The 144,179-nt window shown below is 45.2% G+C and overlaps 1 protein-coding gene across 2 annotated transcripts; it reads left to right on the top strand.

Annotated features, from left to right (window-relative positions):
* Positions 1-50,462: 50,462 nt before the first annotated feature.
* DHX36 (DEAH-box helicase 36) lies at positions 50,463-143,912 on the top strand. Of its 2 annotated transcripts, XM_040428128.1 has the most exons (26): positions 50,463-50,778; positions 52,155-52,288; positions 55,171-55,218; positions 56,486-56,681; positions 58,572-58,610; positions 60,161-60,331; positions 60,782-60,861; positions 66,748-66,822; positions 66,919-67,085; positions 75,772-75,853; positions 77,737-77,877; positions 91,813-91,915; positions 97,700-97,787; positions 97,876-97,931; positions 98,887-98,951; positions 104,987-105,130; positions 105,850-105,967; positions 113,669-113,767; positions 116,519-116,692; positions 118,854-118,940; positions 126,006-126,089; positions 126,183-126,282; positions 126,414-126,504; positions 128,247-128,367; positions 128,808-128,960; positions 142,624-143,912. In XM_040428128.1, exons 1-26 carry the CDS (start codon positions 50,572-50,574, stop codon positions 142,810-142,812), a joined length of 3,012 nt encoding a protein of 1,003 aa, XP_040284062.1. In that variant the 5' UTR covers positions 50,463-50,571; the 3' UTR covers positions 142,813-143,912. The 2 variants fall into 2 exon arrangements, with proteins under 2 accessions (XP_040284062.1, XP_040284063.1); XM_040428129.1 differs by lacking the exon at positions 55,171-55,218.
* The last annotated feature ends 267 nt before the right edge of the window (positions 143,913-144,179 follow it).

Raw genomic sequence — 144,179 nt, 5'->3', positions numbered from 1 at the left:
AAATGTCGGTCCTTTGTAAACCCTGTTGACAAAAAAGAATATCAGATCAGGCAATATATCAACTGTAAGACCAAAAGGTATAGTTTACGCCATTCAATGTCCCTGTTCCAAAATTTATGTAGGGAAGACATCTCAAGAATTTAGGAGAAGGATTTGCCAACATATCAGTGGCATTAATACCCTTGCAGATATAATCCATCTCCAGACATGTCAGAAGTCATCATGGGGGAGATCACAGGGTTTTGAAGTTTTGGGGCATCTGTAAAAAAACTTTAGGGGCAAGAAAAGGAGACCTGGATGTTATTCTTCTACAAGAAGAAACCAGGTGGATTTATCGCCTTGACAGTCTGAGCCCAAAGGGACTTAATGAAGGGTTTGCCTTCACTGCTTTTTTATAAATTATAAATTGGGAGGTATTTTTTGGAATTAATCAGTTATTCGAATATTTCATCCATCCACTAATGCAGTGTTTGGAGTGTCAGTAGAATCCATTTTCAGGCACAGACACAGTGTCAGAATAATAGGTTTGGATCCTTTTTACCGGATTTAACAATTCTTATTAAAATAAGTACTTGGAAATTCCAATAATGAAGAGGCCTATCACCTCATATATGTAGAATGGTCTACCGTCAAATAATGAACAATATTTTGTTCAGGATTGATAAGATGCACTTGTTATTCAGTTACAAGTAACTGTTGCCATGCTATTTGATGAATATAAACATGCGCTTGTCAGGCAATATGGTGGTCTGCTTTGCTCTGTTTTATAATGTAGTAGCCCTCCAAAAAGATTTTTTCCTGATCAATAGGGTGTTATCAACATCAATTATTGGTATTGCTTTATGTGAATATTCAGTAGCTGTAATGACACTTGTCATCTTGGTTGCATTCTCCCATAATGACATTCAATCTGTCCCCTTTCTTTTGGTGTGAGATCAGACCTGGTTCCTAGGATTCCGCGGTGCTATCCGTCCTGTTCAGAGCCAGTGCGCAGTCATCCTTTGCGCAGCGCATGCGCATTGAGTTGCCCTGCCAGAGGGCCGATGTCGGAGTGCCGGCGCATGCGCGCTGAGGACGGATGACATCGTGTTTGACGTCAGGTGGGAAGTGACGGAGGGGGCTGGCACAGAGTGATGATGTCAGCCTCCTCTGTCATGGCGACTGGTTGATGGCAGGTTCCGCCCCTATCGCGGATTGGCTTGAAGCATCTGTCAGTCATTTGGACACCATTTATACTTCCGGCATAGGATTCCATTCATTGCTGCCCGTTACCCCTGAAGAAGCCAGAGATACTGGCGAAACATATCGGGGGGCAGTTTTAGGTTTTAATTAGCAGCCATGTTGCCCACTGTTAGAGAGTAATAGCAGCCCGGACGTTATATTGTGACCTGTTTGGCACCAACGACAGGCCACACATTTAGGAGGACAGCAGTCCCGCAGTCCCACATTCATCACCAGCACCTGCTTGGCACTCCTAAGTAGGCTGTACCTTTAGGCGGATAACGGTGTTGCTGGCCCTGAGTGCACTGATATGAACTGTCTGGTATCACCAGCAGGCTGTGCATTCAGGTGATCAACAGCGTTGCCACTGTCTGTATTTAATGGTCAGTTGCTAAAGAGCACTTTCAGCTGTGTGGAGGGTTGATGCCACAAATCTCCCCCTCACAAATAAAGGGCAACAACTTGTAAACCTGTTTGGTTTTGCTGATAATCAGCCTGAGCAGGCATCAGTATCTACAGACGTGACAACGCACCCTGTCAGTAATAAATAGTGGCTGGGTCCGTTCACTGGTACCCGACTGGCATTATCATTAGTTCACACACTCCAGCCTGCCGCAAATAACTTGTAGGCTGCCAAACAGCCTCACAATCCATATAGTGGGACGAAGGCTTTAGTCTCCCACTATTGACACTTGATAATGTAAATCGACAATCCCAGCTGGTATTTATTTGGAATAATACTTGTGGGACGTGGCAGCACCTCCTGCTGTTCTCATGTTGCTTGGAGTGAGTGATTATATACATCATCTCCAACCGGTGACATCTACCATCTCTCACAGTGGGCCGTTGACTGTGTTTTTAATACCTTAGAAGGTTATTCTGTTTGTTTGTCTGTGTCCCATCACATGTGAATCACACTTACCAGTGACACTTTTTAATGATTAATTTAATAAAAGTGAAGTATTAGTTTGTACTTGGGCCAAAATAGGTTTCTATTGCCCTTACAGGCATTTGTAAATATAGTTGTGGTTAACCTTGCCCAGGTCAGGTCCTGAATTTAAGGATTACATGCTGGGTGAAAGAAATATCTTGGCAAAAGTCAACTTTTCCCATTTTTTTATACAAAGTTGGCATTTGACCAAGATATTTCTCTCACCCAGCATGGGTATATGTAAAATGACACCCCAAAACACATTCCCCAACTTCTCCTGAGTACGGCGATACCACATGTGTGGCACTTTTTTGCAGCCTAGGTGGGCAAAGGGGCCCACATTCCAAAGAGCACCTTTCGGATTTCACCGGTCATTATTTACACATTTTGATTTCAAACTACTTACCACACATTTGGGCCCCTAGAATGCCAGGGCAGTATAACTACCCCACAAGTGACCCCATTTTGGAAAGAAGACACCCCAAGGTATTCGCTGATGGGCATAGTGAGTTCATAGAAGTTTTTATTTTTTGTCACAAGTTAGTGGAATATGATACTTTGTAAGAAAAAAAAAATCAAAAAAAAAAATCATCATTTTCCACTAACTTGTGACAAAAAATAAAAAGTTCTATGAACTCACTATGCCCATCAGCAAATACCTTAGGGTGTCTACTTTCCGAAATGGGGTCATTTGTGGGGTGTTTGTACTGTCTGGTCATTGTAGAACCTCAGGAAACATGACAGGTGCTCAGAAAGTCAGAGCTGCTTCAAAAAGCGGAAATTCACATTTTTGTACCATAGTTTGTAAACGCTATAACTTTTACCCAAACCATTTTTTTTTACCCAAACATTTTTTTTTTTATCAAAGACATGTAGAACAATAAATTTAGAGAAAAATTTATATATGGATGTCGTTTTTTTTTTGCTAAATTTTGCAACTGAAAGTGAAAAATGTCATTTTTTTGCAAAAAAAACGTTAAATTTCGATTAATAACAAAAAAAGTAAAAATGTCAGCAGCAATGAAATACCACCAAATGAAAGCTCTATTAGTGAGAAGAAAAGGAGGTAAAATTCATTTGGGTGGTAAGTTGCATGACCGAGCAATAAACCGCTAAAGTTGTGGAGTGCCGATTTGTAAAAAAGGGCCTAATCTTTAGGGGGGTATAAACCTGTGGTCCTTAAGTGGTTAAGGGCTCTTTCACACTTGCGTTGTTCTTTTCCGGCATAGAGTTCCGTCGTCGGGGCTCTATGCCGGAAAAATCCTGATCAGGATTATCCCAATGCATTCTGAATGGAGAGAAATCCGTTCAGGATGCATCAGGATGTTTTCAGTTCCGGACCGGAACGTTTTTTGGCCGGAGAAAATACTGCAGCATGCTGCGCTTTTTGCTCCGGCCAAAAATCCTGAACACTTTCCGCAAGGCCGGATCAGGAATTAATGCCCATTGAAAGGCATTAATCCGGATCCGGCCTTAAGCTAAACGTCGTTTTGGTGCATTACCGGATCCGACGTTCAGCTTTTTCTGAATGGTTACCATTGCTGCCAGGACGCTAAAGTCCTGTTTGCCATGGTAAAGTGTAGTGGGGAGCGGGGGAGCAGTATACTTACCGTCCGTGCGGCTCCCGGGGCGCTTCAGAGTGACGTCAGGGCGCCCCACGCACATGGATGACGTGATCGCATTGATCACGTCATCCATGCGCATGGGGCGCTCTGACGTCATTCTGGAGCTCCCCGGGAGCCGCACGGACGGTAAGTATACTGCTCCCCCGCTCCCCACTACTACTATGGCAACCAGGACTTTAATAGCGTCCTGGCTGCCATAGTAACACTGAACGCATTTTGAAGACGGATCAGTCTTCAAATGCTTTCAGTTCACTTGCGGTGTTACGGATCCGGCGGGCACTTCCGGCAAATGGAGTACACGACGGATCCGGACAACGCAAGTGTGAAAGAGCCCTTAGGCCCCTTTCACACGGGCGTTGCAGGAAAATGTGCGGGTGCCTTGCGGGAACACCCGCGATTTTTCCGCATGAGTGCAAAACATTGTAATGCATTTTGCACTCGCGTGAGAAAAATCGCGCGTGTTTGGTACCCAAACCCGAACTTCTTCACAGAAGTTCGGGCTTGGGATCAGTGTTCTGTAAATAGTATTATTTTCCCTTATAACATGGTTATAAGGGAAAATAATAGCATTCTGAATACAGAATGCTTAGTAAAACATCGCTGGAGGGGTTAAAAAAAATAATAATAATTTAACTCACCTTAGTCCACTTGTTCGCCACCCGGCATCTCCTTCTGGCTTCATATGATCTCTGTGCAGCAACAGGACCTTTGGTGACGTCATTCCAGTCATCACATGATCTTTTACCATGGTGATGGATCATGTGATGACCGGAATGACGTCACCAAAGGTCCTGTTGCTGCACAGAGATCAGATGAAGCCAGAAGGAGATGCCGGGCTATGCGAACAAGTGGATTAAGGTGAGTTAATTTAATTTAATTTTTTTAACCCCTCCAGCGATGTTTTACTAAGCATTCTGTATTCAGAATGCTATTATTTTCCCTTATAACCATGTTATAAGGGAAAATAATAATGATCGGGTCTCCATCCCGATCGTCTCCTAGCAACCATGCGTGAAAATCGCACCGCATCCGCACTTGCTTGCGGATGCTTGCGATTTTCACGCAACCCCATTCATTTCTATGGGGCCTGCATTACGTGAAAAACGCACAAAGAGGAGCATGCTGCGATTTTCACGCAACGCACAAGTGATGCGTGAAAATCACCGCTCATGTGAACAGCCCCATAGAAATTAATGGGTCGGTATTCAGTGCGGGTGAAATGCTTTCACCTCCCGCATCGCATCCGTGCAGACTACTCGCTCGTGTGAAAGGGGCCTTAGGCTGTTCTTTGGGATTTTAAGGAATTTGGGCTCTCTTCTGTCCTGTGGAAAAAAGACAATTTAGTACTTACCTCTCCTTCGCGATTCTAATTCTGTTGCACTCACACAGGTGGCTGACTGTTCCACTTGGGGCCCAACCGACCGGATGCATGCCCTTTTCTTTCTGATCAGCTGCATTTACAAAATGGCCAGGAGAAAAAAATCTGTTTGCGTGGTCCCTCTCTCTTTTGAGAACATCCATAAGGGACAAATCAGGTAGCTCCCCATACACATTGGATTGTTGGCTGGTCCCTCCAAAGATGGTAGCTTCAGGCAACAATACAGTAATGTGTATGAGGGCTTTAGGGTCTGTTTCCACATTTTATAATTGCTGCAGATTTACTGTGGGGGATTTGTGGCAAATCCACAGCATTGTACAGTGCAAACAAAGCGCATGAGATTTTCAGAATTCTTATCCTGAACACTGCAGAAAAACATATAAAACATATAAAGTAGATTCGCTAGCACTGCTGGTTATCAATCTTCACCATGTAAATTTAAGCTGCATGCCCTCGGCTTTCAACCACTGCAATGCAAAAGTTAGAAGCAGAAGACCTGCATGGGCATGGCTGAGCTGTGTGGCGGCTTAATTTACTATCTCTGCACCTACCGAGGTGCAAACAGCGACTTCCACCTCACCCAAAACCAGCCACCCACTGAGACCTACACTGGGAGACACGCCCAGAAGAAAAAGTTCAGGTCGCTAAACCAGGCAAAGTGCTTAACTTCTACTTTCCCCAGGGACCGGGCTTGGCGCATGATGGTGCCAAGATGATATCACAAGCTGACTCCACTGCCTCAGATCCGTCCTGCACAACAATGAGGCATGGCAGCAGCTCTCCTATACACAGACGGAGTGCCTTTAAACCACCAAAGAAGACACAGCACTCACCTCCTCCCAATCTTCTTTGCCGACATCATAAAACCCTGAGCGAGACTCTCAGCTACGACACCATTGCGCACATGGATCATGGGCCTCTACGCCTTCCTCCTCTGCTTGAAGCAGCCCGGTTAAGCAAAGGCCTAGACTCCAATCAGACCCAGACTATATATCTGAGGTGGGTGATGCATTGCCTACTACTATGCCAGAAACATTTGATGATTTGCCAGCCTCTGAGGCTACAGTTACTGAAAGCTCACTTAAGAACATGCTCTAGGCTCTATGCCAGTCCTTGAATATAGGCTTTGCTCATCTCATAGACCCTGTCAACACCTCTATTTAAGAACTAGAGGGTCGTGCATAACATTTGCAAACAAATATGGGTGAAGTGATGTTGTCCCATGATGATCTTATACATACCTCCCAAATTTTTGAAAGGTCAAAGAGTAACAATTTTGGTTCACTGTGTGAAAGATCCATTTTCCCAGCATATTTATACACTTCAATATTTTTTTTTACATAATAGCGCAATAAATTTCTAAACTCCAAATTGCATCTAATAATAAATTTATATCCAAGGCGAGCTCTAACATACAGAGAGGAAGCATTTTTTTGGATCTATAGTGTAAATACACTCACCTAAAGAATTATTAGGAACACCTTTTCTATTTCTCATTAATGCAATTATCTAGTCAACCAATCACATGGCAGTTGCTTCAATGCATTTAGGGGTGTGGTCCTGGTCAATCTCCTGAACTCCAAACTGAATGTCAGAATGGGAAAGAAAGGTGATTTAAGCAATTTTGAGCGTGGCATGGTTGTTGGTGCCAGACGGGCCGGTCTGAGTATTTCACAATCAGCTCAGTTACTGGGATTTTCACGCACAACCATTTCTAGGGTTTACAAACAATGGTGTGAAAAGGGAAAAACATCCAGTATGCGGCAGTCCTGTGGGCAAAAATGCCTTGTGGATGCTAGAGGTCAGAGGAGAATGGGCCGACTGATTCAAGAGCAACGTTGACTGAAATAACCACTGGTTACAACCGAGGTATGCAGCAAAGCATTTGTGAAGCCACAACACGCACAACCTTGAGGCGGATCATCTCCACTACAAAAAGGAAAAAGAGGCTACAATTTGCACAAGCTCACCAAAATTGGACTGTTGAAGACTGGAAAAATGTTGCCTGGTCTGATGAGTCTCGATTTCTGTTGAGACATTCAAATGGTAGAGTCCGAATTTGGCGTAAACAGAATTAGAACATGTATCCATCCTCTGATGGCTACTTCCAGCAGGATAATGCACCATGTCACAAAGCTTGAATCATTTCAAATTGGTTTCTTGAACATGACAATGAGTTCACTGTACTAAAATGGCCCCCACAGTCACCAGATCTAAACCCAATAGAGCATCTTTGGGATGTGGTGGAACGGGAGCTTAGTGCCCTGGATGTGCATCCCTCAAATCTCCATCAACTGCAAGATGCTATCCTATCAATATGGGCCAACATTTCTAAAGAATGCTATCATCACCTTGTTGAATCAATGCCACGTAGAATTAAGGCAGTTTTGAAGGCAAAAGGGGGTCCAACACCGTATTAGTATGGTGTTCCTAATAATTCTTTAGGTGAGTGTATAATGATGCAAGTATATACCTTTGATCAAAAAGAGGGACATTTAAAGAGCAAAGAAGAACTTGGCTCAAAAATAGGGACTGTCCTTCTAAAAGAGGGACACTTGAGAGTTCTGCTTATAGATGCCCACTACTGATGTTCAAAACCTATAAGCCAAGATGGCAGATATGGAAGACAGATCCCGCAGAAACAACCTTCGGAGAGATCCCTGAATATGTCCCTACTCAAGAATTAACTACCTTTTTCAGAACTTCTTAAAGCCCATGCTTCATGATTGTTCCCCCAAGATTTGGAAATAGACAGGGCTCATAGGGTACCGAAGCCCAAACACCTTGCTGAGCATGTACCCAGAGATGTGTTTGCACGCATCCATTTTTTCAAGTTAAAGAAAGACTGTTGATGGTGACTAAAGCTTATATTACACCTGCAGATCCTAAAGGGAACCTGTCACTGGGATTTTGGGTATAGAGCTGAGGACATGGGTTGCTAGATGGCCACTAGCACATCCGCAATACCCAGTCCCCATAGCTCTGTGTGCTTTTATTGTTTAAAAAAAACGATTTGATACATATGCAAATTAACACAAAAGAGTCATATCTTACTTGTGTGACCAGAGAAGAGTCATATTTTCAAGCTCTGACTCATCTCAAGTCAATTTGCATATGTATCAAATCGCTTTAAAGGTGACAGGTTCCCTTTAAAGGTGATTGTGGGGAAGGAAGTGTTCCTTCCTGGTAATTGCCTGCTCGTTGGTGGAGGAGACCGCTGCTATTACAGCGATCTCATCCAGAGTATGGGGAGTAGTGATCGCTAATGGCATCATTTGTCCCCATACTGAAATCACTATTTGCCGGCAGCAGATCGTGATTACACAGCACGATCTGCCGCTGGTAAATGAGGATTTTTAAATCTGCTTAAAGATTCCAAGCATTTGCTCGTTCATCGGGTAATTGGCAGCAGTATTACACTGCCAGATCATCACTAATGAGTGTTCATATGAACGTTTAATATAAGCTAAAGGAAGTCAACCAACTGATGTAGTAGGGGAGAACACCAAAGACAATCAAGAAGGAAGGGGAAAGACACTAGGCCTCACCGCTAGGGAAGGAAAAGGGTCACCACCTATAAAACCCTGCTCCTGGCCCTAACTCTTATCCGTATGGGCACCTCTCGATGGTAGAGATACCCATACACGGGAACCTAGACAACCCTGGTGACCCTCAGATGCCCTAAAGATAATGACAGGGCAGACACCACCTGTTCCTTCCCCGGAGAAGGAACTAGCGTCTCACTGAGGCCTAGTAAACAACCACATCATAATTCCTTTCAGCAGTAGACAGTTTTTTAGAGAAAAATGCACATGGGCGCCATTTACTAGGTGACGGACCTTGAGATTAAATTGCTCCTACCCCTACCTCGGAAGCCTCAACCTCAACAATAAATGGCTGAGTCAAGTCCAGTTGCATCAGAATAGGGGCCGAAGCAAAACATTCTTTCACAGCAGAAAAGGCCTGTAATGCCGCATCAGACCAGACAGAAATATCCGCACCCTTCCTAGTCATGTCTGTTAAAGGTTTAACCACCGATGAATAGTTCAAGATAAATTTACGGTAGTAGTTGGTAAACCCCAAAAACCGCATAAATGCTTTCAGATTTTCGGGTCGATCTTAGTCCAACAAGGCACGGACCTTCTCGGGATCCATACGAAAACCTGAGGATGAGAGCAGGTAACCCAGAAATTGCACTTCCTGTACAGCAAATACACACAATTTGTACAGCAAATTCCATCTTAGCATACAACTTATTCTCTCTTAGGATGTGTAACACCTGTCTCACATGATCCTGATGAGTCTCCATATCAGGCGAATAAATTTGTATGTAATCAAGGTATACAACTACAAACCTCCCCACCAGCTGATGAAAGATGTCATTGACAAAGTGTTGAAAAACCGCAGGAGCATTGGTTAACCCAAAGGGCATGACCAGGTTTTCAAAATGACCCTCAGGGGTATTAAATGCGGTCTTCCACTCATCCCCCTCCTTGATCCTTACCAGATTATATGCCCCCCTCAGATCCAACTTAGAGAACACCTTGGCACCGACAATCTGACTAAACAAATCCGGAATCAAAGGAAGGGGGTAAGGATCACGGACGGTAATACGATTGAGCTCACGGAAGTCCAGGCATGGTCTCAGGGTACCATCTTTTTACTTTACAAAGAAAAACCCAGCAGCCACTGGGGACTTGGATGGTCTAATATGTCCCTTTGCCAAACTCTCGGTAATATACTCTCGCATGGCCTTCCTTTCGGGTTCCGAAAGATTATACAACCGAGATTTGGGCAATTTAGCTCCGGGAATAAGATTGACGGGACAGTCATACTCCCGGTGCGGAGGCAACTCCTGATTACCACTCTCAGAGAAAACATCTGAAAATTCTGAAATGAACGAGGGTACAGTTTTAGTGGTCACCATAGAGAATGATGCATTAAGACAGTTGTCCATGCAAAAATCACTCCAATCTAGAATCTATCTCGCTTGCCAGTTGATGTTAGGGTTAGGTTTGCTTAACCATGGTAAGCCCAACACGAACGGAGCAGGCAGACCCTCCAATACATAACAGGAGATAGATTCCTGATGCAAATCACCCACTCTTAAATGAATGTCATTCACTACCTGCGACAGGCATTTTTGGGTGAGAGGTGCTGAGTCAATTGCAAAGACAGAAATACTTTTCTCTAATGCATTAGTAGTCAACCCATGAATGCGTACAAACTCTCCATCAATCAAGTTAACTCCTGCCCCACTGTCGATAAATGCTTCGATTTTCAGTTTTGGACTCTAGCGCCACCTTGGCAGACAGGAGAAAACGGGTACTACCAGTAAAAGACAAATGTAGGTTTTCTTGCTCCCCATCCACACCACCAATAGTAATTTGAGGATTAAAAGGTTTTTCCTTTTTGTTTACACCTTGATGCTGCAAGTACGGACAAATGTTCACAAAATGTCTCTTCTTGCCACAATAAAAGCAGACTCCTTTCACATGACCCAAGCTTTTGCCAGGAGTAGCTCCTCCTAACTGCATAGGCTCATCACAAGGCGCAACTACCAGTGTCTCTCCACCATAAGTGTCAAAGGAAGCAGTACCCTTATTGGACAGTACGTCCTGAAGGTGAGGACCCCTAGATCTCTCCCTCAGGCGTCTATCTAGACGTACAGCAAGGGACATAGCTGCCTCCAATGACACAGGATTTTCATGAAAAGCCAACGCGTCCTGCAGTTTCTCAGAGAGACCCTGACAGAATTGGCTGCAGAGAGCAGGATCGTTCCACTCAGTATCGGTAGCCAATCTCCTAAATTCAGAGCAATAGGTCTCTGCGGAATGATCTCCCTGCCGCAAACTCCGTAACTTGGTCTCAGCCTGAAGATCTGATTCGGGTCATCGTAGATGAGACCCAAGGCTCTGAAGAATTCATCTACTGACCGGAGGGACAGTGATCAGGTCGGCAGAGAAAAAGCCCAAGATTGGGCATCCTCTTTAAGCAATGAAATAATCATACCCATACGTTGACACTCATCCGCAGATGAGTATGGACGCAGCTTAAAGTATAATTTACATGACTCCCTGAACCGGATGAAATTGTGACTACCCCCGGAAAACCTGTCCGGGAGAGCCACCTTCGGTTCAGGACAGGCCTGGGACCCACCACCGGAACCAGCAGTCTGTGGACTCTGAATCTGCAAGACAGTTGCACGGAGGTCTGCTACCTCCAAAGTCAGATTCTGCATCTGTTCAACCAGTGCAGACATAGTATCCATAGCTGCACAGATCAGAACAAAAATGGCGGTATTGGCTTAGGGTAATGTCACGGATGTAGTAGGGGAGAACACCAAAAGACAATCAAGAATGAAGGGGAAAGACACTAGGCCTCACCGCTAGGGAAGGAAAGGGTCACCACTTATAAAACCCTGCTCCTGGCCCTAACTCCTATATGTATGGGCACCTCTCGATGGTAGAGATACCCATACACGGGAACCTAGAAAACCCTGGAGACCCTCAGATGCCCTAAAAATAATGACAGTGCAGAGACCACCTGTTCCTTCCCTGGTGAACGAACTAGCGTCTCACTGAGGCCTAGTAAACAACCGGGGGGGGGGGGATACAAAACATGACAAGCGGAACATTTAACTTCAGAGGATGAAGGATGAACAGGACTTCAACACGAACCACACTCCAGCTCTTCCAAGACCAAATGAAGCTATCCCAAGCAAGGAGTGATGGGAAAAGTCAGACTAAATAGGGCGAGGTAAAGGTCACATGATCCACACCTGAACAGGAGGTGTGGACATACCAGCAACACACAGACAAAGTGAAACCAAAAGAGGCTGTCATATCACTAATGCATAGATAATCTTTCAGACCTTCTGGGACCTGTCACAGATGTGACACTTCTATCTTCTTATTAATCAATATCATTGTTCTCAGATTTATCTGCAGTGTTTTCCCCCTCTTTACTGTATGTTTTCTTTTAACAGTTCTCTCAGGTTATGATTATTGTGCTCCTAGTGCAAATGGGTGTATCTGCTTCTATATGCACACTGTTAGGAGAGATCCCGAGGGCTGTAACCAGAAATTTGGTCCTGTAGCAGTATATTATTTAGCATCCTTATACCTTAATAGTCATGGAACTTAAACTAGGATTTTTAAATGTGAAAGGACTTAACAGCCCCCAATAGAGGGCACACCTAAGGATGGACGCAAGGCTTCTTCAGTGTGACATAATGTGTGCCCAGGAAACACATATTACGCAAAAGGATGCCTTTGTATAAAACATTTATACAACAATTTTCCGGACATATTCCACTTACATCACTCTTATTAAGGCCTCATGCACACGACCGTTCAGTTTTTTGCAGTCCACAGTCAAACCGCCCTTGACTGTGCACAAGGATATTGGATGATTAAAGTGGACAAAAGGGATCAGTACAAACTGGCATTCACATTTGGAAAACAACAATATGCATGGACCCGACTACCCTTCGGGTACATAAATGCGGGCCATGAATTTGCTGTGTTCATGCATAAGGCAATGCCTGATGCCACTGAACGAGGTACCTTATCCTATGTGGATGACACCCTAATCAAAAGCAGGACATTTGAGGAACACATTGCAGAACTGAGGCATGTACTAACCCAGCTGAGAAAAGCTGGTGTGAAACTTTCTTTGCAGAAGGCTCAATGGTTTTGTGCTAAGGTTAATTTCCTAGGTCCCAAAATCACTGCTGATGGAATCAAACCACAGAAGAAGTAGGTGGAGGCAGTGATCAACACCAAGTCACCTACAAATCTCAAGGAGTTGAGATCTTTCTTGGGCATGATGAACTATTCCCGTAAGCTCATAGATAATTATGCCGAAATTACAAAACCTCTTTTGCAGTTGCTGAAGAAAGGAGTGAAATGGGAATGGAGTGAACATCATGAGCAAGCTGTGAAGGAACTCAAGGCCAAGCTTGTCCAGGCCCCATGCCTTCCCTATCCAGAGGGTGGAAAACCTTTCTTCGTGGAAACAGGTTTCACTGACAAAAGCGTGAGTGCAGTCCTTTTCCAGAAAAAGGAAAGCCTGAACAAGATTATCGCCTATACTAGCAAATCCTTTTCACCGGTTGAGGTAAAATTCAATAATTGTGAGAAAGCATTATTGTCAACAGTATGGGCTTTGCAATATTTCAGGAGCTTTATTCAAGGTGAAAAGATCATTGTGGAAACTGGACATCAACCACTACAATACTTGCAAAGTGATAGGATCAAGGATGGAAATCTGTCAAACAGCAGGATAACCGCCTGGCCGATGTCCTTAATGGAATGGCCATTGGAGATCAGGTATAAACAAAATAATAAGAACCTAGTTGCTCAAGGATTAGCTGAACTTGCTGATTGTTCCAATGCGGAACATAAAGATAAGTCACCAGAAAATGAATTCCTGGAAGAGCAATCTTCATCTCCATATAAATCTTATGAAGAGGAGTACTGCAAATCATTACCATGTGTATGTGTAGACGGCTGTTCTTTCCATACGGATTTAGGAACTGAGCGTACACTGGTTGCAGGTTTCGGAATTGTATGGAATAATACACTGCTCAAAAAAATAAAGGGAACACAAAAATAACACATCCTAGATCTGAATTAATTAAATATTCTTCTGAAATACTTTGTTCTTTACATAGTTAAATGTTCTGACAACAAAATCACACAAAAATTAAAAAATGGAAATCAAATTTTTCAACCCATGGAGGTCTGGATTTGGAATCACACTCAAAACTAAAGTGGAAAAACACACTACAGGCTGATCCAACTTTGATGTAATGTCCTTAAAACAAGTCAAAATGAGGCTCAGTAGTGTGTGTGGCCTCCACGTTCCTGTATGACCTCCCTACAACGCCTGTTCATGCTCCTGATGAGGTGGCGGACGGTCTCCTGAGGGATCTCCTCCCAGACCTGGACTAAAGCATCTGCCAACTCCTGGACAGTCTGTGGTGCAACGTGACGTTGGTGGATAGAGCGAGACATGATGTCCCAGATGTGCTCAATTGGATTCAGGTCTGGGGAACGGGCGGGCCAGTCCATAGCATCAATGCCTTCGTCTTGCAGGAACTGCTGACACACTCCAGCCACATGAGGTCTAGCATTGTCTTGCATTAGGAGGAACCCAGGGCCAACCGCACCAGCATATGGTCTCACAAGGGGTCTGAGGATCTCATCTCGGTACCTAATGGCAGTCAGGCTACCTCTGGCGAGCACATGGAGGGCTGTGCGGCCCTCCAAAGAAATGCCACCCCACACCATTACTGACCCAATGCCAAACCGGTCATGCTGGAGGATGTTGCAGGCAGCAGAACGTTCTCCACGGCGTCTCCAGACTCTGTCACGTCTGTCACATGTGCTCAGTGTGAACCTGATTTCATCTGTAAAGAGCACAGGACGCCAGTGGCGAATTTTCCAATCTTGGCGTTCTCTGGCGAATGCCAAACGTCCTGCACGGTGTTGGGCTGTAAGCACAACCCCCACCTGTGGACGTCGGGCCCTCATATCACTCTCATGGAGTCTGTTTCTGACCGTTTGAGCAGACACATGCACATTTGTGGCCTGCTGGAGGTCATTTTGCAGGGCTCTGGCAGTGCTCCTCCTGTTCCTCCTTGCACAAAGGCGGAGGTAGCGGTCCTGCTGCTGGGTTGTTGCCCTCCTACGGCCTCCTCCACGTCTCCTGATGTACTGGCCTGTCTCCTGGTAGCGCCTCCATGCTCTGAACACTACGCTGACAGACACAGCAAACCTTCTTGCCACAGCTCGCATTGATGTGCCATCCTGGATAAGCTGCACTACCTGAGCCACTTGTGTGGGTTGTAGACTCCGTCTCATGCTACCACTAGAGTGAAAGCACCGCCAGCATTCAAAAGTGACCAAAACATCAGCCAGGGAGCATAGGAACTGAGAAGTGGTCTGTGGTCACCACCTGCAGAACCACTCCTTTATTGTGGGTGTCTTGCTAATTGCCTATAATTTCCACCTGTTGTCTATCCCATTTGCACAACAGCATGTGAAATTGATTGTCACTCAGTGTTGCTTCCTAAGTGGACAGTTTGATTTCACAGAAGTGTGATTGACTTGGAGTTACATTGTGTTGTTTAAGTGTTCCCTTTATTTATATTTATTATTTTTTTGAGCAGTGTATATTCCTGGATATGTCCGTCGGATACAAAATCGGTCCCAAAAGTAGCCAGGTCGCAGAACTTACAGCTGTGTACAAAGCCGTACAAATGGCTATCGAATATGATATTAAAGAGTTTGCCATAATCACAGATTCTGATTATATTCGCAATAGCTTTGTGGAGCATTTCCCCGGATGGAAAAGATGCAACATGGTGAGAAGCAATAACAAGCCAGTCAAGCATGGTAAGATGTTTTGTAAAATCGACGAGATGGTTATTACCCACAGTCTTACCATTTACTGGAAAAAGGTAAGGGGTCATTCAAAATATCCAGGTATGGATAAAGAAGGAAATGATCTAGCAGACTCCCTCGCTAAACAAGCAGCCATCAATGGAGAAGTTTTGGACGTGGATGACCTCATGGGAATTGTCCAAGTGGATGCAACAACAAGAAGTCAGGCCCAAAAGGGAACTGAAGCCAATGTGTTGCAATGGAGCCAAGATTCCTCTAGTGAGGATCTCATTGCAAGCCAAAAGGGGGATCCAGTTATTGGTATCTTTTATAAACACATTGAAGATCCACAGAATTGTCCCATAAATACGGAAGACTGCGATAGCAAAGAGGAGTTACGGATTTTGATGAAGGGTAAGTCCCAATTATCATTACAGGATGGGTTGTTGATTAGGACCTTGAAGAATGGTATCACGCAATGGTTAGTACCAGCAACATACCGAGGTTTGATGTTACAACATGCCCATGATACACCAACAGCTGGGCATCGAGGTGAAAAGTTGACGTACGAATTGTTACGGGGCTACGCTTATTGGCCACATATGTTGTAAGACGTTCGCACGTATTGTCAAGGATGTCTAATCTGCCCTCAATTCCAGCCACAGGCACCCACTCATCGGGCGCCACTAATGAAAAGGGGGATGTCCATGCCATGGTCGGACATCCAAATTGACTTCATCGGTCCAAACATTGTGAACTAAGTGTCATGATCTGTACAGCGGCACCCAGGGATCTCACTGCACCTACTATTATCCCTGGGCGCCGCTCCGTTCTCTTGCTATGCCCTCTGGTATGTTCGGTCACTTAATTATAGTAGGTCGGAGACTGACCTTGTTCTCCTGGGCGTCTCCTTTTTCCAGGCTGTAGCGCTGGCCAATCGCAGCGCAGAACTCACAGCCTGGGAGAAAAAAAACTCCCAGCCTGTGAACTCTGCGCTGCGATTGGCCAGCGCTACAGCCTGGGAGAATAAGACGCCCAGGAGAACAAGGGCAGACTCCGCCTACTATAACCAAGTCCCCTAAGTCTCTGCCTACTATAACCAAGTGAGCGAACATACTCGAGGGCAGAGCAGGAGAACGGAGCAGCACCCAGGGATAATAGTAAGTGCAGTGAGATCCCTGGGCGCCGCTGTACAGATCATGATACTTAGTTCACAATGTTTGGACCGATGAAAGGTCCTCTTTAACCGTGACTTGCTTGTTCACAAAATGGGTGGAATGTTTTCCTTGTAAAACATGCAGTTCAAGCGTATGTTCATCTCTTCTCATTAACCATATATTTTCCAGGTTTGGTCTTCCCCAACGCATCGAATCCGATCGTGGAAGTCATTTCACTAGTGAGGTGATGACAAAGATGTGGGAGATACTGGGGGTAAAAAGAAAGCTGCATATAGCTTATCAGCCAGCCTCTAGTGGTGGAGTGGAACGCTACAACCAATCCATTGTGAACATTTTTAAAAAGTTTGTCAATGAATCCGGTAAGGACTGGGATGTCAAGTTGCCTTTGGTTCTTATGGCCATCAGAGCCACCCCAAGCACAGCAACCAAACTTTCTCCCTTCGAAATTATCACATGCAGGAAGATGGTGTTACCCCAGCATTTACTCTACCGGACGACAGACCACAATTTAATAAATGCTACAACAACTCATTAATATGTGGAAAATCTATGCAAGCACATTTAGCATGCTTTTGCGTTTGCCCAGAAGAATATAGAGAAAGCCGCAATAAGTGCTAAGACATACTACGATTTGAAGACTACACAGAAAGAATATCAAATTTCCGATCAGGTTTATCTCTATAACTTTGCTCAGGATCAAGTTAAGGAGAGAAAGTTCTTACCTTCCTGGAAAGGATCTTACGTCATCATAGACAAGTTGTCACCTGTGGTCTACAAGATAAAAAATCCCGAAGGGGGATGAAATTGTAGAACAATGCATGCACATTAACCAATTACGTATTTGTCATCCTAGCTCACGACTTTGCGAGATAGAAGTTGAATGAAGAGAGGTGAAGAGATAGTAAGGTTCCAGCTAAAGATGGAAACCCGGGATCAGTATCGTATAAACAAACATGTGTACTAACCCATCCTCACATGTGTTTCCTCCGAAACTAAACATCTCTTAACTTACCTCTAAAACAAAGAACTTGCTCTGTTCAAGAAAAGAACCTATGCCAATCGAAGGTATATGATAGCATTAACTCTTTTCTTGCAGGATAAAAAGTGAAAGATGTATCTACTCATATGTGCTAAATATCAAGAAAGGGCTGGGCACTCACTAATACCTGGAGTAAGTGGTACTTTATTTGTAGGAATATTTAGATAAAATCAATAACCATATACAGTGACTAAAACACACATTACATGCATACAATAAATAAATGAATATATAGTCTGGCCAGACTTAAAATATAGCAATCTTCTCCAATAGGACTCGATTGTATGAGGAACTATTGGGAGGATCCGTCTTAAATCTGTTCTCACTGCAGTGTAACCATCAATATAAGAATCGCATTATGATTGTTTATCTCATAAAGTTTCTATGCGTTTTCACGATTGTGCCAATGTTCGCATAAAAAATATGTGGATATCCACAATCAATGTTCACATATTCTCATGACTGTAATCTTTGAACCGTACCTTTCGATTATAATGTTCTATTGAAATGTTCGAATCAAGCTAGACAATCGACTCCACAACCAAAAAAATCGCTTTAGTTATCCTCTATATGGTGAATTTACTTACAAGCCAGGTCCGATCTCGGGCGGAATCCGGTGTATAGACCGCGGCGTCCCGCGTGGTAGTTGCACCAGGCCCCCCGCTCCTGCTTACTCATGTGAGTGTCGAATATTTCACCAGAGGTATGTAGTATATCGAAAGTGTTGGCTTCTGCTGTGATGAGGAAGGGACCACTTAGAGTCCCGAAACGGGTTTGGTTTGGATCCTCCTTCACAACTTAAAGACAACGGCAACCTGTAGCAACTATTTCAAAATCCTAGTAAAAAGATCGCGACTATACCAAAGTTCGTGACATCCCAAGAACCGGAACTACGTATGAAGTCACTGGCGCCAGTTGAGAAAGCATTCGTATAAAGCAGACGCTGACAAAGAACACCGTAATCGAGACATCTTTGACATCACAGCAGAAACCAACACTTTCGATATATTACATACCTCTGGTGAAATATTCGACACTCACGTGAGTAAGCAGGAGCTGGGGGCCTGGTGCAACTACTACGCGGGACGCCGCGTGCTATACACCGGATTCCGCCCGAGATCGGACCTGGCTTGTGAGTAAATTCACCATATAGAGGATAACTAAAGCGACTTTGTTAATTGTGGAGTCGATTGTCTAGCTTGATTCAAACATTTCAATAGAACATTATATTCGAAAGGTACGGTTCAAAGATTACAGTCATGAGAATATGTGAACATTGATTGTGGATATCCACATATTTTTTATGCAAATATTTTTTATGCGAACATTGTCACAATCGTTAAAACGCACAGAAACTTTATGCGATAAACAATCATAATGCGATTCTTATATTGATGGTTACACTGCAGTGAGAACAGATTTAAGACGGATCCTCCCAATAGTTCCTCATACAATCGAGTCCTATTGGAGAAGATTGCTATATTTTAAGTCTGGCCAGACTATATATTCATTTATTTATTGTATGCATGTAATGTGTGTTTTAGTCACTGTATATGGTGTGGGGATCCGCTCTGGTAGGCAGTGGTAGTGAGTGCAGTATAGAGGCATCACAAACCGATCTTGGTGTAAAACACAATGCTTTGTTTATTCACACGGTGCATATTTGTGAAAGACGGTGCAGTTCATAGGGAGGGTGGTCACACACAGCAAAATAATAGTTCAAACACAGCAAGTCCCTGCTGCAGGATACTTGAGGCCTGTTTCAGTCACATAAAGCAAAGTCTATTTAAAGCCAGGAGTAATGTCACCTTTTCTCCTTGGTGAAGTAAGTCCATGGGTCCGGCTCCTAGCCACAGGACATGGATCCCTCCTGGATTCAGCTGCGGGTCCCTGCCCACTCCTTTACAGGCCTCAGCACGCAGCCCAGCTCACCTCCACTCCTCACTCTCACAGCCAGAGAACACAGAAGCTCCACACTGTGCACCACACCCTTGTTGCTGGTCAGGTTTTAACCCTTCCCTGCAAAACCTGGCCTGGACTGTGGGGAGACAGGCACCCGCCCGCATATCTGCCTGCTCCCAATAAGAGCCGGCCCGGATCCGTTGTTAACAGCGTAACCGCTGCACTTTTCCGGCTCATACTCCAGCGTGGCCAGGACCCCCGCTGGCACGTACCTCCTGTTTACCACCACCCCAGGTACTCTCCTACATATCCCCCCCCTTTGTTCAATCCTGAAGGGTTGCACACCCTGTTCAATCCTGAGGGGTTGGACACACGTACAACAGTGTACCCGGGACAGGGCATCGGCATTCCCCTGTAAGCGGCCTGCCCTGTGTTCGACACTGAACTTAAAATTCTGGAGGGATAAGAACCATCTGGTGACCCGGGCACTTCCCTCCTTGGCCCGGCTCATCCACTGAAGAGGGGAATGGTCGGTCACCAGACGGAACCTTCTCCCTAACAGATAGTACCTAAGGGACTCGAGGGCCCACTTAATGGCCAGGCATTCTCTCTCTACCACGCTGTACCTGGTTTCCGCTGGGGTGAGTTTGCGACTCAGGAAGACAACAGGGTGTTCCTCCCCACTGATTTCCTGAGAGAGTACTGCCCCTAGGCCCACTCCAGAGGCGTCCGTCTGAACGACAAATTCCCGTGTGAAGTCTGGTGTCACCAAAACCGGGGACCCACACAGAGCCGACTTCAAACGGGAGAACGCCTCTTCCGCCTGCTCATCCCAGCGGACCATCACAGTCTTCCTCCCCTTTAAAAGTCTTGTCAATGGGGCCGCCACTGTGGCAAAGTTGGGGATAAAGCGCCTGTAATATCCTATCATCCCTAGGAACGAACGTACTTGCTTGGTGGTAAGAGGTCTGGGCCAGCTCTTGATCGCCTCAACCTTGTCTACCTGGGGTTTGACAACTCCCCGCCCAATCATGTATCCCAGGTACCGGACCTCCTCGAACCCGATCGAACACTTTTTTGGGTTGGCCGTCAGTCCGGCTTTTCTAAGTGAATCGACTACGGCCTGTACCTTGGGCAGGTGACTCTCCCAGTCCTGGCTAAACACGATGATGTCGTCCAGATATGCCGAAGCATATGGACGATGGGGCCGTAGGATGACGTCCATCAATCGCTGGAAGGTGGCTGGAGCGCCATGTAGGCCAAAGGGCAAAACTTGTTACTGAAATAACCCCTCGGGGGTGACAAAGGCAGTCTTCTCCTTTGCCGCCTCTGTGAGAGGCACCTGCCAATATCCTTTTGTGAGGTCGAGGACCGAGAAATAGCGAGCTTTCCCTAGCCGTTCTATGAGCTCGTCTACCCGGGGCATGGGGTAGGCATCGAATTTCGACACTTCGTTGAGCTTTCTAAAGTCATTGCAGAAGCGCAGAGTACCGTCAGGTTTTGGGATGAGGACTATGGGGCTGGCCCACTCGCTCCTTGACTCCTCAATCACCCCTAACCTCAACATCGACCTTACTTCTTCTGAAATGGCCTGTCGCCGGGCCTCCGGTACACGATACGGCTTTAACCGTACCCTGACGTGGGGCTCGGTGACGATGTCATGTCGGACTACCGAAGTTCGACCAGGAAGCTCAGAGAACACGTCCCTATTTCGACTCACCAACTCTTTGGCTTCCTGAGCTTGTTTGGTCGACAGACCACCCGCTATCTTTACAGCGGAGGTGCCCTCCGGGACCTCGGGTGGAGCTGGGATCTTCCCCGCAGACAAGACAGTGCTTGGGCCGTCCCCAATGAGACACTCCCTATCTCTCCACGATTTCAGTAAATTTACATGATATACCTGTTCTGGCTGTAATTCACTGGCCCTACCTTCTCTTTCACCTCGTAGGGACCTTGCCACCGTGCCAAAAACTTACTGTCAATGGTGGGGACTAGCACCAGTACCCGGTCACCCGGGTTAAATGTCCGGACCTGGGCACTCCGGTTGTATACCCGGCTCTGTGCCAGTTGGGCGGCCTCCATGTGTTCCCGGACGATTGGTAGGACTGTCTCGATACGGTCCTGCATCTTTTCTATATGCTCTATAATACTCTTGTGTGGGGTGGGCTGTTGCTCCCACGCCTCTTTAGCGATGTCCAGCAACCCTCTTGGCCGTCGACCGTACAATAGCTCGAAGGGCGAGAATCCCGTAGAGGCCTGGGGCACTTCTCGCACTGCAAACAATACGTACGGCAGCAACAAGTCCCAATCCTTTCCGTCTTTGGCTACGGTTCTTTTAAGCATAGTTTTTAGGGTTTTGTTAAAGCGCTCCACTAGTCCGTCGGTTTGAGGATGGTATACGGACGTGTGTAACCGTTTAACCCCTAAAAGCTTGCAGAGCTCCCTCGTCACCTTAGACATGAAGGGTGTCCCCTGGTCGGTCAGGATCTCTTTTGGAATCCCCACTCTTGCGAACATGCCCATGAGTTCTTTAGCTATGAGCTTAGCTGAAGTATGACGTAGAGGGATCGCTTCAGGATATCTGGTGGCATAGTCTAAGACCACCAAGATATGCTGGTGCCCTCTGGCCGACTTGTTTATGGGGCCTACGAGATCCATCCCTATTCTTTCGAAGGGGACCTCAATGATGGGCATGGGTACTAGGGGACTGCGATAGTGGGGTTGGGGGCTCGTCATCTGACACACTGGACAGGATTGGCAAAACCTTTTGACCTCCTCATAAACCCCGGGCCAATAGAACCTTTGCAGAATCCGCTCTTGGTTTTTTTTTACGCCCAAATGTCCTCCCAGCACGTGGGAGTGGGCCAAGTCCAGTACCACACGGCGGTATGGCTGGGGTACCACCAGCTGCTCCACTACCTCGTGCTGCACTTTGTCCACCCTATACAGCAGGTCCTGGTTAAAAGCCAAATGGGGAAACACCGAGTCGGCCCCTGGGTGCTGAGCCACCCCATTTACCACTGTCACCCCTTCCCTCGCCCGCAATAATGTCGGATCCTGGAGCTGGGCGGTCCCGAACGTGTCACGGGATACCTCCAGGTCCGGGATGGATGGGGTTTCCACGGATTCGCCTGCCAACACCTCTAGGGGAAACCTATCGGGATGACACTCTACAGGTGAGGTGGTGACCCCTATGGCTGGTATCCCCGCAACGGGATCCTCGGGCCCTGGGCCAGATTGTCGTCTGTCCCTAAGGGAAGGCATATCGCTCTTCCATAGAGTCCAGAATAAAGGAAAATCCCTTCCCAGTATGGCGGCATAAGGGATTTGGCGTCCCACTCCGACGACATGCTGCACCTCTTTGCCCAACACGGACATGGTAACCCTGGCAGTGGGGTACTCCCGGCGATCCCCATGGATACAGACAATGGACAGGGTTTGCTTCTCTGGGAGTGTCTCAGACACTAAGGACTCATGCACTAGGGTTACCAGGCTCCCAGAGTCCAGCAAAGCATTAATCGGATGCCCATCGATCAAGACTTGGCACAGAGGTGGCATATCGGCGTCCGGCCAGGCATCTGCGGTAAATACAGGCTGGGCAAAGAAAGAGGACCGGCGAGCGAACCCGCAGTCCATGGGTTCAGGTGTTTGAGGACAGTTCGCTGCCCTATGTCCCAGGCCGTGGCAGTGCCAACATTGAATCCCCGTGGTCCCTCCCCGGTCTCTCTTCCCTGGAGTAGGACTAGCCTTCCCCCCCCTTTGTGGTTGGGTCCCTTTTTCCGGATCCCTAGCCTGACGGGATTCCCGTACCTGCGTTGAGTCCCGCACCAAGTCCTGGGTCGCCACATACCTCTCGACTAGGCTTACTAACTGATCCAGGTTGCCGGGGTCTCCCTGACCAACCCAGCGCTGTATGGCCCTTGGCAGGGTCCGCACCAAACGATCGACCACCACCCGTTCCACCATCTGCGAGGGGCTCAATGTCTCAGGCTGCAGCCATTTTTTTACTAGGTGTAACAGGTCATAGGCCTGGGACCGAGCAGGCCGGGACTCAGAGAAGGCCCACCGGTAGACTCGATGTGCACGCACATAGGTATTAACCCCAAGATGAGCCAACACCTCCCCCTTCAGCCTCTTATAGCTCTTGGCTTCCTCCTGACTGAGGTCGAAGTAGGCCTTTTGTGCGTCTCCCACTAAAAATGGTGCCACTACTTCGGCCCACTGTTCTGCAGGTAACCTTTCCTGTTCCGCAGTGCGTTCGAAGACCATCAGGAACGCCTCGATATCATCCTCGGGGCCCATCTTTCTTAACGCTGAGCGCACCTTATCCCGGGCAGCAGGTAGGACTGCGGTTCCCCCTGGGACGGCTTGTTGTTGTAACACACGCATGGACTCCTGCATAGTCGCCAGTTGCTGGGCCAGTAGACTATTCAACTGCCGCTGGTCTCTCAGGGCTTCCTCATGTCTCCGAGTAGCCTCCTCATTACTTTGCACCAAGTGTCTAATGGCTTCCTCCATCTTATCTGGAGCCACAAAACTTGCCGGCTTAATATATGACATACAGTTCAAACAACACAATTTTTCGGCCTCACTGCTGTTTGCCCGCTGAAGCCACCAATTGTGGGGATCCGCTCTGGTAGGCAGTGGTAGCGAGTGCAGTATAGAGGCATCACAGACCGGTCTTGGTGTAAAACACAATGCTTTGTTTATTCACACGGTGCATATTTGTGAAAGACGGTGCAGTTCATAGGGAGGGTGGTCACACACAGCAAAATAATAGTTCAAACACAGCAAGTCCCTGCTGCAGGATACTTGAGGCCTGTTTCAGTCACATAAAGCAAAGTCTATTTAAAGCCAGGAGTAATGTCACCTTTTCTCCTTGGTGAAGTAAGTCCATGGGTCCGGCTCCTAGCCACAGGACATGGATCCCTCCTGGATTCAGCTGCGGGTCCCTGCCCACTCCTTTACAGGCCTCAGCACGCAGCCCAGCTCACCTCCACTCCTCACTCTCACAGCCAGAGAACACAGAAGCTCTACACTGTGCACCACACCCTTGTTGCTGGTCAGGTTTTAACCCTTCCCTGCAAAACCTGGCCTGGACTGTGGGGAGACAGGCACCCGCCCGCATATCTGCCTGCTCCCAATAAGAGCCGGCCCGGATCCGTTGTTAACAGCGTAACCGCTGCACTTTTCCGGCTCTTACTCCAGCGGGGCCAGGACCCCCGTTGGCACGTACCTCCCGTTTACCACCACCCCAGGTACTCTCCTACAATGGTTATTGATTTTATCGAGATATTCCGACAAATAAAATACCACTTACTCCAGGTATTAGTGAGCGCCCAGCCCTTTCTTGATATTTAGCAAATTTTTAGAGATTGGGTGAATCTGTTGGCTGAGAGCACCCATCCGGGAGACCTGACGCAGTAGTGCTACCTGTACATAATTTCCATTCAATGTGCTCATACGTGTCATACAATATTTTATAGGCGCAAGATGCCATCGAAGATTATTGCCATTGTCTACGTCATCCTAATCTTGCGGAAGGAGTTCCACGCCGAGCCGATTGCTGTGCCAGGTCCTTCATCCGGAATCATGCTGGAGGAAATCGCGGGGTTCATACTGACAAACAAAAGGATTCTATCCCAGAAGATCTACATCAGCCTGGATCCACGCGTCTTTGTTGAGAGACAATTTAACGTGTCCAAGATCCAATCCTGGTATAGATTTTCCCAAGAACGGATTACGCAGATTCTGGAACAGGCAAGAAAGACCCTGACCAGAGAGCAATTTTTTTTACAAACCAAAGCGATTCATTTCTGCAATTGTAGCCGCCATAATCTTTGGCATAGTGGGCGCTGTTATTGCTACTGGTGTAACAGTTACCAATTCCATTTCTATAAAGACATTGGAACTTAAAATTGGTACACTTGTATAGGAGCGATCCGTCCCATTGAAATGAATAGGACGGCTTGGGTGTAATTACACCTGCTCACCGCTGCAGATTCAACGGCGAGCAGGTAAACAATGAAGAGGAGGCAGCGCTGACACGGCGCGTGCCTTCTCTTCAAACAGCTGATCGGCGGGGGTGCCAGACCCCAGCCGATCTGATATTGATGACCTATCCTGAGGATAGGTCATCAATAAATACGGTATAACTTGGACAACCCCTTTAAATTATCCCCCATTGATACAGAAAACTGAAACGGAACTAGGCAAATGGAAGGGTTTACCAATATCTCTGTGCAGGAAGGCCCATCTTTTAAAGATGATACGTTTTTCAAGGTTATTATACCCCTTACAAACAATCCCACTGTTATTGAAACATGTAGATATAATGAGGATCCAAGCGGCATTTACTTCTTTCCTTTGGAAAAAAAAGAGACCCCGCATAGCGTATAAGAAACTTTGTACAGTATGTTAAAATGGGAAGGAGGCTTACAACTGCCGAATATCAGACATTAGAACCTTGCAGACTTATTTAGGCATATAAAGGACTGGATATGGGAAACCACGTATATATTTTTTGGCGGGCCAATTGGAACAAGAACTAGCACATCCTTGGGACCTATCCGCCCTGTTACATACTAGATGAAAATATATTCCTTCCTAAATCAAAAGGTCTATACTTCTCAGGGATACGATTATTGCCTTGAAGGCTGTAAGAAAGATATATAGACTTCCAATATATTTATCATCAAAAACGCCGCCATGGTCCCTGCCTACTTACCCAAAGGGGCGACATAACAAAATGTATATAGAATGGAAAGGGAAGGGGGTTAATAGGTTGCAAGATTTGCTCTCTTCAGATCATGAACTGATGAGATGGGATGATTTTAGAGCAAAATACCAATTGGCGACTTCTCATTACCTGCCATTTTAGCAGATCAAATCTTTTTGTAAAAAACAATCAAAATCGTTAGGGGAAGGGGATAGGTTGACATGGTTCGAGGCCCTAATGGGCAAAGGTAAGTGGAAGACCTCCCTTTCGGAACTATATCACAGAATTCAAAATGTATACTCCATGGGCTTAGTTAAAGGGGCATTTGCCAAATCGGAAAGAGAGCTAAAAGACGATGATCTGACACGCAAGATGAGGGAAGGATTAGACTATATCAGATGTGCAGTCCACAGTGAACAATGGCGTGAAACACAGTTAAGAATTATGCACAAGGCCACATATGCATTTGATCTTTCCTTCAAGGATGCACCCGCTCACTAACTTAGACAGTGTCCTAAATGTGCTCTTCCAAAGGCAGATCTTATACATGGATTGTGGAACTGTCCTAAATTGAAACCACTCTGGGAACAAGTGGTACAATATATAAAAGTAATATGGGAGGTAGAGATATCCCCCACTCCACAATGTACAGGGTGGGCCATTTATATGGATACACCTTAATAAAATGGGAATGGTTGGTGAAATTAACTTCCTGTTTGTGGCACATTAGTATATGTGAGGGGGGGAAACTTTTCAAGATGGGTGGTGACCATGGCGGCCATTTTGAAGTCGGCCATTTTGAAGCCAACTTTTGTTTTTTCAATAGGAAGAGGGTCATGTGACACATCAAACTTATTGGGAATTTCACAAGAAAAACAATGGTGTGCTTGGTTTTAACGTAACTTTATTCTTTCATGAGTTATTTACAAGTTTCTGACCACTTATAAAATGTGTTCAATGTGCTGCCTATTGTGTTGGATTGTCAATGCAACCCTCTTCTCCCACTCTTCACACACTGATAGCAACACCACAGGAGAAATGCTAGCACAGGCTTCCAGTATTCGTAGTTTCAGGTGCTGCACATCTTGTATCATCTGAAGGCAATCGTCTATGCTGTGAAGATACGAGATGTGCAGCACCTGAAACTACGGATACTGGAAGCCTGTGCTAGCATTTCTCCGGCGGTGTTGTTATCAGTGTGTGAAGAGTGGGAGAAAAGGGTTGCATTGACAATCCAACACAATGGGCAGCACATTGAACACATTTTATAAGTGGTCAGAAACTTGTAAATAACTCATGAAATAATAAAGTTACGTTAAAACCAAGCACACCATTGTTTTTCTTCCCAATAAGTTTGAGGTGTAACATGACCCTCTTCCTATTGAAAAAACAAAAGTTGGTTTCAAAATGGCCGACTTCAAAATGGCCGCCATGGTCACCACCCATCTTGAAAAGTTTCCCCCCTCACATATACTAATGTGCCACAAACAGGAAGTTAATATCACCAACCATTCCCATTTTATTAAGGTGTATCCATATAAATAGCCCACCCTGTATATTCCAACAAACCAAGACGAGGACACCGCATTGGCAGAGAGAGGTATCCACGTGCTACTTATGGCAGTTAAAAAATGTATATTAAGACACTAGCTGTTGGCATCAGTTCCAACTTGGGAAGAAGTTGTAGGTTTAGTAAAACAGGTGTTCTATATGGAGAGGTGAGATGTAGAAAGAAATAAAGAAAAGGATACAAACAAATTCATAAAAAAAAAATGGAGGAAGTTTATTGAGTTCGCTGTCAGGTGCTGAGATTCGAGAATTAATCTCCCCCTTCACACAAACCAAATGGTATTTGGAGGCCCAAGTGAGTTGGAGACTGGGTAAATTAGAAATGTAAATATTTCTACGCTGTATTACATTGTACATTCTCAGCTAGACTTAAAGGGGTTGTCCGGGATCAAACTTATTTTTTTTTAATACATCTTACTCACCTTTAGTAGCCGAGTCTATGTTCCCAAGGTGGTTTGAGGTATCTTTTACACTGGATCATAGCTCCTACAGTCCTGAACACATTGTTCACTTCCTGCCGCACTGCGGTTCCCAGGGCAGAGCGGCATCTCCTGGTTTCTCCTGTGTTAAATCGCGTCCCTGAACCCGCCCTCCTCTTACATATTCATGCATCCAGTAGAACGTCCACTCCTCCTTCGGTCCGCCCCCCTCATACATATTCATCCTTTAGCCTCATATTCCTCCCCCATATGTACGCCCATAAACTTCTCCTTGCTCTATCTCTGGCATCTGTCATGTGCTCAGTGTTTGCAGAGCAGAGAGAGAACGGAGGCAGACAGTGAACTACCATACTGGGAGCGGCTGTAATCCTGTGAGACGTGCTGCGGTGAAAGTAATACCTCCTTTCTAAAGCCTTCTGTCCCATTAGCAAGTAATTCACATGGGAGGAGTTTTCTATGCTAACAAGCATAGTAATCTGCCTCTATTCCTTATAATGCTCTATGCCGGTGACGTCACCGGACTGGAGGGGCGGGGCTTAGCGCAATGTCAAGTTACCGCCCCTCCATCCTCTCTGCATAATTGCCTAGGCTGCCAGTGACGTCACCGGGCTCCCTGAGAAGCGGAAGAGGAGGCTTTGCTCGCCTGCCAGGGACCCGGTACATCACTGAAGAATAGAAAATACTCACTTCCGGACAAGAATTATCATGAGGAAAACGGGGTTTGAGAATTATGTTCTAAAGATACTACATGCATGTTTGTAATGTTAATGTTATTAGATTACTATTAGACAAATGTCCCCAATCCCGGACAACCCTTTTAACTATAGGAGCAATAGTTGGGTTAGGGTAAGGGAGAGGGAGGGAGATAAGGCTTTTAGGAATATGATTCAAAATTGAACATAAAAAATTATTAAGATCAATGTGTATATCCTGCTGAATTCATGATGTATAGAAACTGTTAATGTTACAAGAAATTATACACTGCTCAAAAAAATAAAGGGAACACAAAAATAACACATCCTAGATCTGAGTTAATTAAATATTCTTCTGAAATACTTTGTTCTTTACATAGTTGAATGTGCTGACAACAAAATCCCAAAAAATAAAAAAATGGAAATCGTGGAGGTCTGGATTTGGAGTCACACTCAAAATTAAAGTGGAAAAACACACTACAGGCTGATCCAACTTTGATGTAATGTCCTTAAAACAAGTCAAAATGAGGCTCAGTAGTGTGTGTGGCCTCCACGTGCCTGTATGACCTCCCTACAACGCCTGTGCATGCTCCTGATGAGGTAGCGGACGGTCTCCTGAGGGATCTCCTCCCAGATCTGGACTAAAGCATCTGCCAACTCCTGGACAGTCTGTGGTGCAACGTGACGTTGGTGGATAGAGCGAGACATGATGTCCCAGATGTGCTCAATTGGATTCAGGTCTGGGGAATGGGCGGGCCAGTCCATAGCATCAATGCCTTCATCTTGCAGGAACTGCTGACACACTCCAGCCACATGAGGTCTAGCATTTTCTTGCATTAGGAGGAACCCATGGCCAACCGCACCAGCATATGGTCTCACAAGGGGTCTGAGGATCTCATCTCGGTGCCTAATGGCAGTCAGGCTACCTCTGGCAAGCACATGGAGGGCTGTGCAGCCCTCCAAAGAAATGCCACCCCACACCATTACTGACCCAATGCCAAACCGGTCATGCTGGAGGATGTTGCAGGCAGCAGAACGTTCTCCACGGCGTCTCCAGACTCTGTCACATGTGCTTAGTGTGAACCTGCTTTCATCTGTGAAGAGCACAGGGCGCCAGTTGCGAATTTGCCAATCTTGGTGTTCTCTGGCAAATGCCAAACGTCCTGCACGGTGTTGGGCTGTAAGCTCAACCCCCACCTGTGGATGTCGGGCCCTCATATCACCCTCATGGAGTCTGTTTCTGACCGTTTCAGCAGACACATGCACATTTGTGGCCTGCTGGAGGTCATTTTGCAGGGCTCTGGCAGTGCTCCTCCTGTTCCTCCTTGCACAAAGGCGGAGGTAGCGGTCCTGCTGCTGGGTTGTTGCCCTCCTACGGCTTCCTCCACGTCTCCTGATGTACTGGCCTGTCTCCTGGTAGCGCCTCCATGCTCTGGACACTACGCTGACAGACACAGCAAACCTTCTTGCCACAGCTCGCATTGATGTGCCATCCTGGATAAGCTGCACTACCTGAGCCACTTGTGTGGGTTGTAGACTCCGTCTCATGCTACCACTAGAGTGAAAGCACCGCCAGCATTCAAAAGTGACCAAAACATCAGCCAGGAAGCATAGGAACTGAGAAGTGGTCTGTGGTCACCCCCTGCAGAACCACTCCTTTATTGGGGGTGTCTTGTTAATTGCCTATAATTTCCACCTGTTGTCTATCCCATTTGCACAACAGCATGTGAAATTGATTGTCACTCAGTGTTGCTTCCTAAGTGGACAGTTTGATTTCACAGAAGTGTGATTGACTTGGAGTTACATTGTGTTGTTTAAGTGTTCCCTTTATTTTTTTGAGCAGTGTATTATGTGCTTTCTTTTCTTGAATTTTCTAATAAAGAGAGTTTATAAAAAAAAAAATGAAAATCTATCACTCTTTGAGATATAGCTAACCAATTTAAATCCTACTATGAAGCCCTCGTGCTGTCTAAATAGCGGTCTGCTGCCCAGAAACAATGCAGCTGTATGAGGCCAAGTGATAGCAATAGTGATCCCTCGTACTCATACTGTGGAGGTGATCGCTAGGGATCGACCGATATTGATTTTTTAGGGCTGATACCGATAATTTGTGAACTTTCAGGCCGATAGCCGATAATTTATACCGATATTCTGGGAATTTTCATTTTTGAGAAAAAAAAAATTCCTACACAAATCTGCTGAAATTTAATGTTTATTGTTAATGTGTATTATTTTGTTTATTGTTAATGAGTATTTATTTTTGTTTTTTTAAATCTTTTTCATTTATACTTAATATTTTTGTGATTTTTTTTTTTTACCAACTTTTAGCCCCCTTAGGGACTAGAACCCTTGTCCTATTCCCCCTGATAGATCTCTGCTCTATCAGGCTGAATAGCTGCTCACACTGTCCCTGCTGCTCTGTGCATAGTGCACACAGCAGCATGGAGCTTATCATGGCAGCCAGGGCTTCAATAGCGTCCTGGCTGCCATGGTAACCGATCGGAGCCCCAGGCTTACACTGCTGGGGTTCCGATCGGAGGAGCAGGGGAGAGGGGATCCTGTGGCCACTGCCACCAATGAGTAATACTGGGTGGGGGGGGGCGCACTGCGCCACCAATGTTTTTACTATTGGGATGGGGGTGGGGGGCGCACTGCGCCACCAATGATTAATACTGGGGGGTTTGGGGGGGGGGCGCACCGCGCCACCAATGATTAATACTGGGGGGCTTGGGGGGGGGGGGAGCACTGCGCCACCAATGAAGATAAGTCTCTCAATCATATACAGGAGGCGGGAGCTGGCTGCAGAATCACATAGCCGGCTCCCGACCTCTATGAGCGGTACCTGCGATCCGCGGCACCTGAGGAGTTAACTACCGCAGATCACAGCTACAGTTCATAGAGGTCGGGAGCCGGCTATGTGATTCTGCAGCCAGCTCCCGCCTCCTGTATATGAATAAATGAAAGGCTTATCTTCATTGGTGAAGCGCTGGCCACAGCCCCTCCCCTCCTCTTATGTTCTCTCCTCTCATTGGCGGCAGCGGCAGCAGCAGCACAGGGGGAGGAGACACTGCTTTCTTCTCCCCTGTGCTGCGGAGGGAACACAGAGAGCGCTGAGAGCAGCGCGTTCTGTGTTCCCAATACGTTATCGGAATATCGGCAAAATAGATGCCGATACCGATAACGTTCAAAATCCTCAATATCGGCCGATAATATCGGCCAAACCGATAATCGGTCGATCCCTAGTGATCGCTGCATGTAAATGCAGAGCTTCACCTCCACTGAACAAGCAGCCGACTGTCAGGAAGGACACCTCCTTACCGGCAATCTGCTGCTCCTCGGCGCATGTACCCTTAGGCAAGGCTCCAGGCATGATGGCCTCTCGAATGACAACTTTAAAACATGTATTACTCTCCTATTGCCTTATATGCTCTCTACTTATCAAAAGACTATTGACAATGGGTCCTTGCCTAAGGAAAACCAATCAGCATTAATAATTATTCTCCCCAAACCTGGTAAATCCAATGATGCACCCCAAAATTTCCACCCCATAAGCCTTTTAAATACTGGTCTTAAAGATGTTATCCCATGACTAATGTAAAAAATGAAAATCAGACATCATATAGAACATGACAACCTCTTTCTAACAAAGCTAGAACCAGCCCTGTACCTCACATGGATCCAGAGATCTCCCCATTCATTGCTCTGCTAGTTTTATATCAAGCTGACAGATCAAGGGGAGTGTCTTCTCTGCTGCAGCTAAGGGGGCGTTTCCGTGGTCTCCCTATCACAGCTCAGGAGGCAGATGAAAGATAAAACTGAGCATGTGCGGCCTTGTCAGTGAGCAGGTCAAAGAAATTAAAAAGTAAGTGGCGCTATACAGATAGATTTTATTGAATAACTCAAGTGTCTATACAATGGTTTTAATGACATGCAATTACAAAAGTATTCAGATCCAGGGGCAGGTTTAAAAACTGTAGAATATTTTTAGTGGAACAACCCCTTTAAGATCTATGCTAATTGATAGCAAATAAACTTTCCCACGTGTTAGCTTTATTAATTAATGCAGATCAAGTCGGTTTAGTACAAGGTCGCAAAGCCCAACACCAGGCGTGTCCTTAACATTTTACACTACAAAGAATCTCGAAAAATTCCTGGTATACTACTATCCTTAGAGGCCAAAAAGGTGTTTGATCTCATTAATTGGAAATATGGAAGTACTCTATTAGATGAATTTTCAATAACTAATGGTATTTGCCAAGGTTGCTCCAGTTCTCTCCCTTATTCATAGTATACAGATAGAAAACAGAACCCATACTATATCTCTTTACACAGATGACGTGATTCTCCCATTATCTAACCTTGAACAGTCACTACCACGTGCCTTACAGTTATTACAGTCTTTTGGTACGGTCTCCTTTTATAAGATGAACACACAAAAATCCCAGATAATGCCTTTCTTTTATCATAGCAACTGGTTTCTTCATTGAAACAAGCATACCACCTGCATTGGTCTACGACTAGCATCTCCTATTTAGGGATTAAATTCACTCCCTTACACGCTCCGTTATATAAATGCAATTATGAACCCCTTCTTCGTCACGTACAGGAATATGCCAGTTGCTTGTCTAAGGCTACTTTCACACTAGCGGCAAGGAACTCCGGCAGGCTGTTCCGGCGGGTGAACAGCCTGTCGGATCCGTGATGCCGCTAGTGCACGCACGACATGTCGTAGTTTTATTCTGGCCGCCTCTCAGCATGTTTGCCGTGCTGCAGCCGGACCGCCCCCATTATAGTCAATGGGGCCGGAGCGATAGTCCAGGGGCACGCGTGCACTAGCGGCAGCACGGATCGCGCCGGAACAGCCTGCCGGAGTTCCTTGCCGCTAGTGTGAAACTAGCCTTAGTAATCTTCTGGATTGATCAGATTTCTACATTTAAGATGTTGTTACTTCCTAAAATATTAGATGTTTTCCACACTTTACCCAATTCCAGTTTTTTCATTTCCATGTGCTCTTCAGCAGTGAACAAGAAACCCTGTTTGGCTTATAATCTTTTGCCTAAAGGATAAACATGTCGGGGGACTTAACGTCCCTCATATATATAACTGCTATATAGCTACTCAAATTTCCCAGTTAGTTGTTTGGTGGAGAATGGATACCAATGGCGTACCTGCAATAGAGGCAGACCACACAACTGCTATGGGGCCCGTAAGGAACTTGCTTTTCTCTTCCCTGTGTGAAAATACTGCATTTTTACACAGCCGCCACTAAGTGGAGCTCAATGCAAAGAGATTATTACAGCTTACATGGGAATTGTAATAATTCCTATTCACTGAGCTCCCCCTAGTGGTGGCTCCAGAAAGCCAGCTATCTTTTTGATACAAGAAAGTAGATTTATCAATGTATTTCCCCCGTTCTCTGGTGTAAATACAATACATTTTTTCTGACATAAAAGTCGGATTAAAGTGGGTGAGGCCAAAGGCAACTTTTTTAAATTACAATTTTATTTAAAGTTTTTTCCACTTGATTAAAGAGGACCTTTCACTAGAATAAAACATCTAAACTAACTATACAGACATGGAGAGCCGCTCCGTTCTCCCGTTATAGCCTCCGGTATCTTCATAGTTAGGCTCCACCCAGGGGAACCTGCCGGCGTCTCATTCTCCCATGCTGTAGCGCTGGCCAATCACAGCGCTCAGCTCATAGCCTGAGAGGCTTTTTTTTCTCCCAGGCTATGAGCTGTGCGCTACGATTGGCCAGCGCTGCAGCAAGGGACAACCCTAATACAAAAACTCTGCCCCGTACAAAAGAGGGAGCTGCACACACCGGAGCCTATACCGGGCGAACGGAGCCGCGCCCAGACATACTAGTAAGTGCAGGGGGACCCCTGGGCGCCGCTCTGCCCACTGATATAGTTAGTTTTTAAACTAGTGTAAGGTCCTCTTTAAACCCCCTTAATGACCAGACCACTTTTTACAATTCTGCACTACACTACTTTCACGGTTTATTGCTCGGTCATACAACTTACCACCCAAATGAATTTTACCTCCTTTTCTTCTCACTAATAGAGCTTTCATTTGGTGGTATTTCATTGCTGCTGACATTTTTACTTTTTTTGTTATTAATCGAAATTGACCGAAGCTTTTGCAAAAAAAATGAAATTTTTCAATTTCAGTTGTAAAATTTTTCAATGAAAACTACATTTCTATATACATTTTTCTCTAAATTTATTGTTATACATGTCTTTGATAAAAAAAATGCAATAAGTGTATATTTATTGGTTTGCGCAAAAGTTATAGCGTTTACAAACTATGGTACAAAAATGTGAATTTCCGCATTTTGAAGCAGCTCTGACTTTCTGAGCACCTGTCATGTTTCCTGAGGTTCTACAATGCCCAGACAGTACAAACACCCCACAAATGACCCCATTTCGGAAAGTACACACCCTAAGGTATTCGCTGATGGGCATAGTGAGTTCATAGAACTTTTTATTTTTTGTCACAAGTTAGCGGAAAATTATGATTTTTATATTTTTCTTTTCCCTTACAAAGTCTCATATTCCACTAACTTGTGACAAAAAATAACGTTTGGGGTCACTTGTGGGGTATTTATACTGCCCTGGCATTTTAGGGGACCTAAAGCGTGAGAAGAAGTCTGGAATCCAAATGCCTAAAAAATGCCCTGTGAAATCCTAAAGGTGCTCTTTAGATTTTGGGCCCCTTTGGGCACCTAGGCTGCAAAAAAATGTCACACATGTGGTATCGCCGTACTCAGAAGAAGTAGAGCAATGTGTTTTGGGGTGTATTTTTACATATACCCATGCTGGGTGAGAGAAATATCTCTCTAAAAGTCAACTTTTCCAATTTTTTTATATAAAGAGCACCTTTAGGATTTCACAGGGCATTTTTTACGCATTTGGATTCCAAATTACTTCTCACGCTTTAGGTCCCCTAAAATGCCAGGGCAGTATAAATACCCCACAAGTGACCCCATTTTGGAAAGAAGACACCCCAAGGTATTCCGTGAGGGGCATGGCGAGTTCCTAGAAATTATTTTTTTGGGCACAAGTTAGCGGAAAATGAGGATTATTTTTTTTTTCTTACAAAGTCTCGTATTCCACTAACTTGTGACAAAAAAGAAAATTTTACATGAACTCACCATACCCCTCACGGAATACCTTGGGGTGTCTTCTTTCCAAAATGGGGTCACTTGTGGGGTATTTATACTGCCCTGGCATTTTAGGGGCCCTAAAGCGTGAGAAGAAGTCTGGAATCCAAATGCGTAAAAAATGCCCTGTGAAATCGTAAAGTTACTCTTTGGAATTTGGGCCCCTTTGCGCACCTAGCCTGCAAAAAAGTGTCACACATGTGGTATCGCCGTACTCAGGAGAAGTAGGGCAATGTGTTTTGGGGTGTATTTTTACATATACCCATGCTGGGTGAGAGAAATATCTCTGTAAAAGTCAACTTTTCCCATTTTTTTTATACAAAGTTGTCATTTTAGAGAGATATTTCTCTCACCCAGCATGGGTATATGTAAAAATACACCCCAAAACACATTTCCCTACTTCTCTTGAGTACGGCGATACCACATGTGTGACACCTTTTTGAAGCCTAGGTGTGCAAAGGGGCCCAAATTCTAATGAGTACCTTTTAGGAGGGCATTTTTAGGCATTTGGATTCCAGACTTCTTCTCACGCTTTAGGGCCCCTAAAATGCCAGGGCAGTATAAATACCCCACAAGTGACCCCATTTTGGAAAGAGGACACCCCAAGGTATTCCGTGAGGGGTATGGCGAATTGCTAGAATATTTTTTTTTTGGCACAAGTTAGCGGAAAATGATATATATATATTTTTTTCTTTTACAAAGTCTCATATTCCACTAACTTGTGACAAAAAATAACATTTTACATGAACTCGCCATGCCCCTCACGAAATACCTTGGGGTGTCTTCTTTCCAAAATGGCATCACATGTGGGGTATTTATACTGCCCTGGCATTTTAGGGGCCCTAAAGCGTGAGAAGAAGTCTGGAATATAAATGTCAAAAAAAAATTACGCATTTGGATTCCGTGAGGGGTATGGTGAGTTCATGTGAGATTAAATTTTTTGTCACAAGTTAGTGGAATATGAGGCTGTGAAAGAAAAAAATAAAAATAAAAATTTCCGCTAACTTGTGCCAAAAAAAATAATCTTCTATGAACTCGCCATGCCCCTCAAAAGTGATCTTTTTATAGTGCCGCAGCGATTTTACTGTCACTGCGGTGGGGCGGACTGAACGCAAGTGTGCGCACAAGATCAGGCCTGATCGGGCGAACACTGCGTTTTTTGTAGAGCCTCTAGAACATGTCCTATTCTTGTCCGCAATTGCAGACAAGAAAAGGCATTTTCTATATAGTTCTGGCAATGTGCGGATCCGCAAAATGCGGAAAGCACATTGCCGGTGCCCGTGTTTTACGGATCCGTGGATCCGCAGAACACATATGGACATCTGAATGGAGCTTTACAGGGGGGTGATCAATGACAGGGGGGTGATCAGGGAGTCTATATGGGGTGATCACCCCCCTGTAAGGCTCCATTCAGACATCCGTATGTGTTTTGCGGATCCGCAAAACTCATATGAACGTCTGAATGGAGCCTTACAGGGGGGTGATCAATGACAGGAGGGTGATCAGGGAGTCTATATGGGGTGATCAGGGGTTAATAAGTGACAGGGGGGTGTAGTGTAGTGGTGTTTGGTGCTACATTACAGAGCTGCCTGTGTCCTCTGGTGGTCGATCCAAGCAAAAGGGACCACCAGAGGACCAGGTAGCAGGTATATTAGACGCTGTTATCAAAACAGCGTCTAATATACCTTTTTGGGGTAAAAAAAATCGCATCTACAGCCTGCCAGCGAATGATCGCCGCTGGCAGGCTGTAGATGTACTAGTTTACCTCCGGTTCCTGTGAACGCGCGCTCCTGTGTGCGCGCGTTCACAGGAAATCTCGCCTCTCGCGAGAGGACGCGCCGGCGTGTCCAGGAGGATTAACAGGGCCGCCGCCAGGACGCAATCCTGCGTACGGCGGTCCTGAGGTGGTTAAGGCTAAGGCTATGGGAGAGAGAAATAGCAATGTCTTTTACAGCTGAAGAATGGGAGTCTACATTTGTTTTAACTCACCGAGCTTTTAAAGGCTATGTACACCTTCGAGGACAATTCTTTTTTATGTTTGCATTTTACTCATTTTGGGCTAAAAATCATTTTTTCAATTGGTCTTTCTTAAAAATATTGAGCTGTTCTGTCACAAAGGGTTACCTGTTTTTCTAGCTGTGTGACTGGTACTTTCACTTTGTGCCGGTCATCTAATAACTCTCATCTCTAAATTACTAAAAGATCATAAATACTTATTTAAGCAACGTTCTAATCAGTAAAGCTGCATTTACACAAGCCAATAATCATCCAAATTATCGGACTGTTCCTGTGAACACTCATTCCCGACAATCTGCCTATGTAAATGTGCCGCCGATCACCTGATGAACGAACCGTTGGAGAAACGAGTTAAATAGTGGGGGACCTTCATGCAGACAGTGCGTACTTTTTTCATTATTTCACTATTTTGTGGCTTGTGGTACAGGGTTCATATGCGTCACATGGTGGAGTCCCTGTATGTACTTATGTACTCTGATGTCAGACATAATCCATTTGGATATGATGAAACTTTAATATTCTTTTTCCCTGTATTTATTATATATTGTATAAGTTTGTTACTGTCTGCATGTGAGCTGGTCCCTCACTAGTTAGTTAATAAAGGAAATATAATTGTATTTCTTTGGTGGATTATTCTTGTTATGAGCTCTAACACCAATATAGTGTGTAGGTTCAGATAAAAAATCCTGGGCGTGCCTGAAAATAGGTCTGGTTAGTATAGGGTTAATTATATTAGTACATTGCACATGATGTCATTTGTACGACATAGAAACAATTATTTAAATGAGTAAAGCAGAAGACCTGCAGTTTAGTTCAAAGAAACCCACCATTGAATTTTCATGATGGACATTTAGTAGCAGACAGACCACAAGCAACATATCAAAGGTTTTGAGACCCCACCAACTGCTAGAATGAGGTGAGAGAAGCGCCCACGCAGTGCATTGCCTCTCCTCACTGCAGGAAACTGGCGCAAGAAAAAGGCGGGAGATTTATAATCTCCCTTGTGCCTGTAAAGTGGTGTTAAAAACTTAGTGTGCAGAGGTCGCACTACATTTTTTCCGGAAGAGTAAAAATACTCCTCTTACCATTTTTGAGGAGTATTTTTAGCCAAGGAGGAGTACGAAATTTGGGGTAATTCAAATACATAGGCTTGCATTTGCTCACATCTGGGTTGGAGGCACCGTTCGGGACCTCAGTCGCAGATTCTGTCAAAAAGATCAGACAAAAAACGCCTTGTAGGACTTTGATAAATAGACAAGATCCTGAACAGAAACTGGACAGACTCCATTATAGTCAGTGGAGTCTTCTCAGCTCTGTTCCTATCTGTTACGTGCCCGATCCAGCACCTCCGTTATTTTCGTTGGTCTGTTCATTTAACAGAGCGAACCAACAGAAATTCTATAGGTGCGGTGTGAATGTGCCCTCCCATCAGCTTCTCCAACATACAGTCCCATGTAAATAACCACCCCCTCCCATCAGCTTCTCCAACATACAGTCCCATGTAAATAACAACCCCTCCCGTCAGTTTCTCCAACATACAGTCCCATGTGAATACCATTGCTCCCCCCCTCCAGCATAGGGCTAATAAGCCCCTGGGAGGGATCTGGAGTGAATGCACAGCAGGTTATGATAGCTAAGTGATAAAGTACAGGGAGGATCCGCCATATTAGGCTGTATTTTATCACTTGGCTATAATAACCAGCTGTGCATTCACTCCGGACCCTAGGCCGGCTGACTTATTAGAAATCTGTGGGTGCCCTAATACCACTCTGTACAGCCCAGCAGTTGCATGGAGTGGTAATAAGCCACCTATATATATGTGCAAGGACTTCTTTTGGATTCTGTACGTTTTAGGTCTCATGCACACAGCCGTCCGTGCATTGTGGACAGCACAAAAAAAAACTCCAGGCAGGCGCCCTGTCTAACATTGAAAAGAATGCTGAACAGTATAACCAGGAGTGTGAAGCCTCAGCCGAGCGCTGCTTCCCTCACTGTTGAGCGCAGTAGTGAAGACTGTCCCATAGGCTTTCTATTGAGGCTATCTTCAGGAGAAGCAGCGTTCGGTTGAGGCTTCAGACTCATGGGTATAGAGATTAGCGGGGTTCTCCGCGCTGTGATCGTCGCTAAAGCCAACTGCCCACCAAGACCCCTTACCCCACCAGGCGCCATCCGGTATGGATCATGTGCCGCTGCCGGACTCTTCCCACTAACTACAGAGCAGCGTGCTCAATGGTTGGCAGCCCGTTCAAACCGACCAATAACAAAGCTCCCTGATGTACGGAGCTTTGTTATTGGTTGTTTCAGGCAGCAGCATCACTGCGCTGCCTGTGCCGTTCACAGCGCTTACTGCGCTGAAGTAAAGCAGGGAAAAGTCTAAGGCGTATTGGTATGAAAGGGGGCGGGCTGGCAGCCCTGTTTCGCTTATCATTTTCTATGCCTGTTTTAGGCAAGGGAGCTGGCGTAGATTTAGACAGGCAGTGGATATGCTAAAGTTATGAAGTGGCCAGCGCCTCTAGATGAATTTGGCACATCCACCATCAGCTAAAGGGGTATTTAAGACCGGCGTACAAAACGTGGGTCTTAATAAATGACCCCCTTAATGTTCAACATGACGATAAAAGGACTGTCGCATGTCCCTACTTTTACATTGCCCTCAACACTTTCCTTAAAGGGGCGTGTCAAGGGCAGAAAAAGGGGCGCGGCCAGCCACCCCAACAAATTTATCTAGTTTCCTGGCGCAAACGAAGCCAGAAATCGACAGCAGCTTTGAGCCGTTGTAGATTTCTGTTTAGGCACACTAACTGGTGGAGAATGCGCCTAATTTATGCCGAGGCGTGCAACTTGTCATAGATTAGGCGTATCCTCTGGCAACGCAGGGAATATCAAGACCGGCGCACAAAGTGCTGGTGTTGATAAATCGCCCCCTTTAAGGCCTCATTCACACATACGTGGATTTTCACGGACCGTCCTGCTGAGTGCACGGCGTCATTGGTTGCTTCGTGCCGCTGTACAGTAATACACTCGTATATGGGACGACGTAGAGGCGGAGCAGGAAAGTATGAAAGGAAAGCCTGCTCCCGTCCATCGACTCCCTGCTTCAGGGGCAGGAGCGCTGCTGGCCGGGCTCTTTCTTCCAGGTACCCTACATGTTGGGATCGATGTCCGGTACATCGCAGGCTACTGTCCTTATGCAGTACAGCCTCCGATGTATCGGGCACATCCAATGCGGCAAGCATTTTTTTTTCTGCCTGTATTCATCCTATAAGATGCATTATCATTTTCCCCCAAAGTGTGTCTTATAGGGCAAAAAATATGGTATATGTGTAGCGAACACATTGCAATCGGACTGAATCCTGACCCATTTCAATGGGTCTGTGCACATGAGCACATTCTCTATTGTGCGCAGCCCTGGCTCCATAGAGGTGAATGGTGCTGCATGGGAAACAGAAGGCATCCAGATGCAATGCGTTTTTCACTTATGGTTACTAGATATTGTACATTATAAAACCAGCATTTTGTGCCTGAACAGATCCTGAAACAATCTGTATAACTCATGTGAAAGAGGCCTTAGGCTACTTTCACACTCGCGTTTTGTGCGGCTCCGTCATGGACGGATCCGTTCAGATAATACAACCGTCTGCATGCGTTCAGAACGGATCCGGTTGTATTATCTGTAACGTAGCCCAGACGGATCCGTCATGAACAGCAATGAAAGTTAATGGAGGACATTGACTTACATTGTGTGTCAGGACGGATCCGTTTGGCTCAGTTTCATCAGACGGACACCCCAAACGCTGCCGTCTCTAAAGCGGAATGGAGACTGAACTGATGCAAACGGAGGCATTCTGAGCGGATCCTTTTCCATTCAGAACGCATTAGGGCAAAACAGAGCCCTGAACGGATCTCACAAACGGAAAGCCAAAACGCGATTGTGAAAGTAGACTTAAAGGGAACCTGTCACCAGTTTTATGGTGTCCTAACTAAGGGCAACATAAATAAGTGACTGATTCTCTTAGCACAATGCTGGATCACTTTCTTTAATTGACCCTGTCAATCTGCCAACATCTTGTATTGAAAAGCTCCAGCTGATAATGATGAGTCCTGAATATTCATGAGCTCCTGACTCTCCCCGCCCACCTGCTGCTGAATGACAGTTATTTTCCATATGAATCAGCAGCAGGTGGGCAGAGGAGTGGCTATAGCTCTGAATTAAAAAAAACGCTGGACTCAATGACATCACGCCGGACTCAAATCAGCTCATTAGCATGTGGCATCTTTGTGTGTATATTATGAGGTAACCATCTGTCACACCAGTAAGTGAATACATCCAAGGCACTTTTTAGTAGTTAATGATTGTATATACAGTCAGGTCCATAAATATTGGGACATCGACACAATTCTAACATTTTTGGCTCTATACACCACCACAATGGATTTGAAATGAAACGAACAAGATGTGCTTTAACTGCAGACTGTCAGCATTAATTTGAGGGTATTTACATCCAAATCAGGTGAACGGTGTAGGAATTACAACAGTTTGATATGTGCCTCCCACTTGTTAAGGGACCAAAAGTAATGGGACAATTGGCTTCTCAGCTGTTCCATGGCCAGCTGGGTGTTATCCTTATTTATCCCAATTACAATCAGCAGATAAAGGGTCCAGAGTTCATTTCAAGTGTGCTATTTGCATTTGGAATCTGTTGCTGTCAACTCTCAAGATGAGATCAAAAGTGCTGTCACTATCAGTGAAGTAAGCCATCATTAGGCTGAAAAAACAAAACAAACCCATTAGAGAGATAGCAAAAACATTAGGCGTGGTCAAAACAACTGTTTGGAACATTCTTAAAGAAGGAACGCTCAGCAACACCAAAAGACCCGGAAGACCACGGAAAACAACTGTGGTGGATGACCGAAGAATTATTTTCCTGGTGAAGAAAACACCGTTCACAACAGTTAGCCAGATCAAGAACACTCTCCAGGAGGTAGGTGTATGTGTGTCAAAGTCAACAATCAAGAGAAGACTTCACCAGAGTGAATACAGAGGGTTCACCACAAGATGTAAACCATTTGTGAGCCTCAAAAACAGGAAGGCCAGATTAGAGTTTGCCAAACGGCATCTAAAAAAGCCTTCACAGTTCTGGAACATCATCCTATGGACAGATGAGACCAAGATCAACTTGTACCACAGTGATGGGAAGAGAAGAGTATGGAGAAGGAAAGGAACTGCGCATGATCCTAAGCATACCACCTCATCAGTGAAGCATGGTGGTGGTAGTGTCATGGCGTAGGCATGTATGGCTGCCAATGGGACTGCTTCTCTTGTATTTATTGATGATGTGACTGCTGACAAAAGCAGCAGGATGAATTCTGAAGTGTTTCGGGCAATATTATCTGCTCATATTCAGCCAAATGCTTCAGAATTCATTGGACGGCGCTTCACAGTGCAGATGGACAATGACCCAAAGCATACTGCAAAAGCAACCAAAGAGTTTTTTAAGGGAAAGAAGTGGAATGTTATGCAATGGCCAAGTCAATCACCTGACCTGAATCCGATTGAGCATGCATTTCACTTGCTGAAGACAAACCTGAAGGGAAAATGCCCCAAGAACAAGCAGGAACTGAAGACAGTTGCAGTAGAGGCCTGGTAGAGCATCACCAGGGATGAAACCCAGCATCTGGTGATGTCTATGCGTTCCAGACTTCAGGCTGTAATTTACTGCAAAGGATTTGCAACCAAGTATTAAAAAGTGAAGTTTGATTTATGATAATTATTGTCCCATTACTTTTGGTCCCTTAACAAGTGGGAGGCACATATCAAACTGTTGTAATTCCTACACCGTTCACCTGATTTGGATGTAAATGCCCTCAAATTAAAGCTGAAAGTTTGCAGTTAAAGCACATCTTGTTTGTTTCATTTCAAATCTATTGTGGTGGTGTAGAGCCAAAAATGTTAGAATTGTGTCTATGTCCCAAAATTTATGGACCTGACTGTAATTAGTTAGATTATAATCCAATATCCACATGACAGGTTCCATTTAAAGGGGTATTTAGCTATTAAAAAGGAAATTACTGAATATGCTGCTTAAACATAAAAAAAAAGTTGTTCTTCTCATAGATCCCCCGATTCTGTACCGACACTGCCCTTTCCCCCCTCGCTTCCTGGTCCAGCGCTGACATTCCAATGGCCCCTGTGCAGAAACATCATACTGGACCAGGAAGCAAAGAGCGTAGGGGACTTATGAGGTGAGTATTTTAATTTTTTTTTATGATTCAACTGCACACTGAGCACATTAGAAGGTTATTTTTTTTAACTGAATATCCCTTTAAGGACACAACCTATTTTGGACTTCTGGATACCGTTATTTATTTTTTCCATCAACATAGCTACATGGGGGCTGGCTTCTCTTTTACAGGACAAGTTGTATTTATTTAATGCCATTTTATTTTTATTTTTTTTGGGGGGGGGGGGGGGGGGGGGGGGAGGGGGTGATTGCGTTCACCATGTGGTATAATTGACAAAATAACTGCCGTACTTTGCCGGTCAGTTTGATTATGGCAATACCAAATTTATATCATGTCTATGTTTTTGTACATTTGCACAATGAAACCAAAACAATGTTTTGTGTCGCTGCATTCAAAGATCCAGAACATTTTGCTTTTCTTGATGACGGAGCTGTTTGGGGGCTCAGTTTGTGCAGAATAAGTTGTAGATTTCATTGCACACATCCGTTTAAACACTTATTACATTTTATTGGAAGGCGAAATGAACAAAAAACAAACAAACACTATTTTGGATTTTTTTTTTAATGCTTACCACTATAATTACGCATGCCCCTGTGCACAACTATCTGACAGCTATCTATGTATACACAGAGAATGCTATCATGGATAATCCTGTGTACAGCCATAAGTGACCGACAGCTATCTGTGTATACACACTTACACAGAGAATGCTATCAATCACTGATAACACCTCCTCTGTGTACAGCTACCAGTGACTGACAGCTGTCTCTGTATACACACTTACACAGAGAATGCTATCAGTCACTGATAACACCTCCCCTGTGTAGGCTGACTATCTATGTATACACACTTACAGAGAGAATGCTATCAGTCACTGATAACACCTCCCCTGTGTAGGATGACTATCTATGTATACACACTTACACAGAGAATGCTATCAGTCACTGATGACAGCTCTCCCGTGTACAACTATCAGTGACTAACAGCTATCTCTGTATACACACTTACACAGAGAATGCTATCAATCACTGATAACACCTCCTCTGTGTACAACTATCAGTGACTGACTGCTATCTCTGAATACACACTTACACAGAGAATACTATCAGTCACTGCTATCACCTCCCCTTTGTAGGCTGACTATCTATGTATACACACTTACACAGAGAATGCTATCAGTCACTGATGACAGCTCTCCCGTGTACAACTATCAGTGACTAACAGCTATCTATGTATACACACTTACACAGAGAATGCTATCAATCACTGATAACACCTCCTCTGTGTACAACTATCAGTGACTGACAGCTGCCTCTGTATACACACGCACACAGATAATACTATCAATCACTGATAACACCTCCCCTGTGTACAACTATCAGTGACTGACTGCTATCTCTGAATACACACTTACAGCGAGAATGCTATCAGTCACTGCTATGACCTCCCCTGTGTAGGATGACTATCTATGTATACACACTTACACAGAGAATGCTATCAGTCACCGATGACACCTCCCCTGTGTACAACTACCAGTGACTAACAGCTATCTCTGTATACACACTTACACGGAGAATGCTATCAATCACTGATAACACCTCTCCTGTGTAGGCTATGTATACACACTTATATAGTAAATGCTGTAAATCACTGATAACACGTCCCCTGTGTATAACTATCAGTGACGGACAGCTATATCTGTATACACACTTACACAGAGAATGCAATCAGTCACTGATAACACCTCCCCTATGTACCGTTATCAATGATTGACAGCTATCTATGTATACACACTTAGGGCTCATTCACATGACCGTAAGAATGGTTATGCATCCGTTACTCAATTTTGCGGAACAGGTGCACACCCATTCATTTCAATGGGGCTGTCAGCATCCGTTGTTTCGTTCTGCGGTCCCGCAAAAAATATATAGACTGTGGACAAAAATAGGCATTTCTATAATAGGTTGCCTGTTCCGGGAAAGCATACTGGCAGCATCCGTGTTTTGCAGATCAGCAATTTGCAGACTGCAAAACACGGTGCGGTCGTGTGAAGGCGCCATAACACAGAGAATGCTATCATCCCCCCATGTGCAAGTAAGGCTACTTTCACAACTGCGTTTTTCTTTTCCGGCATAGAGTTCCGTCCTAGGGGCTATATACTGGAAAAGAACTGATCAGTTTTATCCCCATGCATTCTGAATAGAGAGCAATCCGTTCAGGATGCATCAGGATGTCTTCAGTTAAGTCTTTTTGACTTTTCAGGACGGAGATAATACTGCAGCATGCTACGGTTTTTTCTCCGGCCCAAAAAAATGAACACTTGCCGGCATTTTTTCCATAAGAATGTATTAGTGCCGAATCCGTCCTTCCGGTCTGTGCATGCGCAGACTGAAAAAAATAAATGCCGGATCAGTTTTTCCGGATGACACAGGAAAGACGGATCCGGCATTTCAATGCATTTGTAAGGCCTCTTTCACACTTGCGTTGTCCGGATCCGTCGTGCACTCCATTTGCCGGAAGTGCGCGCCGGATCCGTAACACCGCAAGTGAACTGAAAGCATTTGAAGACGGATCCGTCTTCAAAATGCATTCAGTGTTACTATGGCAGCCAGGACGCTATTAAAGTCCTGGTTGCCATAGTAGTAGTGGGAAGCGGGGGAGCAGTATACTTACCATCCGTGCGGCTCCCAGGGCGATCACGTCATCCATGCGCGTGGGGCGCCCTGACGTCACTCTGAAGCGCCCCGGGAGCCGCACGGACGGTAAGTATACCGCTCCCCCGCTCCCCACTACACTTTACCATGGTAAACAGGACTTTAGCGTCCCGGCAGCCATGGTAACCATTCAGAAAAAGCTAAACGTCGGACCCGGTAATGCGCCGAAACAACGTTTAGCTTAAGGCCGGATCCGGCCTTGCGGCAAGTGTTCAGGATTTTTGGCCGGAGCAAAAAGCGCAGCATGCTGCGGTATTTTCTCCGGCCAAAAAACTTTCCGGTCCGGAACTGAAGACATCCTGATGCATCCTGAACGGATTTCTCTCCATTCAGAAAGCATTAGGATAAAACTGATTAGGATTCTTCCGGCATAGAGCCCCGACGATGGAACTCTATGCCGGAAAAGAACAACGCAGGTGTGAAAGAGCCCTAAGACGGATCAGGATCCTGAACAGTTTTTCCAGATCACTCTGCCGCAAGTGTGAAAGTAGCCTAAGGCCTCTTTCACACTTGCGTTGTCCGGATCCGGCGGGCACTTCCGTTGCCGGAGGTGCCCGCCGGATCCGGAAAAACGCAAGTGTACTGAAAGCATTTGAAGACGGAACCGTCTTCCAAATGCTTTCAGTGTTACTATGGCACCCAGGACGCTATTAAAGTCCTGGTTGCCATAGTAGGAGCGGGGAGCGGTATACTTACAGTCCGTGCGGCTCCCGGGGCGCTCCAGAATGACGTCAGAGCGCCCCATGCGCATGGATGACGTGATCCATGCGATCACGTGATCCATGCGCTTGGGGCGCCCTGACGTCACTCTGGAGCGCCCGGGGAGCCGCACGGACGGTAAGTATACTGCTCCCCTGCTCCCCACTGCACTTTACCATGGCTGCCAGGACTTTAGCGTCCCGGCAGCCATGGTAACCATTCAGAAAAAGCTAAATGTCGGCTCCGGCAATGCGCCGAAACGACGTTTAGCTTAAGGCCGGATCCGGATCAATGCCTTCCAATGGGCATTAATTCCGGATCCGGCTTTGCGGCAAGTGTTCAGGATTTTTGGCCGGAGCAAAAAGCGCAGCATGCTGCGGTATTTTCTCCGGCCAAAAAACGTTCCGTTCCGGAACTGAAGACATCCTGATGCATCCTGAACGGATTTCTCTCCATTCAGAATGCATTAGGATAATCCTGATCAGGATTCTTCCGGCATAGAGCCCCGACGACGGAACTCTATGCCGGAAGACAATAACGCAAGTGTGAAAGAGCCCTTAGGCTACTTTCACACTTGCGTTGTTCTTTTCCGGCATAGAGTTCCGTCACAGGGGCTCTATACCGGAAAAGAACTGATCAGGTATGTCCTCATGCATTCTGAATGGAGAGTAATCCGTTCAGTTTGCATCAGGATGTCTTCAGTTCAGTCGTTTTGACTGATCAGGCAAAAGAGAAAACCGTAGCATGCTACGGTTTTATCTCCGGCTAAGGGCTCTTTCACACTTGCGTTATTGTCTTCCGGCATAGAGTTCCGTCGTCGGGACTCTATGCCGGAAGAATACTGATCAGGATTATCCTAATGCATTCTGAATGGAGAGTAATCCGTTCAGGATGCATCAGGATGTCTTCAGTTCCGGTACGGAACGTTTTTTGGCCGGAGAAAATACCGCAGCATGCTGCGCTTTTTGCTCCGGCCAAAAATCCTGAAGACTTGCCGCAAGGCCGGATCCGGGATCAATGCCCATTGAAAGGCATTGATCCGGATCCGGCCTTAAGCTAAACGTCGTTTCGGCGCATTGCCGGACCCGACGTTTAGCTTTTTCTGAATAGTTACCATGGCTGCCGGGACGCTAAAGTCCTGACAGCCATGGTAAGTGTAGCGGGGAGCAGGGGAGCAGCATACTTACCGTCCGTGCGGCTCCCCGGGCGCTCCAGAGTGACGTCAGGGCGCCCCAAGCGCATGGATCACGTGATCACATGGATCACGTCATCCATGCGCATGGGGCGCTCTGACGTCATTCTGGAGCGCCCGGGGAGCCGCACGGACTGTAAGTATACCGCTCCCCCGCTCCTACTATGGCAACCAGGACTTTAATAGCGTCCTGGGTGCCATAGTAACACTGAAAGCATTTGGAAGACGGTTCCGTCTTCAAATGCTTTCAGTACACTTGCGTTGTTACGGATCCGGCAGGCACCTCCGGCAACGGAAGTGCATGCCGGATCCCAACAACGCAAGTGTGAAAGAGGCCTAAAAAAACTGAAGACTTGCCTGAATGCCGGATCAGGCATTTTTTCCCATAGCAATGTATTAGTGACGGATCCGGCATTCAGAATACCGGATCCGTCCTTCCGGTATGCGCATGCGCAGACTGAAAAAAGGTGAAAAAATAAATGCCGGATCCGTTTTTGCCGGATGACACCGGAAAGACGGATCCGGCATTTCAATGCATTTTTTCGACTGATCAGGCATTTTTAAGACTGATAAGGATCCTGATCAGTCTTAATAATGCCATCAGTTAGCATACATTTTGCCTGATCCGGCAGGCAGTTCCGGCGACGGAACTGCTTGCCGGATCTCTCTGCCGCAAGTGTGAAAGTAGCCTTACAAATGCCATCAGTTTGCGTACATTTTGACGGATCCGGCAGGCAGTTCCGGTGATGGAACTGCCTGCCGGATCACTCTGCCTCAAGTGTGAAACTTGTGAAAGTATCCTAAGATCTGAGTGACTTGCATTAAAAGAGAGACACTGCCCCCCCCCCCCCCCAGCACACTACATTCTACGACCACCCACGGTCTCTCGCCTGCTTTGCCTCCCTTCACTTCTTGCACCCCAAAATAAAACATTTCTCCCCAAATGATGCTCATTGTTCCCGCACCACCCCCCCGAACTCCCTTTCTCACACAGTCCCATCAGCTGAACCAACCGTGACCAGCCCAAGAACCGGGCACAAACTCCCACTGTTCTGCTGGAAGAAGGCGATCTTCCTATATACAGCAGTCAGCAACCTTCGGCACTCCAGATGTGTTGAAACTACGACTCCCAGCATGCTCCATTCACTTTTATGGGAGTCCTGAAAATAGCTAAGCAAGTGTGCATGCTGGGAGTCGTAGTTTCACCACAGCTGGAGTGCCGAAGGTTGCTGAGATCCCTGCTATATAACATAGAGTCACGTGACCCATGACGTCACTTCTCCTTCTAGCAACTCCATGCTAACATCAACCCTATGGGCGCACGCGCGTTTCCACTCCGTACGGTGGCCTGACTGGACCAATTTTCGGCTGGTTCGAGTCTCGTGCAGCTGTGCCGGTGACGGTTTGGCTAAGGTGGTCCCGGTAGTTTTTTTTTCTTCTGCGCCATCATCCAGAGGCATGAGTTACGAGCATCGGAAAGGATGGGGCCGGGGTCGTGGGGGTAGAGGGCGAGGATCCTCCTCATCCTACCACGATGGGGGCTCTTCCAGTGAGGCAGGCGAAGGTGTGAGGGAAAGACCACCGCCGCACCTGAGAGGCCGGGAGATAGGAATGTGGTATGCACGAAGGCAGGGCCCGAAGAGAAAAGAAAGGGAGAGGTTGGAGGTAAGTCTGTCATGTGCCCTGTGTTCAGCATCTGTGACACCGTCCTCAGCATCCCCCCCTGTCACACCTGTCCTCAGAATCCCCCCTGTCACACCTGTCCTCAGCATCCCCCCCTGTCACACCTGTCCTCAGCATCCCCCCCTGTCACACCTGTCCTCAGCATCCCCCCTGTCACACCTGTCCTCATCATCCCCCCCTGCCCATGGGACACCTGTCCTCGTCACCCCCCCCCCCCCCATGGGACACCTGTCCTCGTCACCCCCCCCCCTCCCCATGGGACACCTGTCCTCGTCACCCCCCCCTCCCCATGGGACACCTGTCCTCGTCATCCCCCCCCCTCCCCATGGGACACCTGTCCTCGTCACCCCCCCCCCTCCCCATGGGACACCTGTCCTCGTCATCCCCCCCTCCCCATGGGACACCTGTCCTCGTCACCCCCCCCCTCCCCATGGGACACCTGTCCTCGTCATCCCCCCCCCTCCCCATGGGACACCTGTCCTCGTCACCCCCCCCCTCCCCATGGGACACCTGTCCTCGTCATCCCCCCCCTCCCCATGGGACACCTGTCCTCGTCACCCCCCCCTCCCCATGGGACACCTGTCCTCGTCACCCCCCCCCTCCCCATGGGACACCTGTCCTCGTCACCCCCCCCTCCCCATGGGACACCTGTCCTCGTCACCCCCCCCTCCCCATGGGACACCTGTCCTCGTCACCCCCCCCCCTCCCCATGGGACACCTGTCCTCGTCCCCCCCCCCTCCCCATGGGACACCTGTCCTCGTCACCCCCCCCTCCCCATGGGACACCTGTCCTCGTCACCCCCCCCCTCCCCATGGGACACCTGTCCTCGTCACCCCCCCCTCCCCATGGGACACCTGTCCTCGTCATCCCCCCCTCCCCATGGGACACCTGTCCTCGTCATCCCCCCTCCCATGGGACACCTGTCACAGGCTGAGGAAGAGACGATTGCATTCAGCTTAGTGCTGTAACCTCTTCAAATAGCTAATGGCTAGCTTAGAGATGCTCCCACCACGAGCAACAGATGTTCTTTGTCTTAGAATTCCATATCGCTCACATCACCGCCATCCATCTTCAGTTAACTCTAGGTAAATGCCATGCTTTTGTGACTTCTAGGACACCCACTGATCCTGAAGCAAAGAGCGCTCCCTCATACCCGCCGTGCAGTGAATGGCACCACAACTTCCTTCAGGTGAATGTGGCTCCGTTCCCTGCACAGCAGATGGGAAGGAGTGGTAGAGATATGAGAAGGACTTTACTACAGGATAAGAATTTTGCATTCAAGGCAAAGTCAATTCTCCTTGACTGAAATTGTGGAATATTTGATCCATGAATCTCTGGGTCTTTCTGTTTTCTGTAGAGAGCGGTGGTACGGATGGATGAATCCAGAGAACAGCACATCACGCATCTTCTGAACTGTGTGCAAGCACAAAGCAGAGATGTCAAGCAGGAGCCGTCTTCGGAGGAGTCGTGGTGGGCAACCGAAAATGAAAGGTGCTCTTGTTATTAATGGCACCTGTGTCCCTCATATGGCTGTGCGCCTCCGCTCGTCCCGTCATCATGATGGAGCTCTGCTCATGAATAATACCCTGCAGTATTTGGAGGGTCTGTTACATCCAGGCATGGGGTTTCTCTCCATGCTCCAAATACTGTGCATATATTTCATATGGTCATCAAGACATGTCAGACATTTTTATTGGTTGGATTCTGTGGCTTTCAGTTTCTAGGTACAGAGATCTGATGCCCCCTGTTTGACTGGAGTGGACAAGGATGTGCCCTGCCCTCCATTCAAAGTCAGCATCCGTTTGAGAAGAAGTTGTCAATTCATTTGTGCGTTTCTTGTTAATTCCCAGAGAATACAAGTACAGTAGTACAGACCTTTCAGGAGCGGATCTGTCATCGGACCGTGCAGTATGTGGACAGGTCTGCTCTCCTGATGGCACAAGAAGATATTGTGTCATTTGGGTTTCTAGGAGTGATCGTTATGAGTCTGATGTTCTCCTGCCTCCGCTGATTAGTCTTTTCCGGCTGGCTGGTATATATCTGCATACACGGCAGTCACTATTGGGCGGACAGGGAGAACACTTTCCTCAGGATCATACCAGACTCCTAAACTACAGATGCAAGAAAAAGTATGTGAACCCTTTGGAATGATATGGATTTCTGCACAAATTGGTCATAAAATGTGATCTGATCTTCATCTGAGTCACAACAATAGACAATCACAGTCTGCTTAAACTAATAACACACAAAGAATTAAATGTTACCATGTTTTTATTGAACACACCATGTAAACATTCACAGTGCAGGTGGAAAAAGTATGTGAACCCTTGTATTTAATAACTGGTCGAACCTCCTTTGGCAGCAATAACTTCAACCAAACGTTTCCTGTAGTTGCAGATCAGACGTGCACAACGGTCAGTAGTAATTCTTGACCATTCCTCTTTACAGAACTGTTTCAGTTCAGCAATATTCTTGGGATGTCTGGTGTGAATCGCTTTCTTGAGGTCATGCCACAGCATCTCAATCGGGTTGAGGTCAGGACTCTGACTGGGCCACTCCAGAAGGCGTATTTTCTTCTGTTTAAGCCATTCTGTTGTCAATTTACTTCTATGCTTTGGGTCATTGTCCTGTTGCAACACCCATCTTCTGTTGAGCTTCAGCTGGTGGACAGATGGCCTTAAGTTCTCCTGCAAAATGTCTTGATTAAACTTGGGAATTCATTTTTCTTTCGATGATAGCAATCCGTCCAGGCCCTGACGCAGCAAAGCAGCCCCAAACCATGATGCCCCCACCACCATACTTCACAGTTAGGATGAGGTTTTGATGTTGGTGTGCTGTGCCTCCTTTTCTCCACACATAGTGTTGTATGTTTCTTCCAAACAACTCAACTTTGGTTTCATCTGTCCACAGAATATTTTGCCAGTACTGCTGTGGAACATCCAGGTGCTCTTGTGCAAACTGTAAACGTGCAGCAATGTTTTTTTTGGACAGCAGTGGCTTCCTCTGTGGTATCCTCCCATGAAATCCATTCTTGTTTAGTGTTTTACGTATCGTATATTCGCTAACAGGGATGTTAGCATATGCCAGAGACTTTTGTAAGTCTTTAGCTGACACTCTAGGATTCTTCTTCACCTCATTGAGCAGTCTGCGCTGTGCTCTTGCAGTCATCTTTACAGGACGGCCACTCCTAGGGAGAGTAGCAGCAGTGCTGAACTTTCTCCATTTATAGACAATTTGTCTTACCGTGGACTGATGAACAGCAAGGCTTTTGGAGATACTTTTATAACCCTTTCCAGCTTTATGCAAGTCAACAATTCTTAATCGTAGGTCTTCTGAGAGCTCTTTTGTGCGAGGCATCATTCACATCAGGCAATGCTTCTTGTGAAATGCCACTCCAGAACTGGTGTGTGTTTTTTATAGGGCAGGGCAGCTGTAACCAACACCTCCAATCTCATCTCATTGATTGGACTCCAGTTGGCTGACACCTCACTCCAATTAGCTCTTGGAGATGTCATTAGTCTAGGGGTTCACATACTTTTTCCACCTGCACTGTGAATGTTTACATGGTGTGTTCAATAAAAACATGGTAACATTTAATTCTTTGTGTGTTATTAGTTTAAGCAGACTGTGATTGTCTATTGTTGTGACTTAGATGAAGATCAGATCACATTTTATGACCAATTTGTGCAGAAATCCATATTATTCCAAAGGGTTCACATACTTTTTCTTTAAAACTGTACGTGTCCAGTGCATTGTTTGAATGCTGCTTTAAGACATTGGCATTATTGAACAATGGCCCTGTCCCTGTATGATATCACAGAACAGAGGACAGATCCGCTTGTCTCAGTATTGACATTGGTAGCCATCAATGATGGAGTGACCTGGCTTCCGTAGTGGCATTCTTACCTCGGCAGGCCTCTTTACCTGTTAGGCCTCTTTACACGGGCATCGCGCGTGAGAGCCGGATAGGATGCGGGTGTGTCACGGGAAAATGCGTGATTTTTCTGTGCGAGTGCAAAGCGTTTTAATGCATGTTTGGTACCCAGACCCGAACCCGGACTTCTTTACAGAAGTTCGGGTTCGGGTTTTGGTTCGGTGTTGTGTAGATTTTATTATTTCCCCTTATACCATGGTTATAAGGGAAAATAATAGCATTCTTAATACAGAATGCAAAATAAATTTAAACTCACCTTATCCACTTGTTCACGCTGCCCGGCTTCTCTTCTCTTCTTCTTCTTTGAGGACCTAGGAGGAAAAGGACCTTTTTGGTGACGTCACTGTGCTCATCACATTGTCCGCCACATAGCCCATTAATATGGTGATTGATCATGTGATGAGCGTAATGACGTCACCAAATGTCCTTTTCCTCCTAGGTCCTCGAAGAAGAAAGAGAAGCCGGGCAGCGCGAACAAGTGGGTGAGGTGAGTTTAATTATTATTATTATTATTTTAACCCCTCTATCCCTAATTTACTTAGCATTCTGTATTAAGAATGCTATTATTTTCCCTTATAACCATGTTATAAGGGAAAATAATAAAGATTGGGTCCCCATCCCGATCGTCTCCTAGTAACCATGCGTGAAAATCGCACCACATCCGCACTTGCTTGCGGATGATTGCGATTTTCCCGCAGCCCCATTTACTTCTATGGAGCCTGCGTTGCGTGAAAAATGCACAGTATAGAGCATGCTGCGATTTTCACGCAACGCACAAGTGATGCGTGAAAATCACTGTTGATGTGCACAGCCCCATAGAAATGAATGGGTCAGGATTCAGTGCAAGTGCAATGCGTTTAACTCACGCGTCCACCCGCGTTGAAAACTCGCCTGTGTGAAAGAGGCCTTAGTGGTCAGATTCTTGTGAATAAGACATCTGGCCATATTCTAGAGATATGCCACCAGTGTCTATGCTGAGACAACCCCTAAGAAGCTTTGGTTATATGCGATATTACGTTTTTGATGGATATGAAACTGATGTGAGGCTGTCGAGCAGCATTTGTAGATCTTGTTGGGTCACAACGTGCAACTCAATGTTGTAATGATCCCTCAGATCAGTTACAGGCAGCAGACAGTATGGTCAGGGGATGCTGCCAGCCTGAGACTGTTCAGAATGCAGTTCACATGTATCATGTAAGGCTACTTTCACACTAGCGTTCGGGGCTCCGCTTGTGAGCTCCGTTTGAATGGTCTCACAAGCGGCCCCGAACGGGTCAGAATGCATCAGTTTGGCACCGTTTGTCCTCCGCTCCGCTCAGCAGGCGGACCCCTGAACGCAGCTTGCAGCGTTCGGGTGTCCGCCTGGCCGTGCGGAAGCAAACGGATCCGTCCAGACTTACAATGTAAGTCAATGGGGACGGATCCGTTTGAAGTTGACACAATATGGCTCAGTTTTCAAACGAATCCGTCCCCCATTGACTTTCAATGTAAAGTCAAAACGGATCCGTTTGCATTATCATGAACAAAAAAAACAAAAAAAATAATAATTTTTTTTTTCATGATAATGCAAACGGATCCGTTCTGAACGGATCTAAGCGTTTGCATTATAGGTGCGGATCCGTCTGTGCAGATACCAGACGGATCCGCACCTAACGCAGGTGTGAAAGTAGCCTAAGCTGTAATGCCATGTGTAGATGTACATGTATATGTGCTAGCGGACATCCTGTTTTACATTGGGTAATTGTTCACATCAGAAATAGTGCCGCCCCTGAAATCGCATTGGCAGAAGATGACGTGAAAGATGCCTGGGATGATGATGAGGAGGAGGCGGAGCAGGAGAAATTTGCTGCGTCCTGTTATGGAGAGAACAGAGTTAATGCAGCCTTGGATCGACGCCTTAAAGAAGAACTGCAGGATAAAAGGACCGATAGTAGATACCGTGAAATGCAGGTGCCGGTTTGGTATTGATCTGTTAAAGGGATTTTCTTAGAACTTATTTATCACCGATCACGGGGATGGTCCCACTGATCACAAAATTCATTGCACCCTCTCTCCAGTTATGATTAGGAGGCGAGCATGCTCACTGAGCTGTGGACTCTGTCCTGTAGTGAGGAGGAACAGGGAACACAGGACTCCTGTTCTCATGATCAGTGGGGTCCCCAGCGACTGTCTCACTTCAGCAAAGGACATTATAATACAACTCACTTACTAATGTATTGTGATTGTCCATATTGATTCCTTTTCTGGCTGGATTAATTTTTCCATCACATTATACACTGCTCGTTTCCATGGATACGACCACCCTGCAATCCATCAGCGGTGGCCGTTCTTGCACACTATAGGAAAAATTGCCAGCCTCTCTTGTGGCCAGGACTGTGGGAGTGCACATAGGCCGGTGCTTTTTCCTATAGTGTGCAAGCACGACCACCGCTGATGGACTGTAGGGTGGTCGTAACTATGGAAACGAGCAATGTGTAATGTGATAAAAAAAGCCAGCAAAGGAGGCAATATGGATAATAACAATGCATTAGTAAGTGTCTTGTCTTAACTTTCTCTACATGATAAATGCCATGTGCTGAAGTGATGCATCCTCTTTAATTTTAAATCTAAGGCCCCTTTCACACGGGCGAGTATTCCGCGCGGATGCGATGCGTGAGTTGAACGCATTGCACCCGCACTGAATACCGACCCATTCATTTCTATGGGGCTGTTCACATGAGCGGTTATTTTCACGCATCACTTGTGCGTTGCGTGAAAATCGCAGCATGCTCTATTTTGTGCGTTTTTCACGTAACGCAGGCCCCATAGAAATGAATGGGGTTGCGTCAAAATCGCAAGCATCTGCAAGCAAGTGCGGATGCGGTGCGATTTTCACGCACGGTTGCTAGGAGACGATCAGGATGGAGACCCGATCATTATTGTTTTCCCTTATAACATGGTTATAAGGGAAAATAATAGCATTCTGAATACAGAATTCATAGTAAAATAGCGCTGGAGGGATTAAAAAAAATAATTTAACTCACCTTAATCCACTTGATTGCGTAGCCGGCATGTCTTCTGTCTGTCTTCTGTGCTGTGTGCACATGGTCATCACATGGTCCATCACATGATCTTTTACCATGGTGATGTATCATGTGATGACCGGAGTGACGTCACCACAGGTCCTGTTGCTGCACACAGCACAGAAGACAGACAGAAGCGATGCCGGCTACGCGTTCAAGTGGATTAAGGTGAGTTAAATATTTTTTTAATATTTTTTTAACCCCTCCAACACTATTGTACTATGCATTCTGTATTCAGAATGTATTATTTTCCCTTATAACATGGTTATAAGGGAAAATAATAGCAATCTACAGAACACCAATCCCAAGTCCGAACTTCTGTGAAGAAGTTCGGGTTTGGGTACCAAAGATGCTCGATTTTTCTCACACGCGTGCAAAACGCCTTACAATGTTTTGCACTCGCGCGGAAAAATTGCGCGTGTTCCCGCAACGCCCGTCTGAAAGAGGCCTAAGTCTAAACTCAGATTATTGATTTTTTTAAATATATATATATATATATATATATATATATATATATATATATATATATATATATATATAATATATAAAAAAAAAATTGTGAATGGGGAGTTTTATGTTTATTTCCTTACAGATTTTGTCACTTTTCCGTTCACTTTCTTTGGCCATTCAATATTGACCGCAGGAATTACCGCCATAGGGGTTGTCACTTTGGAATTAGCTTCTTGTAAACTGACGATCACATCAAAGTTAGTCAGCATGTTCAATCCATGACTTAGTGAAGTTCTCAGTTTTTTTGTTTTGTTTTGTTTTTTACCAGGTATTTCGTCAAAAGTTACCTTCATACAATATGAAAGAGGTAAGGAAAAAAACGATAATGGATCATTGTTACTTTTCCCTAACCGTTAGATAAAATTTTTAACAATCTTCTGACTCATCAGAACCTTTTATCGGTGGTGGTATGTGAGACCCTCAGTGAGTATGGCAGAAACGCCCAGCTTCTGTTTGCAAAGTGGAGCAAGAGGACTACGGGTTCACAGACGGTCTGTGGACTTCTATTAAATCTGACCTCTACTCCATTTTGGAGAGCCAAGCAGAGCCGAACATTAAAGGGGTAGAGCTTACTTTGTTTTAGCGATTGGTAGAGGTTTCAGCACCTTTAGGCCTCATGCACACGACCTTTGTTTGGGTCCAAATACTGCGGCTCGGATGTGGACCCATTCACTTCAGTGGGGCCACAAAAGATGCGGACAGCATTCCATGTGCTGTCCGCATCTGTTGCTCCGTTCCGTGGTCCACAAAAAAAATATAACCTGTCCTATTCTTGTCCGTTTTGCAGACAAGAATAGGCAGTTATATTAATGGCTGTCCGCGCAGTTCCGCAAATTGCCATCCGTGTTTTGCGGATCCGCAATTTGCAGACCGCCAAACACACAACCGTTGTGTGCATGAGGCATTACCCCTACTGATGAAAATATTTTCTGGCTAAATTATATTTTAGAAAACTTTAACCAGATTTAGTTGAAATGGAGAGTAGCCTGAGATGATCACTGTCGGATCACGATCACTGGTTCCTCTTGTAAAAGTTTTCTATCTTCTGAGACATAGAATTCCCATTTTCAGCTACCCAGTTCTTCATAATTTAATTCTTGTACCCTATGTGTTCTTAAAAGAATACATTTTTGAAAATAATTACAAGTATCACAAGTCCTTTTTCTCCTTTTCCATAGGGGGGTTTATATAAAAAAAAAGTCTTGAATTTCAAGTGTTCTTCATTGCATCTTTTTGGTGATGATGCTTGTGTATACCCCCGATGGAAACCTAAAGACAACGTTTTGTCCTTAAAAACTGGTCATAGTGCACAGAAAGAACAGTGCAGGGTATTCATGTCATTTATCATGTCGTGTAATGTGTGACAGACATCACTCAGCTTAAGGGTCCATTCACATGTCTGTAACGTGTTTTGCGGATCCACGGATCCGCAAAACACGGACAGTGGCAATGTGCGTTCCGCATTTTGTGTACCGCACATTGCCGGCACTAATTGAATATGCCTATTCTTGTCCGCAATTGCGGACAAGAATAGGACATGTTCTATTTTTTTCGGGAACGGAATTGCTCACCGGAAGTGCGGGTCCGCAATTCTGTGTCCGGGCAGCACATCGTGCTGCCCCATAGAAATGAATGGGTCCGCAATTCCGTTCCACAAAATGCGGAACGAAATTGCGGACGTGTGAATGGACCCTAACACTGTGTTGGAGAATGCCACCATTCTGTATGATTCTTGAGGCAACCTGTCAATGGTACGTGGCTGTAGATTATGGGCCAATAACAGTCTACTATGGATCTATCCAGTTCTGTAATACAGGGAGAAGCCTTATACTCATTGTTTTTATAAATATATTTCAGGAGATCATTAAAATAGTACATGCCAATCGAGTGACAGTCATTAGCGGAGAGACCGGATGTGGGAAGACCACGCAAGTAACTCAGTTTATTCTGGACGATTTTATTAACAGAGGAAAAGGCTCTGCTTGTCACATTGTGTGTACACAGCCCCGAAGAATCAGCGCAATTTCGGTAAGATGGAACCGCTGTTGCTACAGAATCCACAGCTTTTTTTTACCACGCTTGTATATACTCTAGTCATAGTTTTCTGTATGTATATGGTGCTGTTATACATGCATTTGAAAGTCGAGTTGTGTTTTTTTATTTTATTATTAATATGCAAATTAGGCCTTTGGTGCAATGAGGGCGTCACCATTGCTCTTGTTGCACCCGAGCTCCACTCCTTTCTGTGGTCACTGCCTGGACCTGAACTGCACATCCATGTGTTATACAATGCTCTGTGTACTGTGGGGTGCGGCACCACATGGAGACTGCCACAACACAGTGCCCACAGGCACCGCACCACAGCAGCTACCATGCCATGATCACAGAGGCTCACTTCTCCTTGTCCGTGAAGAATCTGGTAACTCCCTTTTAATAGTGATTAGTTAATTATAACCCATCATACTTTTTTCCTTCTAGGTAGCAGAACGTGTGGCTGCAGAGCGAGCTGAGCCCTGTGGCAGGGGATGCAGCACTGGCTACCAAATACGTCTTGAATGGTATGTGGTGTTTGTAAACCATAGAACAGGCTAACCCTGTCATTGTCTTATGGAGATGCACAGTAATTGAGATCATGAGATGGTAGATTTCAGAGTTATAGAAGTAATATTTTATGCTAAAAAAACAAGCTCTCGAGGGTTAATATGTGGATGTCAGTTGATGACTTTGCTAAGTCCACGTCCATCAACCAGTACTTACAGGATTGTGTATTCAGTGAATATGCAACCAAATGATAGTTTCTATCTATGTTGAACATTCAGCTTTTTTTTAATACTGATTTTGATGTTCATTCCACATGGATTTCAAATTCCCACCAAGATGTGATTTACCTGCATGCGGATCAGCCCCATCAAAAGGGGTTAATTTGTGTTCACCCCCCATAGCCGTTCAAACTGCAAATTCACGGTGGATAATTTTTGTGTGCACATGCCCTTATTGCTGTCTGATTGCCGGGGGTCCCACTCATCAGAGTTCAGTTGAGCAGTGGTTGAGGTTGCATGCTGGACACCGCTCTCTCTTTGTAGGGGCTGTGTCATCTCAAGCATTGGTGGCATGTTGGTGGGATGATATTTCAAAGACCCTTTAGACCCAGGAAATTCAAATTATATAATTCAAATAGCCTAGTTGCCTAGACTAGTAGACTCCCGTTTCCAGTCAAGTTAAAATATAACATTTATTTTATCTATTAAGAATAATATAAAACGGGAGAAAAAAGGAAAACTTAAAAATTCTAGGTGCAGCAGGACTCTGTGGGCAGAGATAAGGGTTAAATCACCCATGTATTCTGCCTCCATACCATCCATCCATCTGCCTTTTGCTTTCTGTTTTAGCGATAAACTTTATTCGCCTTGATGGAATTTATGTTTGGAGGTCGTCTGTAAAGTCGCTTTAAATCATTTGTTTTCCATGTCTATATATTTTTAACGCGGATCTCCACCGCTTGTGGTCAGGATTCAGAGGAGTCTGCAGTTACTCCTCACCATGACTCATGGTCCTACCTAGCCTAATCTAAAATCTTAAGACAAGAGCTCCCCCAACATGTTTCACCACTGAACGTGGCTTCTTCAGGGGAATGGAGCTACTATCAACAAGAATGCTTTTCAAAATTGCTCTTTTAACCTCTGTGGGTGGATCGTTGGATATTCTGCAGCCAATCGCTGCTAAGCATCTTGATTGACAGTCTAGTGGCCCAATCAAAAACCTTCATTAATATGTTTTCGTCATATATTCGCGTCTTGCGTTCGTTCTTGCATACTGCGCATGCGCAAGAACTTAAATTTTGCAATCGAAGGGCTGACTGGTACTGCGCATGCGCCTATACTTAGACTTTACAACTTGCGTTCATATTTGCGTACTGCGCATGCGCAAGAACTTAAAGTTTTTAATCTGAGGTATAACGATACTGAGCATGCGTCTATACTTTGACATCCTCTAATCATTGCCTGCGCATGCGCAGGAACTTTAACCACTTCAGCCCCCCTAGCTTAAACACCCTTAATGACCAGACCACTTTTTACAATTCTGCACTACACTACTTTCACGGTTTATTGCTCGGTCATACAACTTACCACCCAAATGAATTTTACCTCCTTTTCTTCTCACTAATAGAGCTTTCATTTGGTGGTATTTCATTGCTGCTGACATTTTTTTACTTTTTTTGTTATTAATCGAAATTTAACGAAATTTTTGCAAAAAAATGACATTTTTCACTTTCAGTTGTAAATTTTTTTTTTAAAAAACGACATCCATATATAAATTTTTCTCTAAATTTATTGTTCTACATGTCTTTGATAAAAAAAAAATGTTTGGGTAAAAAAAATGGTTTGGGTAAAAGTTATAGCGTTTACAAACTATGGTACAAAAATGTGAATTTCCACTTTTTGAAGCAGCTCTGACTTTCTGAGCACCTGTCATGTTTCCTGAGGTTCTACAATGGCCAGACAGTACAAACACCCCACAAATGACCCCATTTCGGAAAGTAGACACCCTAAGGTATTCGCTGATGGGCATAGTTATTTCATATAACTTTTTATTTTTTGTCACAAGTTAGCGGAAAATTATGATTTTATTTTTTTTTTTTTCTTTACAAAGTCTCATATTCCACTAACTTGTGACAAAAAATAAAAACTTCAATGAACTCACTATGCCCATCACAAAATACCTTGGGGTGTCTTCTTTCCAAAATGGGGTCACTTGTGGGGTAGTTATACTGCCCTGGCATTTTAGGGGCCCTAATGTGTGAGAAGTAGTTTGAAATCAAAATGTGTAAAAAATGCACTGTGAAATCCGAAAGGTGCACTTTGGAATGTGGGCCCCTTTGCCCACCTAGGCTGCAAAAAACTGTCACACATCTGGTATCGCCGTACTCAGAAGAAGTAGGGAAATGTGTTTTGGGGTGTCTTTTTACATATACCCATGCTGGGTGAGAGAAATATCTTGGCAAAAGACAACTTTTCCCATTTTTTTATACAAAGTTGGCATTTGACCAAGATATTTATCTCACCCAGCATGTGTATATGTAAAATGACACCCCAAAACACATTGCCCAACTTCTGAGTACGGCGATACCACATGTGTGACACTTTTTTGCAGCCTAGATGCGCTAAGGGGCCCAAATTCCTTTTAGGAGGGCATTTTTAGACATTTGGATCCCAGACTTCTTCTCACGCTTTAGGGCCCCTAAAATGCCAGGGCAGTATAACTACCCCACATGTGACCCCATTTTGGAAAGAAGACACCCCAAGGTATTCAATAAGGGGCATGGCGAGTTCATAGAAGATTTTTTTTTTTTGGCACAAGTTAACGGAAATTGATTTTATTTTTTTTTCTCACAAAGTCTCCCTTTCCGCTAACTTGGGACAAAATGTTAAATCTTTCATGGACTCAATATGCCCCTCAGCGAATACCTTGGGGTGTCTTCTTTCCGAAATGGGGTCACATGTGGGGTATTTATACTGCCCTGGCATTTTAGGGGCCCTAAAGTGTGAGAAGAAGTCTGGAATATAAATGTCTAAAAAATTTTACGCATTTGGATTCCGTGAGGGGTATGGTGAGTTCATGTGAGATTTTATTTTTTGTCACAAGTTAGTGGAATATGAGACTTTGTAAGAAAAAGTGGAACCTTACAGGGGGGTGATCAGGGAGTCTATATAGGGTGATCACCCCCCTGTCATTGATCACCCCCCTGTAAGGCTCCATTCAGAGGTCCGTATGTGTTTTGCGGATCCACGGATCGGGTCCGCAAAACACAAACGGATGTCTGAATGGAGCCTTACATGGGGGTGATCAATGACAGGGGGGTGATCAGGGAGTCTATATGGGGTGATCACCCCCCTGTAAGGCTCCATTCAGACGTCCGTATGTGTTTTGCGGATCCGATCCATGGATCCGTAAAACACATACGGACATCTGAATGGAGCCTTACAGGGGGGTGATCAATGACAGGGGGGTGATCAGGGAGTCTATATGGGGTGATCACCCCCCTGTAAGGCTCCATTCAGACGTCCGTATGTGTTTTGCGGATCCGATCCATGTATCCGTGGATCCGTAAAACACATACGGACATCTGAATGGAGCCTTACAGGGGGGGGGTGATCAATGACAGGGGGGTGATCAGGGGTTAATAAGTGACAGGGGGGGGTGTAGTGTAGTGTGGTGCTTGGTGCTACTTATTACAGAGCTGCCTGTGTCCTCTGGTGGTCGATCCAAGCAAAAGGGACCACCAGAGGACCAGGTAGCAGGTATATTAGACGCTGTTATCAAAACAGCGTCTAATATACCTGTTAGGGGTCAAAAAAATTGCATCTACAGCCTACCAGCGAACGATCGCCGCTGGCAGGCTGTAGGTCCACTCGCTTACCTGCAGTTCCTGTGAACGCGCGCGCCTGTGTGCGCGCGTTCACAGGAAATCTCGCCTCTCGTGAGATGACTCGTATATGCGTGACTCTGCCCGAGACTGCCGCCTCCGGAACGCGATCCTGCGTTAGGCGGTCCGGAGGCGGTTTAATTTTATAATCGGAAATGTGATAGTACTGCGTATGCGCCTATACTTAGACTTTTCAGGTCACATTCTTATGTACTGCGCATGCGCAAGAACTTAGAATCTTTAATCAGAGATGTAACGATACTGAGCATGTGTCTATACTTAGACATTTCCTAATCATCCCATGCGCATACGCATGCGCAAGAACTTAATTGTATTGACAAAAGTGTGATAGTACTGCACAAGTGTCTATACTTAGATTTTTCATCTTATGTTCATACTTGCACGCTGCGCATGCGCGAGAGATTTTTAAATTTTCGATCGGGGATGTAACTCTACTGAGCATGCGTTTATATTTCTGCACTTTCTAATTATCACATACGTCTGCGCATGCGTGAGAACTTTAATTTTGCAAGCCAGGATTTGACCGTACTGCGCATGTGCCTATACTTAGACTTTTCGACTTGCGTTCATATTTACGTGCTGCGCATGCGTAAGAAATTAACATTTTTGATCAGAGATGTGACGATATTGAGCATGCGTCTAAACTTAGACATCTTTCTAATCATCGCATGTACATGCGCAAGGACTTAAATTTTATAATCGAAAGTATTTTATAATCGAAAGTACTGCGCATGCGCCTATACTTAAACTTTTAACCTTACTTTCATACTTGCGTACTGTGCATGCGTGAGAACTTTGAATTTTTGATCGAAGGTGTAGCGATACTGAGCATGCGTCTATACTTATACATTTTCTAATCATCGCATCATTCCTTTGCAAGCATGCAATGCGCATGCGTAAGAACTTTAACTTTTTATTCAAGAGTGTGGTAGTACGGCACCTGTGTCTGGACTTAATTTTTCCCCACACTCTGTTTACAGATGGATTAATGCGCATGCCTGAGGACCTAGGAGCTGGTGGGATATGCCACCAATGTCTGATAGCTAGAGGACCCACCTCTGGGAGCTGCATCTATCACTAAAATGGAGACCACACAGTGAAGGAGAGTGGTGCATGGCTGCCCTCCGTTCATTTCTGTGGGACTGACGAAAATAGCCGAGTGCAGTCTTCTCTCCTTCACTTTGTGGGCTACGTTTTAGAGATAATGGCTATCAGACACTGGTGGCATATCCTAGCGATTATGCCACCAGTGTTTGAGAGGACACAACCCCTTTAAGTCCCATAGATTTTGAATAGAGCTCCAGAGCAGTGCGTATGCTTGACTGCCATTCCGTTTAAAGGGGTTATTCAATAGTACAGATGCCCCTCCTATAGACGATACTTACTCGGTCAACGGCACCTGCGTCCCTCTGGATCCCTGCACGGCCACCGCTGCATCTCCCCCTTGCGTGGATCAAAACATCCGGCAACAAGGGGGGAAGCACCGAATAGCAGGCCGCGATAGTGACCAGCCTCCCTAGCATTGTGGGTGACGCTAGGGAAAGCTGGTCACTGTCTCGGCCTGCTATTGGCTGCTCCCCCCGTCGCCGTATGTTTTGATCTGCGTGAAGGGGAAATGCAGCGGTGGCCGTGCAGCAATCTGGAGGGACGCAGGTGCTGATGACCGGGTAAGTTTTGTCTATAGGAGGGGCCCGGGCATTGTCGGGGGTATCTGTACTATTGGATAACCCCTTTAAGTGGGGGACAGGAGACTGTGCTTGTGATTGGTGGAGTCGGACTTCACAGTTATTCCCTATCATATGTATAGGGATGAGTTTTGATTCTGGGAAAACCCCTATAATATGGCTTTTATGTGAAGGCTGAGTCACAGCATTGTCCTCGCTAACACTGGCACGTTCTTTGTACATCGTGTATAGTTATGTTGCTTTATCATTGATTTGTGTTTTTCAGATATTTTATAATTCTTTTCTTTTTCTTGAATAATTTTTTATTTTTTTAGTCAGTTGCCACGGAAACAAGGGTCTATTTTGTACTGTACAACCGGCGTAGTCCTGCAGTGGCTTCAGTCCGATCAGTAAGTGCTCTTCATTGTGTGTGAATGATCTCTGTTCACCTGAGCATTTCCCGCACCTTTTTTTTCTTAAAATTTTTCTTTCTTTCTTTCTTTCAGGCGGTTGATCAGCGTCAGCCATGTCGTGATAGATGAAGTCCACGAGAGGAATTTGCAATCTGACATGCTCATGGCCATAGTAAAAGATCTTTTGAAGATACGTCCGGATCTGAAGGTCATATTAATGAGCGCCACACTGAATGCTGCAAAGTTTTCTCAGTATTTTGGTTAGTTCTCCCTTGTACTGCCGCTCTTTGAGATCCATCTGCTTAGCATCTAGAATGGGACCATGGTACTGATTCTTCCATAATCTTCTAAACACAAACCACAGCTCATGGAGCTCCATGTCGTACATCTGTGTAAGCTCTGTGTCATACTTGATGCTATTTTAGTATGGGCAAAAACTACAGGTGAAACGATGGGAAATATGGGGTATAAAGACTTACTTTATTACAGTACAGAACATGTGGGACATGATCCTCTATCCTCGTGATAGCGTCTTATTCTATAGGCGCCTATACGCTTTTCATGCTCCCCCTAGTTTTGTTTATATTTTTACACTGCTAGGCGGAGAATTCCCCCTAGCAGTGCTCCCAGTTGCTATACCAGCACTAATGGGTGGGCTTTAGCGCTGCCGTAGGCTGTTTTACAGGCTAGGGCAGCGCTAAAGCTCGCCCATTAGTGCCGGTTACGTCATCGGGCTCACTGTTAGGCGGAAACCTCCGCCTAGCATTCCCATGCAGAGACCCGGTACGTATGGGATCTGCTGAAAAAGCCCTTGCCCTGCACTTCGATGCTCCACTCAGAGGGGCTGCCTGGGTGAAGAAGGGGTTATGTTCGGGTTCAGAACCCGGACAATCCCTTTAATCCGAGTGTAGCAGGCGCAAGACGAAAAATGGTGCTGATGACACATGCATTGATTCGGCCCTGCTCTGTTAGGTGCGTGCTGTCAGAGAGCATGGTATAATCTTTATTAGTTCTCTGCAAACATCACTGGTCCCAGTCATGTGATCAGCATATTCGGGGCCAGTGATGTTTGAAGACTGCTAATAAAGATTGTGCCCGGCTCTCTGATGGCAAGCGCCTGGCAGGAAGTGCTGCTGCTTGGGTTGGGCGGATGAGCTAACGCTGGGACACTGGGTGGGAAATGGGCTGCTGCGGTGACACACTGCCTAACCTTCAGTTACCTTCTCTGGGATCAGGGGCAGACTGGCCATAGACCCTACAAGGAAACTTCCCGGTGGGCCGATGTCCAGGGGCCATCTGAACTCTCCTCGCAGCTTCCAGTATTAGGGTCTGCTGGGGCGGTAGTGTGTGCTGCACTATTGTATTGCTGACCCTGTCTACTTGAGTTGGCCTCGCCTCTCAATTTGGACCAGCTTACAACATGGTACCACTTTTTGTTTCCAATCCGTCCCTGTCTGTAATCTTGCTGCGCACCCACTGCTGACAGGAAGTTACATGTGAGAAGTCTAATAAAGCTGCTATGTGACTTTCTTTTTCCGCGTGAGGCCTCATGCACACAACCGTATTTTAGGTTTGCGTCCGATCCACAATTTTTTTGAGGACTGCACCCAGACCCATTCATTTCTATCGGTCTGCAAGAAATTCAGTCAACATATAGATGTCCTTTGTGTGCCACCCGCATCCATGTGCAAATTATAGAACATTTCCTATTCTTGTCGATTTTGCAAACTAAATTAGTCAGTTGCGGCATGCACAAGGCCTGCATCTCAGGTAGTACACGGACAGTATGATTTCCCACCCTGGGAAAGCTGTGTAGCATGTTGCCTCATACAAGGCTTGTACTCATTCTGGCTGGGATGATTGGTCTGTGACTGCCTCAGGCGGGGCTGGCTGACAGCACCATTCTACCACTGGTGCTGAATGTTCTCGAGTCTTGTGGCTGACTGAATTTGACAGGAGGACCACAGTTACTCTCTATAGCACAGAGGGGGCTGGGTTTGTCAGACATCCAGTTCATGCTGTGAAAATAAAAGGGTGGGTCTGTAGGGAGGCTATATACACACCTACAAACACATAACACTAGGTGGCGATAAAGCAAATGTATTTTTTTGCTCAGCCATTTTACTTACCCTTTTCTCGCCCATATTCCTTGGGGGACACAGGAAACCATGGGGTATAGCTCTGCTCCCTAGGAGGCGTGACACTAAGCGAAAGCTGTAAGCCCCTCCTCCATCAGCTATACCCTTCAGCCTGGAGAAGAGACTGCCAGTTTTTGCTTAGTGTCCAAGGAGGCAAGACACCCCCTGCTTATGCAGGGTTGTTATCCTATGATTTTTATTTTTACGTATTTATTGTTTTTAACTCGGTTTTTTTCTACCTACAGGGACAACAGAGGCGCATTAGACCCCTCTGTTTCTCCCGGGGTTGAGTTGCGCCAGTGCCGGTAATTCCGCACTGCCGCCTCCCCCACAGAAGACAAGGTGGACCAGGGCAGCCTCGCTCCCCTGCGTCCCGCCAGCTCAGGGTCGCCCGCACGCCAAGTCCCTCCCCCGGCTTCCTGCCACCGCGGTGCCAGGAGCTGAAGGGGCGACCCCCGCTGGATGGACTGAGGGCGAAGACAGCGTATGGTGAGAGTGGCTGCTCCAGCCTCCCCTTCCTCCCTCCCACCGCTGCTACCAACATGGCCACTGTTACATGGCCACTGCTACAATCCCGGACAACTCGGCCCTGCCGCCCCCCCCCCCCCCCCCCCGCCCCCGCCCCCGCCCCCCGCCACGGAATATCGGGACGTTACCGGGCTTAGTTGGAGGGCAGTCCTAGAACGCTGCCTTACAGAGACGGCTGCAGACATGCAAGCCGTCTGCTACATCTAGGCGCGGTGGGAGCCGTTTTCCTGGCATAAACGGCGCCATGTCATGGCCGGCACTTCAACATCCTTGGGGGTTAAAATCATTTTGCCGCGCGCGCGCGGCTCTGCTTCGGCTTCAGCGCGGCAGAGGGGGGGCGGAGCTTCCTTACACATTCAGCTCCGTGCTGCTGCGCTCTGCTACTTCCGGGTTCGTCTCTCTGCCGTGCGATCCTGAAGCCATTCAGCTCCGTGCTGCTGCCTCTCCTCCACAGCCTCCTCAGTCTGTTCCCCTTACAGCTGCCGCTTGTATCTCCGGGTCTGGTAGGACTGTTTAACCCCCTCCGTGCCACAGTACTGTTGCTTGGTTCTCACTTTTAAGTGCAACAGCTTTCCACCATGTCAGACCCTTCTGCAGCCGCCAAGCCATGGTACCATGCCTGTACTGCTTGTAGGGAACCCTTTCCCCGGGGGCAGTCTGATCCGCACTGTACTGCATGCCGAGCTCCACCGCAGCCTCAGTCGCCCGCTGTGTCGCTCCCTGCTTCCTCTGACCCGCCTGACTGGGCTAGATCCCTGTCCCAGGCCGTGGAAAGCCTCACTCATGTCGTGGGCCGCCTAATAGACAGGCCACCTACCCCGCAGGACGCCACTCTGACTGTCGCGCCCTCCGGGTCCACTGCTTCTGCCGCTGCAGCGGGTTCACCCTCTCCTAGTGACCCCTCCCGAGCTAGGCACTCTCAGAAGCGTATTAGAGTAGAGCGAGCCTCCTCCTCGGATGCCTCCCTCTCCCCGCCACGCGTGCGCACCCAGACGAGCCTCTCCTCTCCAAAGGATTCGCTCTCTGAAGGTGAATTGGCGGCTTCAGATTTGGAAATGGACTCGGCCCTGCCGTCCAAGCTAGCCTCAGCGATGGGTCAACTCATCTCTGATATACGTGACACCTTTAAGGTGCAGGATGACCCCCCTAGCTCGGACGTAGCTAGCGTCTCCTTTATCAGACCCAGGCAGGCCTCAAAAGTCTTTCCAATCCACTCTGATTTCTCCTCCGTGGTGTCTAAGGCTTGGGCTCGCCCGGACGCCCGTTTTGTCAACCCAAAGAAGCTGGACATTTGCTATCCTTTTCCAGCCGATGTCGTGGCCACCTGGTCTTCCCCACCCAAGGTGGACCCCCCTGTGGCCCGGCTGTCAAAGAACACGGCCATCCCTGTTCCCGACGGGTCCTCTCTTCAGTCAGCGGAGGACCGTCGCATGGAGACCCTGTCCAAGGGCATTTTTGCTGCCTCCGGTTCTGCCCTCAGACCGGTTTTTGCCTCTGCTTGGGCAGGGAAAGCAATCTCTGCTTGGGGTACGCAGCTGGAACAGGAGTTGGACTCGGACATCCCCATCCAGGACCTACGTTCCTTGGCCCAGCTTATTATTCGGGCCGGGAATTTTGTCTGTGAGGCCTCCCTTGATGCGGGAGCCCTTATTGCACGCTCCTCCGCCCTGGCAGTTGCCGTCAGGAGGGAGCTCTGGCTGAAGGTCTGGAAAGCGGACGCTGCCTCCAAACGTTCCTTGGCGGGGCTACCGTTTGCGGGTTCCCGCCTTTTCGGGGTCCGCTTAGACGAACTTATTTCAGAGGCCACGGGTGGTAAAAGCACCCATCTTCCTCAACCCCAAGCCAGGGGCGCCCCCCGCGGACGCCCTGGTGCGTCTCGTTTTCGGTCCTCCCGCAGGGCCTCTGGGGCTCCCACCACAGCTGCCGCTTCGGCTCCTCCTTTTCAAGGACGTCTGGATGGCTCACGTCTCCGACGCCTGGGCCCTCGAAATTGTGTCCTCCGGATACAAAATCGAATTTGCATCCTTCCCTCCGGATCGGTTCTTTCGCTCCCGCCCCACGCGAGACCCGAAAGACGCGGCTGCGTTCTCCGCGGCCGTTCAAGCCTTACTGGACAGGGGGGTGATTACCCCCGTTCCTCTAGAGGAAAGATTCCAAGGGTTCTACTCGAACCTCTTTGTAGTTCCCAAGAAGGGAGGTTCGGTGCGGCCCATTTTGGACCTCAAAAAGCTCAACCGTTTTCTCCTCCTTCGACGGTTTCGGATGGAGTCCCTCCGCTCCGCGGTGGCTTCCCTGGAGCAGGGAGATTTCATGTCTTCCATCGATATACAGGATGCCTACCTCCATGTTCCGGTAGCCCAGTGTCACCATCGCTTCCTTCGATTCGCCGTGGGGGACCTCCACTTCCAATTTGTCGCCCTTCCCTTTGGACTGGCAACAGCCCCCCGGGTGTTCACCAAGGTCCTGGCCCCGGTTTTAGCCTTACTCCGTTCCAGGGGTGTTTTTCTGCTACCGTACTTGGACGATATCCTCATCAAGGCTCCGTCCCTTTCTCAAGCGGTTGCCAGCGTGGATCTCACTCTAGAGACTCTGGCGAGGTTCGGTTGGGTCATCAACTTCCCCAAGTCCTCTCTTCCCCCCCTCCAGACAACTCGTCTTCCTGGGAATGCTTTTAGACACGGGAGCGGCGGAGGTACGTCTTCCCTCGGAAAAACGTCTGATCCTCCGTGGGGCGGTTCGGGGTCTCCTTCTCCACCGTCGACCGTCCTTCCGCTTCTGCATGCGGGTATTGGGGCAGATGGTTGCCTGCTTCGAGGCGATCCCATTTGCGCAGTTTCACTCCCGCCCTCTCCAACGGGCGATCCTCTCCTCCTGGGACAAATCGCCGCAGTCTCTGGATCATCCCTTCCATCTTTCGCCTCCGGTGCGGTCATCTCTCCGCTGGTGGTTACAGTCCCCTCTTCTGGGCAGGTCCTTTCTGCCACTCAACTGGTTGGTGGTTACAACCGATGCCAGTCTCTCGGGCTGGGGAGGCGTGTTTCCTCCCCGATCCGTCCAGGGCATTTGGTCTCCATCGGAGTCCAAACTCTCGATCAATGTCCTGGAACTGAGAGCGGCCCTTCTGTCTCTACGACACTGGACTCATCTGCTGAAGGGTCATCCAGTTCGTGTACAATCAGACAACGCCACGGCCGTGGCGTACATAAACCACCAGGGGGGCACTCGCAGCGCTGCAGCGATGCGAGAGGTCACCAGCATTCTCCGTTGGGCGGAAGCCCACGTCCCGGCCCTATCTGCAATTTTTATTCCAGGGGTGGACAATTGGGCGGCGGACTTCCTCAGTCGCACCACCGTCGACCCCGGCGAGTGGTCTCTTCACCCGGAGGTATTCGAGGCCATTTGCCTTCGTTGGGGCATTCCGGACGTGGACCTCATGGCCTCAAAATTCAATCACAAGGTCCCCGCCTATCTGTCCAGGGCCAGGGATCCGGGAGCTTGCGGAGCCGACGCCCTCGTTCTTCCTTGGCGAGGCTTCGCGCGCCCATACATATTCCCTCCCATCCCTCTCCTGCCCAAGGTCCTTCGGAAGATCGCGGCGGAAGGCGTCTCGGTGATTCTGGTCGCTCCGGACTGGCCCCGCCGGTCTTGGTATGCCGACCTCATGCTGCTCCTGGCAGACGCGCCCTGGCCACTGCCCGCCAGGGAAGATCTTCTCTCTCAGGGACCGATCTTCCACCCGCGTTTAGGGTCCCTACGTTTGACGGCGTGGTTGTTGAGACCACCGTCCTGACACGTAGGGGCTTTTCTGCGGACGTCGTCCGCACCATGATCCGCGCCCGTAAGCCGTCCTCTTCTAGGATCTATTATAGGACCTGGAGGACTTTTTTGGGGTTCTGTGCCGAGCTGGGGATTCCTCCGCTCCGCTTTTCTCTCCCCACCGTTTTGTCCTTCCTGCAGAGCGGACTGGCCCAAGGTCTAGGCCTTAGTTCTTTGAAGGGTCAGGTATCTGCGCTGTCCATTTTGTTTCAGCGCCCACTGGCCCCCCTTGGCCCTGTCAAGACCTTCCTTCAGGGCGTGGCTCACGCGGTTCCCCCGTATCGCCCTCCGGTACCGCCCTGGGACCTGAACCTGGTTCTCTCAGCGCTCCAGGCTTCTCCTTTCGAGCCTCTGCGGACGGTTTCCTTGCGACTTCTGTCCTGCAAGGTTATTTTCCTTGTAGCCATCACCTCTCTTCGGAGGGTGTCCGAATTGGCTGCACTCTCCTGTCTGGAACCTTTCCTAGTGTTCCACCAGGACAAGGTGGTTCTTCGTCCGGTCCCTTCCTTCCTTCCTAAGGTGGTCTCCGCCTTTCATCTGAACGAGGACATCGTTCTCCCCTCTTTGTGTCCTTCCCCTTCCCATCCGCGGGAGAGGAAGCTTCATCGCCTGGACGTTGTCAGGGCGCTCAAGATTTACCTGGAAGTAACCAGCTCTTTCAGGCATACTGACTCGCTCTTTGTGGTCCCGGAAGGGTCGCGCAGAGGGATGGCGGCATCCAAAGTTGCTATCGCTCGTTTTGTCAAGATGGCTGTTACTGAGGCTTATCTCGCCAAGGGCAGGGTTCCTCCCCTTGGTGTTACCGCTCACTCCACTAGAGCGGTCGGGGCTTCCTGGGCTCAGAGAAATCGGGCTTCTTCGGAGCAGATTTGCAAGGCGGCCACTTGGTCCTCCTTGCACACCTTCACCAAGTTCTACAGGGTGCATACTCATGCGTCGGCTGACGCTGCTTTAGGCCGTCTGGTGTTGCAGGCGGCAGTTGATTGATGCCTCTGGTGTTGGTTGAGTTTGTTCTGGTCCCTCCCTTCTGGGACTGCTCTGGAACGTCCCATGGTTTCCTGTGTCCCCCAAGGAATATGGGCGAGAAAAGGAGACTTTTGTATTACTTACCAGTAAAGTCTCTTTCTCGCTCTTCCTTGGGGGACACAGCACCCGCCCTTCATTGGGTTACAGTTGTGGTTCCGGCTTGGTTGCCCCCGTTGGGGCTCGACAGTTCTTTTTCCGGTTGGTGGTTATCTTTCACTACTTGGACACGCAACTGGCAGTCTCTTCTCCAGGCTGAAGGGTATAGCTGATGGAGGAGGGGCTTACAGCTTTCGCTTAGTGTCACGCCTCCTAGGGAGCAGAGCTATACCCCATGGTTTCCTGTGTCCCCCAAGGAAGAGCGAGAAAGAGACTTTACTGGTAAGTAATACAAAAGTCTCCTTTTTGTGCTGGGTGAATCCTGTGTGCAGATGTTCAACTTGCTCATGGGACTTGTAGTTTCAAGTGTTGGACATCTTGAGATAATGAGGCAGAATCTCCACCTATGTTTGAAAAGCTGAGAAACAGTGGGCATCATATAGAGTGACTCATGTAAGCGCGATTTTTTTTATTTATTTATTTTATATAAATTTCTCATTAACTTACACTTGGTATTGTTTATCTATATTAGTATAGTGTTACAGGTTTGTGTAAAATAATACAATCGTTGTCACAAACCACAAAAATTCTAAGGCTGGTTATACACAAGACGATGGTGACTCCAAGGTCCTTGATCACAATGGCACAACGATCTGCTGAATTTGGCGGATCATATCAAACTTGTAGTTTTGCCTGACAACAGCCAGAATCTTCTTGCTTGGTCGATGACATTTCCACCAGGGAGAAGTCTGCTGGCAGCCATTGTGCTAGTTTACTGCCCCCTGCTCTACGCCCCTTTTTTAATCTTAGAAAATCCCTTTAATGCAATATGCATATGGTTTGAAACTGCAGATTATTACTTAAATTATACTGTAATAAAGAGATCAGCAACCTTCAGCACTCTTGAAACTGCAACTTCCAGCATCCGCACATAATAGCCTGTTCTTGTAACACCCATCAACGTAAAAGGAGAATTCTGGGAGTTGCCGGAGGTTGCTGATCCCTGCTGGAGTTGGAATACATACAAGGTAATAGCTCTAGTAGTTGTCATGATCGTTTAAATACAAGCACTCATATGCGTATAATAATTACATGACCTGTTTGGAGTGTTTTAGGCTTCGTTGACATCTGCTTTAGGCCGCATGGCGGAAACTTGATGCACGTCGATATACTCGGTGGTGCCTGACAAGTGTCGTTTGTGTCCACCATCTGACAGATTCATCGTTTCTGTTATTTTCTGGGATTATTCATAAATTATGTCTAATCTAATCCTATGTCGTCTCGCTTTTTACATAATCTATGCATGGCTTGTAAAATTTAATTATGACCTTTCTCCCTGTAGACAACTGTCCCATGTTGCATATCCCAGGATTAACATTCCCTGTGAAGGAGTATCTCTTGGAGGATGTATATGAAATGATAAAGTAAGTATGAGTTGACAATGTTTTTTGTATAATGGTTAATTTGAAGGGAGGTTTTAGCCCCTAAACTACCACCAACCTGATATTCAAGATAATGAAAGGTTCACACTGACGTCCTTTATTCAGGGAAATTCGTCATAATGTACACTGAACGGAAATATAAACGCAGCACTTTCGGTTTTGCTGTCCATGGAGGGCCCCCCATAAACCATTCCCGGTCTCTTTGCTACAGGACTAGCAGCCATCCCACAGCCAAAGCTGGAAGAGTGCCAGTCTTGCTCTGGCTTCCACCTGGCTGCCACCCCAGGTTTTGGCCAAGAGCCAAAAGTCTAAGTCTGGCCTCTACCCGGAGGGAAAGGCCAAGTGGTTTGCAGAGGGGCAAGGAACTAGATTGCCACACACAACCCCCCCCCCACCTAGACCACATAAAGGGGTACCCATAAGGGCACTGCCACCCTGAACAGCCCTGGCTCTCCCTAAAGAGACCAGGTGGTATGGAGACTTTTTAGCAGTGCTGCATGGTATGGAGACTTATTGGCAATGCTCCATGGGAGAATAATATGCAAAGAGGTATCTCCCAGGGAAAGAGAACGATGGCTAGCGCCACCTTGTGGATGTCGCTCCCTGTGAGTTGAAATCCATCTTTCTAACAAGCTTTAGAATATGACAGGGAAAAAGGCCAAGACAGATATCCAACTGTAGACAGTTGTTTTGGGATACTTGCCCCTCATCAGTACAGAGTAGGATTCTGGCTGGCTGGGTGTGATGCCTTGAACAGCTGAGGCAGAATGTTGGCTCTCCTGTGTGGAGCCTTATTGGCAATGCTCCATGATTGGTGTTTTCCCTTATCAGATTCCAAAGCTTGTTAAAAGGCCTCTGTCACCAGATTTAACCCTATTAAGCTAGCTGACATTGGCGATGTGCTAATGTCAGCTAAACCTAACTAGCCTATTCCTACTTTTATCTATGCCCCCGTTACGCCAGAAATCGAACTTGTATAATATGCTAATTAGCCTGTGGGGGGGGGGGGGGGGCGTTGTTCCTGCTACTAGAGGCTCCGTTCTCCCACCTTTGTCGCCTCCCTCCAAGTCCTGATTGACAGGGTTAGGCAGCGCTCGCATCCGTCTGCCAGCCTTGTGCTCTGGTGAAATTCGGCGCAGGCATGGTGAAGAAGCTGGCAGCCTTCAAGTGTCTTTCCCTCACCGTGCGAATACTGAACGGCGCGAGTTTTCACCAGAGCACTGGGCTGGCAGACAGATGCAAGCGCTGCCTGGCCCTGTCAATCAGGACTTGGAGGGAGGCGACAAAGGTGGGAGAACGGAGCCTCTAGGAGCAGGAACAACGCCCCCCCCCCCCACCTGCTCCTTAGAGGGTAATTAGCATATTATAAAAGTTAGATTTCTGGCGTAACGGGGGCATAGATAAAAGTAGGAATAGGCTAGTTAGGTTTAGCTGACATTAGCACATCGCCAATGTCAGCTAGCTTAATAGGGTTAAATCTGGTGACAGAATCCCTTTAAACAAAATCGGACTTTGACACATAGGGAGCCACTTCCACAAGGTTGCGCTAGCAAGATGGTTCCCTTTTCTTGGGAGATACCTCTTTGTAGAGACACACCTGCTGTGTGGAGTGGGCCTTATTAAGCCTGAGCTAGTAGGTACAATGGCACCGTTATGAGGACAGACAAATGTAATGTGTTAAGTCACCGAGATGGTTGAACTTGAAAATAAATAGTACTGACTTGTAATGAGTGTGAGGGTATTTTCACGCTGCATTTTTTCTGCGAATATTTCACCTCTGAAGCTGCTGCACTGGCACGGATGAATCGTCTGAGTAATTCAGTATTTAATCTTCCCTTTTTTTTTTTTTCTTATGCTTTCATTAGATTCCGTCCAAAGGAAAGTGATTGCCGACCACGCACAAATAGACGTTTTATGCAGGGACTTAACACTCGTCCGGAGAAATCTGAAAAGGAAGAAATCTACAGGGAGCGCTTCCCAAAATATTTACAGCAACTTCGAGGAACGTGAGTGAGCATCTTTCTGATAAAACTGCTTTAGTCATGTCTGCTTCATGTGCAGTTGTCTGATCAGTGACAAGTCTGCAGGCAACTCGTGTGGATTGTACAACTGCAATTTATTTCCAGTTAACAGAAGGCTTAGTGTACAGACAGCCCTTGGGTCCTTTTTTAGGTCCTCACAGCTGAGTCCAAAGAGGTTCCCCAGTGCCCAATTGAATCACAGGTAAATCCAATCGAAAAGCGGAAAACTTCCTTAATGTCCAACAGGCATTAACCACCTCAGCCCCCCTAGCTTAAACACCCTGAAAGACCAGGCCACTTTTTACACTTCTGACCTACACTACTTTCACCGTTTATTGCTCGGTCATGCAACTTACCACCCAAATGAATTTTACCTCCTTTTCTTCTCACTAATAGAGCTTTCATTTGGTGGTATTTCATTGCTGCTGACATTTTTACTTTTTTTGTTATTAATCGAAATTTAACGATTTTTTTGCAAAAAAATGACATTTTTCACTTTCAGTTGTAAAATTTTGCAAAAAAAAACGACATCCATATATAAATTTTGCTCTAAATTTATTGTTCTACATGTCTTTGATTAAAAAAAAATGTTTGGGTAAAAAAAAAATGGTTTGGGTAAAAGTTATAGCGTTTACAAACCATGGTACAAAAATGTGAATTTCCGCTTTTTGAAGCAGCTCTGACTTTCTGAGCACCTGTCATGTTTCCTGAGGTTCTACAATGGCCTGACAGTACAAACACCCCACAAATGACCCCATTTCGGAAAGTACACACCCTAAGGTATTCGCTGATGGGCATAGTGAGTTCATAGAACTTTTTATTTTTTGTCACAAGTTAGCGGAAAATGATGATTTTTTTCTTTTTTTTTTTTTTTCTTACAAAGTCTCATATTCCACTAACTTGTGACAAAAAATAAAAACTTCCATGAACTCACTATGCCCATCACGAAATACCTTGGGGTCTCTTCTTTCCAAAATGGGGTCACTTGTGGGGTAGTTATACTGCCCTGGCATTCTAGGGGCCCAAATGTGTGGTAAGGAGTTTGAAATCAAATTCTGTAAAAAATGACGAGTGAAATCCGAAAGGTGCTCTTTGGAATGTGGGCCCCTTTGCCCACCTAGGCTGCAAAAAAGTGTCACACATCTGGTATCTCCGTATTCAGTAGAAGTTGGGGAATGTGTTTTGGGGTGTCTTTTTACATATACCCATGCTGGGTGAGATAAATATCTTGGTCAAATGCCAACTTTGTATAAAAAAATGGGAAAAGTTGTCTTTTGCCAAGATATTTCTCTCACCCAGCATGGGTATATGTAAAAAGACACCCCAAAACACATTCCCCACCTTCTCCTGAGTACGGAGATACCAGATGTGTGACACTTTTTTGCAGCCTAGATGGGCAAAGGGGCCCACATTCCAAAGAGCACCTTTCGGATTTCACTCGTCATTTTTTACAGAATTTGATTTCAAACTCCTTACCACACATTTGGGCCCCTAGAATGCCAGGGCAGTATAACTACCCCACAAGTGACCCCATTTTGGAAAGAAGAGACCCCAGGGTATTCGCTGATGGGCATAGTGAGTTCATGGAAGTTTTTATTTTTTGTCACAAGTTAGTGGAATATGAGACTTTGTATGAAAAAAAAAAAAAAAAAAAAAAATCATCATTTTCCAATAACTTGTGACAAAAAATAAAAAATTCTAGGAACTCGCCATGCCCCTCACGGAATACCTTGGGGTGTCTTCTTTCCAAAATGGGGTCACTTGTGGGGTAGTTATACTGCCCTGGCATTTTCCAGGGGCCCTAATGTGTGGTAAGTAGGTAAATGACCAGTGAAATCCGAAAGGTGCTCTTTGGAATGTGGGCCCCTTTGCCCACCTAGGCTGCAAAAAAGTGTCACACATCTGGTATCGCCGTATTCAGGAGACGTTGGGGAATGTGCTTTGGGGTGTCTTTTTACATATACCCATGCTGGGTGAGATAAATATCTTGGTCAAATGCCAACTTTGTATAAAAAAATGGGAAAAGTTGTCTTTTGCCAAGATATTTCTCTCACCCAGCATGGGTATATGTAAAATGACACCCCAAAACACATTCTCCACCTTCTCCTGAGTACGGAGATACCAGATGTGTGACACTTTTTTGCAGCCTAGGTGGGCAAAGGGGCCCATATTCCAAAGAGCACCTTTCGGATTTCACTCGTCATTTTTTACAGAATTTGATTTCAAACTCCTTACCACACATTTGGGCCCCTAGAATGCCAGGGCAGTATAACTACCCCACAAGTGACCCCATTTTGGAAAGAAGAGACCCCAAGGTATTCGCTGATGGGCATAGTGAGTTCATGGAAGTTTTTATTTTTTGTCACAAGTTAGTGGAATATGAGACTTTGTATGAAAAAAAAAAAAAAAAAAAAAAAAATCATCATTTTCCACTAACTTGTGACAAAAAATAAAAAATTCTAGGAACTCGCCATGCCCCTCACGGAATACCTTGGGGTGTCTTCTTTCCAAAATGGGGTCACTTGTGGGGTAGTTATACTGCCCTGGCATTTTCCAGGGGCCCTAATGTGTGGTAAGTAGGTAAATGACCAGTGAAATCCGAAAGGTGCTCTTTGGAATGTGGGCCCCTTTGCCCACCTAGGCTGCAAAAAAGTGTCACACATCTGGTATCGCCGTATTCAGGAGACGTTGGGGAATGTGTTTTGGGGTGTCTTTTTACATATACCCATGCTGGGTGAGAGAAATATCTTGGCAAAAGACAACTTTTTCCATTTTTTTATACAAAGTTGGCATTTGACCAAGATATTTCTCTCACCCAGCATGGGTATATGTAAAATGACACCCCAAAACACATTCCCCAACTTCTCCTGAGTACGGCGATACCAGATGTGTGACACTTTTTTGCAGCCTAGATGCGCAAAGGGGCCCAAATTCCTTTTAGGAGGGCATTTTTAGACATTTGGATACCAGACTTCTTCTCACGCTTTGGGGCCCCTAGAATGCCAGGGCAGTATAAATACCCCACATGTGACCCCATTTTGGAAAGAAGACACCCCAAGGTATTCAATGAGGGGCATGGCGAGTTCATAGAAATTTTTTTTTTTTGGCACAAGTTAGCGGAAATTGATATTTTTTATTTTTTTCTCACAAAGTCTCCCGTTCCGCTAACTTGGGACAAAAATTTCAATCTTTCATGGACTCAATATGCCCCTCACGGAATACCTGGGGGTGTCTTCTTTCCGAAATGGGGTCACATGTGGGGTATTTATACTGCCCTGGCATTCTAGGGGTCCTAAAGCGTGAGAAGAAGTCTGGAATATAAATGTCTAAAAAATTTTACGCATTTGGATTCCGTGAGGGGTATGGTGAGTTCATGTGAGATTTTATTTTTTATCACAAGTCAGTGGAATATGTGACTTTGTAAGAAAAAAAAAAAAATTCCGCTAACTTGGGCCAAAAAAAAGACTGAATGCAGCCTTACAGAGGGGGGGGGGGGATCAATGACAGGGGGGTGATCAATGACAGGGGGGGTGATCAATGACAGGGGGGTGATCAGGGAGTCTATATGGGGTGATCACCCAACTGTCATTGATCACCCCCCTGTAAGGCTGCATTCAGACGTCCGTATGATTTTTACGGATCCGATCAGTCTATCAGTGGATCCGTAAAAATCATGCGGACATCTGAATGGAGCTTTACAGGGGGGTGATCAATGACAGAGGGGTAATCAATGACAGGGGGGTGATCAGGGAGTCTATATGGGGTGATCACCACAGTCATTGATCACTCCCCTGTAAGGCTCCATTCAGACGTCCGTATGATTTTTACGGATCCGATCAGTCTATCAGTGGATCCGTAAAAATCATGCGGACATCTGAATGGAGCTTTACAGGGGGGTGATCAATGACAGAGGGGTAATCAATGACAGGGGGGTGATCAGGGAGTCTATATGGGGTGATCACCACAGTCATTGATCACTCCCCTGTAAGGCTGCATTCAGACGTCCGTATGATTTTTACGGATCCGATCAGTCTATCAGTGGATCCGTAAAAATCATGCGGACATCTGAATGGAGCTTTACAGGGGGGTGATCAATGACAGGGGGGTGATCAGGGAGTCTATATGGGGTGATCACCTCCGTCATTTATCACTCCCCTGTAAGGCTGCATTCAGACGTCCGTATGATTTTTACGGATCCGATCAGTCTATCAGTGGATCCGTAAAAATCATGCGGACATCTGAATGGAGCTTTACAGGGGGGTGATCAATGACAGGGGGGTGATCAGGGAGTCTATATGGGGTGATCAGGGGTGATCAAGGGCTAATAAGGGGTTAATAAGTGACGGGGGGGGGGGGGGTGTAGTGTAGTGGTGCTTGGTGCAACATATTACTGAGCTGCCTGTGTCCTCTGGTGGTCGATCCAAACAAAGGGGACCACCAGAGGACCAGGTAGCAGGTATATTAGACGCTGTTATCAAAACAGCGTCTAATATACCTGTTAGGGGTTAAAAAAATCACATCTCCAGCCTGCCAGCGAACGATCGCCGCTGGCAGGCTGGAGATCCACTCGCTTACCTTCCGATCCTGTGAACGCGCGCGCCTGTGTGCGCGCGTTCACAGGAAATCTCGCGTCTCGCGAGAGGACGCACCGGCGCGTCCACCCAGAACAACAGGACCGCCGCAAAGACGCAATCCTGCGTACGGCGGTCCTGAGGTGGTTAAAGGGAACCTGTCACTAGGATTTTTTTGTATAGAGCTGAGGACATGGGTTACTAGATGGCCACTAGCACATCCGCAATACCCAGTCCCCATAGCTCTGTGTGCTTTTATTGTGTATAAAAACTGATTTGATAGATATGTAAATTAACCTGAGATGAGTCCTGTCCCTGACTCATCTCACGTACAGGACTCATCTCAGGTTAATTTGCATATGTACAAAATCGTTTTTTTTACACAATAAAAGCACACAGAGTTATGGGGACTGGGTATTGCGGACGTGCTAGCGGCCATCTAGCAACCAATGTGCTCAGCTGTATACACAAAATCCCGGTGACAGGTTCCCTTTAACCACCTCAGGACCGCCGTACGCAGGATTGCGTCTTTGCGGCGGCCCTGTTATTCTGGGTGGACGCATCTACGCGTCCTCTCGCGAGAGGCGAGATTTCCTGTGAACGCGCGCACACAGGCGCGCGCGTTCACAGGAACCGAATGTAAGCGAGTGGATCTGCAGCCTGCCAGCGGCGATCGTTCGCTGGCAGGCTGTAGATGCGATTTTTTTTTTTTAACCCCTAAAAGGTATATTAGACGCTGTTTTGATAACAGCGTCTAATATACCTGCTATCCTCTGGTGGTCCCTTTTGCTTGGATCGACCACCAGAGGACACCGGCAGCTCTGTAATAAGTAGCACCAAACACCACTACACTACACCCCCCCCCCCCCCCCCGACACTTATTAACCCCTGATCACCCCATATTAGACTCCCTGATCACCCCCCTGTCATTGATTACGCCCCTGTCATTGATCACCCCCCTGTAAGGCTCCATTCAGACGTCCGTATGTGTTTTGCGGATCCGATCCATGGATCCGCGGATCCGCAAAACACATACGGACGTCTGAATGGAGCCTTACAGGGGGGTGATCAATGACATATAGCCCATATAGACTCCCTGATCACCCCCCTGTCATTGATCACCCCCCTGTAAGGCTGGCTCCATTCAGAGGTCCGTATGTGTTTTGCAGATCCATGGATCGGATCCGCAAAACACATACGGACGTCTGAATGGAGCCTTACAGGGGGGTGATCACCCCATATAGACTCCCTGATCACCCCCTTGTAAGGCTGGCTCCATTCAGAGGTCCGTATGTGTTTTGCGGATCCACGGATCCATGGATCGGATCCGCAAAACACATACGGACGTCTGAATGGAGCCTTACAGGGGGGTGATCAATGACAGGGGGGTGATCACCCCATATAGACTCCCTGATCACCCCCCGGTCATTGAACACCCCCCTGTCATTGATCACCCCCCCTGTAAGGCTCCATTCAGCGGTCCATATGTGTTTTGCGGATCCGGTCCGTGGATCCGCAAAACACATACGGACCGCTGAATGGAGCCTTACAGGGGGGTGATCAATGACAGGGGGGGGGATCAATGACAGGGTGGTGATCACCCCATATAGACTCCCTGATCACCCCCCTGTCATTGATCACCCCCCTGTAAGGCTCCATTCAGACATTTTTTTTTGGCACAAGTTAGCGGAAATTGATATATTTTTTTGTTGTTGTTTTTTTGTTTTTTCTTACAAAGTCTCATATTCCACTAACTTGTGACAAAAAATAAAATCTCACATGAACTCACCATACCCCTCACAGAATCCAAATGCGTAAAATTTTTTAGACATTTATATTCCAGACTTCTTCTCACGCTTTAGGGCCCCTAAAATGCCAGGGCAGTATAAATACCCCACATGTGACCCCATTTTGGAAAGAAGACACCTCAAGGTATTTTGTGAGGGGCATGGCGAGTTCATGTAAAATTTAATTTTTTGTCACAAGTTAGCGGAAAGGGAGACTTTGTGAGAAAAAACCCCAAAAAATCAATTTCCGCTAACTTGTGCCAAAAAAACAACTTCTATGAACTCGCCATGCCCCTCACGGAATACCTTGGGGTGTCTTCTTTCCAAAATGGGGTCACATGTGGCGAAGAAGTCTGGAATCCAAATGCCCTCCTAAAAGATACTCATTGGAATTTGGGCCCCTTTGCGCACCTAGGCTGCAAAAAAGTGTCACACATGTGGTATCGCTGTACTCAGGAGAAGTTGGGCAATGTGTTTTGGGGTGTCTTTTTACATATACCCATGCTGGGTGAGAGAAATATCTCTCTATAATGACAACTTTGTATAAAAAAATGGGAAAAGTTGACTTTTAGAGATATTTATCTCACCCAGCATGGGTATATGTAAAAATACACCCCAAAACACATTGCCCTACTTCTCCTGAGTACGGCGATACCACATGTGTGACACTTTTTTGCAGCCTAGGTGGGCAAAGGGGCCCAAATTCCAATGAGTACTTTTAGGATTTTACAGGGCATTTTTTACACATTTGGATTCCAGATTTCTTCTCACGCATTAGGGCCCCTAAAATGCCAGGGCAGTATAACTACCCCACAAGTGACCCCATTTTGGAAAGAAGTCACCCCAAGGTATTTCGAGATGGGCATAGTGAATTCATGGAAGTTTTTATTTTTTGTCACAAGTTAGTGGAATATGAGACTTTGCAAGGAAAAAAAAAATAAAAAATTATCATTTTCCGCTAACTTGTGAAAAAAAATAAAAGGTTCTATGAACTCACTATGCCCATCAGCGAATACCTTAGGGTGTCTACTTACCGAAATGGGGTCATTTGTGGGGTGTTTGTACTGTCTGGCCCTTGTAGAACCTCAGGAAACATGACAGGTGCTCAGAAAGTCAGAGCTGCTTCAAAATGCGGAAATTCACATTTTTCTACCATAGTTTGTAAACGCTATAACTTTTACCCAAACCATTTTTTTTTTTTTTTTTTACCCAAACATTTTTTTTTTTATCAAAGACATGTAGAACAATAAATTTAGAGAAAAATTTATATAGAAATGTCTTTTTTTTTTTTTTTTTTAAATTTACAACTGAAAGTTAAAAATTTCTTTTATTTTTTTAAAATTTCGTTAAATTTCGATTAATAACAATCAGTCCTCCTGGACGCATCCGTGCGTCATCTCGCGAGACGCGAGATTTCGGTCAGAGCCGGCCCGCGTATGCGCATCGCGGGCCGGCAAAAGTTAAAGGAGTATTTCGTCACCAGCCTGCCAGCCAATGATTGTTGCTGGCAGGCTGGCGATTTTCAAAAAATCAAATCACAAGCCATCTAACACCTTATATTTATAAATATAAGGTGTTAAATGGCTTCTGTGCTCCTCTGCTGGTCCTTTTCGTTGGTTGGTCCCAGCAGAGGAGCACACATCACAGTGAGTAGCCACCAGCTTTTGTACTTTTATAATATCTGTAAGTGATCAAAACTGATCAGTCAGATCTATAATAGTATTAGTGTCACTTTAGCTCGCCCTCCACCCAAAACGCAGTGTTTGCCCGATTAGGCCTGATCGGTCGCCCACACGTGCGTTCACCCACGCCCGCCCCGCTGCAGTGACAAAAAAAATATATATATTTTTTTGATCACTGCACAATCACTTTACAAGCGCTGCGGCGATAAAAAAAATCAGTTTTGATATTTTTTATCAATCGCAGCGGCCTCCGGTACTTCGCTAGCCTCCCATTTGTAAGACAGGCTTGCTTTTGTTCTTGGGTAGTCTCAGGGAATACCCCTAAATTTAGTAGTCCAAATGTCAAACAAGGTGTATTCTTCTGAAGAGGCCTACAGGATTCTGACCCAGTCGGATGAGGAATGGGAACCCTCATCTGACGAATCCAGCGGGTCAGAATATGAACCTGTAGAAAGCAGTGGCAGTCTGACCCAAAGTTCGGACGAGGAGGTCGAGGTCCCTGATAGCACCAGGCGTACCCGGCCCCGTGTCGCTAGACCACAGGTTGCACAGGATCCGCTTCAAGGGCAGCAGAGTGGGTCTGGTGCTGTCGGATTACGTGGTGAGGCATACACCAGCAGCGCAGCCCATCCTGCACCTAGTACCAGCACTGCCGTACAACATGGTGAAGTGGCGAGCACCAGAAGGGCAGTTGAAGCTGGTACGGTGGCACGTGCAATAGTTACCCCGTCGCAGCCACCGCACAGACAGGCCCGTAGAGCCCCTAGAGTCCCTGAGGTGCTGGCAAACCCTAAATGGCAGTCCCCAACTTCAGCCGCACCTGTAGTTCCCCCTTTCACAGCCCAGTCTGGAGTTCGGGTTGAGACAGCTCAGATCGGTTCGGCACTGGGATTTTTTGAGCTGTTCTTGACTGCGGAGCTCTTGGACATAGTCGTGGCAGGAAAACAAATCGGTATGCCACTCAATTTATAGCCGCCAACTCGGGAAGCTTTTATGCCCAGCTTTTCCGGTGGAAACCAGTCCAAGTTTCCGAAATTAAAATTTTTCTCGGCCTTCTCCTCAACATGGGTCTAACCAAAAAGCATGAATTGCGGTCATATTGGTCCACGAACCCAATTCATCACATGCCCATGTTCTCTGCTGCTATGTCCAGGACACGATTTGAGACCATCCTGCGTTTCCTGCACTTTAGCGACAACACCACCTCCCGTCCCAGAGGCCACCCAGCTTTTGACCGGCTCCACAAAATTCGGCCCCTCATAGACCACTTCAACAACAAATTTGCAGATTTGTATACCCCTGAGCAAAACATCTGCGTAAACGAGTCCCTTATACATTTTACCGGGCGCCTTGGCTTCAAACAATACATCCCAAGCAAGCGCGCCCGGTATGGGGTCAAATTGTATAAGCTCTGTGAAAGGGCCACAGGCTATACCCACAAATTTCGGATCTATGAGGGAAAAGATCAGACCCTGGAGCCGGTCGGTTGCCCTGACTACCTGGGGAGCAGTGGGAAGACAGTCTGGGACTTGGTGTCACCCTTATTTGGCAAGGGGTACCATCTTTATGTGGACAATTTTTACACAAGTGTGCCCCTTTTCAGGCATTTGTTCCTATAACAGATTGGCTGCTGTGGCACCGTGCGACCTAGTCGCCGGGGCTTCCCCCAACGGCTCGTTACCACCCGTCTTGCAAGGGGGGAGAGGGCTGCCTTGTGTAACCAAGAACTGCTCGCGGTGAAATGGAGAGACAAGCGTGACGTTTACATGCTCTCCTCCATTCACGCAGACACGACAATACAAATTGAACGGTCAACCAGTGTCATTGAAAAGCCCCTCTCAGTCCATGACTATAACCTTCAAATGGGAGGGGTGGACTTCAATGACCAGATGTTGGCTCCCTATTTAGTTTCCTGACGCACCAGACGCTGGTATAAGAAGGTGTCTGTATATTTGATTCAATTGGCTGCATATAATAGTTTTGTTCTCTACAGTAAGGCTGGGAGAACAGGATCCTTCCTCAAATTTCAGGAAGAGATCATCGAGAACCTCCTGTATCCAGGAGGTTCCGTGGCCCCATCCACCAGTGTAGTGAGCCGTCTACACAAGCGACATTTCCCCAATGTCGTTCCTGGTACCTCAACCCAACCGTCACCCCGAAAAAGATGTCGTGTCTGTAGCAGGAGTGGACTAAGGCGTGACACCCGCTATTTCTGTCCTGACTGCCCTGACCACCCTGCCCTATGCTTAGGGGAGTGTTTCCGGAAGTACCACACACAGGTACACTTAGCATAGGGATTGCATCTCACAGGACAGGCACACAGGGCTATTAGGGCCCTTACACTCACAGCTGCTGCAAACCTCTCCTTTCACCTGGGACAAAGTGCATAATGTACTTCGCCACATCTTTGGGCGATTTGCGCTTTGCACATTGTCCCATGGGGAAGGAGAGGTTTGTCCTATAAAGGTAAAAACAAAAAAACAAAAAAAAAATCACCGGTAAGCAAAAAAGTTAACGTTCTGTTCAAAAAGTTAAATAAAGTTTATATGTTCCGTTCAAATTTTATTATAAAGTTAATAAATTTATTGTGTTGCGGCCTGGTTTTTTCTTTTTTGTTTTGTTTTTTTTACCTTCCAGGTGGATCGACTAGCTGCAGCACTGATGTGCATTCTGACAGAAGCATTGCGTTGCTGTCAGATTACACAAAAGTCGGTGTATGCGGCGCTGCAAGACGAGATTTCTCCTCTGCAGTAAAAGATACGTTTGCCGAGGCATATGAGCTGAGGAGGTGGCGGTGTTCATATACTTTGGCAAACAGTTTGTATATAAAAAAAAAATAAAAAATCCCGGCAATGATTTATTCATTCACATCGATTTGATGTGAATGGAGAAATCTGGTTTGCCAGGGCATACGGGCTAAGTGGGTATGGATGTTGGGCGGAGCTCCTATGTCCTGGCAGACGCCTTTCCCCTCCTTTTTTTTGGCAGAGATTTTTTTCATCCACATTGATCGATGCGAATGAAGAAATCTGTGCCGTTTATTTTTTCTTTCAGCCCAGAGGCTGAACGGAAAAAAATCTCATTACCCGTATGTTCAATATAAGGAGAATAGCAGAAACTCCTAATGCTGGCCATACATGTAATGATTGCGGAGACCCTCAAATGCCAGGGCAGTACAAACACCCCACAAATGACCCCATTTTGGAAAGAAGACACCCCAAGGTATTCGCTGAGGGGCATATTGAGTCCATGAAAGATTGAAATTTTTGTCCCAAGTTAGCGGAAAGGGAGACTTTGTGAGAAAAAACAAAAAAAAAATCAATTTCCGCTAACTTGTGACAAAAAAAAAAAATTCTATGAACTCGCCATGCCCCTCATTGAATACCTTGGGGTGTCTTCTTTCCAAAATGGGGTCACATGTGGGGTATTTATACTGCCCTGGCATTTTAGGGGCCCTAAAGCGTGAGAAGAAGTCTGGGATCCAAATGTCTAAAAATGCCCCCCTAAAAGGAATTTGGGCCCCTTTGCGCATCTAGGCTGCAAAAAAGTGTCACACATCTGGTATCGCCGTACTCAGGAGAAGTTGGGGAATGTGTTTTGGGGTGTCATTTTACATATACCCATGCTGGGTGAGATAAATATCTTGGTCAAATGCCAACTTTGTATAAAAAAAATGGGAAAAGTTGTCTTTTGCCGAGATATTTCTCTCACCCAGCATGGGTATATGTAAAAAGACACTCCAAAACACATTGCCCTACTTCTTCTGAGTACGGCGATACCAGATGTGTGACACTTTTTTGCAGCCTAGGTGGGCAAATGGGCCCACATTCCAAAGAGCACCTTTTGGATTTGACAGGGCATTCTTTACAGATTTTGATTTCAAACTACTTCTCACACATTAGGGCCCCTAAAAGGCCAGGGCAGTATAACTACCCCACAAGTGACCCCATTTTGGAAAGAAGACACCCCAAGGTATTCCGTGAGGGGCATGGCGAGTTCCTAGAATTTGTTATTTTTTGTCACAAGTTAGCGGAAAATGATGATTGATTTTTATTTTTTTATTTTTTTTCTTACAAAGTCTCATATTCCACTAACTTGTGACAAAAAATAAAAACTTCCATGAACTCACTATGCCCATCACGAAATACCTTGAGGTGTCTTCTTTCCAAAATGGGGTCACTTGTGGGGTAGTTATACTGCCCTGGCATTTTAGGGGCACGAATGCTTGAGAAGTAGTTTGAAATCAAAATGTGTAAAAAATGCCCTGTGAAATGCAAAAGGTGCTCTTTGGAATGTGGGCCCCTTTGCCCACCTAGGCTGCAAAAAAGTGTCTCACATCTGGTATCGCCGTACTCTGAAGAAGTTGGGCAATGTGTTTTGGGGTGTCTTTTTACATATACTCATGCTGGGTGAGAGAAATATCTCGGCAAAAGACAACTTTTCCCATTTTTTTTTATACAAAGTTGGCATTTGACCGAGATATTTCTCTCACCCAGCATGGGTATATGTAAAATGACACCCCACAACACATTGCCCAACTTCTCCGGAGTACGGCGATACCAGATGTGTGACACTTTTTTGCAGCCCAGGTGGGCAAAGGGGCCCACATTCCAAAGAGCACCTTTCGGATTTCACAGGGCATTTTTTTACACATTTTGATTTCAAACTACTTCTCACACATTAGGGCCCCTAGAATGCCAGGGCAGTATAACTACCCCACAAGTGACCCCATTTTGGAAAGAAGACACCCCAAGGTATTTCTTGATGGGCATAGTGAGTTCATGGAAGTTTTTTTTTTTGTCAAAAGTTAGTGGAATATGAGACTTTGTAAGAAAAAAAACAAAAAGAACTTGTGACTAAAAATAAAAAGTTCTATGAACTCACTATGCTCATCAGCGAATACCTTAGGGTGTCTGCTTTCCGAAATGGGGTCATTTGTGGGGGTTTTCTACTGTCTGGGCATTGTAGAACCTCAGGAAACATGACAGGTGCTCAGAAAGTCAGAGCTGCTTCAAAATGCGGAAATTCACATTTTTGTACCATAGTTTGTAAACGCTATAACTTTTACCCAAACCATTTTTTTTTTTACCCAAACATTTTTTTTTATTATCCAAGACATGTAGAACAATAAATTTAGAGAAAAATTTATATATGGATGTCGTTTTAAAAAAAAAAAAAATTACAACTGAAAGTGAAAAATTTCATTTTTTTGCAAAAAATTAGTTAAATTTCGATTAATAACAAAAAAGTAAAAATGTCAGCAGCAATGAAATACCACCAAATGAAAGCTCTATTAGTGAGAAGAAAAGGAGGTAAAATTCATTTGGGTGGTAAGTTGCATGACCGAGCAATAAACGGTGAAAGTAGTGTAGGTCAGAAGTGTAAAAAGTGGTCTGGTCTTTCAGGGTGTTTAAGCTAGGGGGGCTGAAGTGGTTAAGGGTTTGAAGTACGTTTTACAACCCCTTCTCTCCCCATTTTTTTCCTTGCCTCTCCAGCAACTAGTTATTCATAGGAAACCCTCCCGACCCAGGGCATCTTTTACTGATTGAGACATCCAGCACTCGCTTCTCGTTCAGTGATACATCGGGTCCCCTTGAACTCAATAGATGCATTGAGTTCTCCAGAGCTAGAGAAGACCAATGGAAGATTTTTGTCTGAACCTTGAACCAAAGAAACAAACGACTTCATGGCTTATTGTACAGACTGTGAAAGTTATATTGTCTGTTTGCCGAGTTATCCTGGACACGTTCAATGCTCAACGAACCGTTAAATTATAACCCTTTAATATTTATCCTTGTTCAGGAGTTACTGTCCTTTTGTGTTCAAAAAAATATGCATTAATTATAGTTGACATTTATTTTTATTTTTTATTTCCTGTAGATATTCTGAAAGTACCATACATGCTATAGAATATACAGATGATGAGAAAATTAACCTTGACCTGATTGTAGAGCTCATCAGGCATATTTGTGTGACGGGAGAGGTGAGGTTTTTTTCAGTTCCAAGCACTTAAACTGAATAATTACACTGTGTTCTTAAAAATCTGTATCCAGCATTCTTTATTGATTTATTAATTCTTCATATTGTTAGAGACAATTAAATGGGTTGTCCAAGCTATTTTTATTGATGACCTATCCTCAGCATAGGTCATTATTTTTTTTTTTCCAATATAATGTTATTCATTTTCTCCCAAAATAATAATAACAATAGCAATGTCATTGATATTCCAACACACAAATGACATTTATCATAGGTACAGTGTATCCTTACATAGCAGTCTTGAATATGATTTTGGAAGAGCAGACTACAGATACATCATACTACAATATAATGTACAATAATGTAACGCCTCCCCCCTTCCCCTGCATCAGCCTGAACTCCATAGCCAGCTGCTAAACTATATAGGTGTGTCATTAGGATTATATCACCTTTAAAGCTCCCAGCTTATCCTTTTAGATCCTCCAACAAATACCATGACGTCAACTTGAAGGGAGACATAATTCCTGTGTATTCATAGGATTCAATATAGCTCAATACAAACTTGTGCCATGTTATTCCGCCTAGACCTGTTTTCCAGATCTTCTAGGCGGTCTTTCAGCACTATATTTTGCTTGAAAAGATCCTGGGCATCACAATTATATCTGGAGACATCCTCCTCTATTGTTGCAACCCTTTGCTCCAGCTCCTCTATGCTCGCCTCATGTCTCCCTACAGCAGTGCTTCTCAAATAGTGGGGCGCGCCCCCCAGGGGGGGCGCCAGGCTCCGTAAAGGGGGGCTCGTTCAGGGCCGGCCTTTGGGGTGTGCGAATTTCTTCCGTATAATGCCGGCAGGCCGGCGCGTCCCTCAGTGATGTCACGTGCCTGCGCCGCCTGCTTTATGAATGAAGCAGGCGGCGCCGACAAGTGACGTCACTGAGGGACGCGCCGGCCGCCCGGCCTGCCTGCCGGCATTATACAGAAGAAATTCGGATATACGGTACTATTAGGAGTGAGGGGGGCATGTTTAATAACTTTAAACGGCGGCGGCCACACGGAATCTGTGGATGGCACAGTTAAGGGGTGGGGGTCTGTGGATGGCACTGTTATGGGCTGGGGGGGGCACTGTGGATGGCACATATATAGCAGTGCCAGCCACAGATCCCCCCCATAAGTGTCCGTCATCCACAGATCCCCCCATAAGTGTGTGTCCATTCCACATTTCTTTCTTTTTTTATTCTCTTATACGTTATTAAGGATAGTGTTATGCAGAGGTGTACTTATAACAATTTTATAGACAAATGATACTATTTACAGTCGCGCGGGGGGCGCGAAATGTTTTCTTCTTCCTAGGGGGGGCATGACAGAAAATAATTGAGAAGCACTGCCCTACAGTATCATGTAGCTCATGCAGGGACTGTGAAAGAGTCTTAGCGAGCGTCTCCTTAATGTTTGGAGCTAGGTACTTGGCCACTTCAATGGCTAGAGTTTTGTAATCAATTTTGAGCAGGTCCTCATTCGTCTTACCGCCTTCACCAGCCGATGTGTCAACTCACTTGTTGTTATTCAGAGACTCAGGGCGGGAGTCCGCCATCTTGCTCAGCGTGGTGATTGCGGTCTGCTTTGCACCGCTCTTAACTTGCTGTCTGCCACTCCGTAATAGATAACGGTCCATGGATCGGAGACCGTCGCTGTGTGGGGAGTCCTAGATGACTTTCGAAGCCCCTTGATGCCGCTGGAAACAGAGCGCAGGTAGTAATAGAGGGACAGGCGCCGGAGCTCACTCACTCCGCGTCCTGCATCCCAGCGCCGCAAAACCGGAAGTCCCCCATAGGTCATTATTATCAGATCGGTGGGATCTGACCCCCGGTACCCTGGCGATCGTGCTGTGCCACTGCTGCCTCCTCTTCATTGTTTACCTGCTCGCCGTCACAACAGCAGTGGTGAGCAGGTGTAATTACGCCTGAGCCGTTCCATTGAAATGGATGGGACGTTTTTTGTAGTTACACCTGCTCATCGCTGCTGCTGTTGTGACCGTGAGCAGGTAAGCAATAAACAGAAGGCAGTGCTGGCAAGGCGCGTGCCTTCTCTTCAACCAGCTGATCGGCGGGGATGTCTGGTATCAGAACCCCACCGATCTGATATTGATGGGTCATCAGTAAAAATAACTTGGGGAAACCCCTTTAAATGCTTAACTGCAAAATATATATGTAATTCGGCATGATTTTATTATTGCCTTAAAGTCCAAAACTCAGGGTAAAGTCCAAAACTCAGTATTGCTGGAAGTAATACTGCAGCTCCCATCCAAATATTGTGTTTCACATAATGTACACAAAGAAGTTGATGGATCAAGTTGATTGCAGAGAAATAAGTAATTGTATATTAAGGATGGGGTGACTGGGGCAGGTGAGTATAGTGGGGGTGGAGGAATCTGCACTATCGTGGGCTAAAGTCAGATTTTAGGTTGTACTTGGATATTTCATTAAAATGACATTCCCATATTATAATTTATTAAAATATTGTTCAAATATATCGTCACCTTATCATTTGTGAGGGTCCAACCTCTGAAACCCCTAACAATCCTTAGTATTAGGGGAAAGCAATCAAAAAGTACTACCCCAAAATAGGACCATTGAAACCGTCAAATCATCCCGCAAAAAATGAGCCCGCACACAAGACCATTGCCAGAAAAAAAAATATGGCTCTCAGAAATGGCGACACACAAACATAATATTTTTTTTTTCTTTTTAAAAATGCTTTTATTGTGTAAAAATATCTAATGATCTAGCCCCTAAAAAAAATAAAAATAAAAACTGTGCCAGAATAGCCATTTTTTGGTCACCTCACAAAAATAAATGATCAAAAAGTTGTATGCCCCCCAAAATGGTTTCGATGAAAACGTCGAGCAAAAAAAAAACCCTCACACAAGAACATGAGCAGAAAAAAAAAAAAAAGATATGGCTGAAGCAATAACAACATGATTTAAAAAAAAATAAAAAAATGCTTAGTGTAAAAGTCAAAATGCTCACTCCACCCCTTTAATACCTTTGATGGGTGAAGATTCCAAAATGGGGTCACTTCTCAGAGGTTACATTTATTATTTCACCCCAAAGCCTCTACAGTTGTCAGCACAAGATATGTAAATCACCACATGGGACCTCAAACGAGCATGGTGTTCTTTTACTTCTGAGTCCTGTTTTATAGCCAAACAAAAAGATTAGGGCCACATATAAGGTGTGTATAAAACCAGGAAGCATGGCATAATAATAAGAGAGCTTGGTATACACCAACATATTGGCTACTAAGATTTTATATCTGTGTAAGAATTTAAATGATATTTTATTTTTGCAAAACACTTGTGGGGTCAAAATGGTCCCCCTTTTTGAGGGTTTTTTATTTTTATTTCACCTCATAGCCCCTGCTCGTCAACCTATGCTTTTATAAATGACCAAACTAGACCTCAAATGCACATGGTGCTCCTTCTCTTCTGAACCCTGTGATGTGCCCATACAGCAGTTCATGACCACATAGGGGGTGTTACTATATTCAGGAGAAAATGGGTAACAAATTGAGGTGTGCTTTTTCTCATGTTGCCCCTTGTAAAAATAAAAAAATGATGCTAATGTTGCATTTTATTGGATACAATGTAATTTTTCTAAAAAAATTTAAATATCTGTGGGGTCAAAGTACTAACTACATACCTCCAATAAATTCCTGGAAGGGTGTAGTTTCCAAAATGGGGTCATTTTAGGGGTGCCTTAGGTTGTCTTCAAATAAAACATGGCACCCAAAAACTATTCCAGTGAAATCTGCCCTCTGAAAACCATTTGGGGCTCCTTCCCTTATGATCCCTTCCTTGTGCCCGTACAGCAGTTTATGACCACATATGGGGTGTTTCTGTAAATTGCAGAACCAGGGCAATAAATGTTGCCATTTGTTTTGTTGTTAATCCTTGCTGTGTTACAGTATAAGGCTAGATGCACACGACCGTATGTGTTTTGCGGTCTGCAAACTGCGGATCCGCCCAAAAAAAAAACGGATGACGTCTGTACGGCATCCTTTTTTTTTTTTTTTTTTTGCGGATCCATTGTAACAATGCCTATCCCTGTCCACAAAACGGACAAGAATAGGACATGTTCTATTTTTTTGCGGGACTACGGAACAGAGCAACGGATGCGGACAGCACACGTAGTGCTGTCCGCGTCTTTTGCGGTCCCATTGAAGTGAATGGGTCCACACCCGAGCCGCAAAAAATGCGGCTCCGATGTGGAACCAAACCACGTTCGTGTGCATGTAGCCTAAAATGGAAAATCTGCACAAAAAAGTGAATTTTTTTTTAATTTAACCTCTATTTTGCTTTAATTCTTTTGAAACATTTAAACGGTTAGCAAAGTTTGTAAAACTTAGCTTTGAATGATTTGAGGGGTGTTTCTCAAACTGGGTAATTTATATAAGCTCCTAGAAGTGACTTTATAACTAAATTGGTCCTTATAAAAGTGGATTTTGGAAATGTTCGTGGAAATTTGAAAAATTGCTTCTAAAATTCAAAGCCTTTTTACGTCCTAAATGATATTTACAAAATGATGACAACATAAAATAGACCTATGGTGAACGTTAATAACTATATTTGTTAGGGCTCTTTCACACTTGCGTTCTTCCGGCATAGAGTTTCGTCGTCGGGGCTCTATGCCGGAAGAATCCTGATCAGTTTTTATCCTAATGCATTCTGAATGGAGAGAAATCCGTTCAGGATGCATCAGGATGTCTTCAGTTCCGGAACAGAACGTTTTTTGGCCGGAGAAAATACCGCAGCATGCTGCGCTTTTTGCTCCGGCCAAAAATCCTGAACACTTGCCGCAAGGCCGGATCCGGAATTAATGCCCATTGAAAGGCATTAATCCGGATCCGGCCTTAAGATAAACGTCGTTTCGGCGCATTGCCGGATCCGACGTTTAGCTTTTTCTGAATGGTTACCATGGCTGCCAGGACGCTAAAGTCCTGTTTGCCACGGTAAAGTGTAGTGGGGAGTGGGTGAGCAGTATACTTACCGTCCGTGCGGCTCCCCGGGCGCTCCAGAGTGACGTCAGGGCGCCCCACGCGCATGGATGACGTGATCACATGGACACGTCATCCATGCGCATGGGGCGCTCTGACGTCATTCTGGAGCGCCCCGGGAGCCGCATGGACTGTAAGTATACTGCTCCCCCGCTCCCCACTACTACTATGGCAGCCAGGACTTTAATAGCGTCCTGGGTGCCATAGTAACACTGAACGCATTTTGAAGACGGATCAGTCTTCAAATGCTTTCAGTTCACTTGCGTTTTTCCAGATCCGACCGGCACCTCCGGCAAATGGAGTACACGCCGGATCCGGACAACGCAAGTGTGAAAGAGCCCTTAACAGAAAAGAAATTGCAAATTATTCAAAATTTTCCGTAAAATGTTTTTTGATTTTTTTAAATAAAGCTAACCTATATCGACTCAAATTTACCACTAGCATGAAGTACAATGTGTCACAAGAAAACAGTCTCAGAATGGCTTAGATAAATAAGTGTTCCAAAGTTATTACCACGTAAAGTGACACGTGTCAGATCTGCAAAAATAGCCAGGGTCAAAAAAGTGAAAAATGAATGGGTTTCTGAAGGGGATAATTATAGATAAATTTCTTGTTATAGTAGGTTTCAGTAAAGTCATTCATCGCAGTTGAAAATTGTAATCTACCAAGTATAGATCTTCATTCATGGGATGCTGCAGAGCAATTATTCTCTTTATATTTTATTATTTTGTTCTAGGATGGAGCAATCTTAGTTTTCCTTCCAGGCTGGGCTAATATTAGCACACTGAATGACTTACTGATGTCACAGGTCATGTTTAAGACAGGTAAACTTATATTTAGTATGCTTGAGCTGAAATATATATATACTGTGTGTGTATATAATACAGATTTTTTTTATTTATTTTTTTACAGCCTGGTTTCTTATTATCCCTTTGCATTCATTGATGCCAACTGTAAATCAAACACAGGTAGGTCATGGAACCGAGAGCCCATCAAATGACCACTTTCAAGCTTGTATATTGTTTTAGTTAGTGTAACCTGTCCGTAGATATAATATTGCATTGTTTTAACAAATCATCCATGCAGTCTAATATATGATGTGCAATGTGCTCACTTTTCTGCATGGTGTTAGATGGACCATAGATTAGTCATAGTGTTCAAATGTTGAGCAGGTTAAAGGGGTATTCCCATCATAGACAATGGGGGCATATCGCTAGGATATGCCCCTATTGTCTGATAGGTGCAGGTCCCACCTTTGGGAGCATGGAAAGGTGGTGGAGGGTGCGCTGCGCATGCGCAGTCGCCTTCTATTCATTTTGGCTATTTCCGTCGGCCCCATAGAAAGAATGGTAGCGGTGGCCGCGCAAGCACTGTGCAGTCCTATTCACTTGTACAGGGAGAGCGCTTGGCAGTGGCTGGTCCTCCTGCCACCGCTTCCCTCGCTTTGCTCTCGGCGTAGGTGCGGGTCCCAGAGGTGGGACTCGCACCTATCAGACAATGGGGGTATATCTTTGCATTGTCTGTGATGGGAAAACCCCTTTTAAAGATGTGCAAGAAACAAATGCAAAGGCAATTGCAACCTCAGAAGCAGTTTGGATTTGTTTAACCCTTAAAGGGGGCTGTCCCATGACAGAGACTTATCCTTAGTTCACAGGACAGGGGATAATTGTCTGATCACTAGGGCTCTTTACTCCTGGACCTCCGGCAATTATAAATAAATCATATAAATTTCTCGGAAGAATAGTAGAGGAATTCTATTCCAGAATTGTTATTTCATGGGGAATGCAAGTATTTACGAAAACTGACACATCAGTAGAGGTGGCAGGTCCTCTAATAAATCAGTATGCAGTGAATCTGTTGTGAAAAAAATATATTGTAGTATGCAAAAAGCTCAACAAAAAAATAAAAAATAAATGTTATCAGGTTTTCAAGACTCCCCCTCCTGGAGTTCGTAAAATTATCATCGCGACCAACATTGCAGAGACAAGGTAAGCGTGAAACTAAACAGCTCTGATATAGACATTTCTCACACCTTCCTAGATTAGTTTTTTTTTTTTGTTTTTTTTTATTGTTTTAGACAAAATTGACTCAAACAATAAAGCATCGATAGCTTTCAAGATATACAACATACACATGGTGTACATTAGACACCCCCTCTCCAATCTCAGTATAAGGCCTCTTTAACACAAACGTATTTTCATTCTGTTTTTTTTGTTCAGGGTTTTTCTGACGGACCGTATACGGAATCATTCATTTCAATGGGTCCACAAAAAAAAACGGAAGGTACTCCGTGTGCAATCCTTTTCAGTATTTCCTTTCCGCAAAAAAATAGAACATGTCCTATTATTGTCCGCATTACAATAGCTAGCTAGCTGTTCCATTCCGCAAAATATGGAATGCACACGGACGTCATCCGTATTTTCTGCGGATCCGGTTTTTGTGGACCGCAAAATACATACGGTCTTGTGCAAGAGGCCTAACACTCATTCTGTTAATGAATTCTTGTTTGGTGGGTGGACTAGGTTGAATCCAGTACCCGGCCATCAATTCACAACCTGAAGCAATATTCATTGGGTGCTCAGATTGGATATAGGGGCACTACTTAACCACCTCCGGACCGCTGTACGCAGATTCGCGTTCCGGAGGTGGCAGCCCTGCGCTCAGCGACGCATATACGCGTCATCTCGCGTGAGCCGGGATTTCCTGTGAACGCGCGCACACAGGCGCGCGCGCTCACAGGAACGGAAGGTAAGAGAGTTGATCTCCAGCCTGCCAGCGGCGATCGTTCGCTGGCAGGCTGGAGATGTGTTTTTTTTAACCCCTAACAGGTATATTAGACGCTGTTTTGATAACAGCGTCTAATATACCTGCTACCTGGTCCTCTGGTGGTCCCCTTTGTTTGGATCGACCACCAGAGGACACAGGTAGCTCAGTAAAGTCCCACCAAGCACCACTACACTACACTACACCACCCCCCCCCGTCACTTATTAACCCCTTATTAGCCCCTGATCACCCCATATAGACTCCCTGATCACCCCCCTGTCATTGATTACACCCCTGTCATTGATCAACCCCCTGTAAAGCTCCATTCAGATGTCCGCATGATTTTTACGGATCCACTGATAGATGGATCGGATCCGCAAAACGCATCCGGACGTCTGAATGAAGCCTTACAGGGGCATGATCAATGACTGTGGTTATCACCCCATATAGACTCCCTGATCACCCCCCTGTCATTGATTACACCCCTGTCATTGATTACCCCCCTGTAAAGCTCCATTCAGATGTCCGCATGATTTTTACGGATGCACTGATAGATGGATCGGATCCACAAAACGCATCCGGACGTCTGAATGAAGCCTTACAGGGGCATGATCAATGACTGTGGTTATCACCCCATATAGACTCCCTGATCACCCCCCTGTCATTGATTACACCCCTGTCATTGATTACCCCCCTGTAAAGCTCCATTCAGATGTCCGCATGATTTTTACGGATGCACTGATAGATGGATCGGATCCGCAAAACGCATACGGACGTCTGAATGAAGCCTTACACGGGCGTGATCAATGACTGTGGTTATCACCCCATATAAACTCCCTGATCACCCCCCCTGTCATTGATCACCCCCCCTGTCATTGATCACCCCCCCTGTCATTGATCACCCTCTGTAAGGCTCCATTCAGACATTTTTTTGGCCCAAGTTAGCGGAATTTTATTTTTTTTTTTCTTACAAAGTCTCATATTCCACTAACTTGTGTCAAAAAATAAAATCTCACATGAACTCACCATACCCCTCACGGAATCCAAATGCGTAAAATTTTTTAGACATTTATATTCCAGACTTCTTCTCACGCTTTAGGGCCCCTAGAATGCCAGGGCAGTATAAATACCCCACATGTGACCCCATTTCGGAAAGAAGACACCCCCAGGTATTCCGTGAGGGGCATATTGAGTCCATGAAAGATTGAAATTTTTGTCCCAAGTTAGCGGAACGGGAGACTTTGTGAGAAAAAAAATAAAAAATATCAATTTCCGCTAACTTGTGCCCAAAAAAAAAAATTTCTATGAACTCGCCATGCCCCTCATTGAATACCTTGGGGTGTCTTCTTTCCAAAATGGGGTCACATGTGGGGTATTTATACTGCCCTGGCATTCTAGGGGCCCCAAAGCGTGAGAAGAAGTCTGGTATCCAAATGTCTAAAAATGCCCTCCTAAAAGGAATTTGGGCCCCTTTGCGCATCTAGGCTGCAAAAAAGTGTCACATGTGGTATCGCCGTACTCAGGAGAAGTTGGGGAATGTGTTTTGGGGTGTCATTTTACATATACCCATGCTGGGTGAGAGAAATATCTTGGTCAAATGCCAACTTTGTATAAAAAAATGGGAAAAGTTGTCTTTTGCCAAGATATTTCTCTCACCCAGCATGGGTATATGTAAAATGACACCCCAAAACACATTCCCCAACGTCTCCTGAGTACGGAGATACCAGATGTGTGACACTTTTTTGCAGCCTAGGTGGGCAAAGGGGCCCACATTCCAAAGAGCACCTTTAGGATTTCACAGGTCATTTACCTACTTACCACACATTAGGGCCCCTGGAAAATGCCAGGGCAGTATAACTACCCCACAAGTGACCCCATTTTGGAAAGAAGACACCCCAAGGTATTCCGTGAGGGGCATGGCGAGTTCCTAGAATTTTTTTATTTTTTGTCACAAGTTAGTGGAAAATGATGATTTTTTTTTATTTATTTTTTTTCATACAAAGTCTCATATTCCACTAACTTGTGACAAAAAATAAAAACTTCCATGAACTCACTATGCCCATCAGCGAATACCTTGGGGTCTCTTCTTTCCAAAATGGGGTCACTTGTGGGGTAGTTATACTGCCCTGGCATTCTAGGGGCCCAAATGTGTGGTAAGGAGTTTGAAATCAAATTCTGTAAAAAATGACCTGTGAAATCCGAAAGGTGCTCTTTGGAATATGGGCCCCTTTGCCCACCTAGGCTGCAAAAAAGTGTCACACATCTGGTATCTCCGTATTCAGTAGAAGTTGGGGAATGTGTTTTGGGGTGTCATTTTACATATACCCATGCTGGGTGAGAGAAATATCTTGGCAAAAGACAACTTTTCCCATTTTTTTATACAAAGTTGGCATTTGACCAAGATATTTATCTCACCCAGCATGGGTATATGTAAAATGACACCTCAAAACACATTCCCCAACTTCTCCCGAGTACGGAGATACCAGATGTGTGACACTTTTTTGCAGCCTAGGTGGGCAAAGGGGCCCATATTCCAAAGAGCACCTTTCGGATTTCACAGGTCATTTTTTTACAGAATTTGATTTCAAACTCCTTACCACACATTCGGGCCCCTAGAATGCCAGGGCAGTATAACTACCCCACAAGTGACCCCATTTTGGAAAGAAGACACCCACAGGTATTTCGTGATGGGCATAGTGAGTTCATGGAAGTTTTTATTTTTTGTCACAAGTTAGTGGAATATGAGACTTTGTAAGGAGAAAAAAAAAAAAAAATCATCATTTTCCGCTAACTTGTGACAAAAAATAAAAAGTTCTATGAACTCACTATGCCCATCAGCGAATACCTTAGGGTGTGTACTTTCCGAAATGGGGTCATTTGTGGGGTGTTTGTACTGTCTGGCCATTGTAGAACCTCAGGAAACATGACAGGTGCTCAGAAAGTCAGAGCTGCTTCAAAAAGCGGAAATTCACATTTTTGTACCATAGTTTGTAAACGCTATAACTTTTACCCAAACCATTTTTTTTTTACCCAAACATTTTTTTTTTATCAAAGACATGTAGAACAATAAATTTAGAGCAAAATTTATATATGGATGTCGTTTTTTTTGCAAAATTTTACAACTGAAAGTAAAAAATGTCATTTTTTTGCAAAAAAAATCGTTAAATTTCGATTAATAACAAAAAAAAGTAAAAATGTCAGCAGCAATGAAATACCACCAAATGAAAGCTCTATTAGTGAGAAGAAAAGGAGGTAAAATTCATTTGGGTGGTAAGTTGCATGACCGAGCAATAAACGGTGAAAGTAGTGTAGGTCAGAAGTGTAAAAAGTGGCCTGGTCTTTCAGGGTGTTTAAGCACTGGGGGCTGAGGTGGTTAAAGAGTAGCTAAACTTTTATACTAACTTTTAATATGTTGTCCCTAACCCCCTAAAAAAATATTTTTCTAATATACTTTCTTTATTAGTTTTCTATTTTTACCAGACTTTTTCACCCCTAAAGCGCACCATTCACTGGTGCACTAAAACTCAGTTCTCCCTACACCGCTGAGCTGTCAGCGGTGTACGGACTACTCATTTTATGAATGGAGCTCCAGCAGCACACGGAGTACGGGCAGGAGCGCTCATTGCTGCACCTGCCCGTGCTCCCCCGGACAATTACTAACTGCTGGCATAGCGCATGGGTACCCTGTACCCATGTACTATGCCAGGATTAGCAGAGCGGAGCGGGCTTCTGCCTACTCCGCTAAGCTAAGAGAACTGCATGACAGTTCTCTTAGCATAGCGGAGCAGGCACAGGCAGGAGCCCGCACCGCTCCACTTAGTATAAAAGTTTAGTTACTCTTTAAATTCTTTATTGACTTCTATTTTCTTTTATGTAATCTTACAGGCAGAATACGATTCTTTAATTTCTACCACTCCTTGAAGCATATCTTTTACTACATACAGTATATATTTTTTAAAAATCGGTAGTAGATATGAATACATTTAAACTTTCATTTATTTTATTAAAGGGGTTCTTCCAGATCGGAAACCTCCTGTTGAGGTGGCTGGGCAGTCACAGTTGCCCTGGCTCCAGTGCTGAGCTCCCAGCCGTGTTGTGTTTAGCATGGCATGTGACTGCTACCGCTGCTGAAGCCATGGACTGGCTGGTAGCAGTGGCATGCATGTAGACAGCAAATCGCATAATCTAGCGGGAACTGGAGAAAGGAGCTCAGTGCTGGACCTGGAGCACCTGTGACGGGTAACACTTTTTGCACCCTGTTCGCCCATGTTGAGGCGGGGAATAAGGAATAAGGCCTCATGCACACGACCGTATTTTGTTTCCGTGTCCGATCCGTGTTTTTTTGCGGATAGGATGCGGACCCATTCATTTTAATTGGTCCGCAAAAAACGCGGACAGCACACAGTGTGCTGTCCGCATCAGTATGTCCGTTCCGTTGCTCCGCAAAAAAAATTGTGCATGTCCTATTTTTTTCTAGTTTGCGGACAAGTATAGGCATTATTACAATCGATCCGCAAAAAAAACGGATGCCATACGGAACGTCATCCGTTTTTTTTGTGGATCCGCAATTTGCGGACCGCAAAACACATACGGTCGTGTGCATGTAGCCTAAGGATGTGGATATCATCCTCCCCAATCCCTGTTGATGCCGCAGAGATACTGCTGCAATAGGAGAGGCTTATTGTTCTGCTTTAAAAACACTTACATGTTCGCCCAAGTGTGCATGTGTACGAGTCCTGGGCATCAACAGAATCAACTTTCAGCCAAGGTGGTGCCTTTATCTGCCTACAGTACCCTAAACATTGCATATTTTTGCCCCATATACTTGTTTTTCTTATCAGCATTTTCCTTCCCCTGTTCTCAGCATCCTGACAGGATGTTTACTTGCAGAACTTCCTGTTTTCATCAGCTTTCTGCCAGGTTTACTAACATTTCCAGAATGCGTTTGTTCCGCAATGTTTCACCGGAGGTAGAGAGGGTGTGACCACTGCAAAGGAGACAGTGTGGCTGATGGAGCAGCCCTTGGAAACATTACAGAGCAAAGCATGCTGGGTTTGGTTAGCTGACTTATGTGTATGGCCAGCCTAGACTGTGTGTGTGTATTTAAGGGGGGCTCATCTTACAGTCTCTGCTTAAGATTTGTGTGGGAGCCTGCATGAAGAGGAAGGGGGCGCAGCAGGGGGAAACATCTGATTGGTCAGAACATAGCCTTTCTATGCAGTGAATTTAGCTTTGTGATAATGTTATGTCCCATTTCAGTATTACCATAGATGATGTGGTACATGTCATAGATGGAGGCAAATTAAAGGAGACAAACTATGACACGCAAAATAATATCCGCACCATGACCGCAGAGTGGGTTAGTCATGCCAATGCCAAGCAGAGGAAAGGACGTGCTGGCAGGTAAGGCTTTTGTGCACTGTGCACTGTCATTTTCTGCTCTCAAAGGCAAAAGTGACCATCACTTCTTTCATATCCTAGTGTGGTGCCAAAGACTGAGAACGTGCAGTGTACGGAGGGATGGCCACACATGTGCATCTCTATTCACTTCTGTAAGAGTTCCAAGGATAGCCAAGCGCAGTTGCTCGGCTGTCCTCAGAACCCCCATGTGACTGAATGGAGAGAGCCGCGCATGTTCAGCTAACGGGGGCCCCCTTCTCAGAGCTGGGACCCACATCTGATGGACTTGTATGGCATATTGTGTGGATATGCCATAAAAGTCTGAGATGGAAATATGCTTTTAAAACCTGCACAGTGTATAATACACGATTCACCTCATCTGCCCCCTAGTTATAAGTATGAAAGAAAAGATGGTTTCCAGGAGAATTCAATAGGAAACCGATCAGATTCTTTTGAGTGACTTATGGGGTCATTTATCAAACTGGTGTAAAGTAGAACTGGCTTCGTTGCCTATATCAACCAATCCGATGCCACCTTTCATTTTCCAAAGGAGCTGTCTAAAATGAAAGGTGGAATCTGATTGGTTGGTACGGGTGACTAAGCCAGTTCTACTTTACTCCGGTTTGATAAATGACCCAATTAGTGTATTTGATGACCTTAATTAAATACTGTATTTGTGGAGCCTTTTTTTTTTTAGTACATTTTACCTTGTTTTCTTGCAGAGTAAAACCAGGAAACTGCTATCATCTATATAACAGGCTGAGGGAAAGTCTGCTGGACGATTACCAGCTGCCAGAAATTGTAAGGACACCGCTGGAAGAACTCTGCCTTCAAGTCAAGGTATATGTAACAATAAAGAAAATATAGTCCCAATATGTATGGCAATGGTGTGTCGCAGAGATTCCCAAATGTGAAGTGGGTGCAGATCACAGTTCAGACCATGCGTTTGTGAGGGACCGTTCGTTCCACGCTTCGTCAGGAGCGAAACCCGGATCGGGCAGAGTTTCAAAGACAGCCTTGACTGCTTGTTTTATCTCATGTTTGTGAGTATAATAAATCTTTATATACGCCGACCTTGTTAGCGGTGCTTCACTATTGGAGCAATTGTTTGTTTTAATGGTGGTGAAGAAGGATGGGGAAAAAGGAGAGCCGTGGAGTTTTAAGATGTGCCTATATATCAAGCTGCGCTTGTGAGTACAGCCACACAAGGATTTATTGGTGATCTGCAGTGCTCCACTATATGCATATTTCTCGTGCATGGCATTGGGGGACACAGCACCATGGGTATATGTCCAACTACCACTAGGAGGCGACACTAGACATAAAAAGTGTTGGCTCCTCCCCGTTGGGCTATACCCTCTCCACAGACACTAGACAGATCAGTTTTGTTCTAGTGTCCGTAGGAGGCAGACCTGACCTGCCTTTTTTGTGCAGGTCATCCTGCTACTTTTCTATTTAATTTTTTCTTCAGGGCCTGAGCGCATTCCCCCCTCTTTTCCCTTCCCGGATACCTAACCTGCTCCCTTCATATGGAGGGGCCTGGGTTGACATCTCTTAGCTGTATCCTGGCCCCAGAAGCCCCCTGGCCTTCCATTTTTTTTCTCCCTCTGGGGGTCGCTTCTCCAGTTCTCTCCCCCACCTGGCCCCCGTTCGTCGCGGCCGTTCGTCCCCAGCCACGCTCCTCTAATTGAGGCCCCGGCTTTTCGGGCCTACTAGGCCGCGACTCCCCGCCCACTTCTGAGCTTCCCGGGCTTGCTCTGTCACCTCCCCTCCGTGGGGGGAGCCTGGGAGGGGCCTCTCCTGCCTGCCCAATCCAGCTCCAGGTTCCCTGCTCTGTCTCAGAGGGGCGGTTCTTCCTCTTGCTGCCGGCTCCTTCTCTCACCGGGTCGCCATCTTGCTGCTTTCCTGCATGGGGCGCGTTGTGATACAGCTCCTGGGGTCTGGTAGGCAGCCTCTGTCTGAATTGCTTCTGCAGGCTCCTTCCCCTCCCTACCCTCTCAATTTCCTCATCCTTCGGCAGCCCTGCCACCTGATCTATAGCTGCTGCAGCACCTCTTTGGAACGTGCCATCCGGGGACAGATAGGACAGCCCTGCTGCTCTGAGCTCCTCTCCCAGCCTCTCTATCGGATCGCCACGTGTTTCACATGCGTCTGTTGTCTATGGAGGTTTCCATGTGGTCGGCTTGTCTCCCCCCCCCCCCTTTTGTGTAGGCCCCCCCTGATTGGGCTCCCTCCCTGTCGAACCATGGGAACCTTGCCTGACTCTCCCAATCCCTGGCGGAGTCGCTGGACCACTGGGCCTGCAGGCCGCTGCAGCCAAATTGCGGTCTCCTCTCCCCCCCAGGGTCCTCCCTGCAGATGGGCCACGCTCACGCTCAGATACAGGGTCACTCAAGGAGTAGCCCACGGACCAACCTCGGGTGGTCTCAACTAGCTTCTACCCCTCCTCTGCATCCTCGGATCGCCCCAGGACAGGCCTGAGGCTGGTGACGAAGCCTTCTCTGTCAGTTGCCTCTGGGGACACCTCTGCATCGATTCCCTCGGAACAGAGCATTAGGCGGTCTTCCACCATGCAGAATCCCTCTGTGTGGTCAAGACAAACGTTCACGGTGGAACCTACCCTACCCAGATTTGGTGCCCCTCTAGTGGACTTTCAGATGGTGCTCTCCTGCCTGCACAGGTAATTACCGCACAGGTAAGGCAGCCGTCACCGTGCTTAGCAACTGGGACACCTACACGGTGTCTCTGTTACGTACGCCCTCATAGGCTGTACACGACAGACCTTCCTGGTTCCCCATATCCAGGGGCTATGTTCTAGGCAGGCTGAGAATTCAGGCAAGCGCCTCTTGAGGGTTGGTAACCCTTCTCGGCCTCTAAAGGTTCTTTTGTAGTGCCTGTACCAGAGAATACAGGCCGACTTCTATTGCCATGGCGATTACATCTGTCTGTTTCCAGCCGCCTTGTTACTTTCATAGGTAGAGTTCCTACACCTACTCCAGATGCTATAGCCATTACCCCTGTCTGGCTCTATGGTGTTCCATGTTGCACTATTTCCCCCTATCGGGCGAGATATACAGGCCGCCTTCAATTGCCGTAGCAATTGCACCTGTCTGTTTCCAGCCACCTTGCTCCCTTCATAGGTAGAGTTCCTACACCATCTCCTGATACTGTATCCAATATCCCTGGCAGGCTCTATTGTGTTCCGTGCTGCACTATTTCTGCCTTCTGGGCTAGATATAGAGGCCACTCTCAATTGCTGTAGCAATTGCCTCTGTTTGGTTCTAGTGGGTACCAAGCTGCCACCTTGCTCCCTTCATAGGTAGAGTACCTTGACTATCTTCTATCTGGCCTTATGGTGTACCTTGCGGCACTATTTCTCCCTTACCGGACGAGATTTTATGGTGTGCACCTGTCGTTCTTTGTGGTACCGTTCGGCCCTATTTTCCCCCTCCCGAGCTGAATATAGGTAGCATTGCTACCATCTCCAGATGCTGTACCCATTGCACCTGTCTGGTCGTATCTCTACACTACACAGCCGTATTTCTACTTTAACAGGTTGAGGACCTGTACCCTCCAAATGCGGTCGCATTCCCGGATGCTGTGGCTTTGTTTCCACTCTCCTTAGTGTGCAACATGCAGCCACTTTACCTCGGTTTTAGGCGTGTATATTTAGTACCCTATGGTGCAATCTGTTGTCCATACAGTTTCTGTATTACTGGGTGCTTCCTTCCCCGGGCTCTAATCTGTGCTGCGGATGTTGGTTACTTCCCTTTTTGGTTCTTCCATACATCTGCCACTCAGTTACTGTCGTGCTCTATGGTCTCCTTGTACTTTCTCAAGGCACTGTCCACAACAGGCCATCCTGGTTCAGCATGTACATGGTAACCATATCTGGCAGGGGTGGGCCAGCCCAACCCCCACCTCCACCTTGTCGGTCTAGTGCTACTTCTGGTGTACCCAGTATATGGCTGATCTGTTCTGATCTGGTGGGTGGTCCACATACAATCACGCTCCCTGGTTCCTTGTGAGCCCATACCGGGTATTCCTTTCTGGATTTCTTGTCCCCGTTCTTTTGACTACACAGAATCTGTATGATAATTTTTGTTTGGGAGGGGCCTGGGTTGATTGTTCCCCTTGTGGGTTCCACTAGCCTTGTGGACCTCTTGGGATTCGTGTCTATCTTCCCATACTCCCACGTCAAGTACCTGGTGTTGAGTGGTTTAGTGCTACGGTCTGCATTTCCACTTTATGGTCTCCTTCGGGAGCGACCTCCTCCTGTTTGTAGAACCTTCCTCCTTAGACTGTTGGGAGTACTCCCCTTCTCCTCCCATGTCTCTCAGTCCAGTGTGTCCCTGCTGAGATTTCCTGGGTCTGCATTTCCCTGATACTTCATTTAGCCGGAGTTTCTCCGGTCTTGCGCTTCTCAGCGATATTTTGTTTTCAGAGGCTCGTTCCTCGTCTCCTGGTTTTGGGATGCATGTCTTATCTTATCTTTTTTTCCTGGCCTTTACTTACAACGCCCTTTCCAAGGGTTGGCGGTTTCCCTTAGAGCCTTTGGGGTTTTCACCTTTTAATAGGGTGCTTAACTTAATCACCTGCTTCGCGGTGAGGGGAGACCTGATCCCTTCATATGTGAGCCTTGCTATGGCTTCCCTCACTCCAGTGTGTCCCGGCTGAGATTTCCTGGGCTTGCATCTGGTCCCCTTTTTTTCCTGATACTTCGTTTGGCCAGAGTTTCTCTGGTCTTGTGCTTCTCAGCGATATTTGGTTTTCAGAGGCTCGTTCCTCGTCTCCTGGTTTTGGAATGCAGGTCTTATCTTTTCTCTTTTCCTGGTTTTTACTTACCACCCCCTCCCCTTCCCAGGGTTGGCGGTTTCCCTTAGCGCCTTTGGGATTTTCTCCTTTCAATAGGGCGCTTAAATTCTTCACCTGCTTTGCGGTGAGGAGAGACCTGCTCCCTTCACATGTGAGCCTTGCCATGGCTTCCCTCACTTGTTTGACCTCAATTAGAATGTTAGGTAGCTCCAATACGCGGTGCTGTCCTACTTTCTCTCCAGCCTTCGGCTGAGCTGGGTGTTCCCCTTTGCCTTCTTCTTGCATTTGGGACTTTCTCCCAGGCATTTGTCATGGGGTGCTGGCAGTCTTCACTGTGGCTTCATTGGGGTTTCTCCCTTGTTATGAGGCTTCTTGCCTATTCTGTGCTTTTCTCCTGTTGGGTCACGTGGTTCTCCCGCACCTGTATGCCCAACCGGTGGCATGGCTGTTCTTTTCCCACCCTCGGGGACTGCTTTGGGACGTCCCATGGTGCTGTGTCCCCCAATGCCATGCACTAGAAAATTGGATTTTTTGTACTCACTGTAAAATCCTTTTCTCGTAGTAGGCATTGGGGGACACAGATCCCACCCTATGTTTTTTACTTACGCTTCTCCGGGCTGGTCTCTTGATCTTTCCCGGTACGGGAGTTGTTGGTTTCTTGCCTTTCTTCTCTCTCCTACTGCTTTTGGTACAAACTGATCTGTCTAGTGTCTGTGGAGAGGGTATAGCCCAACGGGGAGGAGCCAATACTTTTTATGTCTAGTGTCGCCTCCTAGTGGTAGTTGGACATATACCAATGGTGCTGTGTCCCCCAATGCCTACTACGAGAAAAGGATTTTACGGTGAGTACAAAAAATCCAATTTTTCTGACATCCCATAGGAAACTTGGTTTGGTGACAGTGGGACCTGATTTGCTTGTGTCTTAAATATTGGATGTTTCAAGATTAACCGCCCCAGGACCGCCGAACGCAGGATTGTGTCCTGGCGGCGGCCCTGTTATTCCTCCTGGATGCGCCGGCGCGTCCTCTCGCGAGACGCGAGATTTCCTGTGAACGCGCGCACACAGGAACCGGAGGTAAACGAGTGCATCTACAGCCTGCCAGCGGCGATCATTCGCTGGCAGGCTGTAGATGCGATTTATTTATTTTTTTTAACCCCAAAAAGGTATATTAGACGCTGTTTTGATAACAGCGTCTAATATACCTGCTACCTGGTCCTCTGGTGGTCCCTTTTGCTTGGATCGACCACCAGAGGACACAGGCAGCTCTGTAAGTAGCATCAAACACCACTACACTACACCCCCCCCCCCTGTCACTTATTAAGCCCTTATTAACCCCTGATCACCCCATATAGACTCCCTGATCACCCCCCTGTCATTGATTTTCCCCTTTCCCCCGTAAGGCTCCATTCAGACGTCCGTATGTGTTTTGTGGATCCGCAAAACACATTTGGACGTCTGAATGGAGCCTTACAGGGGGGTGATCACCCCATATAGACTCCCTGATCACCCCCCTGTCATTGATCACCCCCCTGTAAGGCTCCATTCAGACGTCCGTATGTGTTTTACGGATCCGCAAAACACTGACACCGCGGATCTGCAAAACACGGACACCGGCAATGTGCTTTCTGCATTTTGTGGATCCGCACATTGCCAGAACTATATAGAAAATGCCTTTTCTTGTCCGCAATTGCGGACAAGAATAGGACATGTTCTATAGGCTCTACAAAGAACGCAGTGTTCGCGTCAGGCCTGATCTTGTGCGCACACTTCCGTTCAGTCCGCCCCACCGCAGTGACTGGAATTTTTTTTTTTTCTGATCACTGCAAAAACACAGTAAAATCGCTGCGGCGCTATAAAAAGATCACTTTTGAGGGGCATGGCGAGTTCATAGTAGATTTATTTATTTTTTTGCCACAAGTTAGCGGAAATTTTTAATTTTTAATTTTTTTTTTTTTTTTCTTACAAAGTCTCATATTCCACTAACTTGTGACAAAAAATTAAATCTCACATGAACTCACCATACCCCTCACGGAATCCAAATGCGTAAATTTCTTTAGACATTTATATTCCAGACTTCTTCTCACGCTTTAGGGCCCCTAAAATGCCAGGGCAGTACAAACACCCCACAAATGACCCCATTTCGGAAAGAAGACACCCCAAGGTATTCGCTGAGGGGCATATTGAGTCCATAAAAGATTGAACTTTTTGTCACAAGTTAGCGGAAAGGGAGACTTTGTAAGAAAAAAAATAATAATAATAATTTCCGCTAACTTGTGCCAAAAAAAAAAACTTCTATGAACTCGCCATGCCCCTCACGGAATACCTTGGGGTGTCTTCTTTCCAAAATGGGGTCACATGTGGTGTATTTATACTGCCCTGGCATTTTAGGGGCCCTAAAGCGTGAGAAGAAGTCTGGAATCCAAATGTCTTAAAATGCCCTCCTAAAAGGAATTTGGGCCCCTTTGTGCACCTAGGCTGCAAAAAAGTGTCACACATGTGGTATCGCCGTACTCAGGAGAAGTTGGGCAATGTGTTTTGGGGTGTATTTTTACATATACACATGCTGGGTGAGAGAAATATCTCTCTAAAATGACAACTTTGTATAAAAAAAGGGAAAAGTTGACTTTTGGAGAGCTATTTCTCTCACCCAGTATGGGTATATGTAAAATACACCCCAAAACACATTGCCCTACTTCTTCTGAGTACGGCGATACCACATGTGTGACACTTTTTTGCAGCCTAGGTGCCCAAAGGGGCCCAAATTCTAAAGAGCACCTTTAGGATTTCACAGGGCATTTTTTACGCATTTGGATTCCAAACTACTTCTCACGCTTTAGGTCCCCTAAAATGCCAGGGCAGTATAAATACCCCACATGTGACCCCATTTTGGAAAGAAGACACCCCAAGGTAATTCGTGATGGGCATAGTGAGTTCATGGAAGTTTTTTTTTTTTTTTGTCACAAGTTCGTGGAATATGAGACTTTGTAAGAAAAATAAATAAATAAAAAAATCATCATTTTCCGCTAACTTGTGACAAAAAATAAAAACTTCCATGAACTCACTATGCCCATCAGCGAATACCTTAGGGTGTCTACTTTCCGAAATGGGGTCATTTGTGGGGTGTTTCTACTGTCTGGGCATTGTAGAACCTCAGGAAACATGACAGGTGCTCAGAAAGTCAGAGCTGCTTCAAAATGCGGAAATTCACATTTTTGTACCATAGTTTGTAAACGCTATAACTTTTACCCAAACCAATAAATATACACTTTATTGCATTTTTTTTTTAATCGAAGACATGTAGAACAATAAATTTAGAGAAAAATGTATATAGAAATGTAGTTTTATTTGAAAAATTTTACAACTGAAAGTGAGAAAGTGAAAAATTTCATTTGATTAATATCAAAAAAAGTTAAAATGTCAGCAGCAATGAAATACCACCAAATGAAAGCTCTATTAGTGAGAAGAAAAGGAGGTAAAATTCATTTGGGTGGTAAGTTGTATGACCGAGCAATAAACCGTGAAATTAGTGTAGTGCAGAATTGTAAAAAGTGGTCTGGTCATTAAAGGGGTTTAAGCTAGGGGGGCTGAAGTGGTTAAAGAGGTGAAACCTTCTGGATAGGGAACGAGCGGTCCCTCACAAACGCACAGTATATGTAACAATGACTTATTGCTCTTTCTGTTACGTATCTGGCATCTACCTTTATTTAATGACCTATGTTTTTTAGATCCTGAAACTAGGAGGTATTGACTCTTTCCTTCAAAAAGTAATGGATCCACCATCAAGGGAAGCAATACTACTAGCAATAACGCATCTTATCGAGCTGGTACGTACTGAGACTGAGTGAAGCAATCATAAATAATTTTATATACAGTCATTTTGGGACTGAAAAACGCACCTGACTATAGCACTATAGGTTTCGTCAACTAACACTAGTGGTCTAAGGATGTAGAGAGTTTAATGGCTGGGGGGGTGGCTGATGTTAGAGGCATGTATCTCCCTATGTCTGCCATATTCCATGATTGTGTATCTACACACCCATAGACGGGATCAGACTCTGCAGCACTAATGATACAATATACTCCTGATATTAACCCATGTTTTAAACCTTATCCATGTATCACCTTGGCCAGTACCTGGGAAGACATCGGGCTGACGTGTCAATGGCCCAGTAAAGAACAGCTGTTATATTTTGTGTATAAACTGAAAAAACTGGTTTGGCAAAAAAATGGTAATTGCCTTGGCCAAAAGTGTACTTCAGTCCAGTACAGTTTCCTCACAATGTGTCTCTATTGCACCACTAGGCAAATACTTACATTTTGATGACTGCCATTTTCTTAGAGACATTATGCTGATTAAAACAATACGTTTCTTTTGTATGCTAATCAATTGCAGAAATATCTGCATTTTTATTAATCTGCAAATGAGCAAGTTCGAGCACCAGGGATCGGGGCAGAATTCTTGGAGCACTGCTTTGTAGCAGCCCCTGTGCTCCGTACACTCGTCTCCCCTTGATTGCCAGGGCTAGACATCAGCATGGTGAGGGCAGAGTTATGTCCTAGCATTTACATGCAATATACATTACTTATTGTAGCATTACCACATTTCTATGATTAGAAAGCTAATATCCATTTTACTGCATTATTCGCTGGCACAACATATAATTATAAAGACACCAGTGATTATGTGTTAGCCTTCTAAGTATAGAAAAAACCTTCTTCTCTATGTGGTAATCCTATAGCTTAGTTGTAAGTGCTCAGCTTTGGATGTTATGATTCGAAGTTCAAGTCCCAGAAAAGACATATATATGTTTTTTCTGTTTATTTGCTCTCTCATTTAACTCATAATAAAAGGATATACTATAATAAATACATAATAATATATTAAAAGGCCTTACTATATTGTGAATAGTTTTTTATGATTAGAAAACCTAAAACTTATTACTAGTTTATTCACAGGCACAATATATGATTATAAAGATAGCAGTGAGGCTGGGTTCACATCACCATTTAGTTTTCTGTTCTTCTGACCCTTCAGAAGAACAGAAAAGAAAAAAAATTGATCTTGTAATTTAAGCATTTATTATGCTCAATAATGCACCTGTTGCATCCCTTTTAGCCATTTCTGTCTGAGAGCCGTTATTTTAGATGGGGGAAAAAAAGTCCATGCTTAACTGAGAGTAACAGATGTCCAAAATAGGATCAGTTTTTTTTTTTTTTTCTTTTTCTTTATTTTTCCATTCTGATCAGTCAGAAGAACAGAAAAATAAACGGTGATGTGAACCCCACCTAATAAATAAATAAATATATATATATATATATATATATATATATATATATATATATATATACTTGAGAAAGGCTCACACATTGAGCCGAAACGTCGCTTGTCCCATATGGGTAATTTAAGATTTCTTCTTCTTTTACTTTCTGAAGTGCTGTCCTTTTTGTTTTTTGTTTTTTAATAAATATATATATATATATATATATATATATATATATATATATATACTTTCTAAAAAACATTATTCTCAATATGGTAAGGATATACACTTGTATTTATTATTATTGATTCAGTGAGGGGAAAGATTCAGACCTGGGATCTCTACATGCAAGGCTGAGCACTGATCACTAAACTATAGGATTACCACATAGAGAAGAATTGTTTTTCTGTGCTTAGAAAGCTAACACATAATCACTGGTGTCTTTTTTTTAATCGTATATTGTGCCTGTGAATATACCAGTACTGGCCTTTTAAGTATATCTCATTGTGGTAATTCTACGGTAACTAGTGTATATGATGGTAGTACACACCTCTGCCCTCACCATGCTGACGTCTATCTGAAATTCCTGCTTAGTCTTGTATTAGTTGAGTGGGAGACTCTGCTCAGCCCCCTCAAGGAGACTGGTTATTTCTGAGCGTGTAATTTGGCCATACACTTTAGATACAGAGTCCTGGTCGCTTGCACCATTTTTTTTATTTACAAGCTCTGGGGCCAAGTGTTGGACGAGTTGGTAGAAGGGAGAATTTTGTAGCCATGAATAGCCATACAATTCTTTCAGTGATCAGGAGGAGCACTGTGTCCAGTCATTTAGAAGTGGTCATGGGTGGGGCTCTGACACTGCTAAGCCCCTCTATTTTCTTGCTAAAAAGTGTGTCCTATAGCCCTAAAATCTAGTGTGTACTACAGGAATGTGCTGAGATATGTGAAAGTTTCTTTTGGGTGCAGTTACTATGTGTTTGTGTACACCTTTTATGAATCCATGACTTAATTTTAGAGCTGTATGCATGGAGCTCAGGGCTGCACCATTGTACACTACACCGGTGAGTAGCAACCTGAACCGCTAGAATTAATGTGGCCTTACACTTTAGATTAAAGTCTGCTGAGCTTGATGATTTTGGAAGGTTAGGCTGATGAGTCAATGTGAATCGAGAAAGAAAGGGAGAGTTTGGGAGGTGTATTTCACTGTTCTTTTGTTCCTGCAGGTGTATACGGTACTTTCATATAACTTATAGTTTTACTTGTGTGACCTTTCCTGAATTCTCATTTAATCCTGCATATAATGTTCCCTACCAGAATGCCCTAGATAGGCGTGAGGAACTTACACCACTTGGCTTCCATTTGGCACGCATGCCTGTTGAGCCACATATTGGCAAGATGATTCTCTTTGGTGCTTTGTTCTGCTGTTTGGATCCAGTCTTAACAATTGCAGCAAGTCTCAGCTTTAAAGACCCATTTGTTATTCCTCTGGTAAGTTCTCATAGTTATCTTAACAGGCTGTATAACATGAGCCCCGACGGATTAGCAGAACGTAAGGTCAGCAGCACTCTGCTCCATGCTTTGTGTCTTCTGCTGCGGCATGGCACTGTTCATGGGAATGGATTACGCTGCAGTACCAGACACAGCCATGCGCTTATGGATGTCACTGCACACTGCTGTACTATAGTACTCTAGGAAGAAGCCGCAATGCTTGCCGGGAGTTGGACCCTCCTATTAGATATTGATGACCTATTTTGAGACGAGGTTATCGATATTTAAATGTTTTTTTCTAGATATTTTTATTGATGACCTATCCTGAGGATAGGTAAAAACCAAACAGCGGTGGCAGCATCTCCCATCATTTCATCTTTATTGAGGACTTCACAGCATACACAAAATTAGCAACGTTTCGGCTGCGCAACAGCCTTTGTCAAGCATAAAAACAGTATAACCCAAATGCATATAAATACTCAAACCCAGGTCCACCCACTATTGTCAGTACCAATCAAGGCTTACCATAAACCAACCCGCATATCTCACTACCTATCTTTGCACAGACTTCCACACTGCTCTCTTAACATACTTTAATTAGTCATTACCTGTAGTTTTCCCTCACATTGTCAGCAACACGTTTTTCATTGTGGTGCGCTTCCTCTACTCCGTACTACGCATGTTCCTGCATCGACAGGCCCCTCTCCACGTCACACACGAACGTCCGAAGCGAGATCCCGCCATAGCTGACGTCAGCGAGCAGCAGATCCCAAAGCGTCAGTATATCGGAACTGCGTATGGATCAAACCATGATTCCAGGCCACATCTGAAGAACATTATTGTCGCATGTATAATCTACTTCTATATCATAACATAGTGAACATTGACTGGATCGTATATAAAGTTCAAGTCAACTGGCATATTGTCCTATCATAAGTTAGACTGTGCACCATCCAGAACATATTGTATTGCACCAGGCAACCATGTAAACAAGTATAGCATACATGTGTATGGAGATGTTAAATGGTGACACAAGATATACCCAAATCTGACCATTTGTAGTTAATCACGTAGGTAGGACCTCAACCCCCCTATGGAATATCCTAAAAACAATTACTATGCAAAACACTGATGTGGACCATACACCGACCCTAATCTATACTGGCTACATTGAATTCTAAATTCAGCCCGATCCATGCTGGAGGAGTTACAATTCTTGGATGTACGTGTATACAGTGAGAATGGAGAAATCAGAACTGATCTCTTCCAAAAGGTGACCGACAATAACACATTATTGGTATATGACAGTAATCGCCCTCGACGTATGGTGGAATCTCTACCATGGAGCCAGTTATTACCTGTACGAAGAATAGTATCTGATAACGACAGATTTCTAACTAGAACAGACGAAATGTGTAGGAAGTTTATGAGAAGGGGATATCCCCGTACTTTATTACAGAAGACTAGGAGTAAAGCTTTAGCGGTCAAACGTGAAACCGTTTTGGGCGGATCTACACGGACAGGGACAGAGAACAGAATTCCTTCTGTGTCCATCTTCGGTGGGGATGGTGGTGCAATATCTAATATCCTCAGGAAGGATTGGCATATCCTCCATCGAGGAATGCCAAACATGAGGGAGTTTGCATCACCCCCGATGATGGCATACAGAAGGAGTGTCTGTATACGGGACAGACTAGTCAAATCCGATGTGGGCAGAGCTAGAACAGTGTTCCTGCACACTTGATTCTGCTATCCTCAGGATAGGTCATCAGTATCAGATCGGCGGATAGGTCATTAATAAAAATATCTTGGAAAACCCCTTTAATAAAATCAAATGAACCTTTTATAGTTTTGTAATCACTTGTACGTGATTGCAGAGCATTTCCTAGAAGCAAAGATTGATTCTCCATTTCCTTTCAGTCCTCTCTGTGGGTGAAGCTGAGTGAGATCCACCAATGGCTTTAGCCATAGATGTCACCCATCTTTCCACAGAGCCTGAAGAGAGTTTTCTTTTCCCAGTCCACTCTTACGTTGCCCATGTGCCATTACTAGTTCTTGAATTCTTTTTAACACCCATCACATTTTGGAACTGATATTCAAACTTTGAGCTTGATTCTTGTATTTGTATATGTATTATATGTGTTTTTTCTTTTTCTTAAAGGGAAAAGATAAATTGGCAGATGCGAAAAGAAGGGAGATGTCACAGAATACTAAAAGTGACCATTTGACTATCCTGAATGCATTCCGGGTGAGTGTTTGTTAGAAAGAACCTCCAGCATTATGCAGCATTTACCGACAGGCACAACTTCATCTTTTGCCCACTTGGTATCAGTCTGGGCTGCACACAGCTCACATAACTGCTTTGGGGGATCACAGGCATCATAATGTTTGCCCTCTAAGGGTATGTTAACACAATGGATACAAATTCTGACCTGTTGACACAGCAGAAATCTATGGCTGATACTGGATTTGTGCCGTGGACTTGGGAAAAATAATTCTCTAACATGTGAATGGGGTTGGAGGAGCCCCAGTCACATGCATAGGATGCAGATTTCAGCACAGAATCTGACACTTGTGATGAGCACTTGGTGTTTTTTTTTCACATGAATTCTGATGTGGATTCGCCAGAGTACTCAATGTCCTGTGGATTGCAGTGGGAACACCTGCCGTATTCCATACAATGCTGATTTAAAATCTGTACTGCATAAAGAAAGAGAACACACACGTCAGTTCATGCTGCACATTCCACGTGGTCCATTTAAATGGGGCCAAGTCGTATGCAGCTCCGCAGCTTGACACCCTCGGATTTCTGCCACAGAATTGCAGTCTAAGTCTTCTGCAGATTCTGTTGGGGAGCAGTAAAGCGTGGGATATTTATACAAACAGCAGCACATATGTATAAGCCAATTAAAAAACCAAGAAATTGCACGTATCACTCAAGAATTAACAGATTTTGAAAATAAAAATAAACAAAAACTAAACCAAATTGATTCCAAAAACATAAAAAAAAACTCAGGCTAGAACTACAACAGACTCTTACCAACCAATATGGAAAAATATTGCAAAAATATAAAATGAATTTTCTCGCCCATATTCATTGGGGGACAGAGCCTGTGGGTATAGCTATGTCCTCTAGGAGGCGTTGACACTAGTAAAAGCTGTTAGCTCCTCCCCTGGCAGCTATACCCCCTCCAGCCTGGAGAGAGAGCTTCAGTTTTTTCTAGTGTCAAAAGGAGGCAAAACCTATTTTAGTTTATTTTTTTCCTTTTTTTTTTTTTTTAAATTCAGATGGGAAAACAGTGGACGCCTCGCCTCCCTGTTCTCCCGGGGTCGAGTTGCGCCAGTGCCGGTCATCCGCACTGCTGCCTCCCCCCACAGAAGACAAGGTGGACCAGGGCAGCCTCGCTCCCCTGCATCCCGCCAGCCAAGAGGTCACCCGTCGAAGTTCCTTAATTCCAGCTTCCTGCCACTACGGTGCCAGTGGCTGAAGGGGTGACCCTGCTGGACCAGAGGAAGGGTGAAAATGGCGACAGGGACGTAAAGAGGATGAAGAGAGGTGAGTACACGGGACTTAGGTGAGTATGTCCCTCCTGGGTCACCCCCTCAGCTCTCCAGATGGTGACTAAAATGGTCGCCAATGCGCCTTAAAATTTGCAGATGGCAACAAGACTTTTTAGCCTTGTCGCCATTTGCGACCAGGCTGCCACGCTGTAGCTGGATATTGCGGCGGGGCATGGGCAAAGGTGACGCGCTGTCATCTCAGACTCCTAGAGAAACAGACAGGAATGGAGCGGAGCTGAAGTGAGTCTCTATGGTGCTGTAACAGGAAGAGGCAGAGCCCACGTGTCATGACAACTTAGCGGCGGCCTCGCTTTTTGGCAGCGTCGGGAGCAGCTTTCAGCCGGGGTGTGTGAGGTGGATGCTCTTAGCGGGAAAAACTCTGTTGTTCTCGGGGCTGCTGTGTGAGCGGCGCTGGTGTTCGGGGAGCAGGGCAGAGCCAAGATGAGTGCAGCCGATGGGGAGATCATCCGTATCGCTAAGAAGATGGAGCCGATGGTGCAGAAGAAAAACACGGTCAGTGGTGCCTCCTGTGCCCGGCGGGTGAGGGGGCGCTGCCTGCTGCGGGCTCACTGTGGACGACTTACCTGCGGCCAGCGGGAGTCACCTGAGGACAGAGCAGGCTGACTGCAGGAGCTCTTCTCTGGGCCCTCAGGTCCTTCTTCTCGGGTGGTATCAGAAGTGCCCCCTGATGCAGCAGAATACAGGCTGCTGTGTATGGAAGGCTGTATCTGAGGCATCAGGGTGACCAGCCTCACATAGGGTATTTTCACACTAGCGTTTTTCTTTTCCGGGATAGAGTTCCGTCCTAGGGGCTCAATACCGGAAAAGAACTGATTAGTTTTATCCCCATTCATTCTGAATGGAGAGTAATCCGTTCAGGATGTCTTCAGTTCAGTCATTTTGACTGATCAGGCAAAATATAAAACCGTAGCATGCTACGGTTTTATCTCCGGCCAAAAAAACTGAAGACTTGCCTGAATGCCTGATCCGTCCTTCCGGCCTGCGCATGCGCAGACCGGTGAAAAAAGATACAAGACGGATCCGTCTGTCCGCATGACAAGCGGAGAGACTGATCCGTCCTTGCAATGCATTTGTGAGACGGATCCGGATCCGTCTCACAAATGCTTTCAGTCAGCGGAAGATCACACTGCCGCATGTGTGAAAGTAGCCTAATACTCTAATTATTCCCTTTTCTGATCAGGATCTGACGTTAGGGATCTGTTCACACTGGCGTGTTCATCGGTCTGTCAGGATCTCCAGTATCTGTTATACCGTAATTATATGTATTTTAAATTTGGCGACTAAAAATTAAATTTGGCTCCTACATTTTTCAGGTTAGGAGCCAATGGCTCCTTGATATTTTTTTTTGTCTGGAGCCCTGCCCCTCCCTCCCTGGTGGCAGTAATGCAGAGGTTAACAAGGCACAGGGCTGCCATTCACTAAAGGACCTCTGATATTCCCAGCACCCTGTAGCCATTCCCTTCTTCCCCCTCTGGCAAGTTTTTATTCAGCCAGGAAGCCTGGCACTCTTTCCCTAGCAGGGCTTCACATAGGGGGTTAATGTCAGTACTCCCCCAGAGACTAACCGCCTGACTGGCGTTTTTTCTATGGCAGCCGAGCGCACGGCCAGACCTTGTTGTGCACTCTGTGCAGAGGGTGCGCTTGCTGGCGGAGATCGCAGGGACGGCACTTATTGCATGACCGGAGATCCGGAGTGGACGCCGAGCACGCCGCTCCGGAAAGGGTTAAAACGGCACCAGGAACAACTCGGCCGTGCACCGTAGCACGTGGTATGCTGACCTCGCTCTCCTTCCTGGAGACGTCACGGCCACTCAGAGATGACCTTCTTTCACGGGGTCCGGGCTGACGTCAGCATTTCAATATCGGCTTGGCTATTGAAACCTCCATTCTGACGTGGAGAGGGTTTTCAGCGGATGTCTTCCGCACGATGATTCCAGCCAGGAAGCCGGCATCGCCCAGGGTCTATTGTGGGACCTGGAGGTCCTTCCTGGGCTTCTGTGAGTGCCGGGACATCACCTCTCTTCCTGTTTTTTTTCTCTTTTTTCATACAATGTAATTTCCTGAATTTTTTATTTTTTTTATTCTGTCTCTGAGTGGGAATGCACCTACAATGTGAATTTCAGACCCTTCCATGACTTCTAAGTGGGAGAACTTGCAAAATCGCAGGGTGTTCAAATATTTCTGTTCCTAATTGTATGGACAAACAAATAGCCCAGAATAAACTCTGATATCATGACGCAACATTGGAAATTGGGAGGCATTGGGCTACCAAATCTAAAAAATTACTACAAAGCAACACTATTAGACCAAACAAAACACTGCTGGTCAAATTCAGATAAGAACAAAAGACATTGGGTTCAAATAGAAGAAGAAAATAGTCTGAAATCAGGCCCCATAAAAAAAAAAAAAAAAAAAGGAAAAGGAACACCACAAATCTATATTAAGTATAAAAGCCACACAACGCATCTGGGAAAATTATATCAATAAATATCATATATCCAACAAAATCAATTTACACCAATTGCCCATAACATACATTAAAACAGTTTGTTCAGATATCAATCTCTCCAACTGGGAAAAAAACGGAATCAGAAAAATCAAAGACCTACAGTAACTGACCCAAATAACTAATACAAATTTCATTCATTCATCCATTTAGCTTCCCAAAAGCATTTACCTAAAACAGACTTCTATAAATATTTAAGAATTAGACATTCTTTCTCTCAAATCTCTATTAATGATCCAATTTTTCCCAAATCTGCATTTACATTATTTTCTATCCAAAATCCTATAACGAAATGTATTTCTAGTTTCTATGCTGATATTAATAACGACAAAAATAACTTAAAGAATAAATATATACTACAATGGGAAAAAGACCTAGGAACAACCTGTTCTTCTGAAAATTGGCGATCCGCGTTCATCTGGACTAATCGGATATCTAAAGGAATGCATCACTGCGAAAAATACTTCTAAGGCTACTTTCACACTGGCGTTTTGGTTTCCGTTTGTGAGATCCGTTTCGGGATCTCGCAAGCAGTCCAAAATGGATCAGTTTTGTCCTTAATGCATTCTGAATGGATAAGGATCCGCTCAGAATGCATCAGTTTGGCTGTGTTCCACCTGCATTCCGCTTTGGAGGTGGACACCAAAACGCTGCTTGCACAATGTAAGTCAATGGGGACTGATCCGTTTTCACTGACACAATCTGGCATAATAGAAAACGGATCCGTCCTCCATTGACTTTCAGTGGTGTTCAAGACGGATCCGTTTTGGCTATGTGAAAAATAATACAAACGGATCAGTTCTGAACGGATGCATGTGGTTGTATTATCTGAACAGATGTGTTTGTGCAGATCCATGATGGATCCGCACCAAACGCAAGTATGAAAGTAGCCTAACATGAGATCTAACACCGGTAAAACTAAACCATATCAACCCCAATTACTCAGACTTGTGCTGGAAAAACTGTGGCGCTCAAGGAAGCTCTATTTGAAAAACTAAACAAGGTGATTCATACAAACATTCAACCATCTCCGGATTTTGCCTTATGTTTTCTTCCAAACCAGCATATCTCACAACAAACCAAAACTGTGGGATCTCACATAATTTTAGCCTCAAGAAGCCTCATAGCAAAAAATTGGAAAAGTCCAGAAATCCCCACCATCTCAAAAGTATGGACATCGGTCTCACACGCATGTAACATGGAAATTAAATTTGCTACAAAATACTGGCCCTCATGGAATCCAAACTTTCTAAATACTATACCAAACTGAACTTTCCCTTAATTATAGATATTCTCCAAAGTAACAACGATATCAATTGATTATCTTTATATAAATTATATATTTATATGATAACTAACCCTTTATTATTAAGGATGAATGTATGTATATTTTCACATAAATGTATAAATGCATGTATGTGTATATGTATTTATGCGTACATGCATGTGTTTATGTATGTATTTAATTATATTATTTAATATTTATATATATTTATGTATGATAATTATAGATTTAGCCATTTAATAACTCATATCGGCATGTCCAACCCACCCCCATCCCTTCTACTAAGCTAAATACTATTTGAATAGTTAATGACATGTAGTAATATAGAGGGAAAAAAGAGACAATGCAGCAGCACCCTGCAAATCAGATAAAGTACAATAATGCCAAAAATTATAGTGCTAATGCTACGCTTATTTATAAAGCGAGATGCTTGGCCAATGCATTTTGTACAAAACCATCTGAGCCCGTCTGCCGTACGTCAAGGCGATCTCTGTTAGACGGGTCCTAACACTAAATACTACTTGTTATGCGCCATAATGGCCGCCATAAAGTTTAGGGAGTGTTGGATCCAAATGCATGCTGCACTCCTGATTAGCCTGTCTGCCCCATAGGTTGATTTTAATTAGTTTCAGTATAAAGCTGTGGCCTGCTCTCACTACATTCATTGGAAGCTGTCTAGCACCAGGAAGGGTATAGAGTGGGCTCGGCATGCATGTTGGTACCTGCATCCTTTGTAATGGAGGCCATTATGGCACCAAAAATGGTAAAAAGCAGAGTGGATTCAGCATGCATGTGGATCCAACACTCCCTGAACTTTATGGCGGCCATTATGGCGCATAACAGGTAGTATTTAGTGTTAGGACCCGTCTAACAGAGATCGCCTTGACGTACGGCAGACGGGCTCAGATGGTTTTGTACAAAATGCATTGGCCAAGCATCTCACTTTATAAATAATATTAGCACTATAATTTTTGGCATTATGGTACTTTATCTGATTTGCAGGGTGCTGCTGAATTGTCTTTTTTTCCTCTAGGTCTTTGCCATGGCAGCGTGCACCTGCGCAGTGTGAGGTGCTGACTAACCCCCTTTTTTTGCAGTTATATAATAATATGTCGTTAATTATATATAAATAGTATACTCAGAAATATATATATACACACACACACAAATTATTTACGATTCAAAACCAGATATGTTGTAATAACGACAAATTATTTTTCATATATACATTATTCACTAATTAATACTCTGCAACTTCTAACTACTCAAATTTACAAATAACGACAATACCGAGAAACTGTTATGTAAGTTTTGTTTATTGATCTACCTTAAAATATATTTAGAAGCCAATACAAAATTAACTGATGGAAAAAAAAAAAAGATTCTGTTTGGGGGAAAAAAAAGACTGATATGTGAATTCTTGCTTCAAATTCTGTGATGGGTGGAAAAAAATCCACCGTGTTTACATACAGTACCCTTATGCCTTGAACATTTATGCAGCAGCCACTTTTCCCACCCCATTAACAGCTGATTGTTGGTGCTCATGGCAGCAAGACTCCCTAAATGAGCTTATTGTGAGGGCACCCACAACCTGGAAAGTGGTTGTGTTGGTGTACTTTTTTCCAACTGTAGTAAAAAGTGTCATTCAGTGGCATACAAGCTACATGTTCAGTGCCTATGTCAGGAGATTTCCCCAGTGTATATGCTGAGTGTCTATGTACAGTAGCGTATACCTAATATGGTGTAACCTCCCTCTTTCTCGAACAGTCAAGGATTACGAGGCGATGGACCCGCTTTCTGGAAGACTGACCCAAGAGCTTGCAGAAAGTTGTGCAGACTTTTTTTTAAATATAATTTCTCGCTGTCCTTGTCATTTTCTCTTATGGCACATCTTTTCATAGTTCTTATATGCTTTTAACTGCCTATTTCTTTTGTTTTAGGGCTGGGAAAGTGCAAAACAGTGGGGTCCGAGAGCAGAAAGGGAGTACTGCTGGGATTTCTTCTTGTCTACCAATACCCTCAAGGTAATGTCACTTATTTGTGCACAGCCTCTTGTTCATGGGGACTTATGGCTACCATGGTTTGTGCATTGCATTAATAATCCCTTTGTTCCACAGATGTTGGGAGACATGAAAGGACAGTTTGCTGAACATCTGCTCGGAGCTGGCTTTGTGAGCAGCAGGAGCCCAAAAGATCCTAAATCTAACATCAATTCAGGTAGAGCATGAATATAAGGTGGCCTCTTGTTCTTGAGGTTCCGTTACTTTGCTTACACTGAAAGAAAAAGGAAAAAGTCTGGTACGGTGTCAGCCACTTACACTGTTTGCTTATACTGTTCCCTTTTTTAGATAATGAGAAGCTCATTAAGGCTGTGATATGTGCTGGGTTGTACCCAAAAGTGGCTAAGATTCGTATCGGCCGCAAGATGAAAAGATCATCGTGAGTAGTGCATATTATCTAACAGTACATAAACGTCATCAGCTGATTGAGCGCCACTGTTCCTGCTGCCGAAAACCCACTGATCTGCTGTTATAAACAGGGGCAATGTGGCTGCCCCCACAGCTGTTGCTACAGGGAAAACGTGGTATAACTTGCCTGCCATCAAATGTTTCAATGTTACATGACGACAATACAGCATAAGAAAACTCCAAGAAGGTTTCACCTTATTGCTAATATTAAAGGGGTTGTCTGGTTTTAGGAAGAATCTGGACAACACAGGAGATCAACCTTTAACCCTTACGATACCGGAGGTTTTTAATTTTTGCACTTACATTTTTATTCCCTATCTTCCTGTAGCCATACCTTTTTTTTTTATTTTTCCGTTCACAGATCCATACAAGGGCTTGTTTTTTGCAGGACAAGTTGTAGTTTCTATTAGGGTGGAATTGGAAAAAAACACAATTCCTCCACAGTTTTATGGGTTTTGTCCCTACGGCGTTCCCTTTGCAGCAAAACTGTGCCCTTCATTCTCTGGTTCAGTATGATTACAATGATACTTCATATGTATAGGTTTTATATGTCTGTAAAAATAAATGAAACAATGAAAAAACAAAAAAATTTTTACATCACCATATTCTGACCTCCATAACTTTTTTATAGTTATGTCTACTGAGCTGTGTGGGGACTCATTTTTTGTGGGACAATCTGTAGTTTTTATTTATACCATTTTGGAGTGTGTCTGACTTTTTGATCACATTTTATTACATCTTTTTAGGTAAGAGAAGCAATGAAAAAAATGGCAGATCGCCATTTTGATACTTTTTCCATTCCAACGTATTGGAAAATTTTTATATTTTAATAGTACGGGTGTTTTCGGTCACGCAAATGCCCATAATGTTAATTTATTTATTCTAAGGGAGGTGATTTAAATTTTTATATTTTTTTAAAATATATATATATATATATATATATATATATATATATATATATATATATAATATTATATTATAATATAAAAATAATGTTTTTGTTACCAGTCTAGAAGGCTACAATGTTCAGTACTTTGGTTTTTATAGATTATTTCTATACACCCGTACGGTGTATAGTAATACATGAATTGCTGGTTTCCTATGTTGGCCTGCCACCTGCTGGCCAATATAAAAGCTGCACTTATTATGCACTGGGTCTCTTCAATGAGACCCAGCCTATTAAAAGCAGACATCAAAATAGACTTTACATGTGAACAAAGAGCGGATGTGGTAAGATACATATGATATACATTCATCTTACTGCTAATTTTAATTTATTACAGATTTGCATCAGAAGCATGAATGGTACTAGAAAAAAAAGCTTTTCCTTCCCAACAAGTAGGAGTGATTATAGCATTGAAAAAAATGGCTATTTAGACTCTGGCCTCTGGATAGATCATCTATATCTGATCGGCGGGGATCCGACACACAGCACCTTGCCGATCAGCTGTTTGAAGAGTAGGCGGCGCTCCATGCGAGCTCTACTTTCTTTTCACACTGCCCATCGTCTCGGAAGTCTTGTACTCACTCCATTCGCTTGAATGGAGCGAATACCCACATGGGGCACTGCCTCTTTTTTAAGCAGGTGATTGACGGGGGTGCCAGGTGTCGGACCTCCACTGATCAGATATACAGCTGCACGGCCCCTTTAACCCCTTTTAGTCGCATGGTGAAATCTCACTTTCTTAATATACATTTTTTTTCTTCCTATAGGGTAAATGTCTATACAAAAGCAGATGGCAAGGTCTGCATTCACCCCAAATCTGTGAACGTAGAGGAGACAGAATTTAACCATAAATGGCTGGTTTATCACCTGAAAATGAAAACTAGCAGTGTAAGTTCCTTCATTTGGCATTTTGGCAATGCTGTGCAATATGTTGGTGCTATATAAAAAAAGATTATTATTATTATTTATTATTATTATTATTATTCCAGTTGTCAGGTTGCTACAGACTGTGGCTCTGAATGCATGATTGGAGTTGTAGTTTCCAAGAACTAGAGACCACTGGTCTACAGTAAACTGAAATGGACTTACTAGGGCTGTGCTGCGTGACAACTACATTGAAATGACTGATTTGAATACCGTCCATCCTCTAACAGCTGAAAGTTCTGTTCAGAGGTAGATTTGCAACAGAAAAGAAGTAACATGTGGATCTTTAATACTTGCAATATTATATCTTCAGGAATTCAATATGAACACACAGAAAATACAGTAATTTTACACCGTAATAACAAGATCCAAGATGATAACATGACACTTCTGTTTCTGTCCAGATTTACCTGTATGACTGCACCGAGGTCTCTCCGTACTCGCTGCTTTTCTTTGGAGGAGATATTTCCATTCAGAAGGACCAGGATCAGGACACAATTGCAGTAGATGAGTGGATTGTCTTCCAGTCTCCTGCTCGCATTGCTCATTTAGTTAAGGTAAGTGACATTCTATCGTTGGTAATAATTGCGTATCGTTCAAAGTTTCCATGTACAAATGTCTGGAAAAATACATATATAAGAATATTGCTGAACTTTTTATTAATTTATTTTAAAGTATAACTCCATGCCTAGGTGAAAATTCAGCTTATAGCCAGTCCAGTGGAGCTTTGTGTCTCTCTAATATTCTCTCCATTGCATGAAGCATGCAATGACAACATACTGTCGTTGAGCACGACCGCGTACAGGTGGTTGACCGTTCTAATATTTCCTGTGCTGCCTGCCATATGGCTAATAATGGCGCTGCACATTTGTAATGTTGTCTTGGCAAGCATAGGCTGTAGGAGGGGATAGTGGGGGATCTCTGGAATGACCCCATTCAGGTAAGATTTTCTGGCAATGCTGCAGTCCATGAGTGTGATTCACTTGAATATGATAATCTTGTAGACGTACTACTCAAACTGTTTACTGCCTAGCCAAAGTACGTTAAAAAACACTTTATTAAGTAATATTAAAAATGAAACTCCACACAAATAGGCTAGCAGGGTGAACTGGAATTTTCACAGACTAATTATACGCTGATTCCTAGTAACACCCTACTACAGAGACTCCATTATATTTAGGAGTATATACATTAAGGATAATTCCTCTTGTGACCCTAGAAAAACATATTGCACTCAATACACAGGGTTGTAGTTCCCTTAGAAAGTGCTATCTAGGATCTCACACTCAGAGGATTTTTCCCTAGCAGGCTCAATATGAAAGCGAGAGTCAGTCTGCATGTATGTCTTGTACTGCAATCTAATGCTCGACGCGTTTCCCTTCCGACTTTTGTCGGTAATTCATCAGCAGCATTAGACCTAGTGTTTTGGCAGACCTCATATATTGCGACCCTGATGGTGGGTATGCAATGGCTTTGCCAAACACTTTTAGGTCTGCTGACTTAAGAGACGCTGCACGCTTCTGATATTGTACGTGCAGCAGCGAGCCTTCCGGCGCTGTAGTGGCCGTAGTGCGCGCGCGCGAGGCATGCAGTGTTTAAATGGAGATATCCCCTCCCCTACTGTTGCCAAGCCTCTAACAGGCATCCAATAGGCGTACGATCGCTGGCCGCACCCATTGCTGTCGTCATCACCAGTGGACAGGCAGCCCATTGCATAGCCATACGCGTCGGCTCCGCCTGCTCCTGTCCTCATTCGTCGCTATGGCAAGGGGGAGCAATTGATCGTGACGTTTGCTTGAGTCATCAACTTGGCTGGAACATATAATCCATCGAATCAATTCATGTTCAGGTAACCCCGGTGTATATACAATCGGAACAAGGAAACAGAGAAATGTCTGTCATAAGTGGTTACCAGAGTAAATAATGTAAAAAGATGGATACAGAATTCACTCCTACCTGAGACGCAAAGTGTCCCATTTTGTACAGTACCCTAAAAGTCCCCATAGGTTGCAGAAGCGTCAGACATTGACACTCATGCTAGAACATCAGGGACATATCTAGGTCTCACTTATGAACATACTTGGAACAGAAGGGACATATTAGGGTCCCAATCAAAGGATGATCTTAGTATATAATCAAAATGGAGAGATCACAGTGGAGGAGAGTCATCAGAGGGAGCAAATTACTGTTAAGGTTGGAGGCCAAAAAAGGATCTCTTCCACTGGCCAATAGGAGTAGAGAGAATTGTTCTCATTCAATAAAGCATGCGAATGAAATCGCATCGTTCAAACCTTTTGGCTTGACCGTATTTAGTGTGAAGATCCACTGCGCCTCCTTTCTGAGAAGCAGTGTGTCAATGTCACCTCCCCTGGGTGGTGGTCTCACATGTTCGATGCCCTGAAACTTGAAGCAATCAGTTGTTCTTGGGTGGCAAGTTGTTACATGTTGCGCAATAGGTGTATCACCAGAGTTTCTGATCTTCAATAGGTGTTCCCCTATGCGCCTCCTAAATTCACGCTTAGTTTTCCCTACATACTGTGATCCACAGATGCAGGTCGCAAGGTATACCACCCCTACTGTCTTGCAGTTAATAAAGGATTTGATGTTATACTCATGTCCTGTGGTTGAGCTCGTGAAACATGCACCCTTTAAGATCACTTTGCAGGCTATACAATTCCCACATTTATATGTGCCATTTGGTATATTTGCCCCTAACCAGGTCTCATTCGTTGGAGGCACTGTGGACCACCTTATCCTTGATGTTTCCACCACGGCGGTATGTGATCATGGGATACCCACCCACTAGGTGCCCAACATCTGGGTCAGTTTTAAGAATCTCCCAGTGTTCAGTCAGCAGTGCACGCATCTCCTTATGCGCCGTATCAAAGGTTCCTATGATGCGTAGCTGTGCATCCTCAGATGTCCTATTTTTAGGATGCAAAAGATGTTCCCTATCACATGCAGCCGTATGTTGATAGGCCTCCTTCAGAACGGGTTTAGGGTATCCCTTCTCAACAAACCGTTTTTCAAGGTTGTCTGCTGATACCTTAAAATCGGACCACTGGGAACAGTTCCGTCTCATTCTAAGGTACTGCCCCTTGGGAATACCCCTCTTGAGTGGGTACGGATGTCCACTTTCCCACCTCAAGAGGGCATTGGTGGCCGTGGGTTTATGAAACACTTTCGTTTTGAGATATCCAGAGGGGTCAATCTCGATCGCAAGGTCCAAAAAAGTGATATGTTTATCATCAATTACTGATGTGAAGTAGAGGCCCAAGGAATTTATATTCAGCCTAGATACAAAATCCATGAACTTCTTCTTTGTACCTTTCCATAGGATGAATATATCATCAATGAACCTCATCCATAATAATATGGATGAGGTCCATTCTTCCATCTCATCATTAAAAACCGTCTCTCTTTCCCACCAGCCCAGGTAGAGGTTGGCGAAGGTAGGGGCACAGGGACTGCCCATCGCCACCGCCCTGAGCTGGCGGTAGAGAGAACGGTCAAACATAAAGATGTTATGGTACAGAATGAAATTGAGCAATGTGATTACAAGTTCATTATGTTCCTGAAAATGAGACCCTCTCTCCAGTAGGAATGTCTGCACTGCCTCACAGCCACGTTGGTGTGGGATGGAGCTATACAAAGCTTCTACATCCAAGCTGGCAAGTAAGGTGTCACTGTCACATCTAATATCATTTAGTCTCCTCAACACGTCCATAGAATCCCTGACAAAGGACGGCAGGCTGAACACAAAAGGCCTAAGGATTGTATCAACATAAATGCTGATTCTTTCAGTGAGACTACCAATTCCCAACACTATCGGCCTTCCCTTTAAGGGATCAGTCCCCTTGTGTATTTTGGGTAGACAGTAGAAGGCCGGTAGTGTCGGGTATATGGGTAGCAGATATGCAAGTTCGCTTGCACTTATCAGCTTGCGCCATTTTGCTCTACTGAGAATCTGATTTAAGTTCATTTTTATAGGCCTCAAGGGGGTTGTGATCTAGCTTGATATAGCATGTTCTATCATCAAGAATTCTCTTACACATCTGTATATATGTGTTGACATCAAGGACTACTGTGTTTCCCCCCTTGTCCGAAGGTTTTATCACAATACTTGAGTCACGCTGTAATTGTGATAATGCTAGTTGCTCTTGCTATGTTATGTTTCTAGGGTAAGGACTCTGGACATGTAGGGATCGTATTTTTTCCGTGACAACAGTGAGAAAGACATCAAGAGGCGAGTAGTTTCCCACTGGAGGATATTTTTTAGACGCTGGTTTTGGGTCCGTGAATGAGACCTGGTTAGGGGCAAATATACCAAATGGCACATATAAATGTGGGAATTGTATAGCCTGCAAAGTGATCTTAAAGGGTGCATGTTTCACGAGCTCAACCACAGGACATGAGTATAACATCAAATCCTTTATTAACTGCAAGACAGTAGGGGTGGTATACCTTGCGACCTGCATCTGTGGATCACAGTATGTAGGGAAAACTAAGTGTGAATTTAGGAGGCGCATAGGGGAACACCTATTGAAGATCAGAAACTCTGGTGATACACCTATTGCGCAACATGTAACAACTTCCCACCCAAGAACAAGTGATTGCTTCAAGTTTCAGGGCATCGAACATGTGAGACCACCACCCAGGGGAGGTGACATTGACACACTGCTTCTCAAGAAGGAGGCGCAGTGGATCTTCACACTAAATACGGTCAAGCCAAAAGGTTTGAACGATGCGATTTCATTCGCATGCTTTATTGAATGAGAACAATTCTCTCTGCTCCTATTGGCCAGTGGAAGAGATCCTTTTTTGGCCTCCAACCTTAACAGTAATTTGTTCCCTCTGATGACTCTCCTCCACTGTGATCTCTCCATTTTGATTATATACTAAGATCATCCTTTGATTGGGACCCTAATATGTCCCTTCTGTTCCAAGTATGTTCATAAGTGAGACCTAGATATGTCCCTGATGTTCTAGTATGAGTGTCAATGTCTGACGCTTCTGCAACCTATGGGGACTTTTAGGGTACTGTACAAAATGGGACACTTTGCGTCTCAGGTAGGAGTGAATTCTGTATCCATCTTTTTACATTATTTACTCTGGTAACCACTTATGACAGACATTTCTCTTTTTCCTTGTTCCGATTGTATTTACACCGGGGTTACCTGAACATGAATTGATCCGATGGATTATATGTCCTAGCCCAGTTGATGACTCAAGCAAACGTCACGATCAATTGACTCCCCCTTGCCATAGCGACGAATGAGGACAGGAGCAGGCGGAGCCGACGCGTATGGCTATGCAATGGGCTGCCTGTCCACTGGTGATGACGACAGCAATGGGTGCGGCCAGCTAGCGATCGTACGCCTATTGGATGCCTGTTAGAGGCTTGGCAACAGTAGGGGAGGGGATATCTCCATTTAAACACTGCGCGCGCTACGGCCACTACCGCGCCGGAAGGCTCGCTGCTGCACGTACAATATCAGAAGCGTGCAGCGTCTCTTTAGTCAGCAGACCTAAAAGTGTTTGGCAAAGCCATTGCATACCTACCATCAGGGTCGCAATATATGACGTCTGCCAAAACACTAGGTCTAATGCTCCTGATGAATTACCGACAAGAGTCGGAAGGGAAACGCGTTGAGCATTAGACTGCAGTACAAGACATACATGCAGACTGACTCTCGCTTTCATATTGAGCCTGCTAGGGAAAACTCCTCTGAGTGTGAGATCCTAGACAGCACTTAGTAAGGGGTCCACAACCCTGTGTATTGAGTGCAATATGTTTTTCTAGGGTCACAAGAGGAATTATCCTTAATGTATATACTCCTAAATATAATGGAGTCTCTGTAGTAGGGTGTTACTAGGAATCAGCGTATAATTAGTCTGTGAAAATTCCAGTTCACCCTGCTAGCCTATTTGTGTGGAGTTTCATTTTTAATATTACTTAATAAAGTGTTTTTTAACGTACTTTGGCTAGGCCGTAAACAGTCCATGAGTGTGACCTAAACCTGTTAAGTCATCCTTTAAAGAATAAGGCTACATGCACAAAACATTTTTTTCACTGATGCCTTCCTGAGAAACAGACGTTAAAAATGGACACATTCAATTGTATGGTCAGTCAGCCAGTCAGTGAAAAATGGACAAGATAAAACATGTTCTATTTGTTGACGTCCGTTATTCGCTGGCTGTCAAAAACACTGCCGTGTGAATAACCCCATAGACTATCATTGGTGTCAAAACAGACGTGTGATGGCCGTTTTGTGGAGAGCTCTTGAGGAGGGGCTCTGCCCCTATACCACCAGTTCCTGTTTCCTGTCCTATGGATAGGACTTCTATGTGGACAGCTAGGATCAGGCTGCAGGAGCCCCTGAGGTGCAACAATTATAGGGGTCACCTGGCGCGGCGTAAGACTTCAGTAGGAGCTGCCTGCTAAGTCTGGGGCCAATCCTTCTCGGTCCTGGATGTGTTCTGTCGGGCCGGTGTTCCTGGGCAGTCCCAGCATAACCCGGCAGTGTTCAGGAGGTCTGGGGCCTTTTCTATGCCTTCCTCCCGTCCTGGAGTAACTTACAGGGGGCGGGTTTAGAGTTTTCTCGGCCCGCAACTTCCGGTATTTGGAACGCAGGTAGATACGAATGAGGAGCGTTCTGGAAGTAAGGGGAGGGACATCCTCTTCAGCATTGGCTGCATGGAAACGCCAGCAGGGACCTGACCTAGGGTATTTAAACCCTTCAGCGTGCAGTCAGAAGGATCCCAGCCAGCCTACAAGCATCTGTGGATCCACTTATGGAAAACTCTATCCCTGTCTGGAACCATGGAGAAGGAGAGTAGTCAGCACGCTGATGTCCAGGAAGGTCATGACCTCAGACCGTTTGTTATTCCTGGTGGAGTAAGGGGGTTAATCCTCATATTTTTTTATTTCTTCAAGTTTTAATAGGGGCTTATTCTCCTATTTTTTTTTAGAATACCAAAGAGGGCCGTAGAAAAGCTACCACTAAATCTAAAGGGAGAGAGTGTGCTGTATGCAAGAAAAAACTCGCTCCTTCCTGGTATAAGTTATGTCAGCATTGTGTGAACAAGGTGTTAGAGGAGAAATCCCCATCACTACTTCAGAATATCAAAGATATTGTCAAATCTGAAGTCTCCAATTCAATGAAAATGTTTAAAAAGTGCCTCCCTTCCTCAGCTTCGGGCAAGCAGGGTCACGTCACGCTAATATAATATCTGATTCGGATTCTTCAGACTAGAATGAGCAAGGAGAAATCCTAGAAGATTCAAGCTCTTCCTCGAATGAAGAAACCACGGGTAGACCTTTATTTTCCCCTGAGAATACGGATTCTCTGCTCAAGGCTATTAGAGCCACTATGAAGGTGGATGAATCTAGGGAACAAAAATCTATTCAGGATATAATGTTTGTTGACCTGGGGCACAAAAGAGCGAGAGTTATTCCGTTAAACGAAAATATAAAATATTTAATTCAGAAAGAGTGTAAGAAGCCTGACAAGAGGTTTTTTATCCCTAGAAGCGTTAAAAGAAAATATCCTTTTGATGAGGGCGAGTCCTCCTGCTGGGATAGGCCTCTTAAATTGGACGCCCCATTCGTCAAGATTTCTAAAAGGTCTGCCTTGCCTTTTGAGGACCTCGGCACTTTGAAAGATCCGATGGATAGGGCAGAAGTATACCTTTAAAAAAGTATTGTAGGCCTCTACTCAGGCTTTTAAGCGGAATATTGCTACTACCTCTACTGCCAGATATTTAAAGTTATGGCTACAAGAATTAGAATCCCATATCCAGAATAAAACCTCCAGAGACCAGTTGTTTCCTACTATCTTTAAAGCGGTGGACTTTATTTCGGATGCCTCTGCTGACGCGTAAAGATTGAATGCCAGGTCAGCACCTCTATCTAATTCTGCTAGAAGGGCCATTTGGCTTAAGGGGTGGTCTGGTGACACGGGTTCAAAAAAACAAGCTTTGCTCTATCCCGTGCCAGGGAGACTTCCTTTTTGGGTCAGTTTTGAATAACCTTTTAGAAAAGGCATCTAACATAGTAACATAGTACATAAGGTCGAAAAAAGACATTTGTCCATCCAGTTCAGCCTGTTATCCTGCAAGTTGATCCAGAGGAAGGCAAAAAAAAAAAACTGTGAGGTAGAAGCCAATTTTCCCCACTTAAGGGGAATAAAAAATTCCTTCCCGACTCCAATCAAGCAATCAGAATAACTCCCTGGATCAACGACCCCTCTCTAGTAGCTATAGCCTGTAATATTATTACGCTCCAGAAATACATCCAGGCCCCTCTTGAATTCCTTTATTGTACTCACCATCACCACCTTCTCAGGCAGAGAGTTCCATAGTCTCACTGCTCTTACCGTAAAGAATCCTTTTCTATGTTTGTGTACAACCTTCTTTCCTCCAGGCGCAGAGGATGTCCCCTCGTCACGGTCACAGTCCTGGGGATAAATAGATGATGGGATAGATCTCTGTACTGACCCCTAAGATATATATATACATATTAATTAGATTTCCCCTCAGTCGTCTTTTTTCTAAAGTGACAACAAAAAGGGGTTTCCGATTTCCAGACCCCCTAGGAGACAACAGTTTTTTCACAGAAACAGAAAAATGTTCAACAGAACAGACAAAAGGAAGATTAATTGGAAAGAAAACAAAGGTAGAAAGGATAAGGGATTCCTCTTTAATTCCCAGTCCACTGCAGGGCCCAAGGCTGGTCAACAATGACTGTTACTGTTCCGTGAAAGGGGGGAGACTCTCTATTTTTTTTTCTCGGGCTTGGGGAAAAAATAACAGCAAACCCCTCGATTATTGGTATCATAAAGGACGGTTTTCGTCTAGAGTTCATCTCTCCCCCACCAGAAACACTAAAAGTTACAAATCTAGTTCAAAACTCTGGAGGGACTTAGCACTAAAACAAGAATTTTTTTCTCTTGTAAAGAAAAAGGTCCTTTTTCCTGTTCCAGATTTAGAGAAGGGGAGTGGGTTTTATTCGTCCATTTTTCTCTTACCCAAGCTAGACAGATCATTCAGAATGATTTTAAACCTGAGAGACTTGAATCAGTACCTCAAATACAAAAAAGTCAGAATGGAGTCTGTACAGTCTGCAATAAAATATCTCTTCCAAGACTGTGTAATGGCTTCCATAGACATAAAGGATGCCTAGTATCACATCCCAAATCATGTAGATTTTCAAAAATATCTGAGTGACTGTGTCTATGGGAGGCCAACTTCATCATTTACAATACAGAGCATTTCCGTTTGGAATATCTCAAGCCCCCAGGCTTTTTACGAAACTGATGGCAGACGTTATTGCCCACATAAGGGAAAGATCCATTCTGGTTATTCCTTATTTGGATGATCTGGTGGTGGCAGAATCTGGAGCTCTTCTAACCTCTCGTTTTCTAGAAGTAATAGAAATTCTAGTAAAGCTCGGGTTGCAAATAAACTGGAAAGTCAAACCTGACCCCCTTCCCAAGAATGTGTGTTTCTTGGGCTAATTCTGGATTCTGTGAATCTACGTTGCATCCTCCCTCAGCGCAAGATATCTCGAATAAGAGAAGACGTGCGGACTCTGATAGTTTCATTTTTTGAGGCTATCAGGCAAGGGATTGCAGTATTAGGCAGAATGACCTCCACAATACCTGCTGTGAGTTGGTCCCTGTTTCACTCCAGGATGCTTTATGGCAGATTCTAAAAGAGTGGCAGGGGTCATTATCCCTCATGGATGCCCCACTTTCTCTCACCCCTCAGGTGATACAGTCCTTAACCTGGTGGCTAGAACCTTCAAATCTGACTCAGGGCCTACCATGGATGCCAGTCCGACCGGGTGGGGAGCCTATTGTCAGTGGGGGATTCGGCAGAGCGCATGGAGTTCAACAGAGTCAGAATTCCCAGAATATGAGGGAGTTGAGAGCGGTTCTGTTGGCCTTTACAGAGTTTCTAGCCAGAATACGGGGGAAAGGAGTAAACATTTTCCCAGACAGCGCCACAGTAGTATCCTACCTAAAAGGGCAAGGGGGGGGGGGGACAAGGTCAGAAAATCTTATGTCCTTAACCGCAAAAATGTTTTCTCTAATCATTCCTTATGTTCGTTTTATCAAGGCAGTGCACTTAAAGGGAACGTAAAACATGGTGGCAGAATATCTAAGCAGAAACCATTTGGATCAGGGAGAATGGTGTTTAAATCAAGAGGTCTTCAGTCAGATAGTTCAGCTGTGGGGCCATCCTAAGGTAGACCTTTTTGCAACCAGACAGAACAAAAAGCCTATTCTTTTCTCTAAATCCAAGAGATTGTCCATCAGGGATAGGCACCTTCTTCCTTCCATGGCCGAATCAGCTTCTGTATGCCTTTCCTCCTCTAAGACTTATTCCGAGGGTATTACAGAAGCTGAGGCAGGAACAGACAAGGTTCATTCTAGTTGCCCCTTTCTGGCCAAGAAGAACCTGGTTCACTTGACTGAGGAAGCAATCCCTTGCGGATTCTCCCGGACAGACATGATCTGTTGTTTCAGGGTCCTCCAAGTCTGGTATTTGAAGGGGAAATCGTAGAGCGTAAGGGTTTATCTAATGAAGTTATATTTACCCTTTTATCATGTAGAAAAGAAGTAACCTCTACTATTTACCTCAGAGTATGAAAGACCTTCTTAAACTTTTCTAAGGTCCCGATAGATTCTTTGAGTTTCCGTCCTATGTCAAAAATTCTGGATCTTTTACAGAACTTGTTAGGAACCTAAGACTTAGCACCCTTAAGGTTTAGGTTTCTGCCCTTAGTGCTTTCTTTGATTTCCCTATTGCCAATCATCCTTGGATTAGAAGGTTCTTTAAAGGGAACCTGTCATCTGGATTTTGGGAATAGAGCTGAGGATATGAGCTGCTAGATCGCCGCTAGCACATCCGCATTACCCGGTCCTCATAGCTCTGTGTGCTTTTATTGTGTCAAATACGGCAAGATTACGGCGCTCTAGCTTTGTGACGTCGGGGAGCAAGGAGGAGATTCGGAGGATGCAGGACGGTGCTGGGCTCCTTCACGCTGGACTCCATCTCAGGGACAGGACTCACCTAAGGTTAATTTGCAGATCTATCAAATCGTTTTTTTTACACAATAAAAGCACACAGAGCTATGGGGACTGGATATTGCGGATATGCTAGCGGCAATCTAGCAGCCCATGTCCTCAGCTCTATTCCCAAAATCCAGGTAACAGGTTCCCTTTAAAGTGGTTAGTAGGATTAAGCCTGTGATTCGATCTTCTGTTCCCCAGTGGGATCTTAATCTAGTTTTGTCTAGAATGATGGAGCCTCCTTTCGAACCTCTGCAGGATTTATTTATTAAAACATTGTCTTTCAAAACTGCTTTTCTGGTGGCCGTCACCTCAGCCATACGAGTGGGTGAGATTTCTGCCTTTTAAACCTCTTCTCCTTATACTAACATCCTGGAGAATAGGGTGCTCATTAAACCAGATCTATCTTTTTTACCTAAAGTGGTCTCCCTGTTTCATAGATCCCAAGCCATTGTTCTTCCTTCCTTGTGTCAATCCCCAAAGAACGAGAAAGAGAGGAGGCTCCATTGTCTAAATGTTAAGATGCCTGTCTTAATATCTAAAAGTCACTGGTCAGTGGAGGAAATCCTTTAGACTGTTTGTACAGTTTGGTGGAAGGAACAAAGGTAATAAAGTTTCTTCTAGATGATATAGACAGATGGATAGTGGGGGCATATTCCTCAGTGGGTGAACCTCCACCTTTTGGGATTTGGTACTCACTCAACCAGATCCATTTCTACTGCTTGGGCAAAGAGGGTTGATGCATCATAAGAACAAATTTGCAAGGCTGCTACCTGGAAGTCTCTGTGTACTTTTTTTCGACACTACAAGTTAGATTTAGATCCTAAGGACAGTTTATCTTTTGGCAGAAAGGTCTTGCAGGCAGTAGTCCTTCCCGCCCCCCTTTTCCTCCTAAGCTAGTTACTATTCTAGTCTTCTCTCAAGGGTGCTGTCATGGGCGTAAGGGAAATTTAGAAATACACTTACCGGTAATTGTTTTTTCATGAACCCATGACAGCACCCGGGATTTATTCCCACCCTATGTTTCAGTTTGTATATAATACATATGTAAAAAAAAAAAATTATGTATGCACCTATATCGATAACGGAGCCCCGCAAGGTGGTGGCTGGAGGAGTCTGGTCCGGCCACCACCAAGCTGGCTCCCTATAGAAGTGAATGGGAGCCATGCTCTGCCCCCACTCCTATTCATTTTTATTGGGCAGATGGAAATAGCAGAGCCAGCGCTCGCCTATTTTTGCCGACCCCATAGAAAATGAATGGAGGGTGGCTCCGCATGCGCAGTGCGCCCCTCCTTCACTTTTGGGGCACCGTTCTCTATATAGGTGCGGGTCACAGCGGTGGGACCTATAAGACAATGGGGGAATATCCTAGCGATATGCCCCCATTGTCCATGATGAGACAACCCCTTTAAGAGCTCTCCACAAGTTCCTGTCCTGGATGGAGGCGGTCTCTCAAGGGTGCTGTTATGGGCTCATGGAACAACGATTACCGGTAAGTGTAATCCTGATTTTTATTTTTTTTATAAAAGATCACTTAAATGAAGGGGTAGAAGCATGCAGCTCAGCACTGCCCTCTCTGAAGATGGGCTCATAGAAAGTATTGACAGTTACTCTTTAAGGGGGTTTCCAGCTAAACAATGCTGGCGGCGAAGTTAGAGTCTTAAAAACATAAAATCAGCTAACTTTATCTCCACCAATCCCCCTACTGCTAACATTTTTAGGCTGTCTACTGCTTCTACCCTCTACTTAAAGGGGTTATCTCTTCAGCAAATGACATTTATCATGTAGAGAAAGTTAATACAAGGCACTTACTAATGTATTGTGATTGTCCATATTGCCTCCTTTTCTGACTGACTACATTTTTCCATCACATTATACATTGCTGGTATCCAGGGGTTACAACCACCCTGCTATCTAGCAGCGGATATAGGAAAAAGCGCCAGCCTTTTTGGTGGCTTATACCTATGGTGTGCTAGCATGACCTCCACTGCTGGATTGCAGGGTGGTCGTAACCATGGAAACGAGAACTGTATTAATGTGATGGAAAAATGAATCAAGCAAAGGAGTCAACATGGACAATCACAATATATTAGTAAGTGCCTTGTATTAACTTTATCTACATGATAAATGCCACTTGCTAAAGTGAGACAACCCCTTTAAGGCTCTCATCTCTACATGCAGGAAATACCTTGACTGGTTAGGGCAGCGGTTCTCAACCTAGGGGTCGCGACCCCTTTGGGGGTCGATCGGCCTTTTCCGGGGGGTCGTCTGAGGCTTCCTATTGTGGGTCGCCCGCACAACGGCAGTGCTTGAAGGAGCCTGACGTCTGGACGGGTAAGTCGGGCCGCCTGTCTGCTGAGGTCTGAGTTTTTTCGTTAATGACACCGCCGCTGAGCACCACTGCCACCAATGATTTAATTGAGCCTGGCTAATTTTATTTTAATTATTTGGCTGAGCAAGGCTTAATTTATTTGGGGGGACATGAAGCACCGCTGATTTATTTATTTGGGGGACCCTGAGCACTTCTGATTTATTTATTTGGGGGACCCTGAGCACCATTGATTTATTTATTTGGGGGGGGGGGACCTGAAGCACCGCTGATTTATTTATTTGGGGGTACCCTGAGCACCACAGATTTTTTTTTTGGTTTACAAATATTTTGTATTTATGCTAAAGTTCTGTGGTTATGAATGAATACTTGTGTATTTGAATTAACATTTGGTGTATTGGTGTCTGTGCGTGTTTTTGGTGGGTCATCATAACAGTAGCAAAATTAGTTATGACGTAGCAAGGAAAAAAATGTAATGGTTGGGGGTCACCACAACATGAGGAACTGTATTAAGGGATCACGGCTTTAGAAAGGTTGAGAACCACTGGGTTAGGGGATTGGCTTCTTTTATGGTTTCAAGCCACTTTGACTCCTCTGCCAAGTATTTGGGGCTGTCCAGCTTTTTAACATTTTTCTGTTATTAATTATAGCTACTAAGTTATTCAATAAAAAATCTATCTGTATAGCGCCACCTGCTGTTTGCTCTTTTTCTAATTTCTCTGTCCTGCTCACTGAGACTGAAGCACATGTGCAATCCAGTACATTACAATTAAGTACTAGGCAAGACTAATTCCTATTTTTTGTTTATTGAAGGATTTAAAGACCGAGTTAAATTCACTTTTGAAAGAGAAGATTGAAAGTCCTCAGCCTGTGGATTGGGATGATACCAGATCTAGAGACTGTGCCGTTCTTTTAGCTATCATTGATCTGATAACCACACAGGAGAGTGGACAAGCCAAGAACTTTGACTTTGATCCTTCAATTCCAGGGCACCTATACTAGGTGATTTGGTGCCATCTCTACTGGTGTACACATGGATTTACCGTGTATACCTTCTTTTCACTTTATGAACTAGTAAGTGTATATGAGACCCCTGTTGAGCTGTTAATCGCTACATTTACAGATTTGACCATTATTCATTTTTGTGCTCTTTCCATTTTTATTTTTTATTTCACTGTAGAAAAGTTCAGACAGGAATTCAGCCGTTGTTAAAATTCCTCTGCTACATTGATTAGTTTTTTTGTTGTTTTTACTGTTCTTTTTTTATAGGTCGTGATGCTTTTATAAGCATTGTTCTAATGGCACTGATCCTTAATGTTTGCAAGTTCAGGTTTCTGAGCCAGTATACTATTTATGTTCACCTGAAATGTTTTGCCTGTTCTGATGCCTTGCAAGTATTCTATATCAGTAAAGAAGTTATTATATTAGGCCATTATTTCCCAGGATTTTAATATTGATGGCCTGTCCTCAGGACAGTCCATCACCCCGAACCCCCATCAATCAGCTGTACCCAAGTAGCTCCGGCACAGACTTGTGGGCCATTGAAGTGAAGGAGAGCAGTGCTGCAGTAACCAGCTCCATCCACTACACAGCGGACAGAGAAGTGTAGTTCCAGCGCCAGAGCTACTCATGAACAGCTAATCGGTGGCGAGTGCTGGACCCCCGCTGATCAGATATTAACATTAAAATACTGGATTATCCCTTTAATTCACAAAACATATCAGAAGATTAATTTTGTACGTCCTAGACAAATGAAAAGATCCGTTTGGTGACATTGTGAACTACAGAACACTTCTGATTTCATGAACAAAGACCTATATAGAGAACTGAGCCCCTTTGGCACCGCACATTTCTTGGAAATCGGACATCTGTTCATTGGTTTAAAAGGGTAGTCTCATCTTCGACATCGTTGGCATATCGCTAGGACATCTCTGGGACCCAGACCTATCTCCAGAACGGATCGCCTGAAGTGAGTGGAGAGCAGCCACCCTTCAATCATTTATTTAGGACTGTTGCTTTGCTATCTCTGGCAGCTCCATAGAAATGAATGGAATTGTTGCCTTGCTTGCCCGGTGAGGTTTCCATTAATTTATAGAGGACTTCTGAAAATAGCTGAGATCGCTTGCATTCTCAGAACTCACATTAAAGGGGTTGTCCGGGTTCAGAGCTGAACCCGGACATACCCATAATTTCACCCAGGCAGCCCCCGTGATGTTGGCGTCGGAGCATTTTATGCTTCGATGCTCTCCTTTGCCCTGCGCTGGATCGCGCAGGGCAAGGGCTCTTTTATTGATAATGACACACTGCCGGGCGGAGGCTTCCGCCCGGCAGTGTGTTCGGTGACGTCACCGGCTCTGATGGGTGGGCTT

This window comes from Bufo bufo, chromosome 4, assembly GCF_905171765.1.
Source record: "Bufo bufo chromosome 4, aBufBuf1.1, whole genome shotgun sequence".
Taxonomy (NCBI): domain Eukaryota; kingdom Metazoa; phylum Chordata; class Amphibia; order Anura; family Bufonidae; genus Bufo; species Bufo bufo.
The sequence above is the reverse complement of the archived record's forward strand: the minus strand, read 5'-3'. Positions and strand labels throughout refer to the sequence as shown.

Bases quoted from the DNA above. Each gene is read 5' to 3' on its own strand.
- DHX36 (XM_040428128.1), top strand. From the start codon at position 50,572: ATGAGTTACGAGCATCGGAAAGGATGGGGCCGGGGTCGTGGGGGTAGA. The intron at 97,788-97,875 runs GTAAACTTATAT...ATTTTTTTACAG, and splicing joins ACAGGTCATGTTTAAGACAG to CCTGGTTTCTTATTATCCCT. The intron at 128,368-128,807 runs GTAAGTTCCTTC...GTTTCTGTCCAG, and splicing joins TGAAAATGAAAACTAGCAGT to ATTTACCTGTATGACTGCAC.